Below are 111,974 nucleotides of genomic sequence, written 5' to 3' on the forward strand. Positions count from 1 at the left end.
TAGTGCAAAATTTCCAGAAACTTTCCATGGGAAGTTAATTTGGGGAATTTTCCAAGTTAGAAGCTTTCCATGGAAATTATCAGGAATATATGGACATTAACTGAAAATTTGGGGTTATGTATACAAATTGTATCATATACAACACAAACATAAAACATAATTAACAACATTTTGTTTTGTGATAAGACATGCATGCAAACTAATACAATTTTTTTTTTAATTACATTTCTGATTTATTTGTGAGTAGAATTTTAATCGATTCTTTTATTGAACAACAAGAAACATGAATGTTGAATAAAATAAACATTCCCTATTCCAAGTCTAGCATGCATGATTCTAGAAATGAAAAATCGCAGTGCAGGGTAGAAGTTCAACTGAATTTGCATTAAATCTGGTTGTTTCAATCAAGATTATGCAGCAAGATGTTTGTCCAACTACATTTAACTACATTTGTTATAGACTAACCAACAGTTTTGCTAATTTCCTGTTTATTCCCATTAGGCCTAATTCCCAAATATTCCAGTTAATTCCCATGGAAAGATTCCAGTGGTGAAAATTCCCAGAATTTTGCAACCCTAATCATCAATAAAGCTTTTAATTAACAAATAAAAAAAGAGGCACTTCACACACTATACATATCAATCTATTCACATTTTGATAACCTCTAAAAGAGGCACCAGAGTCATGCCAGTCAGCAGAGCAGCTCCTGTCTACAGTCCGGTACCCGTTCAGTGCAGCACCCACTGAAATATAGTTAAATGTCCGCACATGAACATGAATCCTGCAGTACCTGGCTTGTAAAGCTGTCAGGAGCTGTAAGTCTCTCGTCTCACGGCTGGATCTGTCCTCAGAGAACATGGAGGTGACTTGCTCCTCGGTGTATCACTGTTGAACCAAGATGCATTTATTTAATTGCTGCAAGTATTTTTAATGTGCCTCTTCTCCTCTGCACTGTGCAAACACAGCCTGCTGGACTCACAGGCTGAGAATTTTTGTCATGTGACTCTTGGTGACAGCCCAGTCATTCAAGGCTCCCCTGTTGTACTACAGAGTGCAGAAGTTAATGTTTTTACAGGATCTGGCTGCTGCAAGCACTTTGTTTTTGGCAAAACTTTAATTAAGACATATAGAATAAACTCATTTTGATGAAATATCAGTGTTTAAAAGTGGTTAGTTTTCCTGATGGAACCATTTGTTGTACATGATGGGGTTCAAGGAGTTTTAAAAGAAAACATGACTTTCAGTATTTCAGACTGGCGTTTGTAACCCTAACCCTAGCCTTAACCTGTCAGAAACAGGGTTGCAGTAGGAGTGCATTTCTGTCCCCACTGGACCTTGAGGTCATCATGTGAGCCTTTTCAGAGCCAAATCAGTGGGGCCTACATATATGTTGCCAAGCAGTAAAAGGTATCTTTATGCACTGTTTCCTCTAAATGTTAATGTACAGTATCACAAGACAGCATTTGTTAGGCCAAATACAGCAAATGAATAAATAAATATATAAATAAATACCTAAAGAAATAAATTAATTCAGTCAAACAGTAATCTGAGATAGATTTTAAATTTAGGCTATGGTTCACTAACCGTAAAATGAAATGAGTTTTGTAGATCTCTGGATAGCAAAATAGGTATAGTCCAGCAGCTACGGGAAATATTTTGATTGAATCGTGGACTTTACGATACAAGCATGAAATTTGGCACACTGTTAGAGCATGCCCCAAGGATCGTTTTTGGCTATAGGGCCATCGCAGATTTGTCCTGTGGTAACTGTGGCAACCATTTTTCAAAATGTCTGCCACCTGCTGTGATTTTACCTGTAACTCAGGTTCTAGACCACCTAGGATCTTGATCCTGGTGGTTAATCCTACATTTTCAAGGATGAGGAATACAGTGGTACTATTTACAACATGCTAGCAACTACCTAACTGCATATTTCCGGCATTCAGTTAATTAAATAATAGTAAAAACCATCAAAATATGTATTTCGGTAGAGTATACTGTACATGTTTTCTAAGATGTTGACAGATATGCCATGAAATGCATGTGTGTTATGGCAATGGCCAAAGTGGAACTATACAGCAGTACAGAGACAGGATACCAATCAGCCTAAAGGCATTTTTAATAAAGCCAAAGAGGAAGGAAAGTGTGACAACACAAAGTTACGTATGACGACACAGTCCACCACAGTAGTAAAGAGCAATGCACTGAAGTGCTGCCTTGGCACATTTGCATCTTCCACAACACCCCTTTTTGCAACCACAGCAGAGAAGGTCAGCCATCAAATAAATGTCATGGAGTAAAATGTGCAATATTTCTCTCTGAAATGCAGTCCAGTAAAAGTAATAAGGTCCCAGAAAAAGGAAATACTAAAGTGTGAAATACTCTAGTAAAGTGCCAGTGCCTCAAAACAATACTGTCCTTACTGGTGTCCAGCTCGGTATGACTGTGACCAGGGGATCCTTTGTTAATGGGGTTGCGGAGGAAGCCTTGCAGATCACAAAAAATACTCAAACATTCAGTCATTGCATGCATTTTTTTTATGTATGTTTACAATTAACACTTATGGCTGCAAGAAATGATAGCGATAAGCATTACACAATTCCAGATACAACATGGAAAGCAGATATCAAATCATGTGTCAGTTTTCACTACCGAGCTTGTGGCAATCTTATGGGTACTTGTGTGGGTGGAGGAAGTTACACAAGCAAAGGTAATTACGTTTTTTTTTTTTTTTTTTTTTTTATCCTACTGCAGCACTAATGGCACTGAAGGGTGGCAAAAGTGCATCAAGTATCTGAGTTTGGGTACGCTGTTGAGTTTTTCTGGAGCCATCAAAAGGAAGGAAACAGATATGGAAGTGCTGTATGGAAGGGTTGAGTCACCTATTACAAATAATATCAAAGTAATCGTAATAACTAGCAGTAACTAGGCTGAGGCTGTTTCACTGTGCAGAGACACAAGGGCTGGCTCTGGTCGGTAAGCACCTGGATGGAAAATGAATCTGTGTAGATGCAGAAACTGTGAATTATGCTTTGGTGGAAAAGAAATTGCCAGAAATTGGACTTACAGATGATTCATACACTGTGAAACAACAAGAATTTTCTCCATTGCACTGAACTCTACATAAGATCATTCAGAGGAGTTCTACAAATGACCTGTAGCGGGCAGCAAAGCGCCTTTGCTGTGTGCGCTCTGCTGCAGATATCAGCAGAAGAAGAGGAAGAGGACTTTGGACATCTAGCTGCACACTGTTTGTTATTAGTTTTTGACGTGAAGGCATTATAAAACCATGGCAGCTGAAAAGGGGTAAGAATCGAATAGCCTATAAATTCAGCTTTATAGAAATGCAACTGACCTGTATTTTTTAAATTCGTAGCTATTAGGGACTTAATTATTTACCTCACTGTTATGAGAGCTACTGTAAATTTGTAGATCATAACTTTTAAAACGCTGTTGGGTGTATGATTTGAGATAGAATCATATCAGGACTTTGATTTTCTACTGACAAGAGTATTTTTTATTCTTTGTTTTCAGTGGCTGTGCAAAAGACTTTGCTGATTCTACCATCCATGTGGATGTCAAGGTAATGTGTTACTGCTTAAACATACATGTCCGTTTCAGCCCAGCCAGGGCCATTTCATTTTATCAACTGGTTGACCAGCACCTGCTCTGTGCACTGCCTCTTTTCTTATTGATACAGCTCACTGCACCGCTTCCTCACATTCATGCAGTGAATAACTGATGCATGTGCAAACTGATTTATGATCACTGATAAGGAGCAAGACTAAGCAGAGCTGGCCCCCACTTTGTCCACGCTCAGGATTATTATGGCAAGGTGTTGCAGAAAACCTCCGACTTGAAGAGCAATGCTTGTGTGGCACCAGCACAGCCCATCCCTGCCTTCATCCGCCAGGCTCTGAAGAAGGTTCACCCGGAAGTCACTGCCAGGTAAGTGGGCTACTATCGCACAGTTATGTGATAATCACCTGCAAAGGACTGGCGTAACACATTGAAACATAGTTACACACGTTCACACACATGTCTGACTTCCTCTGTTTGTGTTGAATCCCTGTGATGCCATCCCCTCCTCTCCAGGTACTACGGCTGTGGACTGGTGGTGCCAGAGTGCCTGGAGGGCAGCAGGATACTGGACCTGGGCAGTGGGAGTGGCAGGGACTGCTACATGCTGAGCCAGCTGGTGGGCGAGAGTGGCCATGTCACCGGCATCGACATGACTGAAGGCCAGGTACACCAGTACACCAGCATGACGAGCTGAGTAGCTGCTGTAGCGTCTGCCTCCATGAATGCCTCACATGTTCTTTGATAGGGGAATTATACATTTGCCAAAGTCAAGATAACAAGATTATTTTGGCAGCTGGGTGTTATTATATCATAAACACAAGCAGCGCTCTATCACATAGCTGCACTATAAAACACTGTTATAATTCACTCTGCCGTCACAGTGCTTTGTCATATAATGATGTAGATGTGGAAATTTCAGGCTAGACGAACCAGTGCTTACAGGCTCCTGACAACTGATTGATAGATAGATAGATAGATAGATAGATAGATAGATCTACTTTATTGATTCCAAACTTGAAAATTCTTGTGTTCCAGCAGCCGCTTGTCCAGACATTGCACAGGAACAATAGTAGGCTACACAAAATATACCTGTTAACACTAGGAGAAATATATATCTTAAAAAATTAAACACAACAAGTAACAAAATATAGTAGTTCAATACAAAGAATATAAGAAAAAAAAAAAACAACTTTGCATACCCTACCTTTTAAGAGTAAAAAAAAAAAAAGAATACTAAAATATAGCTATAGAATATGTATAGAACTTTCACCTTCGAACCTTTGCATAGACAATATGTATAATGAAATATATCTGCCAAATATCTATAGAATAGAATATGTATATATAGAATAGATGTAAGATATTACCGTATTGATCTGAATATAAGACGATATTTTTTCCATTGAAAATGCCCTGAAAAAACGCCCTCGTCTTATATTGGGGGTCTAAGCAAATACACATGTATTGTACTTGCATATGTTCCATGCTTGAACGTGTACACTTCCCCCGCTCTGGCACGGTTGGAAGGGGTGTGCTCCAGCACGGTACGGGCGTTCATGCACGAGCACATGAACGGTCACGCACGCAGCGCGCGAACGTGGATACAACGTAAATCATGCAACTTTCCTCCTGCCTCCGAAAAATCGTTTAATGCGAAGCGCGATTACCCGGTTGAATGTAGCAGCCAGCTGACATGCCGCTCCGGCTGTCAGTTGGACGCTTTCTGAAGTTACCTCCGAAACTGTCAAGGTAAATAAACATCCCTTAACCCTGGCTCTGAGTGCAATGTGAGACGGTGGCGGTCTCAGAAAGAAGAGCTAAAAAAAAAAAAAAAAATGCCCACAGCCAGAGAAGGGCTTTTCGTGGTCCAAAAACTGGTCGATTCAACGAGACTGACAGGAGGGTGTGCGATTTTGTGAATGAGAAACGTAGTGAAGGACTGCCCGTTACGAGGGCTGTGATGCAGCAAAAAGCACTTGAAGTTGCCACAGAGCTCAACATACCCCGCACTGAGTTTAAAGCTAGCATGGGCTGGTGTTGCAGAATGCAGTGGCAGATTTAAGAAATTTGGGACCCAAGGCAAAGGCAGGCATGGGGCCCTCTGAGATGAGAGGACAACACACAAAACAGGGGCCCCGAGACACACATAATACGATAAGCATTCTGCTGGCATTTTAGCAAAAGTATTTTAATCAAAAACATAATTAATGTGCGCAAATAAGTAATAACTGTATTAACCATAAGTGTATGAGGAGTTTTATGGGGCCCTCAGGAACTTGGGGCCCTAGGCCACCGCCTAGTTTTGCCTAATGGTAAGTCCGCTCCTGGCAGAATGTCCATATAAAAAGTATTTTTCCAAAAAAGGGTCTTGAAAAAGAGGGGTCGTCTTAAAATCAGGGTCGTCTTTTATTCGGGTCAATACGGTATATAGTTTATAATGTAATTTCCATGTGGCAGTAAATGTGTTGTGTTCTCTTAGCGTGATTAACTAATGCTGCTCAGTGCAGCTGTTCTCCTCCTTTGCACAAAGTTGACCACATTCTTTGTAACCTTCGTCTTTGCTCCTTTACACACAACAAAAACAAAAATCCAAAACAGTCCCAGTAGTCCAGGGCGTCCCGGTAGCTTACCTGGTAAGAATGCGTACTACCTGTACAAGTCCTGACTGCAGTGTATTGGGTTCGAATCCAACCCCAAGCCCTTTGCTGCATGTCATCACCTGCCTCTCCTGTCTCTCTTTACTGTGGCTATCAAATAAAGCAGAAATGCCAAAAAAAAAATCTTTTAAAAAAATTCCCAAAACCCACACAGCTCTAGGGCCTGCCCTCATCACCCAACGGAATGAAACGCAACAACAGCTGCCTCATTAGATATGCGGGATGCTGTTGCTGTCCAGCTGCATCACGACTGTCACCACTCTAGTTTTTATTAGATACCTCCTCGTCCTGAGTTAAACAGCGCGCCAAAAACCATAATGTTAGCATGTCTGTAACTTGTGCAATGGTGTGACACAGCCGCGGTAACCTGATTGTGGAAAGTGGCTTCTGACACAAGTCTTTGTTCTTTTATAGCTTGAAGTGGCCAGGATGTATTTGGACTACCACATGCAGGAGTTTGGCTACAAGAAACCCAATGTTAGTTTTGTCCAAGGCTACATTGAGGCTCTAACAGAGGCTGGGCTTGAAGAGAGCTCTTTTGATATCATCATGTAAGATTTGACACTATACTTTGAGCTGAATCTTCTGTCTCTCTCTTAATATGATATAGTACATGACAGGGGTTCTCAACCTGCGGTCTGGGGACCCCCAGGGGTCCTTGAGTGGGTTCCAGAAAAATGGGGAATACTTTAATTTTACTGTTATGTTATTGACTAAAGCTAGCCCAATGAGAGAATGTATAAGAATGACTACTCAGTTCATAGGTCTCACACTCTTCACTGTCAATCTGCCAATCCGCCAATCCGCAGTACAGTTATGAAATAACTGACAAATACATGTCTTAGGCCTGTTGTGTATCAATTTGGGGCTCCTTGATACCAAATAAGATGAGAACTTCTGCTATATGATATAGATAGTTAACAAAATCATTTGATTTTCCATTGTCTCGTAGTTCCAACTGTGTGGTGAATCTCTCTCCAGACAAGAAGCGGGTGCTGAGGGAAGCCTACCGTACGCTCAAGGTACACCCTGACTTACCTTTGGCCTCTTAATCTCTTTCTAATCAATTGGCACATATGAGAAAGCAGTGGAATGCCTCTGCAAAAGTCAAAAAGCATCAAGTTACATATGATATTAATCCTATTAAGCTGTTTAGTTTGCACAAACGTTCTCTACATTCACTGCTCCATGGGTGCTGATTAGGATGGTGGTGAGCTGTACTTCAGTGATGTCTACAGCAGTGGAAGACTACCAGATGAAATTAAAAATCACAAAGTCCTATGGGGTGAGTCAGATTAATATCCTACTGCCCTAAAAGATCACACACTCCTCCCAAAACAAACATGAGGAAACATGAGGCAAGCAGCATGAAGTGATAAGAATGTTGTTTATGTTGACAGGTGAGTGTATTGGTGGGGCTCTTTGGTGGGAGGATCTCCTGCTGCTGGCCGAGCAGGTGGGCTTCAGCCCCCCGCGGCTGGTCACAGCCAGTCTCATTACCGTGGACAACAAGGAACTGCAGGACATTTTGGGTGAGACATGTTTTTTTTTTATATATATACATGCATGTTTATTTGTGAATGTTTGTAATTATTTTTCAACTTAATGTGGATTGCACCATTAAGGAATACATTTTACACAGTATTGAAAATTACCAGGTTCTGCTGCACCAAACTTTAAAGCTATTTCAGGCTGAACTTGCTCTTAGAAATCTCAGTGCAATTTTTAATTTAAACCTTGATAAATTTAATCTATTTTCATCCAAAACTATTGACACCAGTTAAAACTTTGAACAGGGGTTAACTTCAAACTGACAGTTGAAGTGGTATATCTTTCAAAACTGCAACATTCTTGATGTTGGTGGAGGAAAATGATGAATCAGTTCCTTGATGAAAAATAAGGAACCAATTAAATCCAGTTAAGATTAAAGGTAATGCCCGTGTTTTATATTCTTCCAGCGGCGTAAGTTTTAGTAAGTCTCTTCCTTTGTCCTGCTGACCTGTTATAGGCACTGACAAAGGAAGCCAGGCATGATCCTTTTTTCTTGACAGTGACAACTGTTTTCCAAAATCCCCTTTATGACCACAAGATTTTTCTCAAAATTTAAAATTGAGTTTCTCTGACAGCTGATTTTAGGAACAGGGCAACATTGTAATGTTTGAGCAAAAAATATTCTTATTAAATTACAACAGCATGCAAGAAGCCTGGGACCATTTTTTGTAGTTATAACTAAAGCACATTATAATAATATATATTATTGTGATATTATAATTTAAATTGTGCAACAGTTCATTTTTAAATTTAGGTCTACCACCTATTGGACATAGTTTTACAAAACTTAGTCTTATACTGTGTTTAAACTGCAGTATAACTTTGCCCAATAGACTTTTGTGAATTTATGAATTAACCATTGAGGCATTATAGATTATAGTATTTACATTGACTTATTTTGGGCGTTCATTAATTCTGTTTTCCCTGTTTTGGTGGCACAGGGGAATTCAAGTTTGTCTCTGCTACATACCGCCTGTTCAAGGTCCCTAAAGGCAGCACCAAGGCCTGTCAAGTCATATACAATGGCAGCATTACAGGAGTAGAGGACAGCTTCCACTTTGACTCTCAGTACACCTTCAAGGTCAGAAGCTGCTGCAGCAGGACTGTGCTGTAGCTCAAGCTGCTAAATGTCTTTTGCACATGTAAGCAAATCACATTGAGTGTGGTTGTATTTCACAGGTGGATGATGTAGTGCAGGTGGACGACGAGGTGGCCAGCATCCTGAGCCACTCCAGATTTGCTGAGGAGTTCACTTTCCAACCACCAGGAGCCCCCTGTGAGCCCTGCCGAGTCAAGCCTAAGGTCAGCGTGCTATAACCATCCTCTTGAGTCACAGCTAAATTCCTGGATGTGGAAATGTGTTTGCTTGATTTCTCTTCGAGCACTAGAGGTCAGTGTGTTTGTAGTGTGAATTTCCTGTGTGCGACACACCCAGAGAACCCTGCTGTCTAACTATGCATGGAGCCACACATGCACGGAGATGTTTGCCTCCACACACACTTGCACATACCGCCTCAAACATATATATACACACACACATTTCACACGCACAAGGTCAAGCAGCTGTCTTGGAGTCATAACTAGACTGTGGAGTCATGCTGGGAAACCTTGAACAGGAAGGAATGTTCTCCTCTCAGCTAATGGAATGCCATCTTATCAGTTCTCATGGTCGTTCTGTGCACACACATACATCTGCAAACAACACTATACATTTATCATCATGCACCCTAATCCCTAATTCACTGATGATACTTTCATTCTGCAGTTAGGAGGTTTCCATTTGTTGCAATTGGACACAGAATGAAGAAATCTTAGTGATTAATCTAAATCTATCCCAGGTCCCACCTTTGGACTTTCTCTTTGGAGTGAAATCGAGCTTGAGATATTTTTCTTCTAATCAATGCAGCCAACAGGTGATAATAGTAATAAAAAGCCTTTGGTCTTGTTCTTGCTGTGTGCAAAAGCCTAGCTACTGTGAAATGGTGATATAATGAACAACCAATATCTGATAAAAGCTGCTGAGCCATAAGTCAGTAGTCATAAATTGAATGGCTTAATGTAAAGCACTATTTATCCTTCTGCATAGTATATACAAGCCTGTTCACTGGTAGTGGAGAAGAGAGGGCACCTGAGATACAGCAGAAAAAGTAGTGCATGTATGAGCATTCATGTGAATTCACTTTCCAATATTTAAGTATCTGCGAAATGTTTTGGAGAAACTGTGGATTCAACATGGAATACTTTAATGGATGTGGTTATGGGTTTGGAATTCCTAATGATTTCTCTGTTGATTTGTTCACGCAGACAGGCACTGTGAATCCTTTTGAGCTGATCCAGCAGCTGGGGACAGGAAGTCCAGGTTCAACCACAGGGGGATGCTGCGGCACACGGTCTACTGCCTGCTGCACATGATAGGGGGGAGAGAGACAGCACAGACAAATGAAGGCCCAACATCATACTGTGTGTGCAAAATGACAGCAGTTCAAATGTATGGGATTTATTGTGCCTTTTGTGTTTGTTGTTATAATGTGTTATATTAACAATTCAATAATGAAAAGGATGACTTTTCCACAGATAAGTACGTGGGTGGGGTGCTCAGGATGCCCAGTAGTTATCTGAACTGTACAACTGCCAATTACATTCCTACACATGGAAAAAAAAATGTGCACTAACTTCATGAACCTTTCATAAATCACATGAAAGCTTTACATCAAGGCAAAGTCCAAACACTTAATTGTGCAGCTTCAGAATATTTTAGAAATCTGTAATGATATCACAAACTGGAAAACATTGAGCTTACCATTTTGCACTTTTTATCCTTCTTCTTGGAATGAAATTTCTTTTCATTTGCTTGTGATGTTTGTACACTGAGTTTGATATCTGTGCCATCCACACCTGCATCATGTAGCCTTTGCCTGACAAATGTCAGTACCGTCATAACCCTGATGTGATGAATTTGTGTGGATGGGTCATTAGTCATTTCTGTGCATAGTGTGAACATTGTGACATTATCTTAATTTGAGCTAAGAGTTACAGCTGTTTTAATAAACATTGCAGTCACAGTTGAAATTCCAATCATAATCATAATAAAAGACTGTGTTCTTTATCTTGGCAGAATTGTGAATTCTTTAATGCCACACTTTCTCTGTGGGATCTTTTTAAGCATGGCACAAATGGACAAACGAATGGAAGCTGCCTATTTGACATGCAAGAACTTTTACAACATGCATAGTAAACCTTCAGCCACTGGTAGTGAGACACCAGCTCTCCATCTGTTAAACACTATGGGGAATATAGCTTTGAGTTCTCTGGAGGAGGATAGAGGAAAACCAGCAGATGCCCCAGCTGTCACACACAAATTCACTTCACTTACATTGGCTGTCACCTATAGTAGAATATATCTGAGAAAGTCACGAGGAGAGCCCTGTCTTTCTCTCTTAACATGAGGTACCCTTGTTTTGGAATTTGATTCGCTGAAGAGGCTGCGGACGCCCCGCCCACTGGTCAACTCCTGCACACGATTGGACACCACCGTCGCCTGTCTCGGGGACATCAGGAGAGGCACGAGTTCGCCCATTGCCTGCGCTCGGGAGTCATCAGTATCGGACGCGTAGTGGAAACAAGCAGGTCCCGATGCACAAGTCACGGCAACCCTCGGCGGAGATGAAGGCGGACTCCGATTGGCTCTGATTTTTAAAAGCCTTTTTCATTCAGGAGGTTGCTTGCCCGTTATCAATATGGCAGAGCCGTCATCCCCAGTACCCACCGCTGCAAAAATGGCGTCACTTAGCCGGGTTCGAGCTCTGACGATGATTTTCTTAACTGTCACTGGCTGTTTTGTCATCCCGACAAGTGGCAAGGAAGGGTCCGAGGAGACGGTCATCATTGGGCTCCGACTGGAGGACACGGACGACATTTCTTTCATGGATAGGGGCTACCTGCGGGTGAGTGAACGGTCTCGGGTGAAATTAAGGGTGTACGGGCAAAACATAAACAACGAGACGTGGTCCAAAATTGCTTTTACGGAACACGAGCGGACCCGAGCGATAGGGAACATTGACAGCTCCTCGGGGGATAACCAGAGCCAAGAGGACACGTCTGGCTTGCATCCCTGCGGTATTAGGACTTCGGATATAATTATATTGCCCAACATCATCTTAAATCGCAAGACGTCTGGAATAGTTGAAATTGAGGTCAAACCTCTACGAAAGACGGAAAGGAGTAAAGCGTATTACCTTTGCATCGCCACCTCGACTCCGGCCGTGGCTGGGATGCATGACCCGTGGACGGAGAACACCTGGATCTATCACGACGGGGATGACACCAAAGTGATAGTGGTGGAGGAGAAAAAGTTTCTGCTGCCTTTCTGGCTCCAGGTCATCTTCATCTCCATGTTGCTGTGCCTGTCGGGCATGTTCAGCGGGTTGAACTTGGGGCTGATGGCTCTGGACCCCATGGAGCTGCAGATAGTGCAGAATTGTGGCACCGAAAGGGAGAAGAATTACGCCAAAAAAATAGAGCCCGTCAGGAGCCAAGGGAATTACTTGCTTTGTTCACTTCTCCTCGGAAACGTGCTGGTGAATACCACGCTGACCATCTTGCTGGATGATATCGCTGGTTCTGGGTTGATAGCGGTGGTCATGTCCACCATTGGAATAGTCATCTTTGGAGAAATAGTGCCCCAAGCCATCTGCTCCAGACACGGCCTGGCCGTCGGCGCAAACACAATATTCCTCACCAAGTTTTTTATGCTGCTCACTTTCCCTGCTTCCTACCCTGTGAGCAAACTGTTAGATTATCTGCTGGGCCAGGAGATTGGAACCGTGTACAACAGGGAGAAGCTTTTGGAGATGCTGCGCGTCACGGACCCCTATAACGATCTGGTGAAGGAGGAGTTGAACATCATCCAGGGCGCGCTGGAGCTTAGGACTAAAACCGTGGAGGACGTGATGACGCCGCTGAGAGATTGCTTCATGATCCCCGGCGATGCCACCCTCGATTTTAACACCATGTCCGAGATCATGAAGAGCGGCTACACGCGCATCCCCGTCTTCGAGGGCGAGAGGTCCAACATTGTGGACCTACTTTTCGTCAAGGACCTGGCGTTCGTGGACCCAGATGATTGTACCCCGCTCAAAACCATCACAAAGTTTTACAGTCACCCGTTGCATTTTGTGTTCAATGACACCAAGTTGGACGCAATGCTGGAGGAGTTTAAAAAAGGTGAGCTCGTTTGCTGTGCGTAAATTACTCTCTCTTGCGTTTATTTCAGGATTCAGTGGCTCCTGAGAATAATATGAACAGTTTAATTCATCTAACCTGAATTCTTCCCCTTTCCCAGTGTATATCCTGCTACCAGTGTGCATCAGTAATAACATCCACATCCTCCCTGTCAACATTATGTCTGATAACAGTGATTGTGAATGTCAAGCAAAGCTCTCCTCAGCCAGGTCACTCAAGTCAGATAGAAACTTTACTCAAGAGAAGCATGGAGTTTGATGTCTCCTGACCCTCAAGTGACAAAGGTCATCGCACAAAGCTTTGCCCTTCAGGAATGATGGAGGATTGTCAGGTGAGTTATGTAATAGCAGTGATGCTACAGCATGAGGAGGGAAGAGTTGCACGGTGGTCACTGAAAGGTCAAGGTGTGCGAGTGACCCAGAGATGTTTAGAAAAATCTTGAAACCTGATTTTCAGGAATGAAAGGAGGAGGAGAATTCTTGCCCCCCCACCCCTCCTCTCAAGATTTCACAAGAAACTCCAGGTACTAAAGGAAAAGGAGGAGGAGGAGGAGGAGGAGGAGAAGGAGGAGGGGTGTGTGTGTTTTGGCACTTGGCACCCTTATCTGGTCTGCCTCACAGAGCAGCCACATCAGGAGTGAGGTGCACTTGCCACGGCCTCTCTGGTTACTTCCTGTAAAGGGGAGGGAAAGGGGATGTTGTTATCTCTCTCCATCACTTCCATTCCGTGTTAATGTTCACACGGCTCTCTTTCTCCCCCCTCTCTGTCTCACCTGTGCTTTCCTTCTCTCACCTCGCTCTCCTCTCCCTCGGATCTCTCCATTCATTCAGCTTTTTGCTCTTTTCCCTCCCTCCATCCCCTGTCTCTCTCCCTCCATCACACTCTCTCTCTCTCTCTCTCTCTCTCTCTCTTTCCTTCTCTCTGATTTGTGAATGCATTAGGACATGTGGGAATGGTGCAACGGCGGTGCTAAGGTTATCAGGTGGGGGCATCTTGTTTGAGAACCTGCTTAAATCCCTCTCTCCCTCTCTTGTGCTTGCCTCTGAGTGATGGTGGCGATAACTCCTTTTGTCCAGCCCCTGGAATGCAGTCGTGTGGATAATGAATAACAGCCTCTAACACCCTCAAGCCCCCTGTGTGCTCTGTGTGTGTGTGTATGCGCATGGCATTTGAGAAAGATATTTACCTCACCCACACTTTACCTGATGTTTTGCATAGCTACCCCTCTCTTTGTTGCCTCTGACTAAGTTATTACTGGCACACTGTTTGCAGAGTTGGGGCTGGATTCTCATTTGTTTGTAATGACAAATGCCCAAACATTCAGTCAGGAGTCGCCCAGTAACACTTGGATGCAAAGGGGCCTGTCGACAGTACCAAGTGGGCAGCATTTGATTAAGCAATTTTTACAACATGAAAAAAGAGAAAGGCATGAGTGGTCTTTATAACTTTTGCTTTTCTTTTAAGAGGATTAATCGGGACACAAACAAAACAAATCAGTGAGCTCCATTACTTAAAATTATGTCTAGTTCTCCAAGCCAAATTAGAATTACATAATATTCTATTAAGGGATTTTGTTTTGCTTTCATCACAGAAAATTTACACACATAAACTAGCAGCAGAGACACAGTTCTCTCCAATGGGAATAAGAATAACATAATGTCCAAATATGACCCCTTTAGTATCTCTCACTTCATTTACCATGGACAGCTACCTTGTTAAAGCTGACCATGGTTTATCAACTCATGGGTGAAACTTTCTTTTGAAGTGCTATCACTGTAAAATGTTCATTGAACTTTTTAGCTTTGTGTGTGTAGGAAAGTGGCTGTAAGAATAAAACACTGAGAAAGAGTCCACCCATATTAGGTTTTTCAGCAGACTTCCAGCATTCAAAATTGAAAGCTGTGCCATGCAGAATTAGCTTGAATTCCTGTGACACAAACCACAGTTTCTTCTAGAACAGGATTCATGATTATCAGTGTTCAGTTTTGGAAGCTGTCAGAGGGGTTCAGCTCATGAATGTGAATAATTGCACTGATGCAGGACAAGGCAGTGACCAGTCACAGTCCGTTTCATCTCCTTCATTTGTTATAACCTACAAAACTGCCTCTACTCAGGGCTGGACAGTAATTCAATATAAACATTTATCACCATTAAATAGGAACCTACTGTGATAGATAATGTTATTGAGTTATCCTGTTACACAGCTCTTCTCTAAATGAATGAGAAACAGCATGTACAAATTCACAAAAAGAAATCAGAAACAAATTAGACATATTATTTAAAAACTCAGTTTTTGTCAACATTATATTACCATGCAGTCAATGCGGTTAACGTTAATCTCATTATTTAACTGATTATTCTCATCATTTATCTCATTATATGTTTGGCAGGAATCAATATGGATTAAGATATTTGTGAATGGGGTGTAAGTGCAATCTCTGGGTTCCTGCTGCTGGCCCCGTTCCAGGGGGAATTCGCCTTCAGCTTCTCATGGAAGTCATAAGCAACTGTTTTAGGGAGGGCCACCGGGTCAAAGTTTCCCGTCAATCTGGCTCTGTTCGCAGCGCACACTCAGTTCAAAGTGCTTTGTATTGTAAGTCATTGTTAATTAATTTGATGCCGCTTGTGGAGCTGCACAGTCGTCTGAAGTCTGGTACAAAAAAAGAAACAGTGTGCCGGAGCACCTAGGAAGCCTGCGACATTGTTTCACATTTGATCTGGACTTTTGAGAGATTTTGTAATTGCCAGGCTATTTCTCGGGATATTTGTGGATTTATAGAGGATGCTTTTACTCGCGTATAACCAACCTCACAACACCCCGTAATTTACTCATTCATTCATTCATTAAGGCTTACTTTGGCTGAGCAAGATAATCCACTCAGTAATAACAGTGAACTAGTACTGCCGCAAGAGAAAGGAAAGCAGAGATGAAAGCTGCTCAAAACTCAGAATGGAAACTCTGGAGTGTCAAGCACTGAGGATACATTGTATTTTTTAGGTGAGCTCGGTGTCTGCTTTAGGCATTTCAGATGCACATTGTGGTATTATAGCGATTAAATCTTTAGCACCAAACAGATCTGGATCTTTACCGCCATTTTCATTCTGGGGCCTTTTAATTGAGACAGACACCCTTCTGGAAACTTCTGACCCTTCATTAATTGCTCTCCGTCTGTGATTGCAACAATTACTGTCATCCAGGGGCTGCTTGTCAAGCTGCAGGTTTACTGAGTTTTTAGGTTTTAATGAGTGGGTCAGTGTGTCCATTTGGGACCAAACCAAGTTGCACGCACAGAAAGGGCAAATCAGCTGCCCTTCCAAGTTTTAGTCATGTCTGAAATTCCTTCAGTGGAAATAAAACTTGTTAACTCACTACTATACACTGCAGCTGGTCTTTTTGAGGGAGGGTGACTATTAGAAAGTTGCTGTGTGGATGTTTTCGATGGAGCTGGCAAAGTGGAGAAATGCTACTGCTTTATCAGGTTATGCACAGGTGTTCTTCCCCAGCATTCGGCGCTTTCTGCCCCTTGGGGAAGGCATGTCACTTGTCTAACTTGAATAAGGAAGGGGGACTGGGACTTTACCCAACAGAGGCAGAGGAAGCTTTTTTCCCCAACAGCCTGCTGTCCCTCTGCCGTACTAACACAGGACACACAGACGCACGCATTGAATTTAGCTGATTTATCCTCATCCCTGAACTCTGTAACTTTGGTGTATAAATTTGTTCACATCCAGCACTGTGTATCAGTAGTATAAATTGTGTTTTTATTCAGTTATGACAGGTGTCTGAGCCACCATCCTTATGTAACAGTTCCCTCCAACATTCTTTTAAGAGCCTCAGTTTTTTTTTGTCTTTGTTAGCAGTTTTTTATTAATCATTTGCAACACTATTGAATATCGTATTGGTAAATGACCAGTGAGAGTGACTGAAAGCACTGAAGATACTTTGTCTTGTGTTCAATCAGTGTGTCATAGCCGAGGGTATATGTGCTTCACTCTTCTTTGAGAGCAAGGTCCCTGGTGTAAAAAGGCCTACATGAGGCCTGGCACGTCTTGAACTAGTTCCCCGCTTTCTGCAATATAGGCCAATCTATGCTTAATTCAGATTCAACAGCCTCCGCAGGCTCCTTGCTCAGTACTTTGTCTTAAAGTGAAACTCATTTCTTTTGTGTCTTTCACTTGGCCTTGCTGAAATAACGACAGCAGCTTCTTCAAATGTTTTTTATTCTTTCAGGACGTTTGCTGGTAGCGTATCATAGCAAATATCTAGAGAGCTTGTCGGAGTTTTTGCCTGGTAACCCTTGGTGCTAACGCTGGAATAAGTGTTGGGATTAAATGGCGTCATGTTGGCAAGAAAAGTTATGTTTCCTGGTGAGGGATACCCCTTTGAACACAGCAAGACTGCTCCTGCAGGCCGTTCACTTTATCAGGACTGATTACTTTGAATCAAAGGTTGTCTGCTTTTTTACATTACTCTGTGATACAGAGGACAGCAGCAGTAATAGACTACCTCTAGAAGAGAGTGTAATTTTGATGCAAAATGAACAGTAGTAGTGGCATGTGACTAGTGCAGGGTTTGGTAAGAACATGCACTGACTTTGGGTAATACAAGTATTGTCTTACTTTAACTCCTGGTCTTCCTTGTCCAAGTTTGTTGTGTTAAATGACTGGCTTTTGAATTGGCCTACATTCTTCAAATTCTGGTACAACATGGAGTAGGCCTTTAAGACCCGATTAGTACCACAATTCAGGAGTGTGAATCTAGACGCAGTGCATTCCCAAAGCCTGTCTGATCTGGCATTATGTCTTTTCTTTACATTTCACATGTTCACGCACCCCATACCATGCTTACCATTATCATTCAGATACACCACAGCATGGCCTCAACTCCTCAGATTTGCCATTCAGAGATCTCTATTCTAAAATGTACGATTGATATGAAATTGATATGATTTGTTTGTCTGTAGCTCCGAGCATATTCAGGTAGGTTATGTCATTATGCAGTAATGCTCTACAACTCCAGCTTTCGCGGTCCAGCATACAAACAAGCGGGTCAGTGTCAGCTCGCTGCATTTGGCAATAGTTGTAAAATGTTTTAGCCTTCAAATTTGCCCCACTTGGCAAACCCAATCGTAGCGGGGAAAGGTGCAATAGAAAATAGAATGTTTGCCATGTCTATTCAACAAGCCACAATGAGGCTCCTGTTGCCTTAAAAACGAGATATTATGAAACCTTATGAATTGCGGATTGTCTGAAACTTCCTTTATGAGGGGCTTTTGATGTAAACCTCCATGGCCCTGTTTTCCTCTCCACCGGCAAAGGACTACTTGTATGTGACGCTGATACATCACTAGACTGATTATAGTAGATGCTTTTATGATTGACTCCTGAGATTTTTTTTATTACAGTCAGTTAAGAACAAGTCTCATACCCAGGGAGTGGCTAAGATATCAACTATATCTCCTTTGTCTGAGGTACATGTTGAACAAAACTTTTGAGTAGAGCGTGGGAGGGGGGAGGTAGATTTTGGTATTTAAGAGAAGGCACTACTTTTGGCTGTCCTTGAAGGAAAGCCTGTATTAAATGCTTGTTTCGATGTAGGCTATATCCTAACATGAACTCGTCTATGTGGTTCACCAAGGGATCTATATCCCTTCAGTGCTGAATATGGCATATGGATCCCCTTAATACTTCATTCCAGGATTTAGTTGGGGTTTTGCATATAATTTTCACATCTTGATTTTCACTGGAGCATGACTGTATGGCATTTTTCTGTTTGCCTACATAAAAATGCACCGCTGGCTTACATCAGACATTAAGGGATTGAACATGACTCAGGGCTACTGATGCGTACAGTCTCAAGCTGTCATAATCACCACAGGGATCAAATGAGTCTTTTTGCAACACAGTTGTGGATGTCTGTAATGCTTCACATCGTCACATTTCATGAACTTGATCAGTGAGTCATTAGTCACTCTCATTTCCTGTAATCTCTGAGGTTGGTCATTCCTGGAGTAGGGCTTTGGGAGTTTTGTGTTGTGGATGTAAGTAAGGAGCTGAGTCTGCTTCCAGCACAAGTTGCCTAGGATCTGTAGCCATGCACTATTGAGACAAGCGTTATTATGCAATCCAGAATGCAGCCACCCCCACGTTCCCTTTTAATAAGCTGTTTCCCAAAACAGAGATCATACTGGACCTGTGTGCTTTTTAAACCTTTGAAAGGGAATAAAAAAACATTAACACGTTAGATGGACTTTATAATCAATAAAATGAAACAGCTTTTACCATGAGCACAAAAGAGATGTTTGTGCACTGCTTTGTGCATCTGGTATTGGAAATTTTTGCGTGGCCTTTCGTTTGTTATCTTCTGTATGGATGCCATGTTTTCTGTGTTTGGTCTGTTGAGGTTTTCCTTTCACATTTAAATCAGTTGAAGTAACAAAGTTTGTGTTCGGTTACAAGTAGACTTGAATCTGAATAGAGTTCACTGAGTGTGGGACGGTGCTCGAGATGTACAATTTACAGATTGGATGCTTCTTTTGCTGTCAGAGTGAGATCTACTGTACTTTGTGGACTTTGTGGGGTTGGCATGAGGCTTGAAAATCTGTGAAAGTTTGTTGGCTTGAATAAAAAAAAATAAAATGAGTCCTTAAATGTTTTTTGAGAATGAGCAGATGCCCTTGAAAGTAGGCCTACTTGATTTTTTAAAATTAAGATATGGCACCTAAATTCATCAGTATGCCTCAGCTCACTGCACCTCTCTGCATTCCTCTCCACTCAATACTTCACATCCTGAGAGAAAACACACTGATAGAGATTTAGTTTTACACTGAATGATTCCACAAGGATTGCTTGACAAGCTTAGACGTGAAAGATGAGATCTGTATGACAATTTCATTTTGAGAAATGTCATTTCTCCCACCACAATTTGCCAATCTTGAGTCCTTCAATTTTCTGAAAAAAGTCTTGAAACTCATTGAAAAGTCCTTAAATTTGATGGCCAAGTGAGTGTGGGAATCCTGCATACAATACGTAGTTGTTTGCTGACACAAAATGATCTTCATTGTGTCACCACAGTAACATATCTGAACAACCGATTATGTCCATATCCTCACAAAATCACAGATTTGGAGGTGGGACAAAATATTCTCCCTCTCCCCATATGGGGAGCAGTAACAAATGTTAATGTTAATGCAAACCAAAAGTTAAGTGGTATCATCCTCTAAGGTGGTGCAAGGATTTTTATTCACTCTTTCCCCTTAAACTTAATTTTTTAATGTTCTTTGTGTCTCTGGTGAGGGCAAAATGACATGGAAATGATTGTTTGGAATGCAGTCATGTCTTCAAGATATTATCGTTGTAATTTGGGTGTTGTGGATTACGTCATACTTATGAAATGAAAGGAAATTGCTGCTATTAGTGTAGCTGTATGATGATGATGAGAGTGAGTATGATCATGATAACTGCACTGTGGTAATCATTATGTCTTGGTGGTAATTGTTTTGTCTGATTTAATTGTGCAAATTTGCAGAGGTCTTTCTAACTTTAGGGTCTGCAGTGAATATGGTCCCCCATTCCCATACAGCATCAGTGTCTCAGGCTGGTTGAATTATTGAATTTCAGTTGTCAGATAATGGAATAAGAAGGAGGTGATACCAACAGAATCATCAGCCTTTGATTTCCTGGCATCTCTTTGACGTCTTTTGAATCTTTCATGTGCATTACAGCTACAATTAGCTGTTATCGAACGTACAACAGTACATTATAAAACAGCACTGTGCAGCAGGCACTACTTGACTACATTGGACATTTGACTAAACTCTCCTGATGGTCTTTTTCTGAATTTGTGCTTAAACCTTGTGCATGCATATCCAGCTATACCTTTATCTAATTTGTGTTCTGTGACTCAAGCAGGAGGAGGAACAAGGCGCATTCAGTCTGTGGCTCTGAGAGGGACAGAAACCCCTCTAGCTTGGTCAGGCTAGTAACCAGGCTGCATGCAGCACACTCGGGGAAGCAGAGGCACTTGCTTGTGCAGCAAGTCCCATCCCCCTCCTTCCACTTTCCCTCTCTCCCTCTTCTTTCCATATTGTCCTCTTGCCCATTTCCCTCAGTGTTGTAAATTACAAACGACACAAACCTCCAGGCCTAATGCCCTGCCATGGACGCCTTCCAAGCTGCACTTTTTGGTGAGCCAAGGGGCCGGCTTCATTGATAACACCGGGCACACTGTCTGTCTCTCCATTTACTGGCAAGAGGAAAAGCCCAAGACGGGCCCTTCACAGGCCCAAAAGACACCAGCACTTTTCACAATCAGCTGATGGAACGTACTGTCTGAGCCTCTAGCAGAGCTCAGCAGTGAGAGAGCAGAGACATTAGTGGTTCACTTCAGCTGGCTGCAGAAAACATATCAATAATGGATGAAACAGCATAGTAAACGATTCAACATTTACACATGATACTTTATCTTATACACAGTCTTAAGATGTGCTTATTAATCGCGAGTTTCAGAACTGGAGAAATCTGTTGACACTAATTGAGCCTCTTCTCTTAGGACATTTGCAAAGTTTCACACCAGCGTTTTTGTTTCTGGGAAGCTGGCACCAGCCAAGTGTTAGCACTTGTTAGCAAAAGCTAATGGGGGATGAAACTGCCTCTGCATGAGCTCCACTTCACAGCGCTACATTGCTGAATTGATATCAAGGATGAGAAATAGAACACATGTGAGTGGACGTGTTTGATTTTGCAAGTAGTGGTTTATTAGTGATTAATAAGTTAGGCTTTGAAAAATCCATGACATTCTCATTACAGGAATTAAAAATGTCATGCACCGGTGCTGCTACTTGTTGGGAGCTATTTAAAACATGCATGGTTCAAATTTTAATTAGACCAAGTTATTTAAGATCTAGCTGGTTCTTGGCATAAGTGACATATTTTACCAACACCTTTTGAATACAGATGTGTGTGGAGGTGGAGTGGGAGAGCGATCATAAATTCACTGCATCTCCCCAGAAACGTTACTTTGTAAACTGAATGCACTGTATATACATTTGTGATCAAATTGATTTTAACAAATGAAGTTAATGCTGCTTTGAAGGTGCTGTCAGAATTATGAGAGTCAGCCTGCACAACACAAAAGGGGCCGGTTAGTCCTCGTGCACAAAGCTGTTTGGCTGAGATCGTTCCACGCTAAGCCAGGTAAATCTGAAAATGCTGTTTTGGTCTTCCATCCACAATACACCACAGTAGTGTTCTCAGATCGTTTTCCAAAAGCCCGCCGTCTGCACTGAAAAGCCCCTGGATACATGAGCATGCACAAGTGTGAGCGAATGACCTGCGCATGCTCAACATAGATTTTGACCTACAGTAGATCAACATGACAGCAGTATTCTGAAAAAAGCTCTTCTTCAGCCTCTTCAGAAAACTCTTCTCCTGCACCCACCACAACGTAAGACCCATATTTCCAAATTTAAAAACATTGGAGAGTGTTTTTGAAAAGCCACATTTTCACAGGTAGGAAACACCAGCTTAGTGTGGACAGAAGAGTCTTGCCCCCATAAATCAGTGGCTCATCTGTTTCTTCAATTTTTTAGTCACTATAAATATCTATAGTGGGCTAACTGCTCATGTATAACTCCTTCAGGACTCATTAAGTATCTTAGGCAGTTTGCTGTTGCTGCTGCAACCAAATTACATCAAGGATCCAAGCATCCAGCATTTTTTTTTTAATGTATGTTCGCTAGAGTAATATACACATAGTATTGAAGTAACTGTAACTTAGTAGTACAGTGATTGTGCATACATTTGACTTGGACAGTTGATGAATGGACACATTATGTGTATGGTTAGGTGGAAAAATGGGAAAAATGGCAACGCTTTAGGCTGGTTTCAGGTTATTTCCAGCAAGTGCATCACTACAGCAAGTGCACTTGATTTGCACTCCTCTTTAAAGGCCCTTTTGGAAATCCCCATGTTTAGGGAGGTTTTAATTGATTTATTAATCAAATAATAATTGGTCCTATTTTAACTTGTCGTCAACAGTAGGTTGTATCGTATCTGTCCATCAGGAATATCAGTTGATATTCAGTGTGTACACAATGTGCTTTGGTAGCTTAGAGGTCAAGTCTACTGACCCTACCCTCGCTCCTCATTTTCATCAAAATGTGAAAAACTGCTCCTTGAAACTCAAAAGTTGCTACACATAGGTAATTCTATCTTGTGAAAACAGGGCCAGCATGTGCGCTCACTAAAATTACTGTTTCATTCCATCACAATCACTTAAAAGTTGCACATTTAAAACTTTTTTTGGGTCCAGTTATTAACTCATTTGTGCTGCATTGAGATGTGCGTGGCCTAGCAGGAGCTAGCTGCTTGGTTGAGACATACTCCAGGGTGTGCCTTGTTCTCTGCTGAAACCTTCAGCCAGTCATTAACCTCCACCTTACTTAGGTTCTGTTCTTTGTACTGTCAATCATAGATGCTCAAAACAAAGCTGAACAGAGCCTGTGAGCAGAATTTGAATGCGCCTGGAAAAAAAAAGTTTCTTTGAAGTGTTTTAATATATTTACAGTACTTTTAAGTGAATGAGCCTGCTGGCCAAGGACTCAAAAGAGGGAGTTACTAAAGTGTAGCAACTTCCAACTTTCAAAGAGCAATTTTTCACTTTTTGACGTAAACTTTTTTCATTTTTCAGCATGAATGGTGGGCTAATCAATTGAGGCAAGTTAGCGTGACTATGCCATCAAAGCATATTCTTTACACACTTACAGCCAGTATCTGTAATGCATAGATACGATCAACTGTAAAAGGACGGTCCTTTAAGGTTGTACAGCTAATAGATATAACTACAATTATTACTGATCAATCTTATAACAAGAAGAGTGAACTAGAAGTAGAGTGCAGATCTCTGCAAGGCGCGTCTCCCCTTCTCTGGACTTTAGGCTATATGGCTCTGCGCTACCCTATGTGCTGAGCAAATCTCTCCGTAAAACTCCCAAAGCCTCTCGAGTGTAGCTTTTTCTTATTCTCTCTGTATCTGTTTCAGTTTATTACACACATTACACCAGTGGTTCAGGAACCTGTGGCTTGCAAGCCATTTCTTGCCAGAAGTCCCATGGCTTTGACAGATTCGTAAAGAGAACAAATTAAAATAGCAAAATTCAAAATGACTACTAAAGGTCTCTCCCTTTCTCTCTCAACACACACTCACTCACACGCACACACGCACACAAACGCACACACACTCACACACACTCACTCTAAAGACTCGTGAAGATTAGGCAAATAGTCGCCTGATGTATGAAACGGTGACAGCTGTTTTACTCGTGATTTTCTACAGTGGAGAAGCATCAGGCTATGTGACCTATTTTAACCCCGCTCTGAAACTTTTTACATTTTTTTTCCCCAGTGTATCTGTTCTGTGTTCCGTTGACTTTGTCAGCAGTGTGTAAACTCGACAACGCACAATCCATGTCCTGGATTTTTTCACCCGTGGTCAGAGCGAAGACGGCCACATTAGGGTATAAAAATTGAGCGAGCTAGACAGTAAGTGAAGGTGAGGGAACAGTGTATATTAACCCTGGAAGAGAGAGAGAGAGAGAGAGAGAGAGCAAGGTTTTGAATCACTGCAACCACGAGAGGTTCTTCATCATACAGTGATAACTGTGCACAGGAAAGAATTCAGGTTGATTGGCACATTTGTTTCCAAGATTAGCCATGGATAGACAGATAGACACACACACACACACACACACTGGCAGAGATGATAATGGTTGTTTACAGCGACTACACAACAAATATTGACAGTTTGGAACGAAAATTATTTTACAGCCCCACTGCATGGTATAGTGACCATTTCACTGGTTTCAACTACTTTAAATGAAATTTAATGTTTCAATATCATTGATAAGCCAGCAGGATACAGTGATTAATGGTGGAAACTGAAATCACAGCTATACTCAATTAACTGGGCAGTTTTTCAGGCCCACTGGAATGCTTTCACTAAGTCATCGCGTAAGTCATTACAATTGGGAGAGCTGTCCATGTTTTCCATGTCATAGTCCAGTTCTGTGTGGGAGAACGTACATGTGAAATGTGTTCAAGAAATGCAACACTGATTATATTTGTTTGAAAAAAGAATGACTATGCATGTTCAGAATTCCTGTCCTGAGATATTGTGTAGGCCCTTATGAAAACAAATTCATTAGAAGTGAGTAATAATGGATGTTTATAATGAGATGATTCTGACTTTGTGAGCAATGAAAGAAACAGCAAAAGATGTAGGATGTTCCTGCAGCTTTTATTTTCTCCTAACAGTCCACATTCTCGCAGCTTAGAGCACAAAGCACGGGAGCTTTTTCATTGGTACTTAGCTCATTCTAGCTTTAAGGATTTTGCCTCGGCTAATTGTTTTTATTGAGGTATTAATTATGAGTTACAAAGCTCTAAGTCCTCAGTGCCAAAAATGTGTGTTTTCAGGTGTTTGATTGGCTTTCTCTGCGTCACATGTGAAGAGTCCCTCAAATGGTATGACTGCTGTAGTGACAGAGCCATGTGACATGTTATTGTATTGCTGATTTTGTTATCATTTACTTCAGAAGCTTATTATTGAAAATAGATCATTTGATGGGTATTCATTTTTATGAAACTTATTCAGTGGGTGTGCTCATTAAAACCACATGTCCCATGGATCAGTGATAATGGAGGAGCAATTCCCTTCAGATCACAATGTGTTAATAAAGGATTAAGCACAATATGAAGTGACTTAAAACAGCTCTTGTTAAGTAGCCCTGAGACTCACCAAGGGCTTTCTGCTCTTTGCAGGTAAGATGCAGTAGATCAGCATTACATCCCATGTTGTATGATAAAAAATATGCTTAAGAGCTACTATAAGTTATCTTTATTACATATGAGTGATTTACATTAAAGATAATACATGTGGAATAATCTTTAGAGGTGTTGTTGTGCGTTTTAAGCCCGGTACACAACATGTGATACCTCAGCAAGTTTAGGCGTCCCAGACAGTACCAGATAAAGTGATTAAGATCAAAAAACGGCATGTCATTGCTCACATAGTGTAAGAAGGTCAGCGTGTCACATCCCGATCTCCAAACCTCCAATCAGGGACCCAATCATGTACGCGCCTAAGTATGCATGGCCCATGCACACGTCTTTGTTTTCATCATTCCACCTGTGTGTATGAATGTGCACACAAAAATTGTGAGCCAGCTGATCAGAAATTTTGGTTGTTGCTGTCTTCGTTGCTACTAATGCTCAAACATCCACACTAATGATCCACTTGGCTTTCCATCTTGCTCAGTATAGTCCCACGAGGACCCACAAGTCTTAAATGTCTTGTAGGTCTGGCCTCGCAGGACTACAAATCATAAACTCTTGTTGTTGCCTCAACCTAAAGAGTGTGCACTTTGATGCAAGATGGGATTCGATTGCACAGCAAGTGTGAGATGTATTGTGCCCCTGGCCTTAGCTCATTTACTACAATTGATACTTGTATACTTTACATTCTCCTAAGTATGCTGTATTGTTTTTTCCTGCTTTACAGGCAGTCAGTCCTTTCCATTCATATCGGGGGAATGTGAAAGTCAATTTGCAGCAACCATATTTGCTTGATACAGGTAATGAATCACAGTGAACATCCCACCCAGGTTTATTTTTGTCCAAGTTACTTTATTGTGGGTTGTGTAATAATTTAGCATAATGACACACTAGTGGGAAGCACCGACATTTGAGTGATCAAAATCAGCTGCTGAACAGCGTTGCATTCACACACTATTTGGAAAACAAGAGGATTCCAGCCACACTTGTAGGTGAAAGAGGAGGAAAAAAAATGGATTGCTTAAGAACCAATGCATTTCGGCATGTGGTCTTCAATAGGGTTGCTGGTTGGTTGCATTGGCTTTTAACTAACATGTTTCGTCTTTTACCTGCAGCTGTGACTGAAATCCTCTCATTTTTCAACTGATCATAATTATTCCATGCACTTTGTTGGTTTGGGTGAAGGTGTGCCAGATCATCAGTTGCTAATCACAGCTTATTTAAGTCAGAGCCTCTAAACCAGAAGATGAATGAAAAGCAGACATGTACGACAAATGATGTGGATTTGGCTGCTACTCCTAAAAACATTGTTATAGTTAGTAAGATAGGTAGCTAACTAACAAGTAGGAAATTTGTTTTTCTGATGGCTTCAAAGCACATGAATACACCATGTTTCCGTCCTTTCTCTCTCACGCAGAAACCCTCAAAACACAATGTACGGATAGAATATTTCCTTATTGCTTCAAATTCATTTCTGTAATTCATTTCTGTATAGTTAACTGTGTTTGTAATCGTGGCTTGGCGCGGCCTGTTAAAAAATGGTTTGTTTATCATAAAACTGGTGGACTGAGGACACTTTAATTCACACAAAATGTAAACGTTAAATGTACAATACAATTTTCTTTTTAATGTGTTTTGTCAACTCAAAGCACCTTCAGTCTTTGCCATCCTCTTTTGATGTGCTCACCATTCAGCAGTTACAGCGCCCACATAGCGGAGCAGCACCTGACCACAGATCCATTCATTTATCCCCACCAGTTTCCCATTGATGCCTCTCCTTATGACTGAGGCCCATTGGAATCTCCACTCAGGGGAGCTTTTAACAACAAACACAGCCAGCTACGACAGCAAGCTGCTTCTCTGAATGAACAACAACGCTATTCCAGCAGTGTGTGTGTGTGTGTGTGTGTGTGTGTGTGTGTGTGTGTGTGAGTATGTGGTGACACCCCACTGGCTAGTAGCAGCAGAGTGATCTTGTGACCAAAAGGCCCCTTAATGATGGTTAGGAGCTATGAGCAGACTTAACTTCTCTGCATTACCCTGATTAGTCCATATCATGCTAACTGTATTGTTTGGTCAAAAGCAGCCAAGGTATTGCAAAATGACTAAGAAAGCATCAGTCACAGATCACAAACACAGGCTTTGAGGCCACCTTGCCTCAACATGTGCTATGTGTTGGTTTACGGGTTACTTGAAGTTAATACTGCATTTCCCATAAACCCTGTTGTTTCCTGTTGCCGAGAAGATCTTGCTGCTTTTCCCCCCACTGTTGTTGTTTCATGTGGATTTGTTTTGAGGAGCAACAGACCGGATATGAGATGAAAACAGGGTGTCATAACGGTCAGTATGTCTTCTGACCAGTTGGGTTAATATGAAGCTCAACTTATGGAGTTATAGCAGTGGATCTGTAATCAAGTTGTGTAGTACTTTAAAAGTAACAGGCATGAGCCCTCGGCTGCTGGTACCCTGCTCAGTTGGTTAGTGTTATGTTATTTATACATTTTGGCCTGAAAGCACTTTGGCCTTCTGCTTGACGAAATGTGATGAAGTCACCAAAATTGACAGGGTTCATTCTCTGGCGAGCATGAATGTGCTTTTCAAAATTCATGGCAGCTTGCCCAGTAAATTTTGAGATATTAAATCTAATGTTTTGGCATAAGGGTGGTGTTGGAGGGAAGGTAATGGGGTCATCAGGGTCAAGAGGGATCTTCCTTTGGGTTGTATGAATGCACTCACTAACAAGAGCAGTCAAGAGACAGCAACCTCCACAGCGCTTTAGAATCCCCACACCAACATAACACACCTAGCTGCTTCATTTTGGAGATACTGCCCAAAATGTAAAGGTTGACATTTACTGTGACCTTGACCACTGACCGAGATGCTCCAAAATTTTATCAGCTCCTCCTTCACCAGTCCCTCCATGCAGTTTCATCCCTCTTTCATCCCTCCATTAGTTTTGGAGTTATCTTGCTAACAGACAAACAAATAAATAGGGACAAAAATGTAACAAACAGATGCACAAACATATGGAGGTAAATGCCATGGCAATCAACTAATTAAATTTAGTGATGTCTCATGCAAATATGACATTTTGGTCTGAGGGAAAGGTAATGGTGAATTTAATGGGGTTCATTCCTTGAGAAGCATGACTATATTTTGCAAATTACTTATTAACATTTAACCCATTACATATAGAAATGTGTTACCAGATATCAGTCAGTCAATTAATTGGATGTTATATCTTCTGTGAAAAGTTGACATTTTGCCCTGGGGGCGGTGCTAGAGGAAAGGTCATGACATCACCAAAGTTGACTGTGTCTATCCTCTGGCATATGCCTATTCCAACCGGAATCTTGTGCCATGTAAACACCTTAATGCCCTGTACCGGAATATTCAGTCACGACTGTGCATGCTCGATTCACAAGGAATCCTGGGGCATCTTTGTTGCTATGGTTACTGCAAGCGGGGAGAACGACATGGCGAGCAGCATGGCGAAAAGCAGCAAGAACCAGGAGACTGCAGTTTGCCTTCAGCTAATGAAAGACTTAAATATCAATGAGTATATCGATGGGAGAAAACACAGAAATAGCGACAGCCTCTTCTTCTTCTGTATTTCTGGCAGACCAGACGCCTATACGTGTACTGCTGCCCTCCGCGGCTCAGTGTCACTTTACGTAAGAGAGTGGAATATGCCGAAACACGGGAATATACCAAGTAACATGTAATCGGAATATTCCAATTGCCGCAGCGCATATAAACACCTTATTTGGAAAATGACCTTAACCAGAATATTGACCCGAATCAGAATATGGTGTGCATGTAAACGTATTCAATGTAAAATGCCGTGTAGAAAAGACAGAGGTTGACATTCTTCTCAGTGATGGTCTTGTTTGTTTGTTAACATTATTGGGCAAGTTACATTGAAAATGCAATATATTACATATTGGTAGTTACTTTAAGATACGATATAACATAATAATTAAAGCACATGCTGAAGCTCAAGTTTACTTCGAGCAACATTGGCACCGTTCACCTACCTTGAGATGGTTTTGACGGGAATTTTGCTGACAAGCTTTCTAAAAGCTGGTGATTGTACTGTTGACAGGTCTTTGACAACATACTCTGCCACGAGCCTCCTCACTTCTTGTGGGTCAGGCATCTCCATGGCAGATCCAGAGACACCTGACGTCTGTTGCTGCAGCTTGCTCGTGCACACGTCCTCAGCCTCTCCTCCTCTGCTTGCTTGGAACATCGTTTCTCTCAATTACTTGTGCTATTTCTCGCTGTGGAGAGTTCCCTCGGCTTCCCTGGACATAGATTGCACTTGACAGTTATTTTCTTGTTCTTTTTCTGTGATAAACTGAAAGCAATGGAAATATTTTGAAAACACAGAATCTGACTCTGCAACCATCTCAGCCATCAAATTTCGGCAACAGGAAATTCTTTGGATATTTTTTTCTGTTGGTGCACTGACAAATGTGGTAAAAAATCAGTAAGACTTAATTTCAGTTGGTAACAGAGTACATCGCTGTATGAAAATTAATGTGGTAAAGGTACAGGTAGGACCCTTCAATCACTGGTGGTGGTTGGTGTAAGAGGTCATGCAATTTACTTTGTTTTGTTATTGTGTAGCTTATTTCAGTAATATAAGTGAAAGGAACTTTAGACACAAAAACGGATATAATGTTGTAATGTAATATTCCATGTTTCAAGTTCCTTTGATGTTATTGGTGGTCACGCCAGGACTGATTAGGTTGCTTTGTCATAGACTTAGATTTGTCTTTAAAAGTAAGCATTAGTGGAATACTGTGAAGTAAGAGACACAGTGTGATGTTAGAGACTGTGTGTGTGTGTGTGTGTGTGTGTGTGTCTTCTTGATATCAGCACAATAAACACCTCATGTGGCACTTTCCTCTCCTGTGTATTTATAATAGCAGGAAAACCCTTTAATCATAACATTCCCTTAAATTCTAATGCAGCCCTAGCTACAGTATAGCTTTTTTATCAGATGTGTATCCAGGGATCCAGCCTAAATGTTTGTAAGTGGAGACACTCTAAATAGTTGACATGTAGTGGCTACCAGCATCAGGGGAGCATGGCTGTCCGTGTCAATGGAAAAATGGGTCAAAATGGCTTGACTGGACTGGAAACTATCCATTTTTTTTCACTCGAGGTAGATTTGGAATAAAGACAGTATCCAATAGGTTCCCATCGCCCCAAGATTACACTATATTTGTCAGCGCTCAAATATTTGGAAAAATAGGGGGAGAGCAAGAAGGGAAGGGGGGCTGTGATGAGTGTCCACAACAGATACTGACCCCCCCGCCGCCACCACCACTCCCACCCTGACTCTCCAAGCCTTACGCGCCTATTTATAGGGGGAAATTGCGCTATGGAAAAATATGACAAAGCTGCATTCCATAAATAAGCTGGGAATGGTGGAAAAGAGCACACGGCTTAGTCTCTGAAGGCCTGAGTGGAGGTTCTCAGGCCTGGCTTGGGGATATGGGTGGACGGACAGATGGATGGATGGATGGTTTGCTGGTTTGGTCCAGTGCATGGTCAGCTATCTAGAGTTGGACTACTTGGTTGGTTTCATCCTGGGCCATAGGCAAAATGAGCCCATCTTGGTTATTGCTGCTCAAATAGGCATGAAGAGAGTATTTGTCCAAGCTGCTTTGATGACAGACACTTTAGTACACTGGTTATTAAAATTTGCTTTGCTGCTATACATTTAAAAGCACCTCATGTTTTCTGCAACCAGGGTCTAGTATATCTTGTCATACCTGCGTTCATCCTTTTCTATACCGTCTTTTCTAAATCTATGAACTCAACAACATATTTCACACTGATTATGGCTCTCAAATTACATATTTAATAATCTCATCATGCTAAATTATGATGTAATGTTTTCTGTGCATGTGTGTTAATTATTTTCCCAGTTAGCAAAGATCAAATGTCTCCCAGACTTTTTGTGTGTGTGTGTGTGTGTGTGTGTGTGTGTGTGTGTGTTTGTGCTTGTGAGTGCATGTTTGCACCAGACTTTGTTTGTGTGCATTCTCATCCATTCATAGCCAGCATATTAATACACACAGATGAATAACTGTATTGTGTTGCCAAAAGTGTCTCCTCAGTTAGATGAAGCACTTCCTGGTACCGAAGTCATCTGCTGCTTTGTTGTCAGGGAAACAAAGTGATCCCCTGTGTGTTTGTGTGTGTTCATTACACATGAAACTGCATTCGTATGTCCAAAGACAGAGCCGTTATTCTCAGAAATGCCTTGTGGATGGAATATGAGAACCTTTTCGTGATGAAAAATGCCCAGTTTCTGATCAAAAACCAAACCAAAACAACAACAACAAGGAAAACTCTGCTTTCTTAATGGATGAAATTGAAAGTGAATTGACCCTGACCCTGATGTGTGCAGTGTGCCTGTGTGCTGGTCTACCCAGCATGCACTCAGCCTCAGCCCAGCTAGACGGCCCCAGATGTCAGGCAGCAGTGGTGGCTTATAGGACCCCAGACGACTGGCCCTCGCAAGGACACGCTTTCCCCGAGGCCCGGTGCCAAGTTCCAGGCTCCAGCGGTTCAGAGGGTCAGCCTCCCCGCTCTACCTCCAGTCCCGCTTACAAAACCCACTGCAATAATGGCAGCTAAGGAGCTATGAATAAACAGTCTGTTGTTGTCTCGTAGCATATTTATGGAAGACAGAAGCTGCATTTTTTTCTGTCTTTGGAGCCGTATTTTTTCTTCTTTTTGTGGGAAAGTGGAAAGTATGTACTCATCTTGTGGGACAGTGAGACAAAACGATTTGGAGTGGAGCTACTGTGTGAAAGGACAGAGCTTCTGTGTGTGTGTGTGTGTGTGTGTGTGTGTGTGTGTGTGTGTGTGTGTGTGTGTGTGTGTGCGTGCCTACATGCATGTAACAGAGTGAGGGAGAGGCACAGTTAGAATACAATACAGAAACTAAATTAGAGGTTGAGGTGGAGAGGTTGATTACATGGCTATAGTTTTAGTAACTACAATGTCTGGATGCTCATTTTCATAACATACATCCAACATCCACCTGCAGTGACCATCATGCCACCAAGACGGTTTTGGTGCACATCGTGGTCAACCACTTAAATTGACATGTGGGATCAGGCAACATTTACATTTGATGCAGCCAGTGTGATGGCATTACTGTACACTGTGTAATCAAAGTGTATTTGTAGTGTGTGACTTGAGCTGATTCGCAATAACATCCACAATGAGTGTTGATGAACTCACATTACTGAACACTGATTGATTGATTGATTGATTGATTGATTGATTATTTCTTTTGGAATGCTTGCAGTTTAAGTCAAAATTGTCAAAATGTTGTGATGTCAACAATTTGCTAAAACACTTACTGATAGATTTTCATCAAAAGTTAATAAATTCTTTCATGACACATTGTCAATTTGCTTTACATCAGGAGATCCTCACATTTTTATGACTGTTCCTGCAATGAGACATGATATATGGCTGTTCCAATTCTAAACACTTTTGAGCATTTAAAAGCATCTAGCTGGTTATCACAACACCATGTGACCAGTCAGATCTATACTTGCTCACCAGAGATTAGTGAGGCCTTGTCCATCAGTCCAGCTGCCTGTCTTCAGTATGGAATAATAATTTCATTATTTCCAGCTTCTGAAAATTTTGTGAATCAAACACAATCTGGGGAAAGTATACAGTTGTAGTTCTGTTCTGATAAACACTGCAGATTTGATGCTGTTGCAGACCTTGTGCCATTCATATTATTTCTAATTGTGAAGAAAATATATGCTAATGTAACTTTGTTGACAGTCATTTTTCTCTGTCACTATCAGCATAAACCATATTGACCACGACCAAGAACAGATCAAAGTACTGAAACAAAGTTTTTGTTGTTTCTGTTGAACTGCATTACAAGTTGTCCTATCAATAAGCCCTTTGTCAAAGGCGTAAATCAGTCTCTGAAATCTGAATTTTTATTAATGTCATTTACATGCCCGTTTGTTTAAAACCAGCAACTGATTTTAGATATTTAAAAAAATTTGTCCAATAATGTATCAAATGAATTTCCTTGACAACACGCAGGATAGTCTGCAGGAAAGATGTCCCCCTTGCCTCCCATTTCATGGAATTTGTGAAATTCCTGTCTCCTTAGATTGTAACCCATGGGACAAGTTCTAGAATAAACAATATTAAACTTGGGATAAACATGTTTGTCTCCGTCATTTCCATTGAACAGCTTCCCATTCAGTTATTTTGTGTTTGTCATTCTGTTTTTTACTAGTGACCTGTGAGGCCTCTGTTAAAAGTCTTATGGCAGGTCATCTCTATAGTTAACCTCAAGTAAACCTTCTCAGGAGAAGGGGGCGATAGAAAGTGCTCTTGGTGTGGACAAACATCCTGATAGGATTAGCTTAACTTGTCAAACAAGTGACTTGTGCCATCACAGTTGTGTGCTTAAGTGTGTGTGCACGTACACACACTAAAACATGGCGGCTTCAGGAAGAGTGATTTACCAGAGTGTGCAGGTGTGTAGTGTGTGCTTGTGTTTGTATGTGTGAGTTTATTGATGTCCTCCACCTCTCCCTATCAGTTGGCTTACACAGAGGTGAAAGGTCAGGCCTAGTATTGTGACAGGAAGATGAGGTCATGTTGACACACATTCCGATTGGTTGTTCATTTTCCTTTGATAAAACTCAACCTGTCAGGACCCAATGATTCACCCATTATATATTTATATATACATACATACAGTACAAACATGTGAGTCCCCAGACCCCGACCAGCCGCCACTGCCTATGATTGTCCACAATTTCATGATTCCTAATTTTGGGAGAATATGCAGACCTTTATAGGGTCAGGTGCTTCTCCATGTGCAAAAATCTAAAAAGGCAATGTGACAGATACATATTACCAAGAAACATGTTGTTCTTTTTTTGTACTAAAGCAGATCAAGAAATGTATACAGAAGAAAGGGATGATATGTCTTAACAACAGTGTTCCAAACTTGAACTGGTTCCAGACTTTGGTGCCACCAATATTGAAGTCAATGGCATGGGGACTGCAAATCCTACTGAAAGCCACCATACCTCCGCTGTTTGAACTTTGACAGGACAGAAATTCAATTATATAACAAAACACTCTTTACATAATGCAACTGGTGTTTGTTGTCCGATGTTACGGGTCTCAAAACACCAGGATTCTGTCCAGCAGCTACTTAAAGGCTTGTCTGAACCCAAACTCAAGCCAAACAATACTAATATTAGCCACATGCTAATTTAAAAAAGTTCAATCCAATATATCAAATATGAACTAGTTAGCAATAATTCCAACTCCTGGCTGGGGCACTATGCAGAATAATTGACAGTAATGAAACTAAAGACTTGTTACCAGACTAAATGACATTTAAATGAACATTTATTGGCAGTGAAGACTTTTGAGGTTTCTCTGTTCTGAAACTTAAAGTTGGAGGCCAGGTGTGAACCTTGCGCTGGTGGTGCCGATGCCATGGAGTGAAGAGCAGGAGAGGGAACGGAACCACTGCATGGAACCAAGCATTGATCTGTTTTCGCTGTGCTGTGCTGTGCTGGCCACTCCGTTTGCCATCCCCTCCCCTGGGCAGTTTAGAGTAATTGCTTGCTCAAGGACTTCTGAGGCCTGATTGCTGTAACCCCACTGAGACTCCATTTGCATTTGTCCTAGTTAAGCCCAACCCTAAGTGATAAAGGAACATGCTAAAGATGTCACTGACATCTCAGTGAGGACAGGATGCCTCTGCTGTTCTGGGACACTAGTTGGCAACACCTGCATATTGCTGGCCAGTTGCAGTTTTTGCTAATAAATAAAGTTTCTGTTGCTTACATTAATAATATTAATAATATTCTCTTTAGGGGTTTACTAGGTGTAACCTGGGTGTTACTGCGGTCATCCGGTGTGTATGTATTGTAACCACATCATCATGTTCACATCTGTTCGGTTGCGATGAGAGTGCTGGTACAGTATTGATGAAGAAGTGAGCTGCAGTGCAATAAAACACACTCGGTAATCAGCACAAAAGCCCTGTCAATCTGTGCCTGCCTGCACCAAGCAGTCAACATCAGCCGGAACAGCATCCGAACAGTGAAGTCAGTGATCTATCCGTCCTCTCCACAAACAAACACAGGCCTACACCTGCCTGCGTACCCGTGGAGTCACGCGCTCACATGCACATGCGCGCGTACACTCACACACAGATGCCCTCCATTATTTACACCCAGGCCTATCTGCATGCAAACGACTCACTCCAAGACAATCTGATCACACAGTGGAGGCTTCGCCCGGCCTGTTCGTTCGCTCGGTGAGAATATCGCCTGGGCCGAATGGAAACTTCATTTTGCAGGGGCTAATATTAGCCCAGGCCTCTGGAAAATTCCTTTTAAATGATCACAAGCTGAGAAAAGGCAAAGAATTTGTTTAGCATTTTGCCTGACAGTATTCTCTGTGTGCACGGCAAGTTTTTTTTTTCAGATGGTACAGCACACAGGAGGGTCCTGGGAACCCAGATGTGGAGGGAGGGAGGGCTAAGGAGGTTCAGATGATGAACTTGGGGCGAGGGACTGTTTCACTGTCTCTGTCTCAGTGTCTCTGTGGCTGTCTGAACATTTGCCTCTGTCTGTGTTTGCTAACACTTGTACATGTTCTGCTACTGTATCCTGCATCCCTTGTTGTGCCATTAATCAAGAATCACTTATTCAAATCACTTTTTTTTTTTTTTTTTTTACGCCTGTTGTATGTAAGATCTGAATTGGTACATAGCTGTAATACATGCCACAAAAATGTCATTGTAAAAAGACCGACATGATATTTGAATTGATTTATCTACAGTTCATACATGTTTCTGTGGCACATGTCATACTGATACTGATAGTAGGTGCAAATGACATTGTGTACCCAAGGCTGTGTGCTTATGTCGGTTGACCTATTTCACACTCTAAGGTGGACCTTTACGCTCGTTATCACTGTGACCGCAACTTTATAACCTGTGTGTGTGTGTGTGTCTCTGTGTGTTTTTGTGTATGTATGTATGTATGTCTTGTTAGGAAAATCCCACCTGGCCATAGTTCAGAGGGTGAACAATGAGGGTGAGGGTGACCCCTTCTACGAGGTTCTGGGTATTGTCACCCTGGAGGATGTTATCGAAGAAATCATCAAGTCAGAGATCCTGGACGAGACTGATTTGTACAGTAGGTTCCCCTCTCAAAGCTCGTGCTGTACCTATTAGCCTGTCAGAGTAAGAGCTAGGCTAAAATCTATGACATGGTACAAACCAATTCAAGCTCACTGGTTTAGTTGCATGTAACTGCAGTGACCATTCAGCGTAACTCATCTTGATTTTCTAATTCACGTAGCGCAACTATGAAAATGTATTAAAACATCCAATAAACCTATTCTGCCTCCTGTAAACTCGTCTAAACTCCTAGTCAATCAGTGGATGTTTTATGGTGTATATAAAAGACCTACAAAGACTTGGACCAGTCTATGTGTTGTTTGAAAACATATATATATTCAAGTAATGCTAAGAATGTGGTAAGCTAACAGTGTAGCCCCCCAACACTCTTTTAGTTCTAAGAAGGGCGCCGCAGCTACATTTCCTGAAAAAGCAAGAGCTTTGGGTAACTTCAGTTTAGTCACCCTTCAACCCCAGACTACTAGCTCAGTATGCGTGGAGTGGAGTGGGTTGCCCTTTTCTTTCAAAAAAAAAAAAAAGAAAAAAAAAAAAAAAAAGTTTCAGGTTCTGTCTTACACCAGATTTTTATTTTCACTCCTCAGCTGACAACAAGACAAAGAAGAAAATCACCCATCGGGAAAGGAAGCAGGATTTCTCGGCCTTCAAGCCCACCGACAATGAAATGAAGGTTAAAATATCACCTCAGCTTCTGCTGGCTACCCTGCGTTTCTTAGCAACAGGCAAGTGGGCTGCGTTGCTGCTTGACTTCCCCCAGTGTGCCCTCAGCCCCTCACTGTGGGGAAAGTGTGTGTGTGTGTGTGTGTGTGTGTGTGTGTGCTGTTTTCGTGTGGTGTTTGTTTGTGTGTGTATGTGCTTTGTGGAAAAGTGGGTGTGGGGAGGAAAGAGTATGTGTGTAGAATGTGTATCTGTGTTGTGAGTGTGTGTTTGTGTGAGTGTGACAGGGAATGATTTGATTCGTTCACAACAAGTGTGTTGGTATGCATGTTTGTGTGTGTGTGTGTGTGTGCGTGTACGCGCATGTGCATGTTTGTGAAAAGGTGCTAGGCCTCTCGGGAACGCGGCACGGGATGTTCGCACAGGCTGCGTGCAGATCTCAAAAAACACGGGCGACTATTTGCTTGCGTGTCATGAACCAAGGGTTACATGTTGTGATCTTAGCCCACAGCTTTAAAAACACCACCCTGTTTGCTTACACTAGTTCCTCAATGACATCACTTCCAGCATTTTTGGCCTATGATCGGGGTTCTCACAGAAGTCGACTCACTTAGTGTAAAATGTGAAATATTTCACCCGCTTCCCTTGGGAAATGGATTTCTAAACAGGCAGCAAAATATCCAAGTCCTACTACAGAAGCAGAAGTTGACTATGCCGTGTTGCAGTTGGATTTGCTTTAGAACTTTGACCTAGCAGCTAAGCATTGATTAAGAGCCCTCTAAAGGCTATTAGAGAGTTTAGTTCCTGGTGGTGGAGCCAGCAGCCAGCTGACACATATCGCTGCCCGTTCGGTGGCCGAAACTGACCAGTCACAATCAGGATGCGTCATTTAAAAGTTAAAAATGACTTTCGATCCCTTTGGCACGATTCAAAGGGACTCAACTTTCAACCCAAACTCGTTTCCAGGGACGGTGGAAGTCCTGAAAGCAGGGTTCCCTCGGGTAGTAAAATATCTGCAAAGTCACTGAATTCTTGAAAAGTCTCTTCCAGACAGAAAAAGTCTTTGGACAAGTCACGGCATACCATTCTGATAGCCTCAGCAATTAGTTATTCATGACATGTAATAATTAAAACATAGTAATTATTTTCTGTTTTGTTCATGTTATGTTCACTTTCCCCGCAGAATAAAACAGAACGATAAACTTTAATAAGACCTCTCAATGTGAAGTATGTTGAAAAATTTGGTCAAGAATAAAAAGCTCATGTTAAGTTTTTGTAGGCCATGGAGAATCAACATTTTGGTCATGGGAAGACAATGAAAAAATCAGGGAATTACTTTTGACATAGAGTGGGAACTGTCCCTTTCCTCTCTGTAGAGGTTGAGCCGTTTGGACCAGTGCAAATGTCAGAGAAGATTCTGCTGCGCTTGTTGAAGCACCCCAACGTCATCCAGGAGCTGAAGTATGATGAGAAGAACAAGCGGGCAGCTGAGCACTACCTCTTCCACAGGAACAAGCCCGTGGACTATTTCATACTCATTCTCCAGGTTCGTGGAAACACAGGGGGATGAGCCGAATTAGATATGAAGAATTTTGTTCCAAAATAATATCCATCCTTGACCCTACCAAATCATAGTAAAAAAACTAACTCATTGATTGAAAACATCAAAAGGGTTTTCATAACTGTTTGATTTATATTTTAGAAATATTGACTGATGAAAGACAATTAATTAATTTTTTTTTTTTTCCTGAAAATGGATCAGCTATACTCTATACCACTTTGGAATAAAGCTCTTCATGTGGTTTTGAGCATATACTTAGCATTCGATTTGTCTTAGCCAATGTTCTGCATTTAAATGGCTTTTTGGTGAGCACTTGTTTTATTAGTTCAAAATGAGATATACAAAGGATATGCAAGGAAATCCCAGTGGTAGGACTACTATCACTAGTTAAGTCCCTCTAGAGTTGGTATTTTGGTCATCTGCGGTACAACAATCTGTGTAAAGGCTTTATTACAGCAAGAGCTAGACGTTGGATCCCCAGCGGGACTATGCATCCTGAAAAGGCATGCATGGTATCACTGGAAGCAGTGCCAGCAGTGGCACTTGTTCATGTTAGCTCATTAAAGCCAGCTCATTTGTAAAAATTTTTATCATCTCTTGGGATTTCTTGTCTAAGTACATGCTACACTTAAAAGTCCACTTCATACCATTCAAGTGATGTGTAACAATGTGAGGTCATTTATATTCCCCTCTAAAGCGACAATCTGATACAATCTCTATTTTCTAATATATGACTGAAGTTCATTAATTTATATATTCCCCTTATCAGGATTTGCCACTAAGTCAATATTTGTAGTAGCCCCGGATCAACTGAGGTCCAGGTTGTACAATTGCAGGGTCAGTGCCCTTGAGACTTGGCTAAAGAGAAGATTGGGAGCTATTAAACAGAGTAGGGATTTTCTGCAAGTACTAAAAAGGAGAGGAAAGGGGGGAGGAGATTTGCACTCCCCTCACTTAGGCATGATGGATATGATTGAGTGGCAAAAGAAGGCGGATGTTGAGTGGGGTGAAAATGTAACTGCAAAGCACAAAGCTGAAGCAAAACTTCATTTGTTTAACATTCCAGGATGTCAGAGGAGACAGCAACCAACCTGTATGTGGTAAATGGAGGAATTAATACCTAAAGAACCATTCAAAAACCACTGAGAGTAAATTACAAATGATTCTTTATGATTAAAAAAAAAAAAAGACAGTCTGAAAAAAAGTGGCTTTAAAGGACCATACCAGTGATTTTGAGTGTTTGGTGCATTTACAACTTTTTCACAACATACAGTCAAAAGCGATAGTTTGGATTATTACACACATATAGTGTTTGTTGGATTGTGTAAGTGCAATACATCCACAAAGTTTTGTTCATTTACTCCTTCCCTGTCATGAGAACAGCAGCTTCACTGGGAACGTTTTTCAAAATGAATGAAGTAGGCAGAAACCAGAAAACAACACGAAACCAAACCAAAAGTAAACGTGCATTGTTGAGCATCCTTCACAACAAAATTTCAGCTTTGTACCGCCGCTCAAAATCATATTGTTTTCCGGCTTCCATCTACTTCCATTCGTTTTGGAGCTTCACTCCCAGTGAAGCTCCCATTCTCACGACAGGGAAGGAGGTAATGGACCAAACTTGGTGGATGTGTTACATTTACATAGACCAGCAAATACCACTATTTTGTGTAAAAATCTGAACCATCACTTATATTGTACTGCTTCTGCAACTAACAAAGTCATTGTGATACATAAACCACAGAATTGATAATTGGCTGTATAAAGCAAATTTTCCAGAAGGCTTTCGGATCCATTCAGATCACTCCACCAAACTTAAAGTCATCAAAACACAACAGTGCTGCTGCTTTTAGGAAAACTAATATGGACAACTTTATCATGGTGATGGAATACTGGAGTGAGGAAACTCTGAAGTCTTTCAAAATTCATTTTCATATTATAGTGGAATAAATATGATATGAAAAAAGATGATACTGGAGTTCTAAAACATGACTGCTTGCTTAAGGGAAGGATTAGCAGTATATACATTTTGTGGATATTATGCTAAACATGCAAAATCATTGATATGGTCTTTAACATGATGAAACACATGATGAACACAATATGAAAAGCGTATCTATCTCAGTGTAACGCAATGGACAAAAGTATATTTCAAATATGTTAGCTATGTGCTGTGCAGCACATTTACTGTACAGTATGTCACAGAGCACATGATAACATTTGACTTGTACAAATAACATGTTCCATCTAATCCCTCAATCTGGGTCCCACAGGGGAAGGTGGAGGTGGAGGCGGGAAAAGAGGGGATGAAGTTTGAAGCAGGGCCCTTCTCCTTCTATGGCATGATGGCTCTGACCGCCTCACCAGGTAAAATCCTCTACCTCACTGTCACATGTGCATAGATCAGGTTAGATTTCAATCTCCTAATATCCTGCTGTTTTATGCTACTATAACACAGCAAAGGCTAAAAGTTAAAACTTTTCTTATGGTTTAAGTATTGACACTGTCAGTATTGATCTGCAACTTGTTTTTATATTTAGGCTGAAATAAACCATGGTAGGTTTACATGCAGGGAGGCATCACAAGTGTGGGTGGTGGCTGGTTTTTGAGTGGCAAGGTCAGTGGTGGGCTTCACAGTTGGACAATGCCACAGGGTCTGGCCTTACCCAGTTTGTTTGCCTTCACAATGTCCTTCCCAGGACTGATTTGGGATAGTAACCAAGTTGGCTGTTGCCAGTCTAGCAAAATATAGGTCAGTTTTGAATAATGTGAATTTAGCTGATAAAGTTTTAAAAACAATGTCTGCCCTGCAGTGACCTGTACATTAATAACATGCCTCAGTGTTCCACTTAGTTCATTCATAAACTGTGGATCTGTTCTCAGCTCCTCTGCTGAATCACTTGGCTGGCAGGATCTGAGAGACACCTACTGGTGACAGAAAGTATAGTAACCTCCCTCAGTAGACTTTCCCCAAACAGAAATCAATACTTTATGATTCTGCATGATATACAAGTTGCAGAATAGTTGAGGTAGGAGACAACGTGGGAGGAGGTGTCTATTCTTTGACCTCCTCATCCAATATAAGGCTTAGCAGATAGGTAAGAATGACTCCAACTACCTCTCCACTGAGAAGGGGTGAATATAGTCTGTATCACAATATTGGACTCCAGATTGGTTATTTTTTCACTATTTTTTTATTTGCATCAGGTATCTCTCACTTTTTGTGACAGATTTTTCTCTTCCTTCCTTCCTCCCTCACTCCCTCTCTCTCTTTTCCCCCTCTCCCCCCCAAGTCCCTCTGTCCCTGTCTCGTACGTTTGTGGTCAGTAGGGCTGAATCATTAGCAGGATCTCCAGGTACAGTAGCCTTTTCTTCCCCCCCAAACTACCTCTCTGAACACCCACGCTCATCTAATACCACACTAATATCATCCCATGCACCAACTCAGCATGAAAGTTTGAAAATTACAAAAATGTTTGTGTCTCATGTCACTCAAAGAGCCTACATTAAGGTTACATGGTGTGAGGGGTTTTTGTAATGCGTGCATGGAGGAATGTTTTACGATGCATTGCAACTTTAACCCTCGTGCACTACGTTAACACTCATAACTGCAATTTTTGTTTGTGTCTTAACATTTTGTTCTGCATTATTCATGTGGCTGCTGAATTTTGTTTTGTGTGACTTTGTAACTGTGCTGATGTTCAAAGTGTGTGTGGTCAGTGTTTCTGCCTGTTTGTAAATCTGTGTGTATTTGCGTGTGAGAGACAGAGAGAGGGAGAGAGAAAACGCAAATAGAGAAGAAATGGAAACAGATTGAGACTTAACACCCTCTTCCTCAGAGCCATTAGTCAAGTGGGTGAATGGTGTTGGAGACTGGAGGCCCCAGAATGGACCCAGGCTCCTCCCCTCTACCCTTTAACCCTCTCACTACATAAACAAGACCTATACAGTTACGGCCCCCTGCCGGACACCAGTGTGCACACACAAAGACACACACATACGCATATGTTCATATACACACACACTTGTTGATATCACACTGCCACGAGTACAAACACACCCATGTGTACCTGGAAATGCAGAGACACACTTGAAGACATGGCCACTCTCCCTCTCTCTGACTCACAGTCTTCAGCTCCCTCACCCCAGGTACAGCAGTGACCTACAGTGCACCTTGAACATACTCAACCGGCTTGCTGCTGCAGTGTGTGTGTGCGGCCGTGCACGCTTGAGTATACGTCTGTGTGTGTGTGCGCGCGTGTGTGTAGTTGCATTATGTGTGTATTCTCTCCTCACCACGGTATTCTGTTTTGACCTGGCCCCTCTGGCCCCTAGAAAGTGGAGTACTAATCCACAAGAGTTCACATGCCAGGTCTTTGGCCTACTGCGCTTGGTCCACACACTCACACTCTCACACACACACACACACACACACACACACACGCACACACACACACACACACACACACACACACACACACACACACACACACACACACACACACACACACACACACTCTCTCTCTCTCTCTCTCTCTCTCTCTCTCTCTCTCTCTCTCTCTCTCTCTCTCTCTCTCTCTCTCTGTCTCCCTCTCTTGCTCACACACACTCACTCAAACATGGGATTACATACATTCCAGTCGGCGTAGTAGCATTAGTGTAGCCAAGCCTTTTCCACTTTGTTGTGTGTGATTTTCGCTAGGCTTCTTTAAGAAGTGGAAAACATAATCTGGGTTTAATTAAAAAAAAAAAGAACAAGTCTTCTATGTGGTGGCAAGCAGCATCACTGGAGACCACCGCCTCATTCCCCATGAAATTCACTCCCGCACTGATAGGCTATATAGATTAGGTTTCCATACGTCTCAGCAAGAACCTGTGGTGATATCTGACACTTGGGAAAAATGTCAATTACATTCACCAGCACACAGGATCTAATGCAGCTGCCCCGTGTGCTGCTTAAATAGTTGGGTGGTTACATAGAAACCTGGCTTAGATCTTAGAGGAAAAGGCGGGTGAGAGCAGGTGCATTATTGGAGTTATCACATCCTTTGTAACTGTGTTACTACACAGTTACACATTGAACCTACTTCATCTGTTGTCTATGTTTTAAAAGTCCACTTCTGTTGTATCATATCCTTACAGAGAATAAGTCTCCCCCACGACCGTTTGGACTCAACCACTCAGACTCCCTGAACAGGAGTGATCGTATAGATGCCATCACACCTACCCTTGGCAGCAGTAACAACCAGCTCAATGCCTTTCTGCAGATCTATGTACCTGACTACTCTGTCAGAGCCAGCTCAGACCTGCAGTATATAAAGGTGAGAACGTACACAGGTGAGCTGGGATACATTCATACACGTTCACTGATGCTCACATGGGTTTGACAAATACAGGTTTTTGAAAGCTGATGCAAATACTGATATTTTTTATATTGTGAACCAGACAGCGCTGTCTGACCAATTTCATGCAAAAATATTACAAGGATTTAGTGTCATCTATCAGTCATCTCTGTTTGACACCACTCACTTTATGGGACTAGCATCTTCAATGTAATTGGCTTGAAGTTCTTGTACACGCCTTTAGGTTGAAAGGATTGGTTAACTCCCACCTCTCCTCAAGAGTATAGCAGTGTATACTGTCATCCTTCCCTTCACAATGTACCTTATCAAGACTCGCTTGATTCACTGTTTGCTACACCTTAATTACCTGAGCTATTACATGCCAGTGATTTTGATTACTGCCCATTTAATTCAGTAAAACCAGTCCATGGTGCAAGCTACTGTTACTAGTTCTTCAGCTGTCCAGCCACTGCAGTGACTTCAGTGACTCTGTTAACGTTGTCTGGTAACCAGCCACTTTGCTTGCTGGAACCAAACGACTAAGTTCACTCTATGTTGGGGATTATAGATAAACCACACGCCAAGAGGAGGCCCTGGCCATGCCCTAATTGTGGTTGTTCCATTGAGAGGAAGTACTTGCATTCGACATTTGCGTGGCACACGGACTAACAACATCCTGAGATTACTCTGTCAGAGCCCTCCCCGCGCTCACCTGGATGACAGAGCTCTACAAAAGAGGCTGGATTTTGTTCAAGTTAATGTGGAGCATGGCAAGCATGACCTGAAGCTTTTCCTGTCCAAAGTGCTCGTCACCGACAAATTAGTGGGAGTCTGGGCCATGACCCCCATGTCTCAGCTGCCGGCGGACCACACCGACCCCATCATGGAACCAGGTAAAGAACCAATCAGATGAGGATGGAAGGGAGGATGAATACTCACCCCCTACCCAGTTCCCAGTTGCTGTCGAGAGTAGCGAGCAGAACTCCACTACAGCTGGAGCTCTTTTTGGGAATCTGCCAATCCGTGGCCCATCGCCTCAGCCTTGACTGGCCTGCAGCCACAGCTATGGAGGAATCCCACAGGATGGAGGGTAATTTCCTTGCTCTGGCAGCAGTGAAGCAGTCGCTACCTCTTTCGATGGCTGTTACATAGACATTAAAAAGACATGGGACCAGCCCTCTACTGCAGCCCACTTGGCCCCAGACACCAATGTAGGTATAACAGCCCCATTTTGTGTCCCAAATGCTTGACAAGAGCATAAGGCTGTGGCCATCTGTGCCCCGGCCCAGAACACAGTATCAGTGGTGATGGCATATACAGTGTGGCTGAGCTGCAGGGAAACACTGGCAAGGCTCTGGAATGGGGAGAATCCATCAAAATCCCTGTAAGAATATCCGGATTGTTTGGCATTTTACCATGAGGCTCACACATTGCACAAATCAGAGTATGGGCAAAATCATGGTTCTGACATTGGTCGCCTAGAGACGTCTCTGGCTGAACATGTCTATAGTATCGGACGAGGAGGAGAGTGAGGATCATTAGTCTGTACTTCCACCCAAACAGGCCCTGCCAGCCATTAAACCAGCCAGAGCAAGGCACTTATTTACCCAGGTTGTTACAGTGAAACCAATAGCCCCAAACTCGAGGCTCAGGCACCCTCAGACAAGTCACCATCAGAGGGAATTGGCTCCTGAAGTGCCCACACACAATGCTGCGTTACACAGGCAATAACTCAACTCTGGTGGTGCTACCCCACCTTTCCTGCGGTCTGTGTCCAAAAAGACCCTCTTCTCTGTTCAGACAGATGGCAGGCCAATATAGCCTCACCCTGTTGATGCTTTTCAGCACCATTCCCCACCAGTTCAGTCCTCCTGTCAGCCCTTCTTGTATCTTCCTGGGCAGATAACAAAGGATATGTCCCTACCCCAACACTAAGGCCCAGTGCTGAGAGTGGGGAATAATGTGTTTGAAAACAAAAATAATTCTGCACCTCAGTTCAGAACAAGAAATAGTTAAACTAATTATAAAATCAGTAGGGGGTGCTGCTCCCCCTCCAATGGCATGGTAGAAGCCGCTCTACCTGACTGATTGTACTCTGTTATACGGCATGCATGCACATGTCAGTGTCTAACAAAGTTGCTCGCGTATAAGATATATCTGTGGCTCCTCGGTATAGTAGAGAATGGCCACAGCCTATAACTTCTGTCCAAAGCCCCGTTTTTTTTTTTTTTTTTTTTGGCAAATTTGGGCAATCATTTCAGAGAGATGAGATAATGTCCCTGATGGCCCAAAACGCTGTGCCACAGGACAATGTGCACTGCGGATATTACAGCTACTGCTTCATAATTCCTAAAAAGGCAGGGGTATTATGTCCTATTCTGGAGAGCTGAACTAATGTATCAAAAAGTTTCAGTTCAAGATACCAATGCATCAAGTGTTACCGTCCATACAGTCAAAGAGGGGGTTCACAGCAGTGGAAGTATGCGTCACAGCAGTATGCGTCCTGAAGGACGCATACTTTCACATTCCCACTTGCCCACCTTACAGGAAATACCTGAGGTTTGTAGGCAAAGCATATGAGTTCCTCATGCAGCCTTCAGGCCTGATTTTAGCTATTCAGGCATTCACAAAGTGTGCCAAACCTGCTCTAGCTATGCTGAGGGGCATACTGGGATGACATTCTTACTGGATCGAACTCTCTGGATCAGGCTGTAGAGAGCACAACCATACTACTTTACCATCTCCAGGCTCTCAGTTGGAAGATAGTCACAGAAATGAACATACTCACCTCCACACAGGTTGCGTTCTTAGGTGTGAGTCTGAATTCAGTCTAATACAGAACATTAGTATTGCAGCAGAGAACAGTGGTGTTTTACGCACTCCTGACACCTGCCATCAGCGGAGTGCATTATAGTTTGACTCTGACTCTTAAGTCTCATGGCTTCCACAGTAGCTGTAACTTTTGGCCTTCTACTGATGAGCACCGAGTCCTCCCCTTCCAACTGAATTCAGCCAGTTGTGCGCACCGAGACAGAAATGTTGGCTGCATGCATCTGGGTATTACACTAGGTGTACCAACACTAGGTGGAAAGGGGTGGAAATGGGCTGGTAGTATGGTAGTCTCTTGGAGGGTGGAAGTTGCCTTGCTTAGAGGATGCAGAGCTATATGCCAGGGCCACTTTTGTGCGAATGGCTAGGCAAATCTTGTGCCACATAAACTATCTGGAGCTGTACACTTTATTTTTGGTTCCGTAACAGTTTCCCCTCATCCAGGATCACCATGTATGGATGCACACAGATAGTGTGCAGGTGGTGTCACATGCTCACTCCAGCTCCATCAGCCAGCACACAAAATTCTGTTTTGAGGCAGCATGCACATGAAATCTGTGAGAACAACCCACGTACAAGGCCACTTGAACAACCACTTAAAGAATGGAGAATTCATCCTCGCATAGTGAAAGTGATGAGGACACACTCTGGCAAAAGACCCATCGATCTCTTTGCATCCAAACACACATTGTCCTCACTACTTCTCAGTGAAAGGACAGGATGCACCTCTCTGCGTAGATATGCTTACGCACTGCTCGTGCCACTTATGACTATATGACTCATCTCATCCCAGCAACACTGACAAGAGTGAGATGGGGGCGATTCAGTGCAGCTGATGCTGTTCCCAGTAAATATGACATCAAAGCCCAGACCTGTGCTGCCCCATTAAAAGGTCTAGACTAAACATATCAACAATCCAGAGCATCAGAGTCACATTTACTGTTCATTATGACCTGAAAAGGTCATAATGTCAGAGGCATCATACCACATCAGTGCTCCACCACAGCTATTTTGGCATTCCTGCAGAAGTTGTTGGATCAGGGCCTATTTGACTCTTAAAGTTTAACTAGCTGCCATCTCAGCTCATCACATTGACTTTGATAACATTACAGCAGGGGCTCATCTGTTGGCATATTGCTTCTTGAAAGGGCCATGCCACCTCAGCCTTTTGGCTAAAACTTAGGACATAGAGCTGAAGAGGTTGTCATATAAGACTGCTTTGTTGATTACCTTGGTGTTGGTTTGCATGTTGTCAGTCTGTATGCTTGGTCCATTTATCAATGCAATTTTCCCAGGCTGGTACAAAAGTTACATTATTTCCTAATGCAGCATTTATAACAAATGTGCCGAGAGACTTTAGCTCTTTGGCATTAGGGCTTTGAGAGAGAAATCAGTTTTTTAGCCAAAGTGACAGGTTGTTTGTGTTTCACACACCCAACTAGAGGTTCCCCTTTGTCCACATAGCACCTGTGTCCTTAGATCGTAGGTCCTATAACCATTGCTTGCAACTGCAAAGATAAGGCCACACCCTTGTGTTCCACGAGGAGCATGGCCACATTGTGGATCCTGTCAAATGATGTTTCTGTGAGTCTTCTCACACCTTTGACAGGTATTACCCATGTTTGGGCCAGGCAGTGTTGGGATCTGATGGGACAAGTCAGTAAATTCACTTTAATACAGCTCAAGGTCAGACTTTTCAGAGCATTGAAAGAAGGAATTGTGTCATAGGAAGTTGAGTGAAAGAGAACATCGAAGGAAGGTATCTGAAAGAGAATGTCCAGCTGCATATGGAGCTTTGGTTCTCTGAAGGAAATCGAGTGAGACATAACTCTAGGATGGCCACCAGAACAGGTTATAGTCCCCTGAGGGAGAGGTGGGGCTCGCCAGGTACTGGCCAGTCTTTTTAGATTAAAAATATGTATAAGAACTGTTGTGTCACATTGCACTAATTCAGAGAACCAAGGCTGCATACTGTACATGGTCACGTTTTCAGGGTTGAAAATTCACTGAAGCAGCATTTAGACACTTGTGCACTAAAATTTCTCACTGAAACCTGGACGATTCATTTTTTTTAGGGGTTCAAAGGTAGGGAAAACTCAGCAACAGTGTCAGCATTATGCCAGTGTTAATTGCTGAAAAACAGCTCTGAAGCAATCTGGATTTAAAAATGGGTCAGGGTTTGGAGGTTAGCTAGCTGAATGTATACAACTGGTTAGTGTAACCATTAATTTATTGTTGTTATGGGTAGTTACAATAATTTTTTGTATGAGCTGAATGTATTAGTAAGCACTGATATAGGATGGTGGATTAAACATTTGACAGGATTTTTAGGTGTCCTGATACATCGTTTTAACAGAAACTCTCCAGCTAATCAGATTCAAGTATTAGCAGTGGATATGGATAATGCAGGTGATAGCAGTTTTCCATGTGCCATGATATTCAACCTGATCATGGCTCTCTGCTTCACAGGTAACGCGCCAACAGTACCAGAACGCCCTGATGGCGTCACGCATGGACAAGACGCCCCAGTCCACAGACAGCGAGTTCACCAAGATCGAGCTCACGCTGACGGAGCTCCACGACGGAGTGGAGACGCCCGCAGTCACCACCACTGCTACCACCACTAGCACCACCTCCACCGTGGCCATAGCGGTGGCCAACGAGACGTCCCACTTGCTCAGCCAGCAGCAGAACTGTGTGGGCCTCAGCCGGAGCAACCACAGTGCCCACAATGAGGGACCCATCTAGCCCCCGTCGAGCCTGGTGGAGACCGGGTGGATGGGGGAGGAAGGGGGCAGGTCAAGCTCCACAGGCACAGAGGTGAACATCTCTGCCCTCCCCCACCACCTCCCCACCCCACCCACCCAGAACCTTCACCCTGTCTCATGGACAAAACAGGGGTGGTGTAGATGGAGATGAGGGAAAGTGTGGGGAGGGTGGAGTGAGGGTGCCACTTCGCCCCAGTCAGTGAGACCCTTATACACAGGAGCAATGGGGAAGAGGGGTGCTGGGGTTACCCCACCCCCACCCCAACCCCACGACCCACCCACCCACCCAAACGCTGTCAGAATCCCTACTGTACAACATCCTCTTACAGAGGGTGCGCTTGGACAAAACGTTTGACTGAGCTTCTTTTTTGGGACAATCCATTTACTTTCATTGCGGTTACTTGGACCAGTGGACAGCAGTGTGCATGCAAAACCCCCAGCCTTTCCCCTTACGCACACACACACACACACATACACTCACACACAGACAAAACACACAATACAACACATGCCGTACTTTCTCCTCAGGCCAAAGACTTTGGTCCCCCTCAATACACAGGACACATACTGTTTTTGCACACACAAATTCATACACATATCCAGATGATACACACACACAAACACATATATTCATATTCACACAAAGATACAAATGCAACTACCCACCTGTGCATTTTTCAGGGAGGCTCAGTTGGCTGTCAATCCCACCCATGAGGACTCACAAACAAGCAGAGAGCAAAGGTTAGTCAAAGACTGTACCAAATACCGCTTTGAAAGAAACCATTAAACCATGAACCAAGAATGTTTTCCTGTATTTATTTATTTTATAATAATGTATGTATATATGTAAGCGTGTAGACAGATATGACAAACTGGCATACAAACATGCATGAGCATGTACACAGAAGTTTGTGTGGGGTACATGTCATATCAAGAAGACATGCTACATATATAGAGCTACACATACATTCATGTATATGAATAGGTGAGGGTCTTTTACAGAGATGTATATTACAGATCTTGTTATTTTTACTATTATCCTAAATCAGGCTTATGGTACAGTATCTTTTTCACCTTTTTAAAAAAAGAATCACACTATTGCCTTTAAGATAAATCATATAATTAATTATTTTAACAAAGTGCAATGAAACACAGTTTATTTAAGAGATGATTATGAATAAAAAAGAAATCAATGTATTATAAATTGACAGATATATTTGTATGTATGTACTGTATGTATATGTATATTTGTTTTTAAAAAAAATAATGCTAAGCTGCAGCCATCCACAAGCAAAATTGTCCTTAGTCAATCTCTCTCTCTCTCTCTCTCTCTCTCTCTCTCTCTCTCTCTCTCTCTCTCTCTCTTTCTCTCTCTCTCTCTCTCTCTCTGTCCCTCTGTCTTTCTCTTTATGTTTTATGTATGATCATACATCCTTTGACCTCAAATGCAACTTCAATTATATTTTGATATGGGGGTTTTGGCTCCTGAAAACTACTTAGACTTGTCTACAACAATGTAGTGCAGGGGAATTTGTTGAGTGGGTGGGGGGTGGGGGGCTGGGTGGATTTGGGTGTCATTTTGGGGGGTGGGAAGGGTGGGGAGGGGTTCCAAGTGCTTACTTGGCACTTATGCATGTAGAGGTATGTGTTTTATTTTTGCCAATTTTACAAATAATCAAACTTGATAATTGCACAGTATTAATGACCTCATCTAACATGTTGAGCATCATCAACTTCACAAAAAGCAACCTCGACATTAAACATGTCCATGAATGATACAGAGCTATCCTTTATCAATGCCTATGTGTGTTGCTTGTGTGTGCAGGTGTGTGTGTGTGTGTGTGTGTGTGTGTGTGTGTGTGTGTGTGCCTTTTTTTTTATTATTTGCATTTTTAATCAGGTATGGTACATGTGTGTCATACCTAATTCCATAACCTCTACCTTAGACCTAGTCTCTTTCTTCAGGGCTTGCATAAATGGTCATTCACAAGACAGCTGGCTTTTTTGACATCAGGAAGTTTGAGTCAAATACAACTTAAGGACACACATCTGGTTAAATATTGATAATTCATTCTTTCATCACAGTATATTCTAAGGAAATCTTTAACGGCTGCTGTTGTTGCACAAACACAGGCCACTGTTAAGGGAGACATTTTTTTTTTATTATTTGTGTCGCTCTAGTAGAGTTCCAGTAAAGCTGTTCTGGTGGCTCAACTCCACACCAAGACACTTTAATGTTGATTTTTCCTTTCATTTGTCACCCGTCTGTATTTGCACATGTTTATTTCTTTCACAATCTCTCACACCCCCAAATGGTTCATTTCAGACATTTTTTTTTTTTTTTTTTTGGCCAGAATAATTTCTCTGCTTATCGCAATACTTCACACAGACAGAAATGTGTTTTAAAATGTGCACTAATGCCTGAAAATGTGCCTGTAAGCTCCAGTATCCCTAGTGTCTAATAATTACTTATTTCTAATCTGTTGCAGCCTAAACTGTAAGTCTGAAGTATGCAGGTGTTTTGATTCCAAGCATTCCATGTTTGGGTTTTTTTCATATTTAACAAATCCTCCATGGACACTGTCTATTAAAATAACATATATTTAGACTGATGACTTGTCACCATGTTGGTAATGTCAATGTCCTGAGGTTGAACTGATTCTTTTGAGCTTTGCAACTTGTAACCACTGGTGGTCGCTATTTCCATGCGTCTCGCGGTGTGTGGCAGCTGCTGGAAACAGCCCCTTCAGAGCAAATATGGACTAGTTCAGCCATGAGGGCGTCCTCGATGTATAACCAGACCTATAACACACCCACACTGTATGCCGTTGTTTTTGCTGTTGTTTACCGTTTACTTACAAGTGCTCCTATGCATCATGCCTGCTCTGCCCTGCAGGGACAATCACTCCAGCCATGAAGCGGTGAATTGAAACGATATTGCAGGACATTGTAAAATTGCACTAATGAACGTAGCTTCCAGTGAAGTGGATCTCAGTGCCTGACAAAAGAATGAGAAGCATGATAAGCTAAATGCAATTCAAAAGTCTATACACACACAATAAGAAGAACTGGGTTAAGCACTGCAGAGCCATGTGTCCAGTATAGCCTGTGGTAATAGTCCAGTGGTGGTTTCAAATAATGTGACTCGCCACACCACACACAATGTTTCTCTCTCTCTCTCTCTCTCTCTCTCTCTCTCTCTCTCTCTCTCTCTCTCTCTCTCTCTCTCTCCTCTGTGACTGTCTGCTGGGAGATATGCACCACTCTGTTCATGTCATATGGTTTCTTGCTGCTGCTGTATCTATGCGCTGTCCCTTTTTGCCACCATGTTGTTTCCTCAGCCTGAAGGCAACATTCCCCTTGCCTCCTCCAGCTGGGTGTACAATAAAAAGTGAATGATTAACTAAAAACAAACAAACAAAAAAAAAAAAAAAACACTGGGTGGCTGAATGTGCTGTATCTGTGGTCTGAAAGCTTTTTCTCTGGCTCATGTCCTTTCGAAAAATATGTATTTTCCTTGAATAAAACTAATTTTCTGGGCTACTAACTGAGCTAAACAAGAAGGCTACTGTTTTTTGGGGCTGCCAGAAAGCCCAAATCAGGTCACGACACTGTATATTGCAGATGCTTTTGGAAGGCTTTAAACAACACAACTTGATATGAATTTCCTGTGAATGTATTTTGGATGCGTTTGGAATGAAAATCAATACAAACAGTGATACCAAAACGATTCAGAAGAGTTGTCAAGTCAAGTCCAGGAGCAAGAAATAACTTTTCAGTGAAGTAGGCCGAAAAAGGAGGCCGCTGCCAGACCAGAAAGAATAGATGCTGCCAGTGGCGGACGCTCGCTGTTTGAAGGGCAGGGGCGAAAAAATAAAAAAGGGCACCTACTGCACGACAGGCCATCCCACCAGCGTGCAAAAAGCTACGATGCATCGTATGTGATGAAATAGTCTTTGTCCGTGATTACGATTAAAAAATGCACAGGGAAGTAAGAGCCTATCAAATTTTTATTCACAAACACCTTCAAAGTAAAACACAGAGGCAACTATTAACACTGGTTTCACACACACGCGCATGCACACACATTGCATTGTTGATTTATTTTTATTTATTTATTTATTTATTTATTTTGTATCCACGGACACTGGGTATAGATGTAATGCATTCCGTCAGTTATGCTTTAAAATATCAAAACAGGCTATGGTCCTATAATTTTACATTTTTGTCTTTTGTCATCTTGTCTTTTGTCACAATTGGAGGCGGGGAGAATGTCCCAGCTAAGAGAATGTTTCCTTCAAAAGCCGTTTCAAAGGAGCACCTAATTTATTAAAATGTATGATTATTGTTATTATTTATTTATTGCATGTATTAGCACCCTAGAGGGCATTTGACCTTTTTTTTTCCATGTGATGGGCAGCCAATGGGGCACTTCCTCTCGTTTTTGGGGCTCTTGAGGGCATTTTAGTGATGCTCTTTCAAACATGGGGCACCAGCGGGGTAGTCGCCCACTGGCCCGCCAGTGGATATTTTGCTAATAATTTCTTGCACGTTAACAATTAATCCTACCATAAATACCATTAATCCTTTTCAAAAGACATCTTTGAAGTGTTTGTCCTCACTGATTTAGAGGTTATACAGTACTTACATGAAGCGGCGCTAAGAACGGCAATGAAGATATAGCTTATGTGATTGTGTTTGCAAATACTCTATATACTGACAGTGAACACCTATAAGATTTAATACTTCAAATTCATATAATGACAGTAAAATATGGACAGGAAAAGTCCAAATAAGAGTAGAATGGCTAACAAAGATGGCAATGATCTCTTATCCCAGTGAATGACTGCAAAAAGTAAATGTCACAATCCATAATCTAGATTATTTTAGTGCGTACACTTTATGGTATTGGGTGGGTTGTTTATGGCTTTCCTTGGATAATACAGTGTGTATTATCCACCATGCACTGCAGTTGAACCATTACATCATTACATAAGACCTGGGACAAAGAAAATACCAACACATGCAGGAAAAGTACAAAATACCTCTCACCCATTTTCTTTGTGTTTGAGCAACATGTGTGCATGGTTATGACGTTTTAAAGATCATACATTACACAACGACAAACAGCTATTACCAAGAGGCACAGGAATTTATGAAAAATTTTCTTTATTGTACATTTTTTTATGTAATTTCCCAATGTACAGCCTGTAGGATAATTCTGGAAAACAAAAAACCATTCAAAGGAACATAAAGTGATATGCACATAACAAAAGATTACTGTAATTAAAATAACTGAATGACTGGCACCCGCTGCTAATGTGGACGCACTCTGGGCATCATAAAAATGGATAAAAATCTAGCTTGTTACTGTATAAAAGAGTTACTGAAACAAGTCAAGAAAAAAAATGTTATTGGACAAAAAAAGATGCCCAGTATACGGAAATGGAAAGGCCTATTTACAATACTGTAAACCAAGACCATTTAAAAACACTAGGTTAGAAAAAATAAAGTCAAACGCCCCATAGCATTGCTTACAAGTGCCACTTCTTGTTTAAGGTGATTAACATGCTGTTCACATTTCCCTTCATTTTCTCTTCAAATCTTTTACAGGTTGACGTTTTGTTTCGTTTTTTTTTTTTTTCTTCAATAACTGATAGCGTCAAATGTCAAAAAGCCCCTGCTGAAAAAAGATGCAGCCCACATAGAACTCTTAACCAAATCTACCATAACAACCTTGGCACGATTGGGATATGCTTGTATTAGTCAAACCGTAGTATTTCCACATGCATATGCACTGCGCCCTGGACTGCTAAAGAAAACGACCAGTCAGCTATTTATTACGAGCACTGCAGCTGCCTCATGTAGTAGCATATCCAGTTATTTTTATATTCAAAAACAAAATCAAATCGGAGAATACAAATATTTCACAGAGTTATATAAAAATTATACTTGAACTGCTCTAATATAGTTCTCTCTACTGGTTTCTACTCATGAAATCATCACAGAGTTGCTGTTGAACATTCACACAGACACGTTCACCTCTCCTCCACCCCGTTGCCGAGCTAAAACTAAAATTATGCAAATAGTAGGCCACATGTCCCTTCCCTTTCTTGGCCCTAATCAATGGGCCGACACCTAGAAGACTAATCTACGACATGACGAGACTAAATAGAAAGAAGGAAAGTGAACTCATAGGATACACTGGTTATTAAAAAGGAAGGAAAGAAAAACCTCAGAAGTCGCCTATTCCACCTTAAGTTCCTGGCAGTTCTCTTCTCTGCATACCGTCACTGATTATGTGTTCAAAAGGGGGCATATGTCGATGTGGCAAGGATACCTGGCTTACATCCGGTAAGCTTAAAGTGCCAGAATGCTTTGTGTGTTTCACTGACCTGTCAAATTCAAAGCGATGTGAAGACAAGTGTTCAAAGTCTTCATTCCAGTTTACAGCTAATAAACCTCATTTTTCACCGCAGCCAGTTTTGACAGGGCACACACCGGTGTCGCTGATGACACTGAATCAGATTCTGATCCATTTACGTCTATCAGAGCCAGGGGCTATTGTCTGCTACACTTAAATGGGGCATAATCTTTATTAATATCATGAGTAACACCTGTGTTTACCCTGTTATTTCATGTCAAACTGGCTGCTTTGAAAAGCTCTCTAAAGCTAGAACCAACACTTCAATGACGTGGACACCTCACAGTGTTCAGAAGCCCGACACCAGAATACTGCACATGTTCCTGCATCATCACGATCCCATCGCCCTCTGCCCCGAAACCAAGAAGATGCCCCAAAGAGGGCACATTCAACACAGTCACATGTGATTTGCCTTGTCTGAAGCCAAACACTTGCATTACCCAGTAGAGCTAAGCAGTTAAACTTAATCCAACTATTTAAGCATTTAAAAACAGCCTTGACTATAATGTACAAGACCACACCACCCAAGCCACTAAGAATCACTTCCCTCTTTGCATACCAAGGCCACTTGCTCCGATTCCAGGCTGTTTCTTGCGTTAAAAAAAAAAGAAAAAAAAAAAGACACATTTGACACCATAACCATCACCTCACACATATCGGGATCTTGGACATGGCTTGAGCTGAACAGAACTGTAGAACATCGCAAAAAGTGTTCTGAATTAGTCAGATGCAATACTGCAGTTTCAGCCGACTGAGATAACCAAGCTGAGTTAAGAAAATGATGCATGTTAGCTGCACATGGTGTTTACGTGGCATTTGCACAGTATAAATACCATGAAAAAAAAAAGAAAACAGTACAAGGCAGAAGCTGTTCACCTGTTAGCTTATGATGCTATTTACAGTAGCACTACTGTACTTCAAGGTTGTCATAGCTTAGGGTGACTCTGTCCTCATTGTTGCTGGGTAACAGTGCTCACATTTCGAAACGTTAGCTGAACAGTCGCTCACATGCCACAGTATGATTTTAACCAAACCCCACAGATCTGTCCAACGCTGACCCGGTCATCCACAGTCACACTTGTGCTTTGTGTGCCCGAGTGGACACAACTCCTGTGCTTCAATTAGTATAGTGGATGTTGAGCTTACAATCATTCCGGATGCTACTGTGCAAGTCTACTTTGGCAGAGAACAGACACACACACACACACACCTACACACACATTTTGACATACTTCCAGAAGTTACAAGAGAGTTAATCTTCTAAAATGACAAGAAAAACAGACAAAATGAGACAAACTGAGTAAAAATTGGACCGTCGTTCCCATGTTGCACACAAACATGTTGTGGTAGTTCACTACACTGTGCACGTTCTGTCAGTGCCGTACCTGAATAGTGTTTCTAATTTAAATGGGATAATAGCAACAGTTTTGTCATACTGTGCATACTGGCTTGGAAAGGCTAGTCTGCTTGGAAATGAAACATTCACACTACGGTATACTGATAAATCAACCATCGCCATGATGGTTTACAATGTAAATGTAAACACAACTATTTAGTCCACCACCGGTTTTTAAAAAGTTAGCTTAAGAAAGGTAGTGAAAAATAGTGATGAACATTTACTTGAGCGTGCACTCTGTCTGCCTAATGGGACAAACAATATATAAACCCCGAACTAAATTTTGCTTCATCCACTTTTCGTAAGGTCCACTAACAGCTCTATTTTCTGACTATTACAATTAAAAAACAATGGGCTTTTCCCCCATTATGAAATTGGGAAAGGGTAAGGTTTCGAGGACCAAGCAAGCATACAGTCTTGTGACAGTAACATGATCGAGCTAGCTCTTGGTCCTTTATACTTCTCTTGAGAAATCTCCAGTGTATGTGTCAGTGTGTGTATGATACATGCACATACACACCAACACACACTGAAAATGGATTTCCTCCCTGCCTCAGAGCTGAGAGAGAAAACCACCTAACACCACTGGGGAACCGTTAAGAAGGCAAGAACTGGAAAATATGGCTCTCCACTGCATTTCCAGCTTATTACTCTTCCTCCTCCTCCTCCTCTTCTTCCTCCTCCTCCTCCTCCTCTTCCTCCTCCTCATCATCATCCTCATCATGGCAGTGAGTAATCTCCTGGGGGGTCTGGGGGAACAGGTTGGGAGGTTTGATCTCACTGATGGAGCGCGTTAGCTGGTTGCGCTTGCACTCAAGGTCCTTGCAGTCGCTGCACTGACTGCGGTTGCGCGTGGCGAGCGGCGACTCCGCATCGATGTCCACGTGGGTGTGCTCCACCGTTGACTCGTGGGGCATCTGGGGAGAAGGACAGAGAGGGTCAGAGGAGAGGAGAGAAGGGCGAAGGCGCTGAGAAGGGACAAGCAACAGAATCTGAGTGGATCAAATTGATCGGCAGAGCCAGTCCATTTTGATACTGGCAAATGACGAGCTGCCACACGGGGGAAAGTCCAAATAATAGGACACACACACACACACACACATACTTCTTTATTCAGTAAAAGCAATGGATCATACTGGCACATGGTATCAGCAAATAATCATAATATTTAAATCAGTAAAGCCAGTGAGGCCGACATATTGAAGCATCAGTAGGGTCTGAGGCTCCTCCAGCTCACTCACCAGTACGTGTGCAGCTCTGAAGAGGTAGCTGAAGGGGTAGTAGAGCAGGTTGATGAAGGAGGCGGCATACAAGTCGGCATAACGCATCACCTGGGAGGCAAACAGGGTCTGTCTGGAGCCGCTGCGGAAAAGGCTCCCCATCATGCCATAACACATGTCCATGTCATGTGTGACTTTCTGAAGGGGATAAAGGAGCACAGGCGATGGTTAGCCTGCTGAGGGCTGAATGAAAAGTGAAACTGACAAAAATATCTGAACCACTGAACTCCAACTAAGATCACAATCACATGATTTGTATTTAAACAGAACGTTTCAATACAGATTTAAAAAGTGGTTCACTGTCAGAAAGAAACACAATGACGAGTGAAGTGAAACTATGAGTGAAAATATAAGTGATAGCGAATAAAAGGTAAAATAAATAATCCAGCCATAACAAATAAATAAAAAAGGAATAAATAAATGGTGGGCTTAACTACAGCGATAAAACAATGAAAGTCAAAGGATATAAATGGCTTATAAAAGATTATAGAGGATGGGGCTTAACATATCGAAGGGGCATTCATTATATTTATATTTTAACATTACACAGGCCAGGCAGCACTATTGAATTTTAGTAGTGAAATATCTGAGCTTTTTAAATGCCACTCAATGACTTTTCAATGATCATCAATATGTATGAACCAGTGTTTTTGTGAACCAGTTCACCAATTCAATTTTCATGAATGCCAAAATGTAGCAGCTATAATTATATTAACCCTGCACTCACACAAACTGATTTATCAATTTAATGCCCTGATGAAGGCCTGACAATGAAAGTTTGGCACCTTGTAAAGGTGAAATAAAAGATCTTGCATAGACCTGAGCGTGCTGAACACTTTTGTTCACTGTTAAAATTCAATGAAATATTTTTATCACTTATAACCATGAAATGGCAAAAAGAAATGCTTTCAAGCCTGTACTCTCTGTTGATCAGAAAATAATTATTCAAGACAGCATGCCATTCCATAATTGGTTGAAGGTTTCTGAATACAGCTGGTGGATCTTGAGATCTTTGTCAATAATTCAACTGCTCAGGTCCAGCGGACATAAACCAGCCATGAAGGAGGAAACCGCTACGTCATGACAAACAGGCCAACGTAACACTGGGAGTTTCCCTGTTATCCAGTTGCCATAAAACCAGAGGTGTTTAATGCTGTACCTTGACTCTTCTCTGGATAGCGCTGATGTCTGGTCTCTCATTACTGCTGCTGTCCAGATGCCTGGAGAAGGGCACAGGGAAAGACGATGAGAGCAAGCACGGTGGGAGGGGGAGAGGGGGAATACTAACATGAGCGTGGTGGAAGGTAACATGTCAGAGGTGGTGGGACAGGGCGCCCTGCCAGGTTATAAATAAGCCTCTGTGAACCCAGTTATCAGGCTGCCAGCGAGAGGCAACCCTTTAGACTTTACCCTGTTGACCATGTCGCTCTCTCTCAAACACACACACACACACACACGTGTGGAAATAGGGACACAGATGCTGATACTGCAGGGAGCAAAGAGCAAGAGGGGAGGTTATGTGGATGAAAGAGGGATATGGAGAAGGGAAGAAAAAAAGAGGCTAAAGGTCACAGTACTTACTTGTAGAGCTCTGCCAAGAAAATGTCCAGGCCCTGCAGCTCCTCGAACAATGCTGGAAAAGAGAAGAAGAACTGGATGAGCCTCTTTTCTATGTCTCTAACTTTTGCTAACGCACTCATTCCCTGATCTACTCTTTAATGTGTGCAAAAAACCTTTGCCATGTACAAAACTGCTGACATAACCCCTGATTGGTGAATAAGATTGTCTTGCACCAATGACTTGAAGTCTTAAAACTTTGAACACTGAAGAGATTTTAGTACCCATTAATAGTTTAGTAAATGTGGGCCTTAGTTGAATATTTTTCTGGAAGCTGTAGGATTGGCATTGTTGCTGCTTTTTCTAGGGCAAAGAGTTCTCCAATCTCAGTACCTGAGTAAATAAAGGCTAAGTAAACATAAAAATGCATGAAAAAATGCAACCCGAATGTGTACATTTCTGCATGTGACTGTGGGCAAGCATAGACTTATCTGTGTGTGGGTGTGTGTGTGTGTGTGTCCAGCCTCACAGCTCTTGTCGGTCCAGACATGCAGCTCCTGTGCCAACTCAGGTATAACCAGGAAGGTCCTCCAGCCTTGCCGTTTCTTGGACTTGAGGATGTCTCCAAAGATGTGGTCCCCAATGTAGACAATGTCTTTACCTTTGGCCCCCAGCAAGTCACACACAATGTCTGACGAACCTGAGGGGCGATAAAAATTAAGACAATACATGGATATGATGCATACAGACTGAGTATGTATGTGTATGTGATTATAAAATATACAGTCAGTGAATTTCTTTATTGGTTTGTCTATCATGTACATCTTAGAAATATTTCTGTTTTTTATAAGTAATACATATAATCGCATCAATACCAAGAGTTGTAGACAACTCATGCTGGGTTAATGAGTGAGTGAAGGAGAATAAATGAGGCATCAATTTTACCTCCAGAGTAGACTATGCCATGCTGCAGAGGGCCTGTGTAGGTTCCTATCTTTAGACGTCCCGTTGTCTGAAATGAACAGAAAATACATGGCATTTGTGAGAGGAGTGGCAGTCCCAGAGACTCCAGAGACTGAAAGCCACTGGGAGCACTGGGACTGTGTGGTATATCAAACGCTTCCTTTATGCTTGACTGATTCCAGCCTCTGAATGAGCAACTTGCAAACATGAGACCAAAACAAAAGTTAAGAATGAGAAGCATGAAGCCCCTGGGGGAAAGGAAGAAACATTACATAGGCCATCTTTGTGAAAACACAGTAAGTAAAATACTGTGGAATACTATATGTTGTAAATGTACATACATTTTAATTACATTTGTTATTTAGTTTTAATTACCATCTTAATCTTAATCCTATAAATACAGATCACAATAAGAATACCACAGTAAAACAACAATTTCTTTATCTTTGAGAAATACTGGTTAAACAACTGTTAAGGTACAAAAGTGAAATATAAAAAATGTTTTCTAAAACTGAGATTAATGATTGAATAATGTATGTAAAATAATGTGGATTATCATTATGCCACAATTGTGCAGCCTTTGTGTCTGTGTATCAGTAACTCTTCAGTACACGGTGTGAAAGTCTTTGCTGTGTGTCGTGTTTCTGCTCACCGTGTCGACTTGTCTAAGCACCGTACCCTCACCGAAGAAAAGAGGCTTCCTGGCATCGACAAGAATCAGGTCAAAGTAGGACTGCCATGGCCGGTGGGGAGTGCCGTGCTGTTTTGGGTGTAAACAAACATATACATACATATGATTTGCACTTTCAACTGCATATTACTCATATCTCAAAGTCAATTCAAATGAAGATCAAACAGGATAAAAGGGTGTCTTACCTTAGGGCCATGGGGGAAGTCAAACAGGTAGGTCATGATTTTCTGAGGGAAAATAACCCATATGCAGGCTGTTGGTTAGTCAAACCACTTCAGATTAGACGTCACAGTGTTTTGAGCTAATACAGCAGTCAGTGCTGTCACAGACCAGTAGAAATTTGTAAATAAGGGATCGGTAGCTGCTTCTCACTTCATTATTGAAAAGATGTTGACTAGTTTATCCTTCATCAGAAGTTACAAACCACTGCGGTTTTTGAATGATCTACTCATTTTCTTTCCACAAATAGTGAGACTGCATCACAGCATGTATGTACTCACATCAGTGTATTTGTAGTCACTGTTGGTAGCCAAGAAAACCTTAGCTACTTCATTCATCCGGCTGAGAAGAAGAGGTAGCTTTCCCTGGATGGTGCATGGAAGAAGCATCAAAAGCATCAGACACTGAGCTCGGAAGAATTTCTAAAGACCAGCTCTTTCAGAGAGCATAAATTTAGTGTGTGTTTGTGTTCTCTAACAAGGCAGCCATAATTTCCTTGGTACAATAAACTCTTAAAAAGTACTTACATCTCGTACTACGTACTTCTCCAGGTTCTCAACTGTCTTTTCCTTCAGGGTTCCCTGCAACGCAAGATGTGAAACTCAGATTAAAGTCTAAAACTATACACTAACAAAAGAAAAAAAAAAATCATACAAATATCATCTTCCTAAGTTAGAAGCAGCCACAGCAATCAATCGTTTCAGTGAGCGTTCAGTAACAGTCACCACCAATCTGTGATCTCTGGCACATTCCAGGAAGTATTTTGTGATACAATGCTGTAATTTGCTTTTTTGGTGTGCCCACATTGCCACAATATGCCTGATCTACTCCAGTTAGTGGTTTCATATGTTTCCTAGAATGACTTTTCAAACCCCAAGAAAATGGGAGATCTTATTACATTAAATTAGGGGTTATAAATGTAGATGGAGAGCGATAGTAAAAGCAAAGCAAAAGTCCTTTTCCTTTCAACAGAAAGCAAGTCACATCTGTTACTCAAAACATGTTTTGTAAAAGTGGAATCAAAAAGGGCGAGGCTGGAAAGACATTCTTTCTCTGTAACTGAGGGACCAATACCGAAGCCTGGTGACCATCATTCATGTTTTGAGATAGTTGAAAACATTTCTTTGATCAGTCTCAATTATAGAAGCACTACAAATATCATGTTGTGATGTCACTCCATCTACACATGGCCAGTTCTCCATGGAAATAGGAAAAATACATCTCCAAAGGACAAAATGGACACAGAAATTCAAAGTACACTGTGAATAGCAGTTTTGGAACAATGCTGATGTGTGAATTTTTTTTTTCCTTTAAGCAAGGTACTTGAGCCGTAAATCCTCCAGCAGACACAAATCCTCCGGCAGCTAAAAGGTAGAAGGCTGCAGTTTTACTAGAAAGACCGTCGTTGCACTGGATAGCTCCCAGGCATGAATATGTAATGCTGAGTGTAAGTGATGCAGGGTGTTGCAGAAAAAAAACCTGCACGGTCAGCAAGACACCCCTGCTTAAATTACATCATAAAAGTCATGACACAATGTGTGTCAAAACGGGTTAAATCAAAGAAATCCAAAGGTATCTACCTTAAAGTGGACCCAATCGACGGCATCGCGGACATCCTGGAACATGCTCTTAAAGGACATGAAGAGATCGCCGTCCTTGAAGCCCGTTTCACAGCTGGGGGAGAGGAGGAGAGACACACACACGTACACAGCCGTCGGACAGGCCAGATCTTTACAGAACGATAACCATTTTTCAAAACATGACATTTTGTTTTTTGTTTGGTTTTAAATGGGATAGCCTTCCCTTGTTGGAGGGGTCCCCAGCCAAACAGGAAAGCATTCTCCCCCTAAAAGACCAACAACGAGGTTTCAGAGGACAAAGGGACATGCAGCCATTCCAGATTACATTATCAACAAATTTAACAGGCTGTAATATTTAAAAGACTAGAAAACGTAGAATATATTAACATTCTATATTAAATATATTTATTCTATGTGAATAGTTAGTGAATAATGATTTTTATTCTTATCACATTCAGATAAGAATCCATGCGATCTTAAAATTAGTACAAGAGATGAATTAATCATCTTTACAGCAAATAAGACGTCAATAGAGAGATTTTTCAACTGAACTGCCGTTTTTGCTTTCCTTTTCAGGATAATGGCCTAAGCTTATTAGTTGACAACAGCTGGACCCTCCCATGCTGTAGGGCTTGTTCTTGACCCTGTTTGGCTTGAAATTGTCTCGTCATTGTGTCACCATTCGATGTTCAGTAATTTGTTACACAAAAAAAGGTGCGACTAGCAGTTTCTTACCTTGCATATCTGTCACAGTTGGAGAAAAAGTCCACGAGGCAGGCAAAGAGGTAGGTCTCTGTACAAAAACATGTCATCGGTAACAACGTAACTTGATCAGTGTCCTTTTTTCCTGTCCTTTTTTTGTATATAGAAAGAGGCAGCTACCTCAACCTTCCCTAAATGTAATTATTTTGTTTAATCCAAGACTGCGTTTTTGATTCGATTACTCATTCAGTGCTCTGTCCTGTTCCTGTTTAGGTTTGATCAAGTTACCTGGCAGGTTGAATAGAGTGTTGAGGATATAAAAGCGCTCAGTATCGTCTCGCTGGATGAACTTGTTTGGGTACAGCTCACGTATCTCAGGCCTAGAAACAGAGAAAACAAAACATGAAATGATCTTGATTACTGGGCACATCACAGCAACGTTTGGGGTGCCTTAAACGACAGTAGAAGTTTTTCATTATCTTTCTTCTGATCATTCATATGCTCTGAATGTGCATAACACACACTGTGACAAAATAAGACATTATGAAATTACATTATTGTCTGTATTATAGGGGCAGAGTGTTGAGATCACTCACCCTCGGAGGAAGTTGAATCCATGGACACACACTAGGATGTTGCCATAGGCATCGACCTTCAACAGGTTTCCATACATGGTATCAAACACAAGGCCCCTGGAAGTAGCAAAGGGAAAATCAACACTGTGGTGAGAATTATTTTTTCAACATTTACTAAACCATCAGTAACTATACTTGGCTAATTTTGATCTATTCTATAAAGCTTAACTCTAATGTCAATTTATCTGCTATCTGTGAACCTAATATGACAACATTTTGTCTTCATCAGGAAAGAACAAAAGATAAGAGATTCCAAGTGGAACTGTATGTAGCACCCTGGGGTCAACTGAGAAAAAAAAGAGCTGTGTGTAAATCTGTCTTCTCAGTTTAGAAATCTGTGCGTACAGTTTACAAACCGTGCTCTCAGATTCATAATCCATGCCCACAGTTTACAATTCCATGCCCAAGGATTTGTAAAAGTGACCTCGGATTTCAAGGGCAAATCCAGGGGCATGGATTCGTAATCTGAGGGCATGGATTATCCATCCAAGAGCACAGTTTGCAAACCGTGCACACAGATTTCCAAACCGCGAGTACAGATTTAATCATGGGTCTTTTTTGCTCAGTTGACTCCAGGGCTCCAAAGAATTGAACTCTGCGCTTCGAGCAGATGCACTGGTGATGAGTTTTGTTCCCCTGTCTCTTGCGCTTGTTAAATATCTCAGCCAAATCCCCCGAGGGCTGAAAGGTGAGGGGGTTCAAATGATACGCAATGTGCGCAACAGGAACAGCCTCTCCACCTCACTAGTTCTAACATGTCCTCTGGTTAGTAAACTGATAAAAATATAATTCCCGCACTCATACGTTCTACACAGCTACTACACACACAGTAACTTGCTAAGAGACCCTCACTATCACCCTCGTCCGGACCCTGCGGTGGTGTGTGACGGGTCTGTCTGACCTTGTGGGGAAGGACGGATCGTAGACAAAGCTGAGCAGCTCCTGGGGGTAACCAATGGAAACCAGGCGCTCCACGGTCAGCTCAAAGCCTAGAGATTCATACTCTGGTGACTTGTACACTGCACGCACACACACACACACACACACACAGACATCATTACATTATACAGGAAGGGTTATGCATAAACTCAATTACCTGTAATGTCAAATATGTTCAAAGATGTTCATTATGTGAAGTGGTGGGGAAAAACATGACACTATTTCCTAAACTGGTAATAGTGGTTTTAATAAACCCTGTCTTGTAGGGCTCAAAAGCGACTTTTTTGGCCATTAAACTGTAGCATTAGTTTTTAAAAATAGACATGGCTCCAGTTATTCAACGGTCCTAGAATGCACAGCAACAACAAACAGCAAAACTTTAAACTACAACTAACGACTTCTTGATTAAATCTGAAGATTATCTTTCTGATTAAGTGGCTTATTAGCTGTAGAGTGCAAAAAACAAATTAACTTTGAAAAAAAGAACATCAATAGTAGTGCATATTCAATAATATAAGCTGATGGATAGATAGACACACACAGAGTCATTAAAATGTGCATAAGTCACTCTTCTAAAGTCAGTGAAATCCATAGAAAAAGAAGGAAAAAAAGGATTTGGGCCACTTCATCCTGTAGTGTGAATATAGCCCGCATGTATGTGTGTGAGCAGCAGGGCACAGATCTCTTCTTTGGAAGCTAGCTTTACCCTATAGATATTATGCAAGTTGGAAATGTGGGTGGAAACTTTAGGGTGAAAGGTGAAACCTTCATTTTCAGTACAGATGTTCAAACATTCAAATTACAGTCACACAGTGAAAGTTTCTCCCACCCACGGGAAGATAATTACGCTGCTTGATAGCTTTAGGCAATTATAGTTCTGGACGCACTGTGTCATGTGACATTCCAGCTCTCCATTCTGTCACGGCAAAACTATAATTAACATACATACTGTAACATATACTGTCTCCACTAGAGCAACATGGCCTGTGGATGAAGCTGTGATTGCTGACCCACAACAAACACAGTTTTGGTGGGGGTGACCTCACAACAGTGGGGCTTGACACTTGACAGTTAGAGTATATGTGCATGTGACTTTTTTTGAGGCTACCCCGTCCACATGAGACTCTGTAATGGTGTCTCAGTGTTTTGATAACACGCTGCTCTCATTCACATGCACACCCATACGCCCGTGGCCTTCTTCTCTCCTCAGTGTCAACAAGGGCCTGAATGTTCTGAGAGCACATCCACAAAGAAACAGGATCAGGCGTGAAAAAGGGAGACGCTCAACTTTCAGCGGCAGCTCTAATGAGCCAGGCTGAGACCGATGACAACAAACAAACAAAGAGCGGCTGGAGCCGTGTCACTGCCATATCATTTCACCAAAGGCCAATCCAAAGCTAAGGGAGGGGTAAAAGGTAAAGATTGATGCAGGCAGGGGATTAAAACGATATCTGACTCTTGGAAACAGGATGTGTCAGATGTTATTAATATAAAATGGAGAATGTGCCGGTGGTGTTGTCTGTTTTCTACATTCATAGTGTTGTTAAAGGGGTGGTGGGGGGGTACTGGCTGGTGATGCTTTGATAGAGGGCATTTGGCGGCACAACAGCAGTGTAGGACAAACAGGGAAACATCTGTGTCCTCCTCTGTTGGAGCTGTGTAAAATGTGACTGTGCACTGTGTCTCTAATGGTAGGTTATACTTTGGAGCATAATGAGTGTGCACTGGCCGACATGAAATTCTTGGGCTCAGATTGTGCATAGGTCTGTGCAGGACAGAACGAGTAGGCTTGATGTTTCTATCTCCCGTATACTGTAAGCCTGTAAGCCTGAGCCTATTTCTGCATAATATTCAAGTCCTCCTTGCAGCTCAACCCCCCATGGTCTCCAGGCTAAATAACAGAGGGTTTTGGCCCTGTGCCCAGGGCAGTAGCATGCACCAACCACATTCCTCCATGTACATATCCTTCCCTCCTCCTCCTCCTCCCCTTGTCCTATTCCTTGCTGAGCTCCAAGCCACTACAAAGAAACCTATTTTGAGAGCCATTTCCACTCTGTCACCTTTCCTCTCATCACACTTTCTTTCTTTAGTTTTCAGGGAGGATCTCTTCTTCACGTGTTGACCTTCAGACAGCTTTGGCCTGCCCCTCCCACCACACACACACACACACCGCACATATACACCCACACGCAGATATCAGGTGTGACGGGCTTGTCACTCACTGTCAGGCAGTTCATTACACCAAACTTACAGGCGGATATTATCATTAGCAGCTCACAATTTTATTAGCTACAGTTTAGCTGCTAAATTTTCTTCTTCACTGGGGCCAAAAACAATATGACACTGTGGAGCACTGAACATACTGGCGAATGTTTTTCACCCATTTTTACAGGGGTGATTTAAGCAAGACTAAATTCCTAATTTCTACACCATGTGAACAAAGACCAACGAACAAATCTGGAGACACTGATGAATGAAATTTATTGCCTACCATTTATACAAGTAATTCTTGACATGCCTCATTATGTGACTCGTAAAGCAGTAGTCAGGGGAATGATTTCTAGATTTTTGCCTTCTCAAGAGAGCTACCCTCACTGAGTGTGACAAATGTCAGTAGGTGTTGTCAAGTAAATACTGTCAACACATCCAGATTCAGATTTACTGTCCACCAGACCACACTTGACAGAAAGCTGCCCTTAGTTTGTGTTCAGTTTGAACACACATAACAAATGGAAAAATACATATGGTAATGATGATGACAATACAAAAGAGTCAGAGTCCCCACATAAGGATCAATCCAAAATGCTGTACAGCTTATGGACAGTGTATACTACTCCTTGACAGTGGTAGGTATACAGTAAATCAATTGTGGAACTGTTTTTTTTTTTTTTTTTCTGAGCAAATGGGGTCCCACAGCAGCAACCTGAAATCAAAAGAATGATTCTAGAGAAAACTTCTCTGTCTAGTGTTTATGTGCAGATCGGAAGATACATCACTGTTGTTTGGCAATGCCCTTGACTCTCCTGTCTTCACGTTTTATAGGGACCTTTGCTGCCCTACATAAGCCCCTTCTCCCATTTCTCATCCTCATGTTGTCAACATGTACAGCATGTGCACGCGTGCGTGCACACGCACACGCACACGCACACACACACACACACACACACACACACACACACACACACACACACACACACACACACACACACACACAAACACACACGCACACAGATAGGGATCTGTTACCTCCTGTCCCTGATTTTTTTTGCTTGATAATCATACTATATCCCCACAAGTCCAAATCTGTTGATGTGTGGTGGGTACATGTTACAGGTACAGACTTTACAGGCCGGGTCACCAAAGTCCCAAATGTAATGAATACGCCTCCAACACAAACCAAAACAATTTGCTTCCCTCTGCTGACAGATCGTTAAATCTAAATCAGATGAAGTGTCCCACATAGGATCTTATCTGAACCATGTCACTTAGCCATCTCTATTACAAGCCAGCACCATAACCATCTTCATTAATTTGTAGCTACTAATATGAAAATATAGGCTAGGCCTTTGTCACAGATTTGCAAGAAACTATCAGACATATTGTGGAAAGTTAGCAAAAATGAGAGAACTTAAGCATAGCCTGGGGGACGTACACTAGCCAAAAGTCAGATAGGAAACTAGGGCAAAACTGTGTGCATCTCTTGATGCAATCTGGAACTGAACGTGTGTTTGAGCAACACTCTCTGCAGTCTATTAAATGCTCCCCTTCAGAGCACAAAGAACAGATGAGGCAATATATTCTTACTACAATGTTTATTTTGTGTTATTACAATATGTGAAATATGTCTATGGGTGTGTGTATGTGAAATTGTGGAGCCATCAGTACTAGGGATAGAGTAAAGCAGCAGAAACTTTGGCCTTCATATGTTTGTGGTGACCTGTTTTTTAATACATAAACATTCAAATTGATAAATCAATTATCAAGCAAGTAGGAGTTCTGTTAATATTAAGAAATTACATAAATAGCCTTCTCTCCTGTTTTCCAATAAAAACTCAAAAACACAGAAAAACTGAAAAACAACAAAGAAAAGCTATTGAAACATTGTTTCACATTTTAACAATGTATAAAGCACAGCCAGGCCTAAAACCTAACATGGTAGAATTTCCCTGGTTGGGATCAATAAAGTATATCTATCTACACTATATTACCAAAAGTATTCGCTCACCTGTCTTTACTCATACTGTGAACTGAAGTGCCATCCCATTCCTAACCCATAGAGTTCAATATGATGTCGGTCCACCTTTTGCAGCTATTACAGCTTCAACTCTTCTGGGAAGACTGTCCACAAGGTTGAGGAAAGTGTTTATAGGAATTTTTGACCATTCTTCCAAAAGCGCATTGGTGAGGTCACACACTGATGTTGGTCGAGAAGGCCTGGCTCTCAGTCTCCGCTCTAATTCATCCCAAAGGTGTTCTATTGGGTTCAGGTCAGGACTCTGTGCAGGCCAGTCAAGGTCATCCACACCAGACTCTGTCATCCATGTCTTTATGGACCTTGCTTTGTGCACTGGTGCACAGTCATGTTGGAAGAGGAAGGGGCCCGCTCCAAACTGTTCCCACAAGGTTGGGAGCATGGAATTGTCCAAAATGTTTTGGTATCCTGAAGCATTCAAAGTTCCTTTCACTGGAACTAAGGGGCCAAGCCCAGCTCCTGAAAAACAACCCCACACCATAATTCCTCCTCCACCAAATTTCACAGTCGGCACAATGCAGTCTGAAATGTACCGTTCTCCTGGCAACCTCCAAACCCAGACTCGTCCATCAGATTGCCAGATGGAAAAGCGTGATTCATCACTCCAGAGAACGCGTCTCCACTGCTCTAGAGTCCAGTGGCGGCGTGCTTTACACCATTGCATCCGACGCTTTGCATTGCACTTGGTGATGTGTGGCTTGGCTGCAGCTGCTCGGCCATGGAAACCCATTCCATGAAGCTCTCTGCTTACTGTACTTGGGCTAATCTGAAGGTCACATGAAGTTTGTAGTTCTGTAGCAATTGACTGTGCAGAAAGTCGGCGACCTCTTTGCACTATGCGCTTCAGCATCCGCTGACCCCTCTCCGTCACTTTACGTGGCCTACCACTTCGTGGCTGAGTTGCTGTTGTTCCCAAACGCTTCCATTTTGTTATAATAGAGCTGACAGTTGACTGTGGAATATTTAGGAGCGAGGAAATTTCACGACTGGATTTGTTGCACAGGTGGCATCCTATGACAGTTCCACGCTGGAATTCACTGAGCTCCTGAGAGCGGCCCATTCTTTCACAAATGTCTTGTTTCACAGTCTGCATGCCTGAGTGCTTGATTTTATACACCTGTGGCCAGGCCAAGTGATTAGGACACCTGATTCTGATCATTTGAATGGGTGAGCGAATACTTTTGGTAATATAGTGTATCTATCTATCTATCTATATGGTAGGAGGGTGAGGTGTGGTTACAGAGCAACACACCGTTCTGAGAAACATGTAACTCTCTGGAGTTGATGAAGTGGTGTGTTTCTGTGCTCGAAACCTGAATGTAGTGCAAAGATACATGATAGCCATGCTTTTTGCAAACATTAACACTTGGTTATGAGCGCCCATAAAGAGAGTCATGTCAACAGCTGAGCGTCCATAAAATCCCCTGTGCTCTGAATAGGGATAGGGGTGGACGGCCAGAGAGGGACTACGAGTGATCCCCTTTCTCAAGGGAGCCATCAATCCTGCACCCAACAAACAAACATGACCTGTTTCTCAAAGTCAGGGAAGGTCTATTTATAGAGATGATGACCACACAGTGGAGCCACAGAGAGACATACTGTACAAAGACATATGGGAGAGATATAGCAGTGTGACTTGCGAAATCAGGACAATTTTTAGTCTGCTGTTGGTCAATGTGAGAGAGAATATTTTCATGCAGTAAAAATTTGACACTAGAAGCTATGCATAACATTTTGCAATCCATAGATAAACCCTTTTATGTATCACTGGCATACAGTCATAAAGTACTATTTTGTGGACAATGAACAGCAGTAATGGTGAAATGCTGACACAAAAAAATAAAAGTTGATAAGAGCCTGGTAACTGTAGATTATAAAGTCTGCATCATACATGTTAAGTCAATAGGCGTTCCAGCAACTATTTTGTTTTCCAAATATCAAAGATGACTTATTAGTGACTAAACGCTAGCGCAAAGCCTTCACCCTGCTGCCATTTAGAGAATGTATTTTACTGTTTTTTCAATGGATCCTTTCAAGTCTTGACATTTCAAGAAGCTCCCATGGATACACAAACACATCTAACCCCCCTCCCCTTTCTCCCCTCAGGAGAATCCATAAAGGCTGAAGAGTTGCTATGTAAGCCAGAGCCAACTCGGCCTGCATGACAAAAATCTAAAAGTGACAGTCATGGTGGGTAGCTGGCGATATATTCTACTTACCTGCTAAAGTGTAATCCATATCAAAACCAAAGCACTTAATCTTCTCCATGGCCAAGCTTCTGTTGACAAATACTCTAGAGAGAGCACAGAGAGACAAAGAATATAGTCAATAACACATCTGGGTAAATATTCAATTCACCATGCTATCGTCAACAATAACATTAGCATTTATCTCTCCTAATCATATTTACTTTAGCTATTTTCATTAGCAGGATATGCTTATCATAACCCTGATTGTGAGAGCGGAATGTGCACACTATTAGCCTATGTAATCTACACGATTGTTATGGGATCTCAGTAAAACATTGCTCCTAATCAACAAGTGTTCTGCCCTCACATTGAGATGCACAGTGAGTTCTCTGATTATCTAAAAAAAAAAAAAAAAAAAAAAAAAAACAAGCACAGCCTTCTTCTTTCCCTTTCAACTTTACTTGGCATCCTGCAAAGGTTTCTGTTGCTGAGATTAGTCTGCATGATTGGGCAGTATCACAATTTTATACGGTCACCAGATAAAAGGTTGCCACAACTTGTTTTCACAGGAAGATTAAGGGCATCATGACAAAGTATGAAGACAGTACGCTTCCAGCCACCTCTAGTTTTCATTAATCACTTCATTTCTTTCACCCAACATTTCATCCCAGTCTCAGCATAACTTTCCTGCTGATCTTAAAGCTTATGTGTCATTCAACATGTAGGTTTCTACAAGCTTGGAGAACCTTGGATTAAATTTGGAAATGTAATTACAAGTTGAGCGCACATGAAAAACCCAATGTTTTCTATGATAGCCATGTCACTGAGCAGTAATGTCGGAGAAGATGTCGACTGCCCATCTTAGCAACTGATGGTGAAAGTGCATTATATTATTATGTTACTGTTACAGGACTGTGCAGACCAACTCTGTAAGGCGGACAGAGACTGGACAGAGTTCCAGTCCTGTGGAAAACTTCCCGTGTGGTTCCAGTACCAAAGACTGTGCACCCCATGGGGTCCAAACAGTTCAGACTGGTGGCCTTAACTTCTCACCTGATGAAGATCATGGAGAGGATCATGTATCACATCAAACTCAACCACCTCTGACCCCTGGCGAGTTCACAGCTGAACCCCCTGCAATTTGCTTATCAACCAGGCATTGGGGTGGGTGACACAGTCATCTACCTACTGCAAAGATCCCTCCCACATCTTGAGAACATTGAGAGCACTGAGAGGGTCATGTTTTGCCTTCAAGACAATACAGCCAGGGGGAAACTAGAAGGAGCAGCAGTAGACTGCCCCCTGGCTGTGTGGACAATTGACTACCTCAACAACAGACCACAGTATGTGAGGCTTCATGACTGTGGGGCCCCACAGGGTACCGTACTCTCTCCTTTTCTGTTCACCCAGCACAAACTGGACTTCAGACGTAACACAGGAAACTGTCGCCTCCAAAAGTTCTCTGATGATACAGCCATCGTTTGATGTGTGTCAGAAGGGAACGAACAGCAATACAGGAAGATCTTCAAGGACTCTGTCGACTGGTGCGACCACAACCACCTCCACATAAACACCAGCAAGACAAAAGAGATGGTGATAGACTTCTGCAGAAAGATGCCCCAGACGACATCGGTGAACATCCAGGGATTGGATATTGAGATGGTGGGTGCGTACAAATACCTGGGTATTCACCTCAACAATAAACTGGACTGGTCAGGCAACATAGCTGGCCTGTACAAAAACGGTCAAAGTCGTCTTCATATGCTGAAGAGACTGAGGTCTTTTGGAGTTTGCAGGACACTGTTAAGAACATTTTATCACACTGTGACTGTGGTGGCTTCTGCTATCGTCTATGCAGTAGTCTGCTGGGGAGGTGGAAGCTAGGAGAGGGACAGGAAAAAATTTAACAAACTGGTTAAGACAGCTAGGGCTGTCCTGGACTGCCCTCTAGGTTTAACAGAGGAGGTGGGTGACAGGAGGGTGTTAGTCAAGCTGACATCCAGCTAGACAGCACCTCTCACCGCCTGCATGGGACTGAGGTGACCTTAACATTTAGCAGCTCCTTCAGTAACTCAGTTTAAGAAGGGGCACCACAGCAGGTCATCTGTTCTGCGGCATTCAGATATTTTAACAGTAGCATAATGTAACACTGTTGTTTCCTCTGTCATCATCACCCACCACTTACAACATCACAGCTTACCAGCACCATTTATCTCAGGTTATTTATCTTATTTAGTCAAGCATCACTTTGGTATTTATCATCATATTTATCTTGTGTTTCATTTCACTTTTTCTTCTCTGTGCAATTATCCAATTTTACATAGAAATATTTTTGTATAATACTACAATTTACAGTGTGATATTTTGGGGATGCTACATACCATGCATGTATTACCATTACCATTGCATCATCATATTTGTATTGCATAGTGTATTTGTATTTATCTTTCTCTTTTTTTTAACAATCACCAACTCTTTTGTCTTACACTTTGACCTGCTGTAAAATGTGAATTCCCCCAGTGGGGATCAGTAAAGTTTATTTATCTTACCTTATATTATATTATCTGGCATTAACTAGTAGTGTAGTATATTTCTGTGTTCACTCTGATTTTTAGCTGTCCCATTTTTTTCAGTAAATTAATGGGAAAAAAAATCAATTGAATGACAAATATTTTTCATTCTGTTGCTGAAGCACAAACCAGTTTTGCGTCGCTTGCCCTCTAAAATAAAACAGCACACATAAAAGAAGTACTTCTGTTAGAGTCCAATCATTTCCAATCAAAACCACAACAACCAAAAGTACTAAACTGTACATGCGATAATTTCTGAACTCAGAAGAGGTTAGCCACATCATTTCAGAGACGCACTCCATATGAAAAGAAAAGCAAACACTGGCGAGAGGTACCAGATGCTAGAATGTTTTACCTGGAAAAGGATGGCTAGTTCAAGTCAAAATGAAGGCTCAACTTCCATGAAATGTTGAGCTGCAACCATTTTTCTGAAAGTACTCTTCTGTGAGTCTGTTTGGAACGCCATTAGAAAATATAAGGCGAACTTAAAGCAAAACTACAATATTTTGATATTGATATGAATATGATTAGGGCAGAACCTTACCCAAGCCTTACTATTCCTTTAAAGGGAAGTCCTTGTTTGTCATTTGAAGCAAAAAAAAAAAAAAAAAAAAAAAGCTAAGCATTTTATTTAAAAAAAAAAAAAAAAAATTGACTTTTGCCATTTGGGTTGTAGTTCTTAGTAACTTGTAAAGCTAGCCACAGAAAACCAAATGAAAAATACTATGACAAATATTGCAAATACCATCTGGTAAAATTGGGATATATTCTGTCCATATATCTTATGCTTAGGGGAAAATGATGGTCCTGATTATTTTGTTAAATCATGTAGCCATGATTATTGAGTACAACTAGTCTGGATTAGACAACACTTTTTAGCACATCTAACATTAACATTTTGACCACTGATTATTTTCAAATACACTTCAATTACCAGTATACCAATATGTTACTGACTGTAAAAAAAAATCACAGCATATGACAGCACAATAAACTGTGCAGGTCGAGAGTGATGTACAGGAAAGGTTATGAAAGGTTATTTCAAACAAATGCCATCTACGAGCTGTTGACCCCACAGGAGGCTTACACATCTCTACAACAAGTCAGAGAGCTACCAGCCCTGTGGCTCAAAGACTTAGCCCTAAGTCTCACAATCCTCCAGGAAACAGCTCAACTATCCTGACTCATAAATCAGTCAAGAGACTATGGAAACAGTGTGGTCAGAGTGGTGGGCAATGTTTACATAGCTTGCCTGACACTGACGATCCAGACATCTCCTGGGAGTGGATGGCACTCTGCTTCCTTAGCAGGGCCAGACACTCAGACTACTAGCTTAACTTTTACAGCTAAAAAAGACCTGCTTAGTCATTTCTGTGTTTGAGCTGAATGTGTAACTCTGTCTTCAGCCTACAGATATTTCCACATAAGTCAATATTTACCTCTACAGACAACATATCTTAAGTCATATCTCAGCTGACCCTTTCCTAAGAGGAAATAAAAAAAAAAAAAATCCACACCGAAAAAAATCAAGGTTACATCATCCTAAACTAGCACAATAATCTGGTACACAAGCTTAGCTCCCAAAAGAGTCCGTCTGCCTCAAAAATATCTCTAACACTCTAGAGGAAAAAAATGATCGTGTCATTAATCACTTTGACAACATTTTCCTGTTCCCCAATCTCTTAATCAGTTCAGAAATACCTTGCTGCAGATCCATAGTGAACAAGTTCCCATTTAGATCTCTGTCCCACAGAGGACTGGCGATGCATTCTGAGCGCGATAACACCTCGGTTTGACTCGCCGTTGGCCTGGCCTGCTCCCGTAACACATGGCAGCTCTGGCCCAAAAACAATGCCCCCCCTCTCTCTTTGCTTCCTTGCCATTCAAAAATTTTCTGACTTGTTGCAAAAATGATTGTGGCCGTTCCGCGTCATTCTCTGTTGTTGTCTGTTGTCAGTCAGGACTGTTGTTGTGTAGAGGTATATTTGTAGGCCCTCAAAGACATCCAGAACAATCACAAGTCAGGTAAAATCAAGCAATCCCCAGCCCTAAACACCAGCAGCTTACATTTCCAAGGCTTGGTTCAGTTTAGCGTCTACCTTTGAGAAGAAAATTATCTCTCCTTCTTGAGAGAATCTGACAGAAGCAGCAATTTTCACATTTTACCTTTATTACATGAGATTGGTGTACACATTTGACAAAAATAATCATTATCTTATCCAAGACAGAACTAATCCTGACCAGGACTTTAAAGTGCAAAGCCCTTTCTCCTTCCACATTTGACCCCTTGTGCCTGTAGGAGCTGTAGTGTCATAAAGCCATAAATATTACTCAAAGTGTGTCAGTAGTCCCAGTTTCCGCCCCTCTCCGCGTGCCCCACTAGTTTGAAAAATGCGATGCATTGGGGTGGAGAGGGAAACGAGAGAGAGCGGTGGGAATGAGATGTTCTTACATCTCATGATAACTGTTTCTCAACAGTTATAAAGTATATCAGATTACACAGCATTTAAAGTAAGACACAAAACATCCAGTGATGCTCACCTACTTTACATTTTTAAACAAGGGAAAAAACAGCTGTCGATTTAACACTTTAAAAAAAATCAGCAGTTCAAGATATGCATTTAAATGATGAGGTAACACCTGAGATTGTTATCTTCTCTGTCAAGTAACATCAGCTTATCATCTAAAAGTACATGTTTGAGAGTTTCTGTTCCCTTGAAGTCAACTCATGCCTCTCCTATGCTCACCAGTATTGACAATAGAGGGTGGGGATAACTTGAATGAGATAGTCAGCCTCGACTTTGGTCATGCTGACAACATTATTGCCGCAAATAGCCCACATGGGCCAGACCACACCTACGAGAGAATCCCTTAACAACTCAGTCCGACTGAGTGCAGCTGTGCAACAATCTGGCAGATTTTTTCCACTCGCCTCTAATCTCATGGAAGCAGTTCATTCTGCCCCTTGTGATAGAAAGTTTATCTGGGCTGGGCAGAGCCACGGGCATATCGCTGTGTGATAAATGGCTCTGACTATGAGGATGGACTGCGTCAGCTGTGCTGAGGCTTTGAAAAGAATGTGTCGTTCTCTGTGAGATAAGAGGTCACCTCCAGTGCTCTCTCTAAGTTTAAAATGAGATTAAAGAGCTCAAATTGGTTAAATAGGTCTTTTAAAGCTATTAGATTAACCATTGTCAAAAAAGACATTGTTCAAAACCATCTGTGTGTGTGTTTGTGTGTGTATGTGTGTGTGTGTGTGTGTGTGTGTGTGTGTGTGTGTGTGTGTGTGTCTGAGAGTGAATATGTGAGTGAGTGAGTGAGTGAGAGGGGTTATGGACTCTGTGACAGATGTGTCAGCACAGTGCTGAAAGCTAACACATGAGTGACAGTTACATAGCCCCTGTTTAACATAACATGTTGCGTAATAGTATGGAACAACAGCAATTCTCGGTGGACATACATGACGGGACTTAAACATTACACAATAACACTCCATTTATCACACTCACATGGATTACATTCCTACCTACATCAGACATTCAGACAACATGACCACAAGGCTTTCGCATTAGGTACACGCAAAAGGAAGTCTTTTATTTAAGGCTCTCCCATTCACATGGCTAAAATTGCATGCTACTGTCAATACAGTGGAGCCACTTTTACATGCGGACAATAGTATTTTGCCTTCGAGACACTTACATGCTAAATGTTTTAAATTTGGATTGAGAGGGAGGGCCTCAGATTCACAGACTCTCTCACTGGAGCACATACAGTCTAATATTCTGCCTTGTGACACTGAACAGGAAGTTTGCAGCCACAAACTTTTGTTTAAGACAGGATGTGTTTAAGTGTAAGCCAGCCAAAATGACTTTCTCTACAATTCAAATTCCTTAGCCTAACTGACAAAGCCCAGTGAATGTCTGAAACACTAGGTGAAAGTGAAATGATAGGAATCAATTAGATAAGCCTTGCTATTGTCACTACAGGGTGCAAAAGCAATAGAAACCCTTAGCAATAATTGAATGAAGTCAAGTACCTTGCCTTTACTCTTGAAAGCAGACATCAAGTCAAGAGAATACTAACTTTGACTGATAAAAGATGATATTGAGCAAGTCATTTGAATTTAGAGGTGACTACTATTACAGCAAATCTACATGTCTTCATTTGGTCCATCAACTTTTTGAAGAAAAAGACACAAACAACTGGCTACACTCTGAGCAGCTGCAGTCCACAAAACCCCAATGGGGAATATTTGTTTTTCTAAGATCCCTCCCAACAGTAAATGTCTACTTGTGTTGTTGTGCATGGAGAGGTAGAAGTCACCGAATCCATATTAGCTAGCTAGTTCATCCTCTCTTTCTGGCTCACTGCACCTCCACACCATGTTTATACACGCCCCACCAAATCTCTTTTCAACAGTGCACTAAGTGGAGAGAAGTCTCTAAAATAGGCTAGCAAAGCAATGTTTCACATTAGGTCTATTTCAAAAACACAGCAGAAGAAAGACTGGATCTATCCACCTCCAGCAAGTGCTAATCTAAGGTGGACAGATGCAGTTTGCCAGAGCTCTTCAGCAGGAAACAGTTCCCAACAAAATTCTTTGCCCATGGGGGATTTTGTCAGGTATCTGTGTCAATGTTTTTGTAAAAAGCGATTATTGTTGAGTTTATGACATTGTAACTTTTGATAGTTTAAGTTCCACAACAGAATACCCTCCCAGCCTCATTGTACTGCGGTGGTGGAAGATTGTGACAGACTGGAAACCTTGCCAAATCACACAGAAACTATCTAGATGTCCAGACTGCACTAGGGGTAAGTAAATATCTTGGTTTGTACTTACGGTGAACTGTTCCTTTAAACCTAATGACTCCCATGAGGTGGCGGCACATACTAATAAACCATGTTGAAGAGTTAACAGTTGAAGGTATCCTTTGGCTTTTTCCAAACGTAAACCCTCCATACCAAATAGTGTGAAACCTGACTCATTCGATCGTATTACTTTTTCCACTGCTCAGGCATCCTGGCCTCGTATATAGGCAATTTATAATGGCAGCTGTATCATAACCAGCTTTATAAAGCTCACCAAGCACAGTCCCACAGTCGCTGAGACTGCAGGGCAGGGGTGTTGCTTTTATTAACCCTTAATTTTGGAGGTTGCATTTTTGTGGTCTTTAGGAACCATTCTGTTGTACCTATATCTGTCCTTGAGCTTGCAACCATTGTTCCTTTTGATGCAGGAAGTCTGATGCAGGACGTTTGCCATCTTCCTTATATGTGATCCACCTGAAAGTCTGGCACAGGCTGTTTCACCACCTTGAAACTCTCATTTGCATCAATTTACCTTGAAACTCACTACTGAAAGCTTAACATGACTCACACATGTGAGTCGATTTTGTAATCAAAATCTAGCTACTTCAAAATTAAATTACTTTTAAACTGACACTGCAGTTGTTTTGTCTGCCCGCTTTAGCTGAGTATTTATTCATTGATATTTAGGCTCATGTGACATTAAAATATTTAGTCCTCAAGTCCAGGCTCACAGATGATGGCGTGCACCAGGTGCCCAGCACTTGTTTCTTACCTGTGGTAAGGCTCTCTCCTGTATTTTTTCATTGCCAGGCCATCCATGTTGGCAGGCAAATCTGCATAGTTCTGCAGTCTGTCACTCCATGAAGTCGTCATGTTTAAAACCTCTCAAAGTCTGGAAGAGATGAAAAGAATGCATATGCTGAGGCAAAGTTTGAAAATGACAGCACACACTCGCTCAGTCACTGAAGGAAAATGAGAAATATCAGCTGCAGTTAATTTACTGTTGATTTGAAATTCAGAAATTCAAATTATTTAGGACATGAGCACTCCAGCAAATAAAATATGTAAAGCATAGCCTACTTCCTAGATGAAACAGCAAAAGCTCATTCTCCTGCTTTTTCCGATGTTACCTGAACGCAGCAGAAAACCAGGAAATGTTTTACAGATTTTTTCAATCGCTTTACCTCCTCTGTCAACTCAGAAACCACGGTATCAAAACAGCTAATCCATAGGCCTAATGAGAGGCGCACTTCCCAAAATAACACATTTTGTTTGTAAAAGACTCTTACCATGGCAAAACATTTCAAACATGCAGCAAAAGTAGATTTTGTCACTGCCCAATATAACTTGCAGTCGAGCGAGTTAATCCAGCCACTCACTCACTTCATACTCAACACTAAAATGCAACATACCCTTTTTAGTCTGAGCAGGTTCAACCTTACTTTTTTCCTGTGTGTATTGGAGTCATATTTTTTGACATTTTACATAGTTACATATTGTAAAGCAAGTAGCAAAAGCCAATATTTCCCTCAAACAACTCAACTTCTGCCCAAATGAGTAGATTCCTTCAATCAGCTCTACTGTACTGTAACACAGTACAGTACAGAATACAAAATACAGCTGTCAGTTTGAACAAGGTTCTCCTTTGAGCTACACATTCAAATGTGAACTTACAGTAAACAACTGCATCCAAACTCAGAAAGACTCTGAAGTGAAATTTGACTATATTGATGGCAAAAACTGAAATATTGTAATTCACATACAGTATTACACAGAAAAACTCAAAGGAGTTGAAAAAAAAAAATACAGAATACAATTTATAGGCCCCTTTTCTGTAGGCGCATACTGATTGATTGGTGAATGGTGATTTGTGGAAAGGGTAGTGATGCAGGTGCACTAGTGATTTCACAGTGATGCAGCTCATTTACATCAGCTGTGAGCAGATGTTTTGCTTTTGACTACCACAGTGAAGTCAATGGAGTCAGGGCCATGTAAATGACACATGTGAGAAGTGTTGTGCAAAAGAGTGTGAAAAATGTGTGAATCCAATGAAAAGGTGTGAACAAATTTGCAAAAGAAAACTTCAACTGTGGTTTGGAGGTGAAGATGACGACAAAGTGGATCCCAGTTTCAATATACTGTATTTCCCCTACATACAGTATGTTCCTGGCCAAATTAAAGTAGATCCAGGCAATTAGCATTTAAGAGTCACCTGACCTTATTCATTTTACATCGATGTTTTTCAAGCCAGTCAATGAGGCTCACCTGTCCAGCAGGTTTTTGATCCAGCCCTACTGTTACACAACTGATTCAATGTCAGCATCATACAAATATGTGGCCCTGGATCAGGTGTGCATGGGTAAGGCTGGATCAAAAACGTGCAGAAGTAGTAGGACTGGGATGAGAACCTCTTTTAGAGGGTATTATTTTGTTCGCTATTTGTGCTGGCTGAAACTATTCTTACAGTTTTTATAGGCTTTTAAAATATTTTTTAGTTAAAAACTGAACAAGTGTTCTATAGCTTTGCATTTAAACATGTTGATAAAAGACAAGTGTCTTGTAAATGATATTAGCAGGCTAACTGAAGCACATTACAGCATTGTTTTTAATCAAGGTAATATCATTTATCGAGATTTTGGTCAATTTAACTTTACTATAATATAGTACAGTAATCTTTTTATATGGGCACATGTAAGTAACAGTAGTAGAATCCTCTGTGCACACACACACACACACACACACACACTCACGCAAACCATCAGACAGGAGTTCATTGCTGTAAAGTAAAACACAAAAGGGAGCAAAGGCTGACCCCCACCTGGTTCTCATTCATGCCTATTTATTCTAATACTTTGCAAATGTATATGATAGTGCTGAAATAATTAGTTGTGAAGTCAAATTAGTCAACTGTCAGAAAATATCTGTAACTGTGGGTGCTGGAAGATGATTTTCATCTGTTTTTTTTTTTTTTTTTTTTTTGCTTATTTGATGTAAGATGTGTGCATCCGTGTAATGGACAATCCCACCACCCACTTTGCCTGTAAAGCAGTGAGGTGGTTTTGGTTAACCTCCACCTCAGCCCCCTAAAGAACCTAATTGCTTATCAAATATCAATAAGTGTTTTTCTGCGATTTCCCTGAAGTGTAAATTCCCCATTCTGTCAGACAGGGATGGGGCAGGGTAGGGGAGTCTAAGCCAGGGGGTGAGGAGGTCAAACTCAGGACACTGGCTACGTCTAAGGGAGGGGACAAACCATTCAGATTTTAGTGTGTCTAATGAAACTGTTGTGCTAGCATGACTGGCCTGGTAGAAAAAAAACAAACAAAAAAAAAAACTGCCCATTTCACCTACTAAGCAAAGTCCAAGAACAAATCCACAAGCTGCACTGAATCAAGTGCCTATAAGGAGATTTAAATGGGGTCATATCTGTATATTCACAAAAAGAACAGATAAAGGGAGACTCTCTTTCTTTGGTTTTAATGCATCAGGACACACGCAGACTGGGTTAAGCAAAAGCCAGGGAAGAAAGAAGAAAACAATGCACTGTTGGCACATTTCTTCCGTATGAATCTAAGGAAAGATATATAAATATCTGCCTAAATTGAATACAAGCCTGGTCTTGGCAGTGCCTTGTTAATAGCTGGAGCTGTTTCTCTCTCTCTCTCTCTCTCTCTCTCTCTCCCATAATGACATTATGCCACTGAAGACACAGGACTGCAGGAAAGCAAGGGACAGTTAAGCTTTCTTTTTCTCAATGCAGTTACAAACACAAAAAAAGACAGTTAGTCCGGCCCGCCTTTAATTTATGAGCATCAAATGAATGTTGCTGTTATTGTTACTGCATTGTTACAAGATAATGCCTGAAAAGCTGGGCAGTTACATTGTCATTTCAAATTCTCTACAAGTTTATAAGCATTTTCATTTAGGAGTTGTCACAGCTGTCACAGAGACAAAGCACCTTTTCTTGAAATGTAATGTCTAGCTGCTTTCCCTTATTTTATTGCATGTTTTGGTGCTAAAGTTTTCAAGTAATTCCCAAGATGACACCTGAGTCTGTACTGTCTACTGGGTCCAGTGGGATCTGAAGGGATTTCTGGTTGGGACAGAATGAGAGCGAAGCAAACAGCCAGGCTGCACTGCAGTGGCTGAATAACGCTAGGCAAGACATAACTTGTAACAGGCTCCGAGTCGGGGTTAGGGGAGAGGAGGAGAGGGTACCACTTACAGCAACAATACTCAAACTTACCGTACACTCACCCATTTTTGAGATCCCATTAACACAAAGCCGTTATCTCAGGCTATATAAACACGAAGGGCAATCAAAACTAAACCTAATGTCAGCGCAGGAAGAGGCAGCATTAACCTAAGCTACTATTAAAAGAGTTTTTAATTGCTAGCTAACAGCAAAGGGAGAAAAAAAACACCTTGCTAGCTGGCTACCAAACAACGTCATGTTATTTGCTGAACTGTGAAGGCTAGCTAACACTGCACAAATAGCCTCTTCTTGCTCTGCTCCCGTTTGCTGACATTAACTGGAAGGACAATCAAAAAGAGGAATCCGGTCCACTTTACGTCTTTGGCTTTGACGCGAAAATCACAAGCTCAAAATTGCGAAAATCTCTGGGAGATTTAATTGCGTTAGCTGCAGCTAACATAACTGTACTCACCTCTTGATATCCTCAATAAAACAACTGCACCGTCTGATACTGTGAGCATGCGCCTCATGCACTATAAAAAAGTGCGACAAAATCGCAAAAGTGAATTTCGCCGCGAAAAGTAGCACTTAGTACCGTTGTGTATTATATACAGCGACTATAGTGGATGTGAAGCCAGGCAGCAATGACTCTTTTCCTCTGCTCTGTGCTGTTTCTGTACTGCCAGTTGTTGTTACCAGACAGTTCAATGGGCGGTGTTTGCCCCTGTCTATCACAGCGGGGCGGGGCTTAGGTGACATCAGTTTCACAGCTGTTATCAAATGAGCCCCTGATGCGCCGCCCCGTCAGGCTTCAAAGGAGTCGTCATGTTCAGCATTCCTTAAGTTTTTTTTTTTTTTTTTTTTTTTTTTTCTCCACCCATAATCACTTAGATAGCTATATACGTCAAGACAGACAGACACCCAGACCAAATGCATTAATTTATCTTGCCCCACCAAGTGATCTGTTGCACTGGGCCTTTATCTGACCTTGAATTAGGTTGGGACTGACATCAAAAAGATAGGCGTTAGATTACAGATCCCAGGCTGATCCAAGTTGTGTCCCAGGACATGTGAGATAACCTATTCAGCTGCATTATTATGTTTTCATATAGTTGGGAATATATGACCAATGGTCCTCATGATGTGTGAAAATAAATGTAGTTTAGTTAAAAACAACTAAATTCCCATATTAGGATCCCTTTGTGCCCCCCAAGTAAGTGACACACTCACGCCATAAGCTGTGGACATTTTCTTTTCTCTTCAGTTGATGTTTTTTGAGAGGAGCTCAGAAAAAGCAAGAATAGATTCAGCTGTAGGCCATCTAAAGTGCAATCATCTTCTCACTCGATCTGTCACAGTTTGGAGCAGTTTTGTATTCCAACAGTGCACCAACACTGGTGTCTGTCTGCCAAGTTTCCAGAGGGAACATGGGAACCAACATTTAAACTAGAGTATATTCCCTCATTATGATAGTGATCCAAGAGTCTGCAGGCTTTCTTTTCCCCCAAAAACTAAAATAGCTGATTTCATTTATTAACCATGGGGATCCTTTGAGATTGGCAAGGGGAACAAATGCATTAGGATACATGTGGGCCATCCTGGTGGCTCATGTTGTGGAAACACTGCAGTATGAATGTTCTTCAGAATGGTTTTATGCCACTTGTAGTTTACAGCTCCTCAGGTGGTCAGCAATGGCCATTTCAGTCTGAAAATGGTACATTGTGTTTAAAGAGAAAGCCAAGTTCTGCTCGAGTTTTTTTTTTTCCTTGTCACCATTGCCCTGTGCGCAATCTTTGGGAAGATTTTGGTTCATGGGATTGGACAATACCTGTTGGGTTTCTGTAAAGCGCCTTGAGATAACTTCTGTTGTGATTTGATGCTATACAAATAAAATTGAACTGAACTGATGGATGCTAATTACAGAAGATGACATGCATGCACATCACCAACATGATATTTAGTAAGTGTACTCTATGTAAAATGTTGACATTTGCATGCAGTGTGCTAAAATTTGCCAACAGAGGGCAGCAAAAACCTGCCATTGCAATGCGTTTTCAAGGAATGTTATTCAAAAGATTCAAGGAACAGGACATGGGCCTAATTAACAATACACCAACACCAGCTATACCTATTGTTTGAATATACCGTAAAGTCTGAGAGAGAGAGAGAGACAGAGAGAGAGAGAGAGAGAGAGAGAGAGAGAGAGAGAGAGAGAGAGAGAGAGAGAGAGAGAGAGAGAGAGGATCCACTTTATGAACAAATAATGGGAATAAAGGGAAAATCCACCTTTAATATTCTGTTGATGTAGGTCAGCAGATGCACAAAGTCTAAAGGGTCCAAAGGGAGTTCATGCCCTTCTCAGCCGCTCACAAAGCCCCATTATAGCATCTGTTCATCCATTTTTGTTCATTCTCATCCTCATTTAAAAGAGAATATTCAGAAAGAAAAGGGCCACAAAATATATCAAGTTCCCCCAAGACCCCATTGCTTAAAAATAGCAAAAGCCCACAAAACATGACAGCAGTTCCACTGGCTAACTGTGTGGACACAGTATCAATACTGAGGGTGATTTAAGAGGATATGTGTATTGAAAATAAAATAAAATAAAATAAAAACTTTGTTGGAAGTAGGCTACAAGTAAATTTGCAGAGCAGCCCTTTGGATCCACAAAATCAGCCTTCATTCAATGTGCATTAAACACTTGTTGGCTTGTGATATGAATAATAGGAATAATAATAATGGGACCAACATTTGATGATAGGCCAAGGAAGAAGTATTCTGAGTTATTTTTCCAGCGTAGCAGCCCATTGTGCAGAAGTGTGCCGCAAGCAACTCAGTGTTTGAACTGACGCATCAGCACTGCGCCAAAACGGACAGTTCCATCTGAACTCCAGAGGCTGCACACAGAGAAGTGGCAGCGGCTCAACAGCTGTGCACCTCTGGACTATTGTAAAGACCCATATAAGCTACTCCTGACGAACACAAAATTACATTAAGCGTAATATTCAGTTGCGGCGTGCTCACTGACAGGGCTACCTGACGCATCTGGGGGGAAGCGGTCCGGATGTTGCCAGCCAGCATTAATTAGTGATTGGGGTGGTCCCCCTATAAAAAGGAGACGCGCCCGCTGCTCTGCTCTCTCTTCTTACAAGCCAAGATGAGCTACGGATCTGATATATATTCTTCTTCCTCCTACCGGAAGATTTTCGGGGAATCTCCTCGTTACTCATCCTCTCCGTCGCGGATGATGACCAACGTGTCCTCACGCGGCGGTTACCGTTCCCACTCCCTGTCCCGGAGCAACATATCTTCCCTGGGCTCCTACAACAAGAGGTCCGGCCGCTCCTTCTCGTCCATGCCACTGGAGAACTTCGACCTGACACAGAGCAGCGTTCTCAATAATGAATTCAAGATCATCCGCACCAATGAGAAAGAACAAATGCAGGGTCTCAATGACCGTTTTGCAATGTTCATCGAGAAAGTGCGTAACTTGGAGCAGCAGAACAAAGTGCTGGAAACGGAGCTGATTGCTCTGCGCCAGCGGCACACCGAGCCATCCCGCCTGGCCGAGCTCTACCAGCAGGAGATCCGCGAGCTCCGCTCCCAGCTGGAGGAAGTTAATGGGGAAAAGTCCCAGATGATGATCGAGCGCGACAACATTGAAGACGACCTGCAGAAACTCAGGGGCAAATACGAGGACGAGTTCCGTGCCCGGGAGGAGGCGGAGGCCAACCTCAAGGCTTTTAAGAAAGACGTGGACGATGCCACCATGGTGCGCCTGGACCTGGAGAAGAAGGTGGAGTCGCTCCTGGACGAGATCAACTTTTTGAGGAAGGTGCACGAAGAGGAGGTGGCCGAGCTGATGGAAATGATCCAGGCTTCCCAGGTGTCTGTGGAGATGGAGGTGGCTAAGCCAGATCTCACCTCCGCCCTCAAAGAGATTAGAGGACAGTACGAGTCCATGGCGTCCAAGAACCTGCAGTCCGCCGAAGAGTGGTACAAGTCCAAGTTTGCCGACCTGTCCGAGCAGGCGACCCGGAGCAATGAGGCCATCCGTGCCAGCAGGGAGGAACTCAACGAGTTCAGGAGGCAGCTGCAGTCCAAGACCATCGAGATCGAGAGCCTGAGGGGAACCAATGAGTCCCTGGAAAGGCAAATCCGAGAGATGGAGGACAGGCACAATGCAGAGATTGGGAACTACCAGGTAATAAACATTTATAATAACTTCTTAACCACTTATGAAAAGAAGGTTATCTGTAAGTGAGAAATGCAGGGGATTTTTTTTGTTCCGTCACAATAACTTAAATCGCGAGGAGGCAGTTGACTGGTGGGCCAGTTTTTGTCTCAGGAATAGTGATTGTCGGATCTAAAAATAAAATCAGACGGGTGTCGGCGACCGGGTGCGACCAGGCTCTGTCCATGGTGCTGAATCTCTTTCCCCTGGGGCAGCGCACCCAGCAGCTGCACAGGACAACGCCCAGTCGCTGATTTAGATTCTACGATCAAAATAAGTAATTTGTTAGAAACATTGATTTTGTTTCACCACTCCTTACTGTAAATATGTTTTTAGGGCAACTTTCATCCAATTTTGCGCACGCTAGTTTCCAGCAGAACCACTCAGCCTGAAATTATTCCTCTCCTAGAACATTATGGTCATGTAACGACTGTTTCCCGAAATGAGCGGGCGCAATTACAACAGAAGCTAATTACTTACAGTTGCGTGATCCACATTTTGGCTATTGGCTGTTGGTTTTGAGCATTTAAAATGTAACTCGGGCTCACTTTCCTCGTATTGTTGCATTGTTAGGACAACATGGCACAGCTGGAGAATGAGCTGAGGACCACTAAGAGTGAGATGGCTCGTCACCTGAGGGAGTACCAGGATTTGTTGAATGTCAAGATGGCACTGGATATTGAAATTGCAGCTTACAGGTAAGTCTATCTCTAATGACAAATCACACAGTATTGATGCAGATGTGCTTTCTCAAATCATAATAGGGTGTTTTAAGCATGTGGTGTAATTTGGGAGTGAAAGGGCACAAATGGAAATAATTACCAACATATTCACCATGGCCTGAGATGCAGATCTTTGGTTACAAGAGCTGCTTTTCTATCTGACATTATTGCACTCTCTTTCTTGTTATCCTGACGTCCTCTTCCTCACCCCTACCACCCTGTCTTTTTTTTTTTTTTTTTTTTTTTTTTTTGTTAATCCCCTCCCTGCCTCATCTCTACAGGAAACTGCTGGAAGGGGAGGAGACCCGCATTGGCACAGGGATCACCTACCCCAGTCCCAGTATAAGCTCCGGTGGTGGGCAGAGCTACAGCTATCAGACCCGTGTCTACACCACCTCTGGCAAGGGCTCCAAGAAGGAGGGCAAAGAGGAGGACCAGCAGCAGATCAAGTCTGGAGGCAAGATGACCCAGCGTGAGGTATATGAGGAGACCGTGATGACCTCCAAGAAGATGGAGAAGCAGCAAGACGCCGGTGATATTCCTACCAATCAGAAAAACTAAGAAACTAGGCCCATCCTTGACCCATAAAACTACCCCTTACCCTGCAAACTTGTCTTCATCTACCACCTTAAAACAAACCTGAGCCTTTACACTCAAAGCACTTGTGGGGATCTGAGATGATTTGCGTGGCTGTAGCTCTGCTTCGCTATCTCATAAGCCATGTGAGAGTACCCTTGTTTGTTGACATCTGAAATACACTGTGTTGGATGTTAACAAGTGCGAAGAGTGTAGGGAGTAGAGGTTTGTTTTATGTTGGTTCATTTCTCCGTGTCCCACATCTCCTCCACAGGTGTGCCCCACAGGGAATCCATTATAACTCTACTAAATCCGTCACTCTATACAAACCCACAGCACGTCTCTATTCTCTCTTGTTCTCTCTCACACAGTAAACAGCCGACAATAACAGGCACTTTCTAAGAAGTATGGTCTTTCAAAGTACAATATTCAACAGGTCTTTCTCACTTTGGTCTCATGTTACGTCAGTATGTGATTCTGAGACACAGTAGATCTCTAGAACTCTGCTCCTACACTACTACCACAAGCTGTGTGTGTCATTTTCAACACATTCCCAGGGAAGCATGTGCGTGTGTGCACGAGTGATATTGTGCACACTCAAGGGACAAAACAGCAAAAGATTTAAAACATATCAGCTAGAAACCATTTAATCTTTGCGCATCCACTGATACAATAAGATCGAAAGTGCTTGTTCTGATGTAACGTTTATAGTTCACTTAAGGGAGCACACAGGCTACAACTAGAAAAAGTCCACCTGAAATAAATAATGATTATATGGTAGTGTCTTGCTGAGCCATTTGCCGTAACCCTGGCAAACACAGATAATGCTGCTTTTTTCCAAGTCTCTCGATTAAAACTGAGGCTTGTGAACAAGACTGAATCTATTCTTGCACAATTTCTGCAGTCACAGTCCTTCCAGTCTGTGCATCATTTGTTTGACTGTGGTCTACTCAGCTCTGCATGACAAAAGTACGCAAGAGGTTTAACATCCTCAGTCAAACACCAAACATTTTACTTCTCAACGATGTTCCACAATTAAGAATTAATATAGATTTGAAGCAAATAAAAATAAAAAAACAAAACTATTAATCAAAGATAATTTGCATGGTGTATGTATCTCATGCTTGCATGGAATTCATCAGCCCATTGTACATTCAACGCAGTTTTATAGTATGAAGTCAAAGGGTCAGCCCATGCCCCTTTTTTCTCCACTGGCCATGCTAAGCATCATTATGCACAACACTCATTGCTGACCCTTTATCTGTATTCGCTTGTAAGCCTTTAGGCTAGATTTGAGACAATTGTTGTTACTCTTAGGGTGTGACTTAGATAGACTACAGGTCTCTGCTGTCGATGCTATGATGATGAGAGGGAGGGTGCCTCTTTGAGGCACATATATCAGTGTAGATAGGATCTGATTTGGTAACGACGATCAGCCTGCACAATTTGTTATGATAAGGATACAGGGAAGAGAGAAAGTCAAGAGAGAAGGTTGTAAGGGAGCGGAACTGAAATACAACTAACAAGAAAGACAGGTGGAAGAGAGTACGAGCATATGCTTTTCTCTTAACACATTCCATTCAGTTTCAGCACAAGCTTCTGAATGATCCATTTGGGTGTGATGAATTGTGTGCAATTTTAACATAATTTCCCATGTAACACTGGGGATGCCTGAAGCACATCTGAACTCCAGACTCCATGTCATTTCACTGAGCCTGAGGAAAAGCCATGCCAACAACAATCAAAACATACCAAAAGTTTAGAAAAAACAAACAAACAAACAAACAAAGAAACTTGCTAGACCACGACGTGTTTGAAACAACCCAACCTCTCTCTTTAACTGTGGCCATGACTGAACAAAATGTCTGTTGTAGTATGACCTCACCACCAGAAGTCCTACAGTATGAGAGACTTGTAGCTCTTATTCCTGCTTGTGCACTGCCAGTTTTAACACAACTATCTTAATCTTATACTCTCGCTGTCTGTCATGGCAGTACGTGCCCTGGCAAGCTGTACTTATAGTAGAGATGGAAAAAAAGTAAACAAAACTACTGATTGTATGACAAAATGTTCTGGGTTTGGATTCAGTTGTTTTACCTGAGGCTTGTGATACGTATCTTAGTACTGTAGCAAGTGTGTGTTTGTATCTTTACACAGTGGCCTATCATAACTGGGAATTAATGAGGAAGCTGTGAAGCAAATCCAGAAGTTTGGCCCTTTGTTTTGAGGATTTTTGAATTCCAGTGAGCAAGAACAAAGAAAAAAACTCAGATGTATGTAAGCAAGTATATGCGTAGGTAGAAATAAGCAGCATTTATTAGTCCTGAATAATGACTAAATGAAGGGCAAGAAAATGTAACTCCACAGGTCTAGGTTTGGAAAAGTCACGCATTTATTTGTACTCTATAAGCCAAAAAGGATTTCATGGATGTCTGAATAGCATTGCAACACGCCTCTGCAAAAAAACAAAAACAAAAACAAAAGAAAAAAGAAAGAAAAAAAGTCACAACTACAGTAACTTCTACAGCACTGCCAAACTTTTCTAGATGCCCACGCATCACCACTCTATAGCAAAACAACAGCCGTGTTTTTTTTCCATGGAAAATTACTGCATTACCACATTCATGTAAAAGTAATAAAAAAGATCCAAACCATAGAACAAATGCTGTAGGTCGTCAAATGCCTTAAAACACCAGCATATTTTTCTGGCCGTGTGTGACGTGTATGATTCAGCTCAGTGGTGTGTTTTCTCATCATTATCTCTTTAGTGTTTATTAGCGGTACCTTGACTACAAAAGCATAGGGATTGAATGTAGTTGACATACTATTCTCTTTACTCTGTACCTTATTGCTGTATGACACCATACCAATAAAGACTTGACATTACAAAGGCTGTAAATTTTTTCCTTGTGTTTTTTTTTCTTACATGCACTGCGCTGTTAATTGACTATTAGTGATGCCATATTGATGAAATTGGCAATATATGTCATCATAGTGTGTATAATTTATGAACATCCCACCTCGACCGAGGATAATTCATTATTTTGTCAAGCCATTTTAATCAAGCCATTATGGTCCTATTAGACTGTGCCATTACTTGCCAAAATAAAAGTCCTCATAATTACATAGATGGAGAGGCACATCAGCACATTATTCACATCGGTTTATCTCTGTTTTGATGTTATCAAATCATGGCTAAACTGTTATTGTGTTTGACTTGGATCCTTATTGAAGCTATTGGTATATGGGATCAGTAGTTTTGGCTTGATGGATTTCCTGCTGGCAATTTCCTTTTGAACTCTTGCAATGCAAAAATGAACTCTTGAAATGATAAGACACATACAAGAAAAAAAACAACAACAAATTGATCATATTCATTTTGAGTGTCAGTATAGCAACGAATATTGAGCCCAGGTGTCAAGCATGAGAAAAATGATTTCAAGATGCCATGGCTTTGATTTACCCTAAATTAAAACACTGCTTTGGACCCTGAGAAGCTTTAAGCAACGTCACCTTGACCCTTTACTTTGAGTAGATTTTTTTTTTTTTTTTACTTTGCTTTCCAGGGCCAAAGTGCAGATGTTTCTCACAGCGATATGACAGATTGCCCACGACTGTATGTTGACCTTTGTACCTGCTTCCATACTCCACACACACACACACACACACACACACACACACACACTGACACAAGTCCCCAGCCTTGGCCTTAGGAGGATTGTCTCTGATTAGTCCATCTCTCCTTGTCCAGCGACCGGGTGGGACAGGCCGGATGCCGGGTGTGCGTGTGTGACGCAGGTTGCAGTTCTTCAAAGATTTATACCCCTGCAATGCTGGTAAGTGGAAGGTGTGGTGAGAGGCTTCCAGTGACACGCCAGTGTAAAAGCCCTGTTATGAAAGAGCCCTCCCTCCTTTTGCATCAGACTTGAAGAGTACTTCAACTTTCTATTTTAAGTCTCACCCTGGCAACGCTGGCCCTTCTTCATCGTCACAGAACACACATGAATGTATTTTGGGACCACACAATCACATGAAGGATAGTGATATCACTTACTGATTATGAAACATCGCCTTCTGCAAGACATGAATGTGGAATTTTGGGGAATTTGTAGCTGCTGTAAGCTGTTTAGCTGATATAACAAATCTTACAGCTCCAGTGCAGTCAACTCACTCTGCAAATGGCTGATGTCTCAAGCGTATCCATCTATAATTACTGCACACAGGCTACAACTACTATTAGCTGCTTTAACATCCTTGCAATGCAGTATAAAAATCAACCTTGCGTGACTTAGAGGGGGTTTGTTTAGTTCTGCCTCAGTGGAGACAAACTCTATGTGACCCCAGAAGTGTGGCAGACTGCATCAGAAACACCAAGAGAAGACCGAGGAAGCTTCAAAGGTTCAGCCTCTCCTTTGCAGCAAATAAACCTCCATCGTATTCACACTTTCTCTTATATTCTTTCTTTTTTTTCTGCATGTTATTATTTTTCTTAAGAACCCCCCCACATTCATCTTTCTGCTTCAGTTCCTCTCCTTTGCTGTCTCCAGCGATAAAGGCAACTCTGTTGAAGGAGAAATGTGTTTTTGTGTGTGTGTGGCTCTGCCTGGTGATGAGTATCTTTGTGGGACTGTGACTGTGGTGGAAATAAGCATCAGGCTGTTGGAGCAGGAGCATCATGGCTGTAAATTTCCCTTGCTTGTCGGCATCTCTGGATCAACGCTATTCCTCTTTTTGTTTGACGGGGGAATCCACTGGCACAGCAGAACACAAATACTAGAAGACTCAAAACACACCAACAGAGAGCTGCAGATAGTCTCACACACATACAGAAGGACACCAAAGTTTGTAATTACATTATCCCATGTATGCAGATAATATTAATCCATGCTGTTATGGTTGAAATGCGTCCAAGTCATCTCTGATTCTTTCATATCTCTGACCTGTGTGACATCTCCTTTGGGTGTTCACCAATTTTCTTTTTCTTTTCTTTTCTTTTCTTTTCTTCTCTTTTCTTCTCTTCTCTTTCCTTTCCTTTTCTTTTTTTTTCACAAATGTCACACCCAACTTCAGACGTACACACACAACCATGTCCTGTGTGGCTAAAGACTGACGACTGAACATGGTTTTCCTTTTTTCTTCTTTCCTTTTTCTTTTTTTCTGCCATCTTTCTACCTGTTCAAAAGCTCTGCAGTGCCGCTACATCCTCATCAAGGAAACGAATGCCATGAACTGAACATCATGCTGTCGAGATAGCATAGTCCATTTATTACAATCATCACACACAGGTGTGGCGTTACAGGTTTGAGAAAACAACTGCATTCTACGAGATGACAAGGAATTATGATCTGTTTATGCTGAGCAGAGCCCATTTGTTGCGCTTAATCTCAGGTGCAGGTTGCAAGTTTGACAGCAGACCTGTGTGTTATGGATGAAAGGGCTTTTGAACAGCATTGGTAGAGGAGTCAGAAGTGTGACTATCTGGGATTAAAGTGGGCTCTACAAACATGACCTGAATCAAAGCACCTTCATGACTCACCCCTGCTCAAACATGCAGGATTCCAGAAACAGAGCTCGACCTGCTCTTGAAATATTCATTGGTTTGTGCCATTAATCCCAGTGACATGTATGACCTGATGGAGGACGGAAGGGGTGAGGAGGGGAGTGAGTAAAATATGACTATAGAGATGTGAATATGATAAAGTGCTGTTATGCAGTGATAAAGCAGGAATGAGGGCCAACTCAGATGGCCGCTGGTACCATAAACAATGAAGCTGCAACAAAAATCAGCTTTTTATTATAAGAATGTGGACTTCTGAATAGTTTGGGTTAAAGGAACAGTTCACACATAATACAACAAACAAACAAACAAAATACAACAGCAAAGATTTTTTTCCACTTACTTTTGTGTGAGTCTCCAGACCGCAGCAAAAACCTTTTGGTAAAGAACTCGGCAGCAACAGCTCTCTCTAAAAACAATGACACAGAGCCACGGTGCAATGCACAGCCCTTTGGGATGAAGAGGTTTGTTGGGAACCATTTCTTGCTGAAGAACGCTGGAAAAAAATGCATCTATCCACCTGAAATTCATACTCACTGGGGTCTTCATTTCCGGTGAGCCATTTTTATAACCCATTTCAGGTTTTTTGTCTGACTTGCAAAGTTTAAAGTTCTTCTCGTTCTATTTACTTTTTGTTTATTCATTTTGATGTGTAAATTTGATCATGTAAAGCGGGATGGCCCTCCTGCAGGTCACTGATCTGAGGGTTGTCAGTGCTCATGAGGTGGTCTCCCACCTTGGTCGCTTCATCCCTGAGCCAATTTGTGATAAATGACTCATTTTGTTGGTGTTAATGAACTATAACACCTAAAATATAAAATAAATAGTACTATGGATAATATGACAGATGTGGCAAAGAAAAATGTTCATATTTCATCAGTCTGTTTCATTCAAACACAAAATTTATTATTCCACCACAAACATGTTTCAACATACTGTGGGTATAAATCATTCCACCACTAAACATCAGGTTAATCTGCCTATATCAGACTTTGTACCTGTAAACAAAGTGTTAATTTGTTTGTGAGCTGCTGCTGTTGCCTTGGATCCTGTTGCTAATATCCTGCTGTGCTCCTGTGGCCTTGGGGAATGACCCGTCTCATCCAGAGAGGCAGACACAAAGAGACAGAGAGGAATTGGGCAGAGACAGTGAGGGAAATAAAACAGCAAGACAAATACGGAGACAACAAATAGATAAGAGGAGCAAAGGATAAAACATGATAGCCGTTTTGAGTAGGTGATGACTGTGATTCACTATTTCCTGCCTCTGAGCATCATAACTTGAGTACTATGAGAAAGTCTCCCGTTATCTTGAGTCACCCACTGTAAAACCCCTCATTTGACAACATCAGGCACAGAAATGAGCATTTGGATATTTCAGTGCAATTTGAGTCAGCCTCAAACTCACTACAGCAACAGCAGCTAAAACAGATTATTTTAAACCAACAAAGGGCCTGTCCAAATTGAAAAAAAAAAGCACAGTTACTGAAGTATTCAGCTTAAGATGACCCAAGAATCCTAATAATAGCATAACAGGGGGCTGTGTCCTTGCCTCGCAGAAAGTGCTGTATCATTCTGAGGCCGGCTGCTCGTGTGGCGCAGGGCTCTCCCTGCTGAGGGAGACAACAGTGTGTTTTCCTCCCGGCAGAGACCGAGCCAACAGGGCGAGACAGGCAGACAGACGCAAAGGAAGAGGTTATTCCCTGAACAAAGGGAAAGGTTGCATTACTATTCTTGACCCCTCTCTAAGCTTCTTCAAGGATGGATGGCCTGGTTGTCTGGATTGAAAGTGCAAAATACAATTATGTTGTCTGGAAAATCCATCTTACTAATCACAGAAGGGAATGAATGGCTGAGGTTTCTCTTCAGATATTCCCAGTATTTTAGGAGAATTTAGTTTAGACATAAAAAATTGATTTTGACCACACCGTTTAACTTAGTTAATCTACTAAATGGTTAAATTAAATATTTTTCCTTCAATCCCAAAGGAGCATTTGAGCGAGATAAGGAGGATTTATATGATTAACATGACTTTTATGTGAATTTTTTGGTTGAATTAGTAAAAGCAAGCTGGTGATAAAAGTACATCAATACTTAAGGTAAAGCTGGCAAGTGCATAAGACATGCCTTTGCATGTTTCCACAGGGAAAGCAGTATACACTTAGTCTCTGTGCATTATGCATGTGTGTACACGCACAAATGAAGGAAAACTTCACATAAAAACACAAAGAGAGAGAGAGAGAGGGGAACAACACAAACACGCATGAAATCAAAATGTATCTTTTATCATCACAGTTTTATAGTTGGAATTTTGAAACAGTTTCTTTCTGCTTTCTTGGGAGAATTTCTCCATTTTTCAGGTCACATTTACCAGACTACCACAGTGGCTGTATATTCAATTTTTTCAGCTAAGGATAAAAAAGGATGACCACTCACTCCTTCCTCAGTTGCAGAAAAATGAGTCATCACTTTACTCGTTTTACCAAACATGTTACAAAAAAGACAGAGATGCAAGGAAACGTCTGATAAAAAGTTAAAAAGCAGATATTTTTAGGTCTCAGCAGGCTGCATCAAAAGGCGCAGGCTTGTGCGTGGAAGAAAGGAGACAGAAACCGCTGTGAGTCTCTTCAGCAGTGTTTCCCTGGAAGGAGCACAAGTGGAGCGCAGTGGGATGCTGTTCAAGGTGGTGAGCTGAACGCACTGGAGGCAAAAAACTGTTGCTGTGGGTATAACTCTGGTAAATTATGCACATTTCCTTCAAGAAACTTCCAAGCAGATTTTGGAGAATCTTGATTTTGGCTACAAGATCTTCTCCTTTTTTTGGAATTCAACCTCCAGATTTAATTGAAATTTTAGGACTTTATTATTTTTGATTGACCTCTGATTTTCACATGAAGTCTCCAAAGGATTTATCAATTTGTATCCACTTGGTCCACCTGCTTTATGTTGACTAACACCCTGCAACAACACATTCCTACAGAATGCCTTTTTCACCAAAATGCAATGACTTTCAGTTGTAGTAAATATGTTAGACATGTTTATTAATTGCAATTAGTTGACGCCATTTATCTGTCCTACACTTATATTTGTCAAAGGTTTGCTACGGTACCGTCACTGAAACAAGTAAGAACAAGGACTGAAGAGTCTTTATTCAGGTGGGACTCATTATTTTGGAGGAGGGCAGGGAGGGAGCAGTGGTGCAGCAAAACAAGCTCATCCTACAGGGATGTGTCCGAAAGCCAAACTTGTGGTGCAGCATGCAGCGACTGACAGAGTTAACTGATGCAACTCACAACCAAACCCACACTTAAGAAAGCATCTTTGATTGTGATATTCAGGTTTGCACGTCTAACAAGGGAACCGCCTCACGAGCCTCAAAGCCAGTTTCACAGAAACACATCACAATGTCACATAAAATACCGGCAGTGTGCCAGTTGAAAGTTGGTTTATTTACATCCCTACAGATATGACACCACATTGTTTAAAGAATGCATCAGTTTTAAACCAAGTTTGTTCTCAAAGTGTATTGCTGTGCCTTCAAATTTGCCTCAGCTCTCTGCTACTGCTGTGTTATCTATTATAGAGGAGCAGGCCTCATCCAAGACTTCCTCTTCAATATCCACTCTGCAGAGTATGACACAGCATTTTGGGAGGGATGGAGAGAGAGAGAGAGAGAGTGAGAGAGTGAGAGAGAGAGAGAGAGAGAGAGAGAGAGAGAGAGAGAGAGAGAGACAGACAGACAGACAGACAGACAGATAGAGAGAGAGAGAGAGAAGAAAAAGTGAAAACAAAAAAAAAAGTAAAAGCAAAAGGGAAAGACATATTATAGGTGATCATAGTTACAAGCTGCTTTGTGCATACCACAGTGATGCTTGGGTATACTCAGGTACTATAAGGATGGTAGGCAGACCCAGAGAATTTTTTTTTTTTTTTTTTTTTTTTAAATGTACAAGTATGTCAAATGGAATAGCTAATGCTCAAAAGCCCAAAGCCTTAAAAGTGAGGCCTCAGATCATTTTTAGATGATTCCCTTTAAAGAAGCAGCATTAACAATTTCCTATCTCATGTTGTACGTTTGATGACAGATATAGTCTGGTAAGATGAAAGGTTAAATGAAAGATTGGCTTTTTGTCAGATATATTTTTTTTTTATTCAGGATTTCTTTGTTCTTGTGATAAAATATTAAAATGACTTCGTCTGTTTCACACTCTTGAACACCTCACCATTGCTGTACATTGCTGAAGTATAATGTCACACTGATCTACCTTACAGCCTCTCATATTAACGAGGTGAAGCAGATTATCATAATAAATCAGTAAGCTTAGTTTTGGCCACGCCATTGTGAGCTTTGATTAAGTAATTTCCTCTCTGCTGATTGGGTGGAATGCTGACAGGTGAGATTGAACAAGTGATTAATCTCTAGCCTTAAAGGATTAGAGAGGTATATGTGTGTGTGTTATTGTATAACAGCAAATTATCTCATATAATACACTAAAGAAAATACAACAACATAAGGGCAGGCTTTAATTAGGGAATAACAGATGCAAAAGCAAAACCTCCCAGACCACCACTATATTACTGCACGGCTATATTATTTCCACTAAGCGCAGTGCAGGAGGTCCTGTGAGAACTGGGAATAGACACATACAGCGAGGACACTCCCTCGCTCACACAGACCGCTGCAGGTCTGCTGGCTGGAGGAATAATGATTACCTGCCACACCAAACACTGTTCACACACCCAGACCAGATTCTGCTTGCATGGCACGACAGGGAGGAGAGGGGGTTGCTCTGAGGGGGAGGGGATGTGTGTGTGTGTGTGTGATGTTTGTGCGCTCACATGCATGTGTGTGTGTGTGTGTGTGTGTGTGGGTAGAGGGGAGTTATTTGGATGTAGGGGCAGTCAGTGCGCATGTTCACATCGGAGTGCTGTCCACACTCCCCTTGCAGCTCCTGTCTATTTTCTCCCAGCCCTGGGCGTCACGGCCGCCCCTGATTCCCCCATAAAGTAGAGAAACAACGGTCTCACATGCACCCAATACGACCTGCATAATCACAGGCTATCGAACGCTCTGCTGCTATATGCAAACATGCACACGAGCACTGATTGATCCCCATTTGACACTGATTGATCACGGACACTGATCTTCACACTTGGGTATGCAGGTCTGTGGGCTAATTTGTGCAAAGACACTCTTTTTTTCACCCTCTACATGTATGAGTTCACACAGCATAGATAGCTAGATGGATGGATGCAGACTGAAATGTAAGTGTACACAGGGAGGCTCTGCAGCACTGTCCTTTGTCTACACTGACCACCTCCCCTATTTTCTTTTCTCCATCCTTTATATCTTCCATTAAGTATATGCAAACCAGTTGTCTTCTGTTCACATCTCATTTGCTGAAATGAAATGTGAATACAAATTGAAACAGCTGCTCATGCCACATGGCAGCTCATCAAAATGCAAAACAGACTCAATGCTGTAAAGGAATCAAGACAATTTATGTTGTCACCCACCGTCTTTGTCAGTGATGGACAGAAAAATGTGTTGTGAAAGTTCGGAAAACAAATGTGTAAAATAATGTGTAAATTACACACAAGTTCCTGCCTGAAACCATGTGACAAACGATGAAATGCGCTTGGCAACTGTTTATGATTAACACATCAATAACCAACAGTGGCATTATCACGTGTAAAGAGCTTAGCAATAAATGGAATTTCTGGCTTTCTCAGCTGTACTATGACTCACAAAGTTCACATAAAATCATGTGGGATCGAGAAAATGTGCAAGTCTCCAGCAAAAAACTGCATGCTCATGAAAAGTTAAGAATATCACATGGTTTTGCTGTGCTGCCCTGTGCCCAAATCAAGAATTTATTTGGCAACATTAATATCATGTATATACATTCTCATAAATTCTAGCACAGATAATAGAAATGACACTACACATCTAGTGGGATGACAGTGTTTTTCAAAAAGGGATGCATACTGCTGTTGGAGTTATTTAAATTATATAATCATATAGTAACACCCTGTTGCATTACCACATGTTAGGTGTTTGCTGCCAAATGGCAATACAGGTTTGTTATGCCTTTACTGTAGCATGCTGTTTTCTAGCCACGATCATGGTAAGCTTTAGCGTATTTATATGTGATTAGTCTTGAAAGTGATTTGTCTTGTCTCAGGAAGTGAGTCATTCATCATAACCTGCTGGTCATGGGTGAGTGTGGGATAATCACAACAGATAATTCGTAGCGAGGCTTCATGGTGTTAATATTTCTGAGAATTGTTGTTCCATGGAGCAACAAAGAGAAGGGCAGAGGCTAAAAGAGCGTTTGAATTGAATTAAAACAGAGATGTTTATGAAAAATATCACAATAACATCACTCAAATGTCAAATCGAATCATTAATCAAAGGCATTGCATTACTAGGGGCTGTCGAGTGTGGAAAACAATAGCGCAGATATTGTTTACACCACAGAGTCCATTTGTTGCTGCAATTACGGAGAGATGTGACGCTACAGGTGTGAGAAAACAACTGCATCCTTTTGACCCTCAGTGATGAGAAATTATAACAAAATAATTTACACTGTTTTGCGTGCGCAGCGTCACAGGCTTGGCAAACTATCTGTGTGTCATGTGTGAGGCAGTTTTTTTCAGCATCCATCACGGAGGAATCATGAGCGTCTTTGTCTGCAATAAAGCCCTGCAGGTGAAGCCAGCTGGAGAACTGGCAGGAGGGCGTGCACCTCCTCTGTTAGACACACACTCAATAAAGTCACATTTGTTGGTACACACACATGCACACACAGACGCACAGATGCTCAGACATGCCGTCATCATTCAGAATTCATGAACATTCTCATCCCTCTTTAACTGCACATCCCCGAGTTCTGTCTTGGTGCCTTCTTCTGTCAATCTCATCTTTTGTGTGTCTCACTTTGATACATGAGACGTGGATCCGTCTGACACAGCCTTCAAAACCCACCATAAAAGACATGCAGACACTTGTGCACCAGTCCCATTCTCTTTGCTGCACCACACGGGTACAGGCATACAATCCCAGGATGTCCCATCTCCAAGCTTGCAGTATGCGCTACTCCCTCCCCGTTCTCCTCCCTTCTTCTCTCCTCTCTCAAAGTGCTGACTAGAGAGATTCCCCAGCCACTCTTTGCCTGCCCGGCGGCTGTTATACACATATAAACAGCTATTGATCGGCTAAAAGACCAAAGCATTCCATTATCTTGCTACAGCCGTAATTAAAAATGTCAAATGATTTCTGGGCGTGGGGATCAAGGCTGAGAGCTGGTTTAGGCGATGTCTCTGTCTGCTAGACTGTTAAAATATTTACCTCCCACTATGAATTGAATGAAATGAATTGGGGGCTGGCATGTGCGAGTATGTGTGTGTAATACAAAGGCTGCTGATCTATAATAGTCTGCTAACGCCCTATAATTAGAGCAGCAATCGATTAAACAGGATGTGCTATTAATTAAATGGTAGTTTGGAGGCTTGTTCTGTCAGGCAAATAGAGGCGATGCATCACCCTGTCTGTTTGCTTGCATCGGTTTAGCATCTCTAGCTTTCTGCGGGTCAGTTTATCCGTCTGCTGGTATTTTTCCTACACTGAAGGATATTTTTTCTCGGGTCTTGAGCTGACCGTTAAAAAGAGAGATTTAGGTGTCAGTGTCTGGTGAAACCTTTCTACCTGCATTTGATTTTGAAGAGCCTGCCACATCTGTGAGGGTGTGATCTCTTTAGTCTGAGGTGAGGATCTGACAAACTGACACACACCCAGATGGATGAGGCAGAGTGCTTCTCTGTCGAAAAGGTTGAAATGACGTCTTGCTCTGGATTGCTCTGCCCCCCTCCAATAACATAATACAGAGCCCTCTCCTGCCTCCATGGCCATAACATGTCTATCATCGCTCAGAGAGATGCAAATGAGATGGTAATTAGCCTGTGTAATATTTTCCAAATCTGAGCCCATGTGTTACAACACATCAACATAAATGGGCATAAATTTGCCACTGGATTCTATTAGATATAGATGCGAAGAGTACATTAAGTGAATCAGCCTCTCCACTTTAATTACATTTGATCTAGTGGAAAAGTTAGATAGCGCTGCCGTTTTATTAATATTTAATATAATTCCCTTGTGCTTGAATGTGTTTTTTAACTAGACGTAAGATCATCTAGTAGCTAATTTCTCCTTTCTTACTCGTTCCAAGCATTAAACTATTTGAGTCTGGCTTGAATCTGATAAGAGTTCATCTCCAAATCAGCATGGAGTCAAACCGCTAATAAAAAAAATATGAAAATGACCCATAAACTGACTTCATTGATCTTCACCAGCCATCACTGACATGAAATTTACCATTTAATGTGCCATGTGCCTTCAGATAAGCAAAGGGATTTACAATTTTTTTTTTTTTTTTTTAAATCGACTGTGTTTTTTGCAGGCTCACACCTTAGTAATTCATAGGTCAAGACGTCTAAAGCACAGCTCGAGCTGAGATGGACGATAATGAGTGGCAGTTCTATGCTGTGTGCATGTGTGTGTGTGTGCATGCCTGTCTTTCTGTGTGCATTTGTCTATCTTCCACACACACGTTGGTTTGCACAGGTCAGTCAGTCCCCAAGGACCTTCCCATCATCCTGTCCACCCTCCCCCGATCCCTGGAACAAAGGAAAGCCAGTCCACCCCCTCGCCCTATCCACACACACACACACACACACACACACACACTTTAAGGAGAACAAAGAACAAACACTATATTGATGTTTGGAACGTCAGAGGGTGAGCACACATTTGTCAGTGCATTTGGTTTGTGTATGTGTGCCTTTCTCTGTTTGTCTGCATCTATATGCTTTAGATAGAGAGCATGAAAGGCTACGTTTTGTCCATGCAAAAGCCTCAGCACCTCACTACTGTCATAGTTACTGAATGAAAATCAATGCATCCTCTCTACTACCCATAATGAAAAGGCAGTCTGGCGGACTTCAGCATACCGCATCTGGGATCGCAGAGTGGATCAGGTTTCAGGTCTGGTTGGTTATGACACCACCTACATGCCAGGTGCTCACCACAACTGTCTGATAATGGGGGTAAAATCTTTCTTTGATCAGTAGAATCAGTAGAACAAGCCACAAATAATTCACCATAAATAACAGGCTATGTACCCAATTATGGTTTAAGGATGCAAACACATATTTATAACCAAAGGATTCATGGTAATGCAGTGGTTGTCAATTAAAATAATTGATTCGGGATTTTCCTAGTGACAGGCTTTAAGTAACAGCAAATTAGAGGCCATTGCCTTATCTAGCCCTCACAGCAGCTGTCAGTGTGTGTGTGTGTGTGTGTGTGTGTGTGTGCAATAATCTTTAGACACACAGGGAAGTCTAATTTGGGAGGAAACCTTTTGGAGGAGGTCGGGATTGTGTGGAACAAAAGATATGCATGGTGGAAGATGTCACTTTCACAAAGCTACATTCTCTAATGATCAAGTTGACCACAGGATTTTGACTCATTCAGAAAACAGAAAGTCATGCACCGAATATGCACAAATTAAAAAATGTACAACATGCAAATTCTGACAATTAAAAACAACAATAATAGTTCTACTGTGAATAATAGAGTTATTAAGTGGTATTGTAACGTGTGTGCTTTGTCAAATCAGTGGCAAATATTATAGAATTTTGCGATAAATTCAAACTAATTCAGCTGTAATCTGAGATATTTAAAGGTGACCAATGGAGTTTTCGGCCACTAGGTAAAATATTGGTGTCCTAATTGGGTCCTTATATGCAGAGATGAAAACAAAGACAAAAACATCTGTGGTTTTCAAGAGTTTGCATGAATGCATAAGCATGTCATGAGCACAGGCTACATCGTAAAAACTTCTCAGTTGTTTAATATGTCCTGTAAAATATTATAATCTTGTGTCAAGAATAAATTTTTGTCTATAACCCTAGATTGAGATGGAAATTCTTGTAGAATGATGTTGCAACGTGGTCCATCAATCAAATGAAGGGGCGGAAGCTGCCTCACTAAGCTGCTGCACTGCACTTCATAAAAAACATAAAAACAACAGACTAAAATCAAACTTTTTAGAAGCTTGCACCTTTATTTCGTCGGGGTTAAAGAACTTACTGTCCATTTGTTTGTGTGAGGTCATCAATGTAAAAAAAAAGCCTTAAATTGTTCACATGGTTAACTCTTTTATATATATATATATATATATATATATATATATATATTAAACTTTAGGGCTGTATTATCAGAAACCAGAGACATATGTGGTCTTGTTTACCCAGACTAAATTGGTGATGAAATGAATCACATCAGCTGCATGCTTTGCACCAATGTTCCAGAGAGTTTGTCATGTGGTTTCACCTCGCTGTGCCGTGCTGCCTTATTAGTTTTAGATGGAGCCCTGCATTATTTATAGTCATACAGAAACATTGTGTTCTGGAGGACCCGCACTGGGGAGGGGGGGCTGCCCAACTAAGTGCCTGGTTAGATCTCTACTGACTGCAAAATGCGTGGGAGGCAACAGAGAGAATCAACAAGAGAGAGAGAGAGAGAGAGAGAGAGAGAGAGAGAGAGAGAGAGAGAGAGTTATACAGAGAAAAGGAAATGGTAGACTAGGGCTTGCAGCTACTGAGAACATAACAAACAAAAGCATCATACTAGCAACTAAAAATAGTCTTAAAGTAGGTTGCATGTGTCAACTCACAGGTGTTTGATGACAGACATCCAGGATCTCTAATACAAGCTGTGACAATATGACATGCTACATGCCTGTCGATTTTCTTTGTTTAACTTATCATATTAACACAGAATGCATCTTATTTATACTGTGGGGAAATGGTTACAGAGCAAGGGAGGCTTACACACATACACACTCACACATCCATCCAGTTACCCACAATCACCACCAACCTTGCATTGCTGGTTGCTGAGCAGTTACATTTGAACAAGTGGGGATTAAGTGCTTTAAGAGCGTTTTGGACGGTCGTTCTTGAAAAAGTAAAGAGTGTGTTGTATTTGCTTACCCAGCCCCAGATTTTTCCCAGCCAGTTAGGGGGAAAGGAACAAGCTTGTGTCTCTAAACATTAAGCTACCTCGCTTCCTTGGGGCCAGCTGTGCCGATACTGCACGCAAATCCAAGTCTCCAGTTGGGTTAGTACTGAATAATGCAGACTCCCCACATTTCCTCCTACAAGACATGGAGATCTCTAGTGCCACAGCCCTACCTTCACAGCCATTATCACGCTTGAGTGGATAAAAGACTTCAAGACACGCACGCACACGCACGCATGCACTCACACACACACACACACACACACACACACACACACACACACACACACACACAAACACCCTGCCTCCCAGGCCACAGGCCAATAGGAGCAGTGTCTGCAGGGCAGAGGGATGGAGAGCCTAAAGAATTTGCACACAGGTAATCAATGAAGGAAATAGCTTGATTTATCAGTGGGTTTCAATACCTTTAGGAGCACCTGTGTATATGTGTGTATATGTGTGTGTGTTTGTGTGAGAAAGAGAGAGAGAGAGAGAGAGAGAGAGAGAGAGAGAGAGAGACATTAAAGAGGATGGAGATGTGACTCCACTTTGCTGTTAATGGCAACTGAAAGACGCTTGCCCCCAGTCTGAGAGAGAAAGTCCCAGGGGTCCTCCTGTTTTCTACCTCCCCTCCCTTTCCCCTCCTAACCTTGCTTACCATTTGCTTACCTCTCCATTTTACCGTGCGCTATCTTCATTGGCTGTTTGATTTCATCACTCGCACGTTCTTTGCTTAACACCTTCATTTACACCTGCCTCCCACCATTATACAGCTCCTCTCACGCTGCTGATCCCTATCTTCTCCTCAGCCCCTATCTTCTCTGTCATCCTCTGAGTCGGTTCCTCTCCCCTCAGCCCTGCGCACTGCCCCATCCCCGTTCCCCATCCCACTCTGCACCCCACCCACCGAGCTCTCTTCTCCCTTTCCTCCTCTTCATCTTTTTTCTTCCCTCTCCTCCTCCATCTTTCCTACTCTTTAGGGCCTTTTCTGCCTCGTCTGCGAGACCATGCCTCATGAATTATTTAGCTTGTGCCTCTCAGTGGGATTTTTTTTTTTTTTTTTGCATCGTTCTCTCACCGTTTACAGCTCAAAGACATATTTAAGCAGAGGCCAGGGAGCGTTTTCTGACAGGTACTAACTTCGCCCACTCCTTTCTCCATTAAATGCAAAGGTAAGCCACACAGGGCTTCTAAATGATAAAATCATCGTAAGAAGCTGAGGCAGGACAAACAAGTCAGGGGAGAGGAAGATGACTTAGTTTCCTCATTTAAGTGTGTGCATGCAAGGATTGTGTAGCAGATGAGGACTGTGCAAAATGAAATCCAAAGTAAAGATAAACAAAAGCACTAGTCCTCATCTCCCTCTCACATCTCTATGCTTAGATGAGGATCATCAAAGTTTTATGGCTATTATGAATAATAATGCCTGAAATTACTGTTTTTAAAATATAAAGCATGGGAGCAGATCAGGAAACTGCCATGCCCCTTTCTGCCCTCCACGCACACACTCAGCAAAATAAATCTCGTTTTAATAACAGCCTTGACTATTAATCTTCTTGGCAGGATTTTTATGAGTCAGGCGATGGTAGACGTGATACCAAGCTAATATCAGTCTGACCACCCTGAACATTTTCACTTATAAAACCCTGCAGTACCGAGGAACCTGCTCATTTGGATTTTTTTTTTTTTTTTTTTTTTTTTTTTTTTTTACCTGGGGTGGTGCCGCCACAACACTTAGCACCTCTATAAAGCTTCCCTGCAATCTCACCAGAGGACATATTTTACTGGCACACTCGGCAGTCTCCCCAGACACACATCAGCCACGTGAACACCCTGCAACAGCCTTTTAATTTAAATCAGTGATGCATGTCTCTATGTTGCATAAGCACTCTTTTTTGTACTATAACAACTGTATGTGTTAATAACAGGTACAGATAAATAAAGCCATCATGATGACAGTGAAGAGGGGCATGAATACTGTGACACATAACTCAGTATTGTAATGTTAAAGGCAACCTATTTTTTCAGAATAAACTGGATTATTTTGTGTAGATTGTGCTTAAATTACGCGCTGATACTCTATAGCAAGGTATATGTGAGGCATTAAAGTGTCTATGCAATTATTTTTAGGGCTTGTATGTCATGCTCCTTTCATGCTGTTTCTGTGGGGTGGAGCCACACCCTGCTGAGAGAGAGAGAGAGAGAGAGAGAGAGAGAGAGAGAGAGAGAGAAAGAGAAAGAGAGAGATCATTCAGCTTCCTCTGATGCACAGTGAAAGATTAATCAAAGTTATCACTGAGGTGTAAGAGGAGGATGAGACTGAACATGTCTCTTCTTGCCCCTTTCAGCCTTTTCATCATCATGAATAGCATGTGTGCAGCTGAAAAACTCACCGAGCACCGATAAAAAAAAAAAAAAAAGAACCAGAACATGTGCACATGTAAATAATATACACATACAATCTGTGCCTGCTTGCAGTGAATGACAGTAAATCAATCATTCATTCCCCAAATATACCTGCATGTTACTGCCATGACTCATGTTTTTAAATGGGGGCAGCAGAAGACAAAAGGTCAGAGAAGCAGGATTGTGACTAGAGGGTGGCCAGCTGGGTTCCCCAAAGCACTTGGAGGAGGTGGGCGAGGAAAGAGAAAGACTCTCTCTTCTCGTGGCTTCTCCTGTCAAGGTGCCCTTGAGCAAAAACAATGCAGTGGAGCTGTTCAGTGGCCATCAGAAGACAACTGCATTTGTACTGGTCTGCTCCCAGTACTGTGGCTGCACTATGAAACTCAATGTGAAACAGGGCGTTGCTGAAAAAATGCATGGATGCTCTGCAAAACCCTTCACTGGGTAAATAAAGGTATAACATATGAAAATTAAGGGGAGGAACGCTTCCTCATTTTGATTCATTGGAAATATTGGCATCTAGAGTGATGTAATACACAAATTAGTCCCTCAGTGGCAGTTCAACTGAGACATGTAGTCACTCAATTTTATTTCAAATCACTGTCAACACTGGCGAGCTGCCACAACCCATTAAAGTAACCCCAGAGGACATCGCTTTCTTTTTTTTTATCATCATTTTATTATCCTTCATCATTTTATTTTATCTCATGCACAGTTCCTGCAGAGAGATGCACCATCCGGACAGTTTAGACAAAGGCAGGTCATGTCTGAATAAAACCACTTCAGCACAACACTGAAGCGGCTGAGCGAGCTGTGCAACTGTTAAGGCACATGCCACTGTTGTCTTCGTGGGAGGCAGGTGCTAGACGTGGCCCTTATTTCACGATGCGCTGCAGGCTCTTTGTTAATTGCTGTAAGAACGGACAACTGAACAGCAGTGCATGGATCTTAAATCAATAACTTCCAGCCTTTCATGTGTTGCAGTTCCACAGAATCTGTAAATTTGCTGGGTCAGGGAAAAAGCTAGGTTGACCTTGAGACTGAATAATGTAATTGATTGCTATAAAGTCAGCAAATTGGTATGGCAATAACAGTGTGATGTTATTTCTATGTAATTGTTGATCTTACAGTTTTATATTCCATGTATTTTGATACTGGCAGTCAATGGAGCATACTGAAGGGAGGCACATGCTCTTTCTTTGTATTACCAGGATGTCTTACCCCCTGAGTTTGCAGTATCACAATGAACCCGCGCAGAGGGCCACGCCCTGACACGGGGCTGCTAAGATGTCTGTCCCTCAACCCCAACAACCAATCCCATCCCCCTCTTCCACATCGTGCCACACCGCTGCAATGTTACACAACACTGTTTCTGCTGCGAATCCCCTCCTTTCCCTCTCTCCCCTCTCCTCCCCTCCCCTTTCCTCATCAAGGACCTCGGTCCGCATGCTTAACCTGCTGCTGAGCTGTCACTCTAATGATGTTGAATGACGTTGAAGTGTAGCTGATGGTCTGATTGTTATGATACTGGAATTGCAATCTGTAAGGTTCAACAAGAAAGTCAGAATGAAGTTCATGTTCTGCTGATTGTCTCCTTGAGATGAAAACAGATGCTGCTCTGACCCCAGACTAAAAGATGCATAGCCCTCTCAGGTTGCACATATGTATCTTTGGCAGAGACATATAGGCTGTATTGATACAGCCGGATCTGGTATGCAAAGCAAACAGGATATTTAGTTACTTCCCATCTTGCTACTGTGTAATTAATCTAGACATACTAATAGGTTTCTATCCAACCTTGTGTCCTTGCAGTGATTAAGTGATTAGTTAGCTAAGTTCTTTTGCTTAAGACAAGGTCAAATAAGCAGCATGGGGGAAGAAAAGGGATGGATGGTGGATAATGAAAAAGACAGATGCAGTGAGAAGCTTTGCTCATTACAACACTGTCCGGAACAGAATGGAAGATATAATGAATATATGACCCAGAACATTTATGTGCTGACAGAGTGGAAATGCAGCATGGCTGTTTGTCCTCAAACAAATTGGCTCCTTTTTGAAAAGTGTGTCTGACAGCTGAAAGACAGGGGTTTCACAGGATTTATTTGATAACATCAGCTACACAAAGAGAAATAACCAGAGAAGGTCTTCAGGTTGGAGGGTTTGACTGAGAAAGGGCAGGTATGATGTGTGACCAAAGTGCCACCATCTGGTACAAAGTGGTACATATGTAATAGTAAATAAAACACACCTCCTACGTGGGTTAGTCACACCATTAAATAAACAAGTGGACCTCCTTCCATACTAACACATTATAATTGCTGCACAAATTAAAATATAGCTTCACTGCAACTAACTGAATGCAAATGATAAAAGCAGGCAGAGAAAGTAGAATGAATGGCATCTGGGGCATGTTTGCAAACAATGTCTGGGACATGTCATGCATACTCTATTTTATGAGAATACTCAGTTCTGTTAAGATATAGAAATTGTGGAGGCCATGAAAAGTGAGTGACTTCTGTCTGTTGTTCATGAAAGTACATTTCTTGTCATTTTTGAGAATTATTTCCCTGGCTGCATTGCAGGTTTTGTGACCTGTGAACCTGCAATTCAGAGGTCAACTTGGCCCCTATGTAACGACTGCAGCTTTGGCCTTTAGGGGCGATCTCTAAAATTAGCACACAGGACTATCACATTATTTTCAATTGTTTTCTTTACTTGTTTGATAAGA

At 41.8% G+C, this 111,974-nt stretch overlaps 4 protein-coding genes across 5 annotated transcripts; 3 read left to right on the plus strand and 1 right to left on the minus strand.

Moving 5' to 3' along the window:
- Positions 1–3,186: 3,186 nt before the first annotated feature.
- Positions 3,187–10,896, plus strand: as3mt (arsenite methyltransferase). The gene is made up of 11 exons (XM_030053987.1): positions 3,187–3,306; positions 3,535–3,583; positions 3,821–3,948; positions 4,096–4,246; positions 6,654–6,790; positions 7,192–7,261; positions 7,443–7,524; positions 7,640–7,771; positions 8,732–8,871; positions 8,970–9,092; positions 10,095–10,896. The coding sequence occupies exons 1-11, from the start codon at positions 3,290–3,292 to the stop codon at positions 10,200–10,202; spliced, it is 1,137 nt and encodes a 378-aa protein (XP_029909847.1). The 5' UTR covers positions 3,187–3,289; the 3' UTR covers positions 10,203–10,896.
- A 499-nt stretch (positions 10,897–11,395) lies between these two features.
- cnnm2b (cyclin and CBS domain divalent metal cation transport mediator 2b) lies at positions 11,396–51,063 on the plus strand. 2 transcript variants are annotated; one of them, XM_030065468.1, is made up of 8 exons: positions 11,396–13,013; positions 36,959–37,102; positions 37,689–37,826; positions 39,138–39,307; positions 41,596–41,689; positions 42,616–42,678; positions 44,465–44,643; positions 49,963–51,063. In XM_030065468.1, exons 1-8 carry the CDS (start codon positions 11,528–11,530, stop codon positions 50,239–50,241), a joined length of 2,553 nt encoding a protein of 850 aa, XP_029921328.1. In that variant the 5' UTR covers positions 11,396–11,527; the 3' UTR covers positions 50,242–51,063. The 2 variants fall into 2 exon arrangements, with proteins under 2 accessions (XP_029921328.1, XP_029921336.1); XM_030065476.1 differs by lacking the exon at positions 42,616–42,678.
- A 4,350-nt stretch (positions 51,064–55,413) lies between these two features.
- Positions 55,414–85,329, minus strand: nt5c2b (5'-nucleotidase, cytosolic IIb). Its single transcript, XM_030065489.1, has 18 exons — positions 85,135–85,329; positions 81,240–81,359; positions 73,119–73,192; positions 66,610–66,727; positions 65,670–65,765; positions 65,362–65,453; positions 65,107–65,164; positions 64,372–64,465; positions 63,319–63,372; positions 63,073–63,156; positions 62,758–62,799; positions 62,534–62,641; positions 61,864–61,930; positions 61,448–61,618; positions 60,943–60,994; positions 60,521–60,581; positions 59,323–59,499; positions 55,414–58,998 (listed from the first exon to the last, which is right to left on the minus strand). Exons 2-18 carry the CDS (start codon positions 81,338–81,340, stop codon positions 58,729–58,731), a joined length of 1,719 nt encoding a protein of 572 aa, XP_029921349.1. The 5' UTR covers positions 81,341–81,359; positions 85,135–85,329; the 3' UTR covers positions 55,414–58,728.
- Positions 85,330–87,786: 2,457 nt separating this feature from the next.
- Positions 87,787–93,093, plus strand: inab (internexin neuronal intermediate filament protein, alpha b). The gene is made up of 3 exons (XM_030065501.1): positions 87,787–88,866; positions 89,470–89,594; positions 89,900–93,093. Exons 1-3 carry the CDS (start codon positions 87,820–87,822, stop codon positions 90,177–90,179), a joined length of 1,452 nt encoding a protein of 483 aa, XP_029921361.1. The 5' UTR covers positions 87,787–87,819; the 3' UTR covers positions 90,180–93,093.
- The last annotated feature ends 18,881 nt before the right edge of the window (positions 93,094–111,974 follow it).

This window comes from Myripristis murdjan, chromosome 1 (genome assembly GCF_902150065.1).
Source record: "Myripristis murdjan chromosome 1, fMyrMur1.1, whole genome shotgun sequence".
In the NCBI taxonomy this organism is placed as follows: Eukaryota; Metazoa; Chordata; class Actinopteri; order Holocentriformes; family Holocentridae; genus Myripristis; species Myripristis murdjan.

Bases quoted from the DNA above. Each gene is read 5' to 3' on its own strand.
- as3mt (XM_030053987.1), top strand. The intron at 4,247-6,653 runs GTACACCAGTAC...GTTCTTTTATAG, and splicing joins TCGACATGACTGAAGGCCAG to CTTGAAGTGGCCAGGATGTA. The intron at 7,525-7,639 runs GTGAGTCAGATT...TTATGTTGACAG, and splicing joins AAATCACAAAGTCCTATGGG to GTGAGTGTATTGGTGGGGCT.
- cnnm2b (XM_030065468.1), top strand. From the start codon at position 11,528: ATGGCAGAGCCGTCATCCCCAGTACCCACCGCTGCAAAAATGGCGTCA. The intron at 37,103-37,688 runs GTAGGTTCCCCT...TTCACTCCTCAG, and splicing joins GGACGAGACTGATTTGTACA to CTGACAACAAGACAAAGAAG. The intron at 44,644-49,962 runs GTGAGAACGTAC...TCTGCTTCACAG, and splicing joins CAGACCTGCAGTATATAAAG to GTAACGCGCCAACAGTACCA.
- inab (XM_030065501.1), top strand. From the start codon at position 87,820: ATGAGCTACGGATCTGATATATATTCTTCTTCCTCCTACCGGAAGATT. The intron at 88,867-89,469 runs GTAATAAACATT...TTGCATTGTTAG, and splicing joins CAGAGATTGGGAACTACCAG to GACAACATGGCACAGCTGGA. The intron at 89,595-89,899 runs GTAAGTCTATCT...TCATCTCTACAG, and splicing joins ATTGAAATTGCAGCTTACAG to GAAACTGCTGGAAGGGGAGG.
- nt5c2b (XM_030065489.1), bottom strand. From the start codon at position 81,340: ATGACGACTTCATGGAGTGACAGACTGCAGAACTATGCAGATTTGCCT. The intron at 61,931-62,533 runs GTGAGCAGAAAC...TGTTCATTTCAG, and splicing joins TGCTTAGACAAGTCGACACG to ACAACGGGACGTCTAAAGAT. The intron at 60,582-60,942 runs GTAAGTACTGTG...GCCCTTCTCCAG, and splicing joins TTCTTGGCAGAGCTCTACAA to GCATCTGGACAGCAGCAGTA.